This window comes from Mytilus trossulus, chromosome 1 (genome assembly GCF_036588685.1).
Source record: "Mytilus trossulus isolate FHL-02 chromosome 1, PNRI_Mtr1.1.1.hap1, whole genome shotgun sequence".
Taxonomy (NCBI): Eukaryota; Metazoa; Mollusca; class Bivalvia; order Mytilida; family Mytilidae; genus Mytilus; species Mytilus trossulus.
The window spans coordinates 80,935,273-81,046,717 of record NC_086373.1 but is presented as its reverse complement, the minus strand read 5'-3'; the positions used below and the strand labels follow the sequence as shown (position 1 = coordinate 81,046,717).

Here is a 111,445-nt window from a genome sequence, read left to right as displayed (position 1 = left end):
CTGCCTTATCTATGTACAAAAAATGAACGAAAAACAAAGATGTAACACATAAACAGACGACAACCACTGAATTACAGGCTCTTGAATTGGGACAGGCACATACATACATAATGTGGCGGGGTTAAACATGTTTGTGAGACAAAACTACATCGAATACAGCAAATCTGATATTTTTTATTTGTTAAAAATCCATTTCCGCATAACCTGCACATTGCAATAAAACATAGTGATGCCAAAGTTAACAGTTTATGACAAACTATTTAAAGACCCGGGTTAAAAATACATTTATAAAAAAATACATATATACGCTTTTTTTTTTTAATTTACAAAATACAACGACGGCGTTCTAATGAGGTAGGCATCCGTAACTCGTTTTCTTATATTGAGACTACATTTTACACAGATAGTAAAACAGCATCCATGCAATCTGATATAAAAAAAGAGGTTTTGGACTATTGAACATGTATGCATCTGCCTAATGCTTGTGTAGTCGAATTCGAAAATGTGACTCGGAAAATAAAATAGCAAAGAAATCGTACAACATCTTGCTACATCTACGAATTGACAATCTTCTTATTCTTATAGTATACGTAGTACGATACACACAAGGAAAACCCTTTCGCTTTAAATACGAGAGAGGCGGGGGTTATCAAAGTGATATATAGACTCGGAAAATAAAATAGCAAAGAAATCGTACAACATCTTGCTACATCTACGAATTGACAATCTTCTTATTCTTATAGTATACGTAGTACGATACACACAAGGAAAACCCTTTCGCTTTAAATACGAGAGAGGCGGGGGTTATCAAAGTGATATATAAACTCAGAAGTCGTTTACAAACTCACATATTGATGACAAAAAACGACAGTAAACAAAATTCAACACTGAGCAATACTAACCACACCATTGACCGGCACATCTTCATGAGAAGTTTGTTATAATTCAACTAATGAATAGTCAGCCTCTGGTTTTGAGCTTATGGTTAACGTAACGTGAAAACTTTGTTTATGAATCATTCAAATAAAATCCTGGAAATGAAATGATTGGAACAACTACCCAACAGAGGCCAAAGAAAGTGAATAGTGGGTATATAAGCAACGCTAGATCACTGTGCGGCCGTCAACAATGAACAAACCAAAACTATGTATATATAAAAAAAGAGACAACTGTCATCAAGAGACCAAAATAACACAGACAACTATAGGCAACCGTACGGTCTTCAACAATGAGCAAAGCCCATACCGCATAGTCAGCTACAAAAGGCCCCGACATGGCAATGTAAAACAATTCAAACGAGAAAACTAACGGCCTTATTTGTATAAAAAATTAACGAAAAATAAATGTGTAACACATAAACAAACGACAAACACAGAATAACAGGCTCCTGACTTGGGACAGGCACTTACATAAATATGTATTATGCTTTAATACGTAGGGGCTCCAGCTTCCCAATTTTTGAAACAACCTAACTGTGGAGGAAACGGCTTGAGTATGGCTCAGCCGGTGATTGAATCTCGAAGATTAACATTGTCGATCTCTCACATAACAATCATTGAAGACGACTCGACACCAAATGTTTTTCTTTCTTTTAGCTCGTTCAGCTCTAACTGTAAAGGTTGTTCCTGCTGTTGCTTAAATAATAGTTGTCTTGTGTTTCTTTTCTATAGTTGTCTTGTGTTTCTTTTTGTACGAATTTCAAAGGCGCATTTTTATACCAGCAATGAAAACCTTCTTTCCTTTACGGGTAGACTTTATATACATAAATTAAGTGGTAGAAGAAAAGCAAAATGAGTATGTTAAATTTGATGTATGCCTTTTTGTGATTCTTCGTTACATTTGTTGTTTTTATAGTGATATTAAGATGATAACACAATATTGACTGCTGTACCCCTATTTTTGACATTTTTACTCTTTGGGTATGTTTGTTTTGTTCATACATCGTTGACAATGTAATGGAATTTGATGCGACTGTCATACAAGTGAGAGGTTTAGCTAGCTATAAAACCAGGTTTAATCCACCATTTTCTACATTAGAAAATGCCTGTACCAAGTCAGGAATATGACAGTTGTTATCCATTCGTTTGATGTGTTTGGACTTTTGATTTTGCCTTTTGATTTTGGATTTTCCTTTTTGAATTTTCCTCGGAGTTCGGTATTTTTGTGTTTTTACTTTTTTCTATAGTTGTCTTGTGTTATTTGATCTTCAGTTATCTTTGTAATACTTTGTCGGGGATGCGCTCTCATAAATCTAACAACAGAGTGTTTGAATGTTGAGAGACAGCAAGTGTACTTTATAGAATTTTACTGAGGGTTCGTATACGTACTTGGTCCATTCCGAGGTAAAATATCTACCCTACTAAACACGCCCTCGTTTTCTGTCAATGCATTTAGGCTGCCTGTCCTGTATAAGATTATGGAAATGTGGAATGTCATTATTATTTTATTTCAATTTGATAACTGAATGAATATCATGAAATATTTGCCACTAAACTGAACAAATAACAATTATTCATCAAATAAAATCTTATTCGAACTACTGCAACATATGTAAATGTCTTAAGACTTGTAAAAATTAAATTGAAACATTATTGATGTGTAGCTAATATTCAAATCTGCATCTTCTTAAAATCCTTCTGGCAAAGTATTATAATACCTCTATCAGTTTATTGATATCCAGGGAACGATTTGTATCGGTTGACTAAAATATGTTAAATGTCAAATGGAAATCGGTGTATTAGTTGTTATTTAATATGTTCTAAATGAATCTGGACTATTAAACATCACAAACTGGATAATAGAAAAAAAATGGAGAGGATATGAACCAATATCCATGCGCCTTACATAACATTTTTATAAATTTAGTTTTCTCAGTTTATAAATTTCAATATATTTTATCTATGGTGATCACCAATTTGATTGAAAAAAGTATTTGTACATGTATCAAATTCACTGACACTGAATATAGTGCACATAATAATTTTCAGTTATTTGTACATGAAGCCCTGGAAGTTTTTTGTATAATGTGATACTTAAATAAATGGGATTACCCTCCTGAAAGTCAATTATCATTTCTATTACGATATTAACTTTTTAAACATGCGAATTTAAAACTGAAAAAAACCTTTGTACTCCCAAATAAAATCATTATGAATTAAGGCCGTTTTGGCGTATTGAATTTTAAACCTGATGCTTTTTGTTATCTATTAATCATGCTTTTCTTTGTCTAATATGTTCTGCTTTTTATTTGTATTGAAGTCCTGTAATATTTTGTTTTCATTTCAATGTTATATTTAACTGTGCCATTAAAGTGCGAGGTTTGGCATGCCTTAAAACCAGGTTCAACCCACCACTTTTATTCCCCTTTAAAAGTGTCCTGTACCAAGTCAGGAAGATGGCCATTGTTATAATATTGTTCGTTTCTATGTGTGTGTTGCATTTTAACGTTGAGTCGTTTCTGTTTTCTCTTATTTTTGAGATAAGACGTGGCACGGTACTTGCATGTCTATCCCATATTCATGTATTTGGTTTTGATGTTATATTTGTTATTCTCGTGGTGTATTGTCTGTTGCTTGGTCCGTTTCTGTGTGCTGTTGCGTTTCGGTGTTGTGTCGTTGTTCTCCTCTTATATTTAATGCGTTTCCCTCGGTTTTGGTTTGTTGCACCGATTTTGTTTTTTGTCCCTGGATTTATGAGTTTTGAACAGCGGTATACTACTGTTGCCTTTATTTACTATATTTATAATGATGATTTTTTGATATTTTTCGCGTATGTTTAAGGGTATTGCTAAGATCACTTTGGAATGTCCGAAAATAGAACAAAAATATTAAATTGTCATTTTAATGGAAAATAATGTCTGTGGAATAGGTACGTAGTTGTCATATATTCTCTAATTTTGCATTTTGGTATTAGTATGTATTCGATTTTGAGTTGCCTCCCTTACGCATGCCAATTTCAACAAATATTGTAGTTAATTGAAGATTTTTATTCTTCAAGTTTGTGCCATTCTTAAAAGCAATGATCGGTCCCATGTTCTGAGCTCAAACATATGTAAAACGACCTATCTAATCATTTTCTAGAAAACGTCGACAAATTTGACAATATCACTTCCGGTAGAATAAGAGGTGAGAATATTAGTCATATTTCCGGTTATTCTCGTCATGTCAACAAAAGTCTGTTAATATTCCGATGGCTTTTTATCCGTCATCAGCTGATACAGATGATTCTTTTGATTTTCTTTTTAAAATTGTGTTGATAGGTGATGCGGGAGTTGGAAAAACATGTGTAGTTCAGCGTTTTAAGTCAGGAACATACGTTGAAAAGCATGGGAGTACCATAGGTGTTGATTTCACAATGAAAACATTAAAAGTTGATGGGAAATTAGTGAAGGTTAAATAGTATACCTCTAAACACATAACTTTCTCGTAAAATTAATCTTGTTGAATTTGTTGTTAAAATTACTTAAAGGTTTATCCACAGTCACGCATATCATAGATGTTTTGGGGGCAGAAATATATGCCAGTCCACTGGTATGCGTTATATTGTGTTAATAGCCGATCCGCAGAGAGGCCTGTATCATAAATGTTTTGGGGCGGAGATATATTCAAGTCGACTGGTATGACTGGTATATTGGATTAATATCTGCTAGATCCGCTCTTAACACAATACACCTTATCGCTTTTGTCCCCCATTACTGGATATCACACAGGTTCCCATAAAATGTTGACGTCATAACACAAAATATCTGATGCCAAAACACAAAATATCTGACGCTACAATGGAAAAGTGATTGTTGTATGCGTCAAAAGTTCAAGTTTAAGATCAAGTTAAAAATGCCATAGGCATGATAGGTTGTTCTGACATTAATACAGAGAAAAAATATGTTTGGTTAAATACAATGTAATAGTTTTCTTTTCTGTGGGTGATACATTTATATGTACATTTATCAATAAAATAAACACAGTTTTACTTTTCACAACAAGTGTTGACAGTTTTGTCATGATCTGTTAAGTATATCCATTTATTTCTATTAATAATATACTGTTTGTATGGATTTTTGTCGAGCCTTCAACTTTTGTTGAAAAAGCGGGACATAGCGATACTACATTCAGTTGTTGGCGCCTGCGGCATCCACAAATATTCACTCTGTGGTTAAATTTTTTGAAATTTTAATAACTTTCCTAAACTATCATGGAATTGTACCAAACTTGGTCAAAAGCTTGTTTATAGTAAGATAGTATCCAGAAGTAAATTAAAAAAAAAATGCTGTTTTTAAAATTTTCCTATTTTACTTATTAACGGACTTAGTTTTTCTGCCAGGAAACATTACATTACCTCTGTGGTTAAAGTTTAAAAAAAATAATATTAATAAAAATTACTTTCTTAAAGACTATCCTGGATTTGAACCAAAGTAGGACCGAAGCTTATTTATGACTAAAAGCTGGTATCTAGAAGGGAAATTAGTTAAAATTTTGTTCCTGTTTTTCCATATTTTATTTATTATAAATGGACTTAGTTTTTCTTTTTCTTACTTACAAACTGTTTGCAGTTAAAGTTTTTAAAACATTTATTAGATTCATAAACTATTCCAGATTTTTTCAAAACTCAGACAGAAGCTTCTTACAACGAAAAGATAGTAACGAGAGGAATATTTTAATTAATTTTTTCCTCATTTTTGTTGAGGCTGCTATTAACAGCTATAGTAGGCGAGACACTGGGTTCCACGGAACCCTTACAAACTTTTAATTGAATACAAATATTTTATTTTATAAATTGTTTTGACAATATTCCATTCTCAATTTTATTTTTATTATGATGTATAATTTCCAGCTTCAAATCTGGGATACTGCTGGCCAGGAGAGATTTCGTACGATCACACAAAGCTATTACAGAAGTGCCAATGGTGTTATATTAGCTTATGACATTACAAGAAGAGAATCTTTTGAAGATCTACCTCGATGGTTAGAAGATGTCAAACGATATGCTGGTGGTAGTATAGTTCAGTGTTTGATAGGTAAGCAACTGTCTGTTTTTAGGAGCAATACATGTGTATGAAAGGAAGTAGCTGTTGAGCAATGATGAGACAGCAACCCAACAAATCAGGTCACCATGAAAACATAATTCAGTCAACATATGGTCTTCAAAAATAATGTTCATGTTTTATGGTACATGTTAAAAAAAGTTTTAAATGTGCTATTTTTTCAATCCTTCCTGGTTTTCAGGAAACTTTGACAGATGCTCCCTCATCACTGTGAGATTCAGACACTTCTGTCAATATTTAGGTACAGTCTGAGGTATTTTTATTTACAGGGCCTAATCTAGGATTTTTAAGAGGGAGAAGTGACTTCTCCTTCCATGAGAGAATTGGGAGAAGTGAAATACTATTACTATTTTGTTTGCCATTGTCTGCATAGTGTTTTCGTGAACATCATCAAGGGAAAATTGTTTTAATTGTGCAGTAAAAAATATACAACCAGTCTAACAATCAATCAATCAATTAACATGATTAATATCAAAAGATAAAGAAACATTGCTGACTTAGGGATGGCTTGTAAGTGTTTGATGGGTAATGCTATTATTGTGTGTAGTTTCATGTTTTAAAATATCAGCTGTGTATAAATATGATGAATAGGTATAATTTACTTAAATTTATATTGTAAATGAAAACTTTTCCTATTTTACAGGTAACAAAAGAGACTTGGAACATTTAAGAGAGGTGAATACTTCTGAAGCTAAAAATTTTGCTCAACAACATAACATGATTGATGTGATTGAAACAAGTGCTAAAGAAAATACAAATGTGGAACAAGTCTTTTTAGAAATGGCTACAGTAAGTTTCAACCTCAAACATGTTAAAAAAGACTGAATTGTTTTAATCTGGTACCTGGTCCTACCTGTAATTGTAGAGTATCAAATAAATGAAGGTTGGTCTCAGATGGAGAGTTGTCTCATTGACAATAATACCACATCTTCTTATTTCCTACAGTAATTGATAACCTTTAAGAAAACTTTATCGCTATTTTGTGCATTTTTCTTTTGATCTTTTTTTGTGATAATTTTCATATCATGCTTCTCGCTTGAGATGGAAAAATTATCGCTAGAAACTAAGGAGGCCATGTGGCGTTGCTAAGGAAATTGACATGAAATTGACGACATCATCATAGGTAAAATAGCGATAAACAGATTATTATGGTCATCTCAACTCGGTTGCTTTTCTCACTTTCGCTGTACCAGCTCAAGGGAGAAAATAAATCTTGTTGAGATCACCAACGATAATCTATAATTATTGTTTAATTTGAGTACCTGGTCCTACCTGTAATTGTAGAAATATATTTATAGATCTATAAATAATAAAAAGAAAAAATGAAAATTGGTCCCTGGTGAAGTGTTGTCTCATAGGTAATTATACCACATCTTATTATTTTAATAGTCATATTATTATAGTTTATATAGATTAGACCGTTGGTTTTCCCGTTTGAATGGTTTTACACTAGTAATTTTGGGGCCCTTTATAGCTTGTTGTTCGGTGTGAGCCAAGGCTCCGTGTTGAAGGCCGTACTTTAACCTATAATGGTTTAATTTTTAAATTGTTATTTGGATGGAGAGTTGTCTCATTGGCACTCACACCACATCTTCCTATATCTATAGAATGACCTTTTGAAAGTTGTGAACATTTATTTTTAAGTGATTTAGGATCCTTTAAAAATAATAAGATGAGTTTGATAACCAATGAGAAAACTCTCCACCAGAGATAAAATGCCATGGAAATTAGCAACTATAGGGAACAGTATGACCTTGAACAATGAGCAAATCCCATATCACATATTAATGTAAAAAAATACAATTTATGTACAAAGCAATAAACAAAAAACATATGATATATGGTTCCTAATTTTGGACATGGTGCAAAAGTACAACATAAGAACAAATTATAAAAAGCAATTAAAAATTGTGTAACTCATCAGATTGATACAGACTATTACAGAGCACAAAATAAGTACCGGTAATGAAAATCTCAAAAGAAACAAAGTACAGATACAACTGTACGAGGATAATGACAGATACTGAAAACAAGCAAAGCCCAAAACGACTACATGAAGTTTACATAAATTTATCTTGTTGATACCCATGTACATGTAACATCTATACCAAAGTATTAACTCATCATTATTATAACTTAATTTTTATCATCAGGAATTAAAGAGAAGAATTGGTGGAGATTCAGGATTAGCCAGTTCAAAGTCCGGTGGAATTAGTCTGAATACACAAACAGTTGGTGGAGGTGGTTCATCTTGTTGTTAAAAGCTTTACAGAAGATAATTGTTATTTGATCATGTTGATTGTGCATATGAAGAATGACTGTATAAATAGTTCAACATATGAATGATTATAAGTTGTGTATGCATGAGGTACATGTATGATAGGTTTTTTCTTACAAATCTTTCAAGTAATTTTTTCCCAAAATGGGACCATTAGTGTAATTGGTGTCAGATGCTGTTGTGATGTCTTCTAATCCTTTCAAGTTGTGGGTTAAATGTTTGTACATGTAGTTGTATGTTAAAGGAAGGTTGTTTTACTTTACACTAGAACAATTGATAAAGAAATAGCTAGATATTTATTAAAAAATATCATTGAATGCCAATCATTTGATTTAATTTTACTACTTTGAAATCTGGTCCTTTAGTTATAAAGAATTAAAGAGTACTGTAAAAAAGTTAATTATTGTGATTTCATTTTTTTTGTGTTGTTCAAGACTCTTTGAGCTATCTCTCATTAAGATTGATGGAAATATTTCAGGATTTTATCTTTTATACTGAAATTGGTGAAAAATAAACTTGACAAAATTTATAGATTTTGATGTCTAATTGACAACTGTAGGAAAAACTAAGTATCAAAAGATTTTGGTAGAAAAGAGTCTTGAAAAATTATTTCACTATGATCCGTTTTTATTTATATTAAAATTAAAACGTTTAAAATAATGTTTTCCAGTATTGGGATAACTATGTTAGTTTTGTAATGAGAAGTACATGTAGTTAGCTTTTGATAAATGTTTGTTATTTATCTGGATAAGATTTTTTAATCATAGTTAATAACTTAATAATAGTCGTTTTATAGCAGACATTTTAAGACATATTATATCTGTTGTATTTTGGCTGTCAAACAAGTGCAATATTGTTCCATAATATATATATAAATAAAATATATTTATGTTTTGATGTTAAGCATTTTCAAAATATAGTTATTTTTACTGAATGTGCTAGTCGGTTGTGTATTAATATTAAAATGAAATTATGCTAGTTTAATTGATACATATGTGTTTAAAAGTATTAAGAATTGTTTTGGTCAGTCTGATTTTCAGATTGAAAGTTATATTGGCTGTTCTTTAATAATTTTATGTTAAAAAGCTGAACTGTGTTTTTTGGTGTCTCTTAATAAAATTCTATATCATCTATCCTACCAGACTATTGTAAGGGACTGTTAGATTTATATCAGGGTACATGAAATAAAACTGTTATCAACCTTATTTTTTTCTTTATCATTATTGATGCTTGTGTGCAAGTGTGAGCATAGAAATGTATTATTGATTTAATTTTTCAAACTTCATTTTTGTGGTATTGTAAGGAATTGAAAGTTCAGATTTTTGGTCACAATATTTTATCTATAAGAAAGTATGAAGTAAAATGTCATAGAAACAAAATATGTAACACTGGTGTTAAATGCAGCTTGAAGACAAATGTATAAAATAATGGATAACAAAAAAATAGATATTTTTTTCCATTAACCGAAGATAAGCTTCTTGAGTGTACTAAATTTGTTACCGGTATATTATTCCCCTAAAAACTGCCTTACGACCATACATACTGCCAATTGACCATATCTGATATCTTGAAATGGTAATTAAAAATATACTTTGCCAAAGTAAACATTCTAGAAATATTTCATGAATATTCCATTTAAATATAAATGATACCTTTGATAATTACATAGATCCTGCTATGCTTTGAGGTAATGATTATCTTGCATGTGTGGGGTATGTATGAATGCATGTTCACATGTGAGTTATACATGTACATTTCTGCTATCCTTAAACATGACATGAAAACATGTAGAACATAAAAGACATAAAAAAAACTACAAAGCTAATAATTTGTATAATTATTCATGTCAAACAATTTTCAAATTCATGGCTTTTAATTCCTACTGTGACCTTGACCTTGAACCTACAGAATGCAAAATGAGAAGGGGTCTTCTCAATACAAGGGACATTATCAAAGTTCTTTAAAAATTTTGAATCTAAAAAAATAAGGTGATACAGACAATCTAAATTTTATATCTTAATGCTTTGTGCTACAGGTTTTAAATTTCATTTTTGTCAAACACATTGAATAATTTAAATTTATATGAACACATTAGTTGATCAGTTATCATAAATTCTACTAGTAAAAAAACTTCATCTGTTTATCAGTAACCATCAATTATAAATTAATTCTTCAAAACATATATTAATTGTAAGATAAAACCTATGTCTTTCAGGTGTAATGTGAGTTTGATACTTATTTCATATGAGTTATGTCACATTGTTTTTGAAAAGTAGTCACATTTAATAACTTCCTCTGTGTTGAGATAAACAGTAGTGGCTTGTGTAGGGGTCAATTCCAGATAAAAAAATTACTGTTGTGTGAAGATACATGTATGGACTAGTTTGAACAGCCCAGCACTTATCAATCTGATGTCCAGATTTATCTCGATGTGTATTGTATAGAAATCTTGTATCTTTCAATGTAATTTGATTGTACACTCCAAATTAAAAAAAGATATATGCAGAAGGGGCCTGCCTATCCCCCCTTTTGTTGTATGAATTTGGTTGATTATTTAGAGAATCTTGAAGCATAAATGGAGCAGGCCCCCCTTTAAGGCAGTATGTGGGCACCCCCTTATAAAATTTTCTGGATCTGCTCCTATGTGCAAGGTTTTTTGTCTTGCCTTTTTTGAAATTACACTTAATAAAATTTTAGTTTTAAAAGTCAAAATCATTACACAGTTTAGCTTATTCTGGATTTTACTCTTCCCTTTTATAAATTTAAGAATTTAATATCTCATTGTAGAAAGTTTCATTCTAGATCTGCAGACAATTTGCCTGTATAGAAATAGCTCAATAGATTTTAAATCATGACAAATTGCATGGAAATATAATATGTAAAATGTCTTCCATTTCAACATAGTATTTCTTGATGTTTTTACAAATAAACAAGACGTAATAAGTATATTCTTACATAACAGAGTTTTGTAGATATTGATATGCATTATTCTCAGAATTAACTTTGTAAGTGTACATGTGACAAGTTTTCATTCTATTACATTTTTTATCAACTTCAAACTTTTGAAAATATTACCACTATGGATTTAGTTTACTTGTATATTTTATCTGGTCCTTTGGTACATGTAGTTTATGTTTTTATACGACCGCAAATTTTGAAAAAATTTTCGTCGTATATTGCTATCACGTTGGTGTCGTTGTCTGCGTCGTTGTCGTCGTCGCCGTCGTTGTCGTCCGAATACTTTTAGTTTTCGCACTCTAACTTTAGTAAAAGTGAATATAAATCTATAAAATTTTATCACAAGGTTTATGACCACAAAAGGAAGGTTGGTATTGATTTTGGGAGTTTTGGTCCCAACGTTTTAGGAATTAGGGGCCAAAAAGGGCCCAAATAAGCATTTTCTTGGTTTTTGCACTATAACTTTCGTTTAAGTTAATAGAAATCTATGAAATTTTGACACAAGGTTTATGACAACAAAAGAAAGGTTGGGATTGATTTTGGGAGTTTTGGTTTCAACAGTGTAGGAATTAGGGGCTAAAAAAGGGCCCAAATAAGCATTATTCTTGGTTTTCGCACAATAACTTTAGTTTAAGTAAATAGAAGATAATGAAATTTAAACACAATGTTTATGACCACAAAAGGAAGGTTGGTATTGATTTTGGGAGTTTAGGTCCCAACAGTTTAGGAATTAGGGGCCAAAAAGGGACCCAAATAAACATTTTCTTGGTTTTCGCACCATAACTTTAGTATAAGTAAATAGCAATCTATGAAATTTAAACACTAGGTTTATGACCATAAAAGGAAGAATTGGTAATGAGTTTGGGAGTTTTGGTCCCAACAGTTTAGGAATAAGGGGCCCAAAAGGTCCAAAATTAAACTTTGTTTGATTTCATCAAAATTGAATAATTGGGGTTCTTTGATATGCCGAATCTAACTGTGTATGTAGATTTTTAACTTTTGGTCCCGTTTTCAAATTGGTCTACATTAAGGTCCAAAGGGTCCAAAATTAAACTTCGTTTGATTTTGACAAAAAATTAATCGGTTGGGTTCTTTGATATGCTGAATCTAAAAATGTACTTAGATTCTTGATTATCGGCCCAGTTTTCAAGTTGGTCCAAATCGGGGTCCAAAATTAAACTTTGTTTGATTTCATCAAAAATTGAATAAATGGGGTTCTTTGATATGCCAAATCTAACTGTGTATGTAGATTCCTCATTTTTGGTCTTGTTTTCAAATTGGTCTACATTAAAGTCCAAAGGGTCCAAAATTAAACTTAGTTTGATTTTAACAAAAATTGAAATCTTGGGGTTCTTTGATATGCTGAATCCAAACATGTACTTAGATTTTTGATTATGGGCCCAGTTTTCAAGTTGGTCCAAATCAGGATCTAAAATTATTATATTAAGTTTTGTGCAATAGCAAGTCTTTTCAATTGCACAGTATTGCGCAATGGCAAGAAATATCTTATTGCAAAATATTGTGAAATAGCAATTTTGTTTTTAATTAGAGTTATCTTTCTTTGTCCAGAATAGTAAGCAAGAAATATCTAATTGTAAGATTTTTTTTTATTTGGAGTTATCTTTCTTTGTCCAGAATCAACTTAAATCTTTGTTATATATACATTATACAATGTATATTCACTTTTTACTACCAACTGATAAATTAAAATAATCTTTACCATTCAGTGATAACAAGCAGTTTTTTTTACATCTTAATATTTTATGATGTATTTAAATGAGTAGTAATTGTTGCAAACTCCATTAGAAATTTTAATTGAGATTTGTTTTGGAATAAGGGAAAGGGGGATGTGATTAAAAAAAAATGGGTATCAATTTTTTCATTTGAAATTTCATAAATAAAAAGAAAATTTCTTCAAACATTTTTTTGAGAGGAATAATATTCAACAGCATAGTGAATTGCTCTAAGAGAAAACAAAAATTTTAATTTCATTAGAACACATTCATTCTGTGTCAGAAACCTATGCTGTGTCAACTATTTAATCACAATCCAAATTTAGAGCTGAATCCAGCTTGAATGTTATGTCCATACTTGCCCCAACCGTTCAGGGTTCAACCTCTGCGGTCATATAAAGCTACGCCCTGCAGAGCATCTGGTTTTATCTAAAATTATTTAGATAATCATTTCGAGTAAAACTAATAATATTTTGAAAAAGACAGAAATTGTGTCGCAGGCAGTGCAAATTGTTCCATATATAATTATGCATTAGTATACTAGTATATCATTCCATTCAGTTTTATCACATCACTTCTGAATAATCATGTAATATGTTTACCCCTTTTAGCATGTTTAGCTTTCTTCTGGTTTTCATCTTCTAAGAAATAAGAAAGCAAATATAACAGAAATTTCTAACTGAATGGAAAAGTTTTGACTCTATTGTTGATCTGAAATTCAAAAACAAGAGCCAGTAACTTATTTAAAACTGTATATATATTTATTGTTTGTATGTAAAAGATCTCAATTTGCATCTTTACAACTCTGCGTGATTATAAAATTCCAAGACTTATGCCACTGTTTTTAGGATATAAACTATCTCATTCTGCTGATGGTTCTGAAAGAGTAAAGTAGATAAAAAATTCCAAACACAATTGTTTATGCTACTTTTTAGGAACTTTTCATCTCAAACTTTACATGTAAAAGTTATTTATTATAAGATTTAGAATTTTGGTGTTGTCAGATCAGAAAACCATGATACCTATCAAAATTAATGCTTTTAAAACTTTTTTTAAAACTGTATCATAATTAAAAAAATTATGATGTTTTAAACAGATGTGAAATTGGCCCAAGTTTTTGCCACTAGACATTAATCAAGCAAAAATCAATCATGAGATAATAGGACCTTGATATATATGATATTTTGTGCTGATCATCCATACAAATTCAATGCTAATTCAGAAGGTTAAAATAAGATGGGCCTTATTATGATTAGATATATTTTTTATAGACTTAATGATATATGTTTACTTAAAATCTATAAAGGATTGCAGTATTATATTCTATTTTGTCTCTTTGAATGTATTTCTATTTAACTTACATAATTTATTGTTTTTTTGTAGTAGTTCTGGTCTGTGAAACAAGAGATTTTTTAGTTTATATTTATGGAAATATAATGTTCATGTATGTTTTGTATAGTAAGTTAGACAATGGTAATAAAAAAAAACTTCATTTTTTTATTATAAATATCAATTACTAGTACAACAAAGTTTTAGATTTCCTAACATATTTTGTGAGTATATAAGTGCAATTTAGACTAAATCAAATGCAAATTCAGGTTTTCATATGTTAACATAGCTGAATACAGTATAAAATGTGTATTTAGGTTCATGGTTAAAACTATCACATCTGTAATTTATGTTTCTATATGATGATTATTTTATTTTTATTGTTTTTTTGTTGTCCTTGAAATATGAATGATTATACATGGTATTTGATTATACCAATATTAAAAATGAATATAAGTTCTGCTGTACTTCTGAGTTTTGTTTAAATTTGTTTTTCTCTTTGACTTGCGTATGGTTTGTTTGATGAATAAGTTTACCCATTACATACATATGTATGTACCTACAAGTAGGACTACATTCAGATCAGAGGAAGGTAGAACATATATCACACTATGTTTTCCTTACGTTATATTTAAACATTCACAAATAGTTAACCATGGCTTGCTAATCACTGCATCTTATTTAGTATATATGACTACAATATATGAGAGAAGTTCAGTATTTTAATGTCTCGCCAAAGATATCTGAGGGACATAATGTTTTTCAGTCTGTCAGTCCATTAGTCAGTCAGTCCATTAGCCTATCAGTCTGTTAGTCATACACAGGTTTAAGGTTAGGCTATTTTGTATTATCATCGACTTGAAACGTAGTACACTGGTTCATTATAAATTGATCTGTTGAAATAGTTATGGAAAATTTGGGTGCTGACACTGTTTTCATAGTTCTCTGATCATGAACAGTTAATGGCTTATAAAGTTAAGATAAATTGTATTTTGTGGACACATTCAATCCAAACTTGGTATATATGTTCATTATTGAGTGTACTGTTTTAGTTACTATATGTGCCAAATAATGATTTTGGTCATTTTTTAGCTCACCTGGCCCGAAGGGCCAAGTGAGCTTTTCTCATCACTTGGCGTCCGTCGTCCGGCGTCGTACGTCATCGTCCGTCGTCCGGCGTCGTCCGTCATCGTCCGTCGTCCTGCGTCCGTCGTCGTTAACTTTTACAAAAATCTTCTTCTCTGAAACTGTTGGGCCAAATTAAGCCAAACTTGGCCATAATCATCATTGGGGTATCTAGTTTATAAATTGTGTGGCGTGACCCCGCCAACCAACCAAGATGGCCGCCATGTCTAAAAATAGAACATAGGGTAAAATGCAGTTTTTGGCTTATAACTCAAAAACCAAAGCATTTAGAGCAAATCTGACGTGGGGTAAAATTGTATATCAGGTCAAGATCTATCTGCCCTGAATTTTTCAGATGAATCAGACAACCTGTTGATGGGTTGCTGCCCCTAAATTGGTAATTTTAAGGAAATTTTGGGTGTTTTTGGTTATTATCTTGAATATTATTATAGATAGAGATAAACTGTAAACAGCAATAATGTTTAGCAAAGTAAGATTTACAAATAAGTCAACATGACCGAAATGATCAAATGACCCCTTTAGGAGTTATTGCCCTTTATAGTCAATTTTTAACAATTTTTTGTAAATCTTAGTTATCTTTTACAAAAATCTTCTCCTCTGAAACAACTGGGCCAAATTGAACCAAACTTGACCACAATCATCTTTGGGGTATCTAGTTTAAAAAATGTGTGGCGTGACCCGGTCAACCAACCAAGACGGCTGCCATGGCTAAAAATAGAACAGTGGGATAAAATGCAGTTTTTGGCTTATAACTCAAAAACCAAAGCATTTAGAGCAAATCTGACTGGGGTTAAATTATTCATCAGGTCAAGATCTATCTGCCCTGAATTTTTCAGATGAATCGGACATCCATTTGATGGGTTGCTGCCCCTGAATTGGCAATTTCAAGGAAATTTTGCTGTTTTTGGTTATTATCTTGAATATTATTATAGATAGAGATAAACTGTAAACAGCAATAATGTTCAGCAAAGTAAGATCTACAAATAAGTGAACATGACCGAAATGGTCAGTTGACCCTTTAGGAGTTATTGCCCTTTATAGTAAATTTTTAACATTTTTTTGTAAATCTTAGTTATCTTTTACAAAAATCTTCTCTGAAACTACTGGGCCAAGTTAATTATAGATAGAGATAATTGTAAGCAGCTAGAATGTTCAGTAAAGTTAGATGAACAAACACATCACCATCACCAAAACACAATTTTGTCATGAATCCATCTGCGTCCTTTGTTTAATATTCACAAAAACCAAGGTGAGCGACACAGGCTCTTTAGAGCCTCTAGTTTTATGATTTACTGATTGTTAATCAAGGGTCTTACCAACTTTTCTGAGAAATCTGGTAGCCTTCTTCAGAAAGGTTGATGTAATAGATGATACACTCCTGCTAGTTTAAGGCTTTTAATTATTATCCATAGCTGAAGTATGGCTTTTCGTCCACCATAGTTTGGTCTCAACAGTGTTATTGTATCCCCTGTACAAATTTTTTTACTAAATCACCACAATACTCTGGATCTGTCATTTTGCAATCGGTTTAAAAATCGTAAAGATTTGAGTCACGAAAACATTCGACAGCCAGAAAAGTTTACTGCTTTATATATATACTACATACTATTTCAATGTACCGTATAATTACATACACAAGTCAAAACAAAAAAGGTACATGTAAAATCATGTTATTTGTAAATACACTATAGAAATGAATAATTTAAAATTAAAATTCCATAATTCATTTTTTTTGGTGTATATATAAACGCAAATTTACTCTTGTTTTGTGTACCACTTGGCGATATAGATTAACACATTATACATGTTATATTCATGTTTATTATAATAAGCATGTGTGCATTCTTTAAGATCAATATGTTTGCCATCATTGAATAAAGCTGACAATAGAAATATGAAACAATTTATTTTACTGCCAAAAAAAAATCAAAATCAAAATAAATTCAAAACGGAAAGTCCCTTATCATAGGGAAACCCAAAAGCTCAAAAACAGCATGCGAATGGAAAACAACTGTCATAGTTCTGAATTGGTACAGGTACTTTCTTATGTAGCAAGTGGTGGATTGAACATGGTTTTATAGCTAGGGAAGTTTGAAGGAGAGATTTACATGAACGTTATGTTTATGTTATTCTTTTGTTCTGTTGATAACTTGATGGAAATTGAGAAGAAAGTATAGTTCAGACTTGAGTTTAAATATATGGAACATGGAGAAGTGAAACATAGGTGGACAATACTAAAGGGATGTTCAAACTCTCAAGTCGTAAAAAAATGAAAATGGCGTAGTAAGAACCCCACCAAACACAGTTAACGATTTTTTCTAGAAATATATTTCCTGACCGTTTTCCTCGAAAATTATTATAGCTATTAATTTGAGTAGAAAAGGAAACTGAACATTAAACATCTGTTGCTAACATTTGAATAAATGACTGCATATTATCCTCATCATTCAAATAAATGCAACAGTAGTATACCTGTGTTCAAAGGTCATAAGTTGATTGAGAGAAAACAAATTCGGGTTACAAACTAAATAAAAGATTGCAAATACCTAAATAATTCCTAAATACTTGGTTTATTTGAGATTTTATATGAATATATATATTATGTTTTTATTAATTGTGACTGCTCATGATTTATAATTTCTGTACTTGGAATAATCCTTTTATTTAATGGAACATGGGGCTTAATATTAAACATCTGTCTGAATACAACTAAGCATGTATATAAATAAGTTTTTCGTTTTGACGGAGATATACACAGTCAAGCAATATGTTGATGTTACGAGCTGATCATCGGTAGATAGGATTTTTTGCGATTGTCCTCTTGTGATGATTATTTTCAAATAATTTCCACTTATCCTTCAATAATCTGATAATGTTCTGGCTACGATGACGAAGGTATGTTGTACATGGGTTGCAATACACAGTTAGGAGAAAGCTTAAAATTGACACTAATGATATTTAGCCACCCTTTTTCCCTTGCCAGTTTGTGTTCTGCGTGTGCATGTGTATGGAATCAGCATCTTCCATAAATTGTTTATGATGAAATATAATCTCTTTTTTGGTGTAACCATATTTATTTGATATAAAATATTGCAAAAAGGGGGTTGGGGTGGTCCCATAAGTCCCAAAAATTTGGTACAAAGAAGAATTTCAGTCCATTCAAGTGATTCCTTTCCTGAAACCATAGACATTTATCTACCAAGAGGTTAATAAAATCATATGCGATTTGCTCATAATTCCATAAAATTGTATTGAAAGGTTCGAGGGTCAAATCTTTGTTGAAAAACAATACAATTTTTACACCTATGGACGTCACGGACTGTCAAACAGACAAATGGCATATAAAACAATCTTGATAATCATATAAACCTATTTGGAAGGCTACATTATTCTCCAGCTGTCTAAATATCAATTTTATTGTACAAAAACTTTTAAATATAAAAATCAGAAAGTGGAATACTAGAGACCAATACCATTTTACAAAGGGATGCATTCATTCTTATATGATTAAACACTGAAATGTTGCATTGAAATGGTAAATTTGTCATGTTATAAAAAGTCTAGATTGATTACAAACGAATTCATAAAATGAATACTGGCTTATGTAAGATTTCTTAACGCTACTAAATTTGGATGTGTTTTAAAATTGTATTTTCAGGTTGATTTATTTTAATGGTTATTTTTCTTTTATATATATTGTAACATATACTGGCAAAAGTAAAATCACAAAAGTACGGAACTCCGAGGAAAATTCAAGATCCAAGTCCCTATAATCAAATGACAAAATCAAAAGCTGAAACAAATCAAACGAATGGTAAACTTTACTATGGGAACAAGAACTACAAATTCGTTTCGAAGCACCATAGTTTCTCTATGGGTTTAGGAGTTCTCAATTTAGTATGTATTTGGCCGTTGACTGTATTATTCAATCTGTACTGTTTTTATTGCTTACTTAATTGACATACATTTTAATATATAATTCTCCAATTGTATGCTAATGTTCAATTTTCATTATAGTGCGGATAACATACATTCCATGCGAATATAAAAATTAAATGTTAGTATTTAATTACATGTAAATAAGTCAATGATTAAATTGATAAACCAATTTTATTATAGTTCAGAGCAGTTTAAATAACGGCGGTTACTTTGCATGATAAGGGAAGTAAATCATTGTTTACATTGAATAGCGGAGTAAAAACTTCCGGTTATTTTAAAATGTATGATCACTTCGTCATTCGATAATTCGTCATGATTTAAAAACGAAACTAGAATGGGAGAAACATATGATTATTTGTTCAAAATAATTCTAGTTGGGGATCAAGCCGTCGGGAAAACCAGCCTTGTAAGGCGGTTCACTACAGGAAGATTTCAGCAGGAGTACAAGTATACGATTGGTGTAGATTTCACTGTACAATCGTTGCAACTTGATGGTAAAATTGTAAAGGTAAACTTTTGTTTGTTTTATCATGTTTATAATTTGGATATAAATTGTTTTTCGTGGAGGGAGAGGGGTGATGGAGTGGATCTATTTCGACCTTTTTATTAGGATTTGCAGATCATGAAAGTTAACATCGAATACCAAAAACAATAGGTGATTGAACAAGAACAGTATAATTATCAGTAATCCGATTAAAACATTATTAAACTGTGTATCTTTTATGCTTTTTGAGCTTTTGTCTTAACTCTGCGTCTGTCCTCTGATAATCTGGCGCAAAACCATAATTTAAAATTACATTAGATTACTAGTATCCACCTGAGACAACTATAGATAAACTCATCATAGATATACGGTCTTTAATACACTGTCAACCGTATTTTTATTAATGTGTAATATTAATATTCTAAACAGCTACAAATTTGGGATACAACAGGACAAGAAAGATTCAGAAGTCTTACAACAGGATATTATCGTAATGCACATGCTGCATTGGTTGTGTATGACGTCACTAACACTGAATCTCTAAATAACTGCGTCAGATGGATGAATGACGTCAGCATGTACAGTGGTCAAGACATTCCAAAATTATTATTAGGTATTTTCTACCACGCCATTTTAGTTTTCTTTTTTTTTTTTTAATTTGAATTATCTAACAATAATTTGATTTTGGATGTAACGCGTCTTAATTCTGATTGGCTGACGTTATTTTGTTATCAGCCCATAGACATTATTTAGTCATGTTACCGTGACGTCATCAACGTTTTTTCATGGTTTTCTACGGTTTAAAATGGAATTTAGAATTAAATTATAAGAAATGACTGTAATATTATTTCTGTCTATTCGAAATAGCATAAAAAATGTGGTTAACACTGTTAAATAACCCGCTACGAGCGTTATTCAGTGTGCACCAAATGTTTTATGTTATTTCTTCATAGACAGAAAAAAATAATAAAGTTATTCCTAAATTAAAATCTTCACACGCCCCCAAGACGTTTGTTATTCAGATATTAGTGATATCGTATCTTTGATTTTATCCTTTTTATTTGCTTTAGGATTTCGGACTTGCATTCAATGAAAACTGCAATAATTGTAAAATATGTCTTACTGTAAGATAATACCGTTTGATATTGAGGCTTACATATTTATTTTTGCTCCAAAAAGTGATGTGAGATCGGGAAATATGTTTGTTAATAAGCCTGTTGCTATATTTAGTTATATAATAAATCAATTAAATACAGTGATTAAACTCATATATCATAGAGACCAGGACTAAAATTCGTATATACGCCAGACACGCGTTTCGTCTACAAAAGACTCATCAGTGACGCTCAAATCCAAAAAAAAATAAAAAGGCCAAAAACGTACAGGGTTGAAGAGCTTTAAGGACCAAAACTCCTAAAACCATAACTTAAAAAAATATCATTTAACATCATTAAACTCTATGATACCAATTAGATTGCTGTAGTACGTGTATGCAAAGCAGATTAACACATAAGGACTGTTTAATAATCCATTGCGAACCAAAAGGGATAAGTACTACAACTCACCGCTATACTTTGATATACCTGGCCAACAGTTTAATGATTATGTTTCAATTAAACTGTTTTATCTTTGCAGGTAATAAATGTGATAAATTAAGTGGTCGAACAGTAAGTTCATCAGATGGCGAACACTTTGCAAGAAAACATAATATGATGTCCTTTTCAGAAACAAGCGCTAAAGATGGTCGAAATGTAGATGAAGCTTTTTATAAGTTGGCTCAGGTAAGTTATGGTACACGGCCTTAACCGCAAATGTAGCATATTGATAAATTAAGGTAGCACAATACAAAGATTTTTTTCACTCCCAATCAGACAACTTTAATCTGATGTAATTCATTTCATCCTTCTTTATATTTTATAAATAAGGTATCAATAGAAAGAAGAAAGATTAATTTTTATACGACCGCAAATTTTGAAAAAAATTTCGTCGTCGTTGTCGTCGTCGTCGTCGTCGTCGTCGTCTGCGTCGTCGTTGTCGTCGTCGTCGTCGTCGTCGTCGTCGTAGTCGTCCGAATACTTTTAGTTTTCGCACTCTAACTTTAGTAAAAGTTAATAGAAATCTATGAAATTTTAACACAAGGTTTATGACCACGAAAGGAAGGTTGGTATTGATTTTGGGAGTTTTGGTCCCAACATTTTAGGAATTAGGGGCCAAAAAGGGCCCAAATAAGCATTTTCTTGGTTTTAGCGCTATAACTTTAGTTTAAGTGAATAGAAATCTATGAAATTTTGACACAAGGTTTATGACCACAAAAGAAAGGTTGGGATTGATTATGGGAGTTTTGGTTTCAACAGTTTAGGAATTAGGGGCCAAAAAAGGGCCCAAATAAGCATTATTCTTGGTTTTCGCACAATAACTTTAGTTTAAGTTAATAGAAATCAATGAAATTTAAACACAATGTTTATGACCACAAAAGGAAGGTTGGTATTGATTTTGGGAGTTTAGGTCCCAACAGTTTAGGAATTAGGGGCCAAAAAGGGACCCAAATAAGCATTTTTCTTGGTTTTCGCACCATAACTTTAGTATAAGTAAATAGAAATCTATGAAATTTAAACACAAGGTTTATGACCATAAAAGGAAGGTTGGTATTGATTTTGGGAGTTTTGGTCCTAACAGTTTAGGAAAAAGGGGCCCAAAGGGTCCAAAATTAAACTTTGTTTGATTTCATCAAGAATTGAATAATTGGGGTTCTTTGATATGTGGAATCTAACTGTGTATGTAGATTCTTAATTTTTGGTCCCATTTTCAAATTGGTCTACATTAAGGTCCAAAGGGTCCAAAATTAAACTTAGTTTGATTTTGACAAAAAATTAATCGGTTGGGTTCTTTGATATGCTGAATCAAAAAATGTATTTAGATTCTTGATTATTGGCCCAGTTTTCAAGTTGGTCCAAATCGGGGTCTAAAATTAAACATTGTTTGATTTCATTAAAAATTGAATAAATGGGGTTCTTTGATATGCCAAATCTAACTGTGTATGTAGATTCTTCATTTTTGGTCCTGTTTTCTAATTGGTCTGCATTAAAGTCCAAAGGGTCCAAAATTAAACTAAGTTTGATTTTAACAAAAATTGAAATCTTGGGGTTCTTTGATATGCTGAATCCAAACATGTACTTAGATTTTTGATTATGGGCCCAGTTTTCAAGTTGGTCCAAATCAGGATCTAAAATATTATATTAAGTATTGTGCAATAGCAAGTCTTTTCAATTGCACAGTATTGCACAATGGCAAGAAATATCTAATTGCACAATATTGTGAAATAGCAATATTTTTTTTTAATTAGAGTTATCTTTCTTTGTCCAGAATAGTAAGCAAGAAATATCTAATTGCCCAATATTGTGAAATAGCAATATTATTTTTTAATTGGAGTTATCTTTCTTTGTCCAGAATCAATCAAATCTTTGTTATATACAATGTATATTCACTTTTTACTACCAACTGATAAATTAAAATAATCTTTACCATTCAGTGATAACAAGCAGTTTTTTTACATCTTAATATTTTAAATGTATTTAAATGAGTAGTTATTGTTGCAAACTCCTTTAGAAATTTAATTGAGATTAATTTGGAATAAGGGAAAGGGGGATGTGATTAAAAAAATTGGGTTAAATTTTCTCATTTGAAATGAAAAATTTTGACATAATTTTTTTTGTTGAGAGGATTAATATTCAACAGCATAGTGAATTGCTCTAAGAGAAAACAAAAATTTTAAGTTCATTAGAACACATTCATTCTGTGTCAGAAACCTATGCTGTGTCAACTATTTAATCACAATCCAAATTTAGAGCTGAATCCAGCTTGAATGTTGTGACCATACTTGCCCCAACCGTTCAGGGTTCAACCTCTGCGGTCGTATAAAGCTACGCCCTGCGGAGCATCTGGTTCAAATTGTGATAATTTCACTATGACATGATTATTACATAATTAATTGCTTTATAATTAGTTGCTATATTGTGATGTCTACACTTGAATGAATTAAGCTCGAACTCCAAAACCGTGTCTCAGATTTAAAAAAAATAATATATAGAACAAATTTTATACCCAATTGAATTTAGTGATCTCTTATGAACTGATGTTGAAAAATTCATTGCAGATTTATGAGAGAATGAAATATAATAGGAAAAATCTGAGACATTGTTTTGGAGGTCAAACTGTGTTGTGCAAGAATCTATAAAATATTTTGGGATGCTATGAATAACAAAGAAGTTAAATTCATTCAAGTATGGACATCACAACATAGCAACAAATTACAATTAATTATGGCTTTTGTAATAATTTTGTCATAATAAAATTATCACAACAATTTGAAAGATTAATCCTTCTTCTTTCTTTTTGTACCTCATTTATAAAATTTAAAGAAGGATGAGTAGAATAACATCAGTTTTAAAATGTCCGATTTGGGATGAAAAATCTTTGTATTGTGCTACCTTAAGAAATACATTGCAATGATTAAACCTATTTTACATTAGAAAAGGGATTGTTCCTACTATGACAACAGCGAGTTGTCTCACCAGACCAATTTTTAAATTTGCATGTCTTACTTAGACGACAACGGTGAGTTAACATGTCTTGTTCATCTTATTTTAAGATCATGAATATCCTAAATAATACACACTGAACGAAAATCACTATTGTAACCGTTCCCTCCTTGATTGTGAATACAAATAGATAAGGAAAAATAATTGTTGTCAAACTAATTGCTAAATGTTTTGTTTTAGGAACTATCCAGGACGTATTTTGATTCTATGGATTATAGATCTGACTCAATAAGACTAGACTCTATACCGGACAATACTGCATCTTGGTGGGGATGTTGCGGATATTAACATTCCAAATGTTTAACAAAGTGATCGAATGGTTGTTCTTTAATATTAGAGGATATTATTTATTATGTTTACTTTTATTTCACAGCCCTTTTCATAAGAGGCATTGGTATCAAACGTGTCGCCCCTCTACTTGCTGACTTGTTTCTTTATTATTATGAGGCTGACTTCATGCAGGAACTTCTTAGGAAGAAAGATAAGAAGTTAGCAATATCCTTTAACTCTACTTTCCGCTATATAGATGACGTCCTTTCACTAAAAAAATCAAAATTTGGTGAATCTGTGAAACGCATCTATCCCATCGAATTGGCGATAAGGATACTACAGATACAGTTAAGTCGGCTTCATATCTTGACGTACATCTAGAAATTGACAATGAGGGTCGGTTGAAGACAAAACTTTACGACAAATGAGATGATTTCAGCTTTCCTATTATGAACTTTCCATTTCTAAGTAGCAACATTCCAGCAGCACCTGCATACGGGGTATATATCTCCCAATTGATACGATATTCCAGTGCTTGCATTTCCTTTCATGATATTCTTGATAGAGGGTTACTGCTCACAAAGAAGCTATTAAACCAAGAGTTCCAAATGGTGAAGTTGAAATCATCCCTTTGTAAATTTTACGGACGCCATCACGAGTTGGTTGACCGTTACGGAATAACCGTTTCACAAATGATATCGGATTTGTTCCTTACGTCGTAACTACAATCCCCTTCCCTTTCATGAATGTGACCTACCGAATTAGACTATTTACCGGATTTGTAATCACATAAGCAACACGACGGGTGCCACATTTGGAGCAGGATCTGCTTACCCTTTCGGAGCACCTAAGATCACCCCTAGTTATTGGTGGAGTTCGTGTTGTTTATTCTTTAGTTTTCTATGTTGTGTCATGTGTACTATCGTTTTTCTTTTTGTCTTTTTCATTTTAGCCATGGCGTTGTCAGTTTGTTTGAGATTTATGAGTTTGACTGTCCCTTTGGTATCTTTCGTCCCTCTTTTATAATATTCATAATTTTGCACGGACTGTAAAATTAATCCTTTAAGTGAACTTATCAAGCATTTTGAAATAGCCACCAAGCTACTGGAGTCAACGTTCTGTATTAAAACTAAAACTGTAATCTCTTTTCAACCTTTACACAACTATTAGGATCGTCCGTAAGATTAAATGATGAAATGTTTTCTGTTATTAGTTTAAAGATAGTATGTTACTCTTTAAAGTATCTTGAAGGTGAAATTAAAAAATGAATACAGAATAATTTTCTGTCTTAATTTCAGGTTCTGTGTTATATCTAATTATAATGTAAATATTTATCAAACTTGTTTATGATATATACATTAGTTGTTTACTGGTATATGAAATGTCACTTCTTGCTGTAAACTAGTCTTTCAATTATGTTTATAACATGTATAAAGTTTATAATTTATCCCAGGAATTGCTATATTCAATGTTTTACTTGTCTAACTATATTTTTATATAAAAGAAAGTATGCAATTTGTAGTTAATTTCAGTTATGAAGAACCGGTGACGCTGCTTACATAAAACTATTTGTTATATGCATATTCATAACCGAATTATGTTTGTCATAGGATAATGGGCTTTTATAGCTTACTTTACTGTTCTGATTCGATCATTGTTGAAGGCAATGAGCCAAAATTTTGCTACCCACATCCTTTTCCTTTTATCTTTGGTGTGTAGTTGTTTCATTAGCAGTCTTGTCACCTCTCAGTATTATAATAAACATAAACAGATATTTTGAAAAATACTAATATACATGGAGAATATGTTGGCATTTCCTAACAGAAATATTTCAGCTTTTTGTTTGAACGCATTTCAATAACAAGTAGTCACAATTTAATGAATTAAAAAGATAAATTTCTAGACTTCTATAAACAAGATTAACTTTTGTTCAACTTAGATTCAATGCTGGTTGCCGTTTTTTCCTATAAAAAGGACGAACGAACCGTTCTGAGATGTAATAATATCCTGGTTAACGTTGAAAACTTTATGGTATCTGTTGAGTACTTATGTTGTGGTCTTTTTTATATATTCTATTTGCATGTTTGTTAAATTCATTTCTCTGGCAACAACAACCTGTGTGATTAAGTGGTGTATTGCATTTTCACCATTTGGTCGCTGCTGGAGAACTGCTTAAAACTAAAGGAACAATGTTCAGCAGTCAATGTTTCGTTGAACAGTTTAATATGATTCAGAAACTAAGGTCCTAACTCTCTCAGGCAAGGTTGACTTTAAATATATCAATCACATTTGGTTATATATCTATTCAAGTATTATTGTAATATACAGCATTGTTAAGGTCCGTTCTAATGCCAAGAATATCTGACATGTTTAATCTTATATCTACTAGTATTTATTTCACTGTTATATTAAAATTTTGTCTTTGACATTTCACAATTTTACTATAACAACTAAAATTTTAATATATCACTTGTAATAAATTGATATAATGAGCCATTTCTACGGAACAGAAATGAAACAATAAATGAATGCATATATGCTTTATAAGTAAAAATTAAGCATAGACATTACTGAAAGAATTCATCAAGTATTTCAGAATATTGAAATTCCATTAAAACATAACGCGTGACCAATAAAAAGTAAGAAATATTGCCTTTTGATAGGTTATTGTACATTCATCTGCATCCATGCTTGCGAAAGGAACACTATAAAGGGGACACAATATAGCTTAATTAAAGTTTTAAATATGAAGAACACTTGGTCTATATCGTTGCTGTTGAACTGTTAAAATCTTGAGGCATAATCGGTTCAGCTGTGAATGTTTCCTTGAACAGTTTAAAATCAGTCAGACACTAAGGTTATAACTCCCTCAGACAAAAATTAAGATTAGAAAAATACTGAACTCCGAGGAAAATTCAAAACTGAAAGTCCCTACAACAACTGTTGACTATATTAAAATAAATTTCTGCATTTGGTTATACATCTATTCAAGTATTAATGGTTTAAGCATCCTGTTGAGTATCGTTCTAATATGTTCTATTGACGTACTAAATTATAATCCTGATACATTTGATTAACTATTTACACCACTGGGTCGATGCCACTACTGGTGGACGTTTCGTCTCCGAGGGTATGAACAGTCCAGTAGTCAGAATTTCGGTGTTGACATGAATATCAATAATGTGGTAATTTTTATAAATTTTCTGTTTTCGAAACTTTGAATATTTCGAAAAACTAAGGACTTTCTTATCCCCGGCATAGATTACCTTATCCGTATTTGGCACAACGTTTTGGAAATTTGGATCCACAATGCTCTTCAACTTTGTAATTGTTTGCTTTATAAATATTTTGATATGAGCGTCACTAATGAGTCTTATGTAGACGAAACGCGCATCTGGCGTACTAAATTACAATCCTGGTACCTTTGATAACTATCTAATGTCAAGAGTTTTTGATATTTTTTATAATATACCCAATAGTATTTATAATAAATGAATATAATGAGCCATTTCTATGGACATGAGCATGAAGTAATACATGAATGCATATATGCTCTGCAAGTAGAAATTAAAGGATGGAACTAATATTAAATAGCAGGAGCAAACGTGAAGAGCTTCATATGTTTAAAACAAAAAAGTAAGTAAGTTAGTAGATTATTCATTTCAATGAATTGTGTAGTTACAATATTGTGTCAATTAACATTGTTTAACATAATATATACATATATACCCGACCCGATGGGTCTATAAGTCAAAATTATTCAATCGCGTAGTGGAATGAACTATTTGTGGATTCTTATAAATTCTTTAAATTTTTAAATTGTTTGTATATACATTGAACGACACATTTATGTGACGTATACAATTTTCTGACGTCAGACACGCAAATCAATGAATTTGTTTGTAGATAGATGTGGTTTGTGTTCTGTCAAATTGTTCCTTATAAAATTGTTACACGATGATGACTGCTGTACACATATTTTAACTATTTTATTTATGATGTCTGTTTAGTTCACACATCATTGTAAATGAAACGGAATTTGATGAGACTGTCATCGTGAAAGGTTTAGCGTTTTAACACCAGGTTTAATCCACCATTTTCTACATTTGAAAATGCCAAGTCAGGAATATACGAGTTCTTGTCCGTTCGTTTTTTTATGTGTTTTGTTATTTGATTTTGCCATGTGATTATGGACTTTCCGAATGGATTCTCTTCTGAGTTCAGTATTTTTATGATTTTACTTTTCACCTAATATATTCAGAACTCCGACGAGAACATTGACATTGCTGAAAGATTTCATCAAATATTTAAGAATATGGAGTGAAATTTTAAAATCTTATAATTCATTTAAGAAACTTAAAGTACAAACAATAAAGAGAAAGAAATTATGCGATTAGATTCTTTTACATTCAAGTGCATTCATGCTGGGGAAAAAAATGATATATAATGGACTCAATCTTGCTAAGTTTAGGTTTTAAATCCGAAGAAGTCATTACAAGAAGCCAAACAAGTCTACAAATGACAATACGTAAGACTCAAGATTAAACAGTTCGAACTTTACTAAGGGAAATTGAGTGATAACATATCAAATCTGCACGTAACTTCGAATTAAAACCAACTGTCAAGCTTTTGTTCCATTCTAAAAAGTAAAACCACAGAAATACTGAACTTAGAGGAAAATTATTCGGAAAGTCCATAATGATAATCACATGGCAAAATCACATAATAAAATTAACGGTACCAATTTTCTTGCACCAGATGCGCATTTCGACAAAACATGTCTCTTCAGTAATGCTCGTGGCCAAAATATTTGAAATTTAAAGCTTATATAAAAGATGGAGAGTTATAATCCTAAAGGTCCAAAAAGTATAGCCAAATCTGTGAAAGGAATCAGAGCTTTGCACGAGGGAGATACATTCCTTAATTTATAATTATTTCTATTATTTTGTAACAGCCAATGTTAATTACACAAAAAATCCGTATTTTCATGCTTGTACCGAAGTACTGGCTATTGGGCTGTTGAGGTAGCAATACATAGTTAGGAAAAAAACTTAAAATTGACACTCATAATTTTTAAACACCCTCTTTCCCCTCCTGTATAACAAAGAAGGCTTTATATGTGTGTAATGCATGTATATACTTGTAGAAAGAAAATCTTCCATATATTTGATTTCTAATGGTCATAAGGGTGAAATATAATCCCTTTTGGGTGTAACCATGGCAACAATCTGCATTTCTTAGATACAAAATATAGAAAAAAGGGGGGTGAACATGTCACAAAAGTGTCCAAAATTTGGTCTAAAGGAAAATTTCAATGAATTACAGTGGTACCTTTCCTGAATCCATAGGTTTATATCTATCAAGTGGTCCCAAAAAAAATCATATGCTTTCCTGCTCGTTTTTCCATAAAATTGAATTGAAAAGATCGAGCGCAAAATCTTTGTTGATAAACACTACAATAATTTATGGACATATAAACGGTACGCATCAAAAACGAATGGACAAGAATTGTCATATTCCTGATTTGGTACAGACATTTTTAAATGTAGAAAATAGTGGATTACACCTGGTTTTATAGCGACTCTCTCATTTTGATGACAGGCTCATCAAATCCCGTTATATTTACATTGATGCGTTAACTAAAAAGGCACAATAAATACAATAGTCAACATATGGGTAAATCAGTCATCATTGTATACCAGTTTTAAAAGGAACAATTCAAAAGAACACAAAAACATCTATCTACAAACACATCCATTGATTTGTGTGTCTGACGTCAGAAAATTTAATACGTCACATATATTTATCGTTTAATGCGCATACAAACAATTTTAAAATTTACTTAGGCAATGTTAGCATACAGGGTTAAAAAAATCAAAAATATGTAAGAATAATGAAATGAATAAAAAAAGATTTATTTTGTTATTGGATGAGTATAAATTTCATCCTATCTACAACAGCACAATCAATAAAAGTATTTTTACATCAAAAAATTTGGGAGCGTCATAATGTTAAGAAATATATTATTTATTTAAAACGTCATATTGTTAAGAAATATATTATTTATTTAAAACACTTTTATTTACATATAGTATTATATCTTGACAAACCAAAATAATAAAAAAACCAACCCAAAAACAATGCACATCATTTACAGAACAACCGAGTTTCATCCGCATTTAATAAGGGAATGCTATTTTATTCCACTTTTAATTATATTTTTTTTTTATGTAAGTAGGTGTCACCTTATAGTAAACAATCATAAAAAAAGTATGGCTATTGAGCACATGTTTAATATGTTCAATCAGATATTTTTTTTTAATTTGAATGACAGATCCATGGGTTATGCTAACACCGGATTTTTTACGAGCAGGGTCACTTTGCATATGGAAAATATGTCGGCGAATTGCTTTCTGGAAGCAAGCAATTAAAAAAAGTAAACTTCGTCTAAATGTGGATAAGGTTATGAATTTTCTTCAGAAAAAGTATATGTTATATTATGAAAACTATCCGTTAAGTTAGAAAAAACATATGCATATTGTTTTTTAATTTGAGGTTTAATATGACTTAAAGATATTTCAAAGTTATTAAAATAACCGCGGTAAGTACACTTAATATGGGAAGTAATTTTAATGTTTACATTTAACATTTCAACAATTTTAAACAGCTTATTATACTTTGCATGGTTAGTTTGTCTTTTTAAAGTCGTCATGATTTGAAACGAAACTAAAAAAAATGGGGGATTCATACGATTATTTGTTCAAAATAATTCTTGTTGGAGACGGAGAAGTAGGGAAAACCAGCTTTGTTAGACGGTTCACAACTGGACATTTTCATAGAGATTGCAAGATGACCATTGGTGTAGATGTTAATATACAAACGTTACAACTTGATGGTAAAATAGTGAAGGTACGAAATATATATCTGGATAAAATGTGGTATGATTATGATTTGAAGTGAAATTCTCACCGTGACATAGGTCAGTACTTAGTAGATATTTGGATTCTAAAGATAGTATTGTCGTTTGTTTTCTCTTATTTTTTAGTGTAAATTCACATGGCGATAAGACGTGTCACGGTACTTGTCTATCCCAAATTCATGTATTTGGTTTTGATGTTATATATATATATATATATATATATATATATATGTAGGACTCAAATCTATGGTGGGTTCCAAATCTATGGCAGATTCCTAATCTATGGTAAATGTGACGTCATGCCATCCCAAATCTATGGCAAGTTTTGTAATTTTCTAATCTATGGCGGATTTATGTTGTTTTCAAATTTATGGCAAGTTTTGTGCAAATGAAAAACAATGCAGTACATTGTTTACCAATGACTTGTCATAAGCAAGTGGAAAAAATACGACAACGGGAGCATGTCTATAAATATTTGTGAAATACACATTTTATAATGGTCAACCAAAAAATGATAAAAGCATAATAAAAAAATAAATAAATAAAAAAAGTAACGGCCAAGAAAAATAACCAGTTTGAATTTTTCAAATAATATTATTTCAGCGATATCTTTAATACATCTTTTTTTTATTTGCTGACGATTTAAATCAAATCGCAAATTGTTGCCAGGGTAATATCTTTATCTTGAATGGTGTTCAAATCTATTGGTTCCGCCATCGTTATCTGCGGCGAAGATGTAATATGGCGCTATATTCAGTTGTGACGTTATACGGTACCCTTTCCACAAGATCTGCCATAGATTTGGAGTAAACAAAAATCTGCCATAGATTTGAGTTGTTTGGCGTTTGTAACGTCACATTTGCCATAGATTAGGAATCAGCCACAGATTTGGAACCCGCCATAGATTTGAGTTGTTTAGCGTTTGTAACGTCACATTTGCCATAGATTAGGAATCTGCCACAGATTTGGAGTCCGCCATAGATTTGAGTCCTACATTTATATGTTATATTTGTTTTTCTCGTGGGATTTTGTCTATGTGTGTTACATTTTAGTGTTATGTCGTTGTTCTCCTCTTATATTTAATGCGTTTCCCTCGGTTTTAGTTTGTTACCCCGATTTTGTTTTTTGTCCATGGATTTATGAGTTTTGAACAGCGGTATACTACTGTTGCCTTTATTTAGTTGTTGATATTGTGTGGTATGGGGTGTCATATTTTATTTTGGAAATTTAATACTTGAGTACACGGTACGTGTAGTTGTTTTCATTATCACACAAGTGAAACATTTAGATCAACCTAGATAAATGCCCAAGAAAATGTGAATAAATTTAAACGTGACAATAATTATATCTACCATTAACACCACATTTGCTAAATACAACAACTGTGTAATAAACAAAACAATATAACAACATAGCAAAGGAGAACAACTGATCAGGTCCCTTACTTGAGACGGTATGTGAATTAAGACATTGATAAGCTAAGTGTCTTTTAGCTGACACGGTAGTATTTCTTAGACTATATTAAAGGGATAATGATAGCCTTTTTTGACTTTTCACGACTTTCTAACACTTCCCAAAATTCTGAGGTACTTTCATTATACTATTCAGAAATTAATTTGAATATGTATCATGACTTTACTTTCTTTGCCATCTCTAAAAACCTAAGGCCACTACTGATTTTTTGTCTATTATCAGGCAGTGAATACAATTTTTTTTTTTATCTACAAAATTCATTTTCACCCATATGGAAAAATTAATTCATATTTTCCTAATTCATCCCTCAGTTCGGGAAAGATGTTCAGTTGATACTGTATTTTTAATCAATCACACTGTTCAGATACACTAACTTAAGAAGTGTATACTTAATTCATGAATGCAAATACCACCGTGCCACCTTTATTTAAACCCTTGTCTTTTTAAAGGTGTAACTTTAGTTTACTTGCATACACAGCAATTTAGATATGACATCTAAATAGTATAAATAGACTATACAAAGTTATGATAGTTATAGCCCTTGATCTTTATATAAAGGGGCACAATACGAGTAGACCTTTAAATTGTATTCAACGAACTGGCAAAATGAGCATAAAAGAACAGAAATTTAATAAGGCCTTGGAAATCCTATTTGTCTACAAAAATGATCTATCAGATTGCAAAAACATAATAGACAAACCAAATACTTAGCAATATCATTCCGAGGAAAGAATGTTCTAAGTGAACTAAAATCAACTTAGTACTTGTTAATATGCAATAATTCCAACCTTCACTTACGTATCGGTTTCTGTGTTTCGTAGAAGATATCCAATAGATACAACTTAAATTAACAGACCACACGTGTACGTGTCATATGTGCAAAACTAAAAGTACCCTTTCAAACGGTAAATTATCACACTCATTAATACAAAAAAAAACCACATAAGTGACTGAATAACTGTCATGATAACCAGTAACTATACAATGGAAACCCAACAAATTTTGCGAAATCAAAGGTAGTACCGTTTGATCATTTACATGCATAGACAAAAAGATATGTGCACAGTTTTTATAGACATCTATATAGAAGATGAACATTGATTTTCAGCATTTACAATCAGCTTGTTCAATCTATTTTTTCAATGAATGCTCTCAGGCGAAGTTGGTAAAAAATTATTTCCTTATATATATATGTATTTTAATTTTTTTTCGGTCATACAGCTCTTCGATTGTTTCGGTTAGTGTACATCCTTTGCTTTTAAGATATTCCACAGGATAACCAGTTTTTATCTTGCAATACCTCTCCGTAGACAAAAGGAAGACTTATCGATTCGAGAACTGGGTATCATACATCAGTTCACCTGAAAATACCTTTTAATGATCAGTTTATATTTATTATTTCTTATCCCTATTCATAACCAAATGCAACTTATATAATCTATTACAAACTCGTGCGTGTTGCAGGACCTCAATATTGACGAGGTTATTACTAGTTATCTAAACATTATCAAGAGGACCAAATAGCATGAGTCTAAATTTGTCAATTGGAAACACAAACTCAAAATACTAACATATTCAAGAATTAAGCCAGGAAATGCGTAAAATGCGAGAAAAAAAGAGATAGACACTCTTTCCGAATTGATGCAAATCAGAATTAAAATTTTCAACTGGTATATCACTAGTCGTTCAACTGGTATATCATTAGTCGTTAAATCTTTTTTTTAAATTAATTAGCATCTATTTTATCAGCCATCAAAGCTGGGCTAAAATGGTTGTAAAACTACTGATTACGTGAATCAGATATTGATGCTAAAAAAATCAAAAGATCTTTGAGAGTAAATACAATCTAAGACATTTTTATCTTACAATAGTTTTTTTTTTTTTTAACTTTCTACATAAAAATTCCCGATTCCAAAACTAAAAGAGAATTTGAAAGAGTTGGTCCAGCTTTGATTTAAAAAAAAAGAATGGCTAACGAAACAACAAGTATCTCAAAGTGACATTATCAAGTTTTTTTATTTCTTGATTGACAACATATTTGTTACTTTTGAAGGGAGATTTTTTTGGATTTTACCATGTGAATCATCTGTTATCCTCTGTTGCCGATTAGCTCCTTTATTTATTAGCTCGCCGATTTGATACAATAGCTTCTTGTAAGAGGAAAACACAAAGTGTGAGCTATATAGAAGATGTTCTCTCATTAAATAATTCAAGGTTTAGTGTCTATTTTAAGTGCATCTTTCCCACCAAAATTAATTAAGAGTTTGAATGTCCCTTTGATATGTTTCGCCTCTCTTCGACCAGTTGACCTTTTTATCTCTGTTCCATTGTTATACTACGTCCGTGATGTTGCAGATAACTGAAATGTTTGATACTCAAACACTACAAACCAGATGTGTACACTTTGCTATAAGAAGAGACTCGTTGCTCCCTTGAGATTTAGTTGAAATCTTTGTTTCTTTATATACCGTATAGCGGGTTATTTTCGCTGGGTGCAAATTTTCGCTTATTTTCGCGGACAGAACTTAATCGCCAAAATAAATTCCGCCAAATTAAAAGTGTACATACAAAGGTATTAATAAAAGTTTTTAATCCGCCAAAATAATAACCGCCAAAATTTTTCGTATACCTTGTTCAATGAAAATCGCGAAATTTTACACCCGTGAAAATAACCCGCTATACGGTATATAAAAACAATTTCTGTTTTTTCAAGTGAATTGTTCACATGTCATACAACACTTGAAAAGCCGACTATTTTTATAAGAATAAGGTGATATGGAGACCTAAGAACACTGATCTTTACAACTCTCGGTCACCGAAATGACTTCAGCAAAGATGACATTTTCTCTCGTAAATAAGTTGGAAGAACTGAACCTGTAGTGCTGATGATTTCTGAAACATTAATTATGAGATTACGTTATGAATCATTTTCACGAAATTGTACTGTTTTTTTCTTAATTTTTAACAGCTGTATATTTGGGACACGGCAGGACAAGAAAGATTCAGAAGTATTATAACAAAATATTATCGAGATGCACATGCTGCTTTAGTTATGTATGACGTCACTCAAACCGAATCTCTAAAAAATTGCGTCAGATGGATCAACGAAGTCAGAATAAAATGTGGTGAAGAAATTCCACAAGTATTATTAGGTACATCTGAACACCAAATACAATTGCAATCATGTGTGATTTAGCCACCTGTTTTTTCGATTTTGAAAATTATTATATATGTAATTCTTCGGACGTTTACATTATATTGTCAGTTAGATTTTTCAAAGTGTGTCATCAATATTTGATTGAGGCATTTAAATCTACTATTTAGAAAAGACTGTAAAAATGCCGAAACTGTGCCATTATTAGATATTGCTGTTTGATACAAATAAGTGACGAATAGTCTTACTGAAAATATATCAGCTTAGCCTACATGTATTTGCCAAAAAAAGTGCTATATACAAGTGGTTTGATTTTGGAAATATGTGTTTTAAAAGCATATTTTTTACACATCTGCACTGATATCACAAGGTTTATCGCATTTATTTATCGATAAAGTAATATCATGTTAATGTGTTTCTGCAGAATACCTTTTCTTAAGAAGAATAGTTCAAAAAGACTCAAAGGGATAAACAGCATATTACAACTCGCTATGAACTTAAATTTACTTCACAGTACATATTTTTAACTCGATTTTCTGTTTTAAAAGTATACAGCTTTATCTTTTCAGGTAATAAATGTGATAAATTAAGTAGTCGAACAGTGAGTCCATCAGATGGCGAACGCTTTGCAAAACAACATGATATGATGTCCTTTTTAGAAACAAGCGCAAAAGATGGCCAAAATGTAGATGATGCTTTTTATAAATTGGCTCAGGCAAGTAGCGATGACTGATAGTGACAATATAATGCATATGTTACTAATTTATCGATAGGTCCTTAACTCAATATGCATAGATACTAATCAAGGACCAAATCTTATGAGTAGGTAAAAGCATTATTATATATCAACTTTAGGAGAATTCGAAGTAATTACTAATTTTAAAAGGGAGTAAATAACTTAACACTTTGTTTTTCTTAACATCAAAAAGTGACATAATGCAAAAAAAAGTATTTTAATTCGCGTTATTAGCGTGAAAACGACTGCATGGACCCGATATTCTTAATTAAGGTAGCACTCCACAGTTATGTGTGTAGTTTCGCATTTTGGCCCCTGTGGATTTTTTTCAAATATGAGAGCTAGTGTGCAATACAATTAATATTTGGATAGCTGAGTCCTAAAATAGCCTTCGTATTGGGTTTATATACATCAAGATTATGTAATGCATGTAATATAGGCTGTTTTCTGCATGACAGTCCGTTTTTGCATGCCCATACCATACATTGGTACGGCAATTATTGTAATGTTTTTTTTCCAACTTTTTGTCGTACGGACTTTGTAATTAGATTTTACGAAAAAATGAGGCGAAAGTCACCCATTTTTCATTTGATCATTAGGAAGATCTATGCAAACAGTTTCTAAAAAGGTATCACTCAAAGGCATTGAAATTCTAGTTTGATCCAAATTTTTGTGGGGATATGTGACTTGTTCACCCCCCTTTTTACAATATTTTATGGTAAATAAATGCAGAATGTTGTCATGGATACACATAACAAGAATCATTTTTCACCCTTTTAACTTTTGTAAATCTAATCTATGGAAGATACTGATTACATACATATGCACATTTACAACACAAACAGTAAGGTTAATGTATTAGAAATCCAGGAATAGAAGATGATAAAACATTTTGTGGCTCATTTTTAATTTTATTTTCTAACTGTGGAGTGCTACCTAAAATTGACTTATTTGCAGATGTAGTTTAGTAGCATCCTTTATTTAAAAAAAAACCAAAACAGATAGATAGCAAATTGGACATTAAAATGAATTAATTCCAAAGAATTGTTGCACAAATTAAGACCAAACTGTAATATATTCCTTAGCCTCATAAAAGAAAGAATTTGCTAATATACCAGCGCCCACTTTGGCCCTTGGTAAAACTAATTGTTTTATGTCTTTTTCAGGAACTATTCAGAACATATTCTGAACCTATGGATTGTAAATGTGACTCAATTAAGCTAGATTACTTGCCAGACAGTACTGTATCTTGGTGGGGATGTTGTGGATATTAATTACCGAAACATTTACAAAGTGATTGAAAATAAGAGGATATATTTATGTTTGACTTTTTCTTTAACCACTTCTCATATGAGGCATTGTTATATTTTAAAAGTGTGTAGCGCAAGTTATAAAAATTACAATTATCTTTTACTTATTTCAATAATTATTAAGTTTGTTGTCAAAATCAAAAAGTCAAAGAACATTATTTTTTAAAGTGTAAGACATGCTGGTAAAATGTAAAGATAAATACAAAAGGATATGTTTGGTAACACAATAGGAAAGGGTCGGGGGAGGGGGGTGCTGGGGTTAATTTACGTAATTACAACTTTATCTACATAAGACGTGCCAGTACCAAGTCAGGAATATGATAGTTGTTTTCGATTCGTATGATATGTTAAAGCTTTTAATTTAACCATTTGATAAGGGACTTTCCGATGTGAATTTTTCTTGGTGTCTAGACTTTATACCACACAATACTGCATATTGGTGGGGATGTTGTTGATATTAACATTCACTTTGTTTAAAAAAGGGATCGAACGGTTGTTATTAGTGGATATTTATATTATGTTTACTTTTATTTCATTATCCTTTTCGATGTATTTTCAAATGTGTCGGAATTATCTTATCCCAGGAACAGTATTATTTACATAATGTGCTAGTGACCTAATACGGTATATATGGGGTCAGCTCGAATCCCCATATAGAATTTATTGACCCCATAAATACCGTATTACGTCACTAGCACACTATGTAACGAATTTATATTACCGACTATCTTAATGTGTGAAATCACCCCTAGTTTTTGGTGGGGTTCGTGTTTTTTATTTTTTGGTTTTCTATGTTGTGTCATGTGTGCTATTGTTTTTCTGTTTGTCTTTTTCATTTTTAGCCATGGCGTTGTCAGTTTGTTTTAGATTTACGAGTTTGACTGTCCCTTTGGTGTCTTTCGTCCCTCTTCTCTTAGACTAGTGACATATCAAAATGAGCAAGTTTTCAATACGGTTAGCATTATGAAACTACTTCCATTGATTCTACAAAATCAATCGTCAAAGATAACAGCTTGTTAGGTTTAAGGTGGTATGGAAGTCTAAAATAAAAATGATAGAATTTGTTCATACTTTGCCAAAACGTAGTATCTATTGATATATGTTAAAAAACATGATAAAAATGATAGGTCACTGCGCATTTTCTCAAGCTACAGGATGTGACAAAATGACATATTTTGTATGGTTATACAGGAAGAAACTAAACAAAATGATAGAATTGTTAAATACTTAAGGCAAAGATAGCTTTCAGACAATGCTTTGAGAATATCAAAAGAAAAGATAGGGTCATCGTACGTTTTTTTCCGGCTAAAATTAAAATTGGAAAACTCCATGTATTTTCCTTCAGAAAATGCACTGTTTTAGAGTTACCTCCCCTTAAAATAACAATTTAAAAAAAAAATAAAAACATCCAAAATTAATCAATTTATGCAAAAATATTAATATTTATAAGTTATATTTTTTCCATCGGAGAATCCCTATACCCAGTCAGTAATATAAAAGTTGTTTCCACTCGTTTCATTGGATTATAAAGTTTGATTGTGTCACTTCTTTTCTTTATTATGTATTATTAAGTATCTCTCCCAGATGCGAAGTTCATAGTTCGGTTTGAGTGTTTCTGATAAATGTAAATAAAAAAAGGATTCAGACTCACCAAAAGTGTTGTATTCAATTTCCTAAAATTTGGTTAGTTTCGCTGCTAGTAAACTGCTGGACTCCGAAGACATAATCGTCTCAGCAGTCAAAGGTACTGACACGATGTGAAGCATACCTTTCCCAAATTGGTCGCTGATCAGTTAAGAATTCGTAAGAAATAAGGTTCCAACTTCCTCAGGCAAAGTTGACTATAGACTATTTGTCACATTCAATGATATAGCTTTTCAAATATATCCTTGTGTAGCGTGGTCAACAATCTAAGATTATAACACAATGTTTAATCTAATTTAATAACAGCTGTTTATAGCACGATCTAGTGAGAAATTTTATGCATTGGTTAGTTGTAATATAGATGAGAATGAAGTAACAAGTTAAATTGGAAATTGGAAATTATATTGTGAACCTATATATTTATATCATACATGTGTACTCTATACAAATAAACATTTGAACATTAAACGGACTTCGTTACTAGTATATAGACAGTAGTGAGCTAAAGTCGAAATATGCAATAGCTAGTTGTTTCCTATTTTAACGGACAACAACATATTACATAGTTCTAAAACACACAGAAGAAAGCCCCGTTACATTTGTTAAATACCGTTCAATGTCAAATATCTTAATGTCTATTATATACCCACTAGTATTTAAAAAAAATAATACAATGAGTCATTTCTACGGACATAAAGTTATTCAATACTATATACCACAGAATAATAATAGAATTTTTTTTTAATACAAAAGATTTGGGGGTATCATGATGTTTAGAAATATATTGTTTATTTAAAAAACAATTGTTTACTTTAAGTTTCATATCTTGACAAACAAACAAAAAAAGGAACAGGGAATGCGCACCATTTACATCCGAGTTGCATCCGCTTTTAATAAGGGAATGGTGTTTTCTTCAACTTGTAATTATTTTTTTTTAAATGTAAGTAGTGAATTTTACGACGTTAGAACAAACATAATAGTAAGATATTTCAGAGTGATTTAAATGACCGCGGTTAGTACACATTATATGGGAAGTAATTGTTATGTTTACATTTAAAATCTAAACAATTTTAAACAGCTTATTATACTTTGCATGGTTAGTTTTTCTTTTTATAAGTCGTCATGATTTAAAACGAAACTACAACAATGGGGGATGTATACGATTTTTTGTTCAAAATAATTGCAGTTGGAGACAATGATATTGGAAAAAACAGCTTTATAAAACGGTTCACTACTGGACATTTTCAGCGAAATATGAAGGCTACCATTGGTGTAGATTTTTCTGTAAACACGTTGCAACTTGATAGCAAAATAGTAAAGGTACAATTTATACTTTATATAATATCTATTATATTAAATCTAAGAGCCTTTCTGAGATCACGCCAGGTTATTGGTGGGGTTCGTGTTTTTCAGTCTTAAAATTATTTAATGTTATGTTTTGTCTATTGTTATTTGGCCTTTTTTTCATGCCGTTGTCAGTTTATTTTTCCCGATTTTAAGTTTGATATCGCCTCTTTGCTACGGTTCGCATCAAAATAGTATGATACCCTTCGCCCCCATTAAAGATAGATCGAAATCTGTATGAATTCATATAAGAACGATTTCAGGATTTTCAAATGAATTGTATTATTTCGTTCACATGCTAACTTACACTTGAAAAACTGAACATGTATTTAAAAGTAACGAGATATGTCAATAAGAAAACAATAGATAAGAAACAAAAACAACGCGGATATCAACAACTCTCGGTCACTAAATGGCCTTCAACGATGACCAAATATATTCTGTATAAAAGTCTAGAGAACTTATCCTGTATTACAAGTGCTTTAAGGTACGTTACTTATTAGCTAACTCTATGAATTATTTTCATTAATTTGTAATGCTTTTTCTTATCTTAACAGCTACAAATTTGGGACACTGCAGGGCAAGAAAGATTTAGAAGTCTTATAAGAGGATATTTTCGTAATGCACATGCCGCATTAGTTATGTATGACGTCACTAACACCGAATCTTTCCAAAGTTGCATCGGATGGATTAAAGACGTCAGAATAAAATGTGGCGAAGACATTCCACAAATATTATTAGGTATTACGATGTTGTCTTGTTATCTTGTGAACATCATGGCATCATGTATGATAAGCCTATTGTTTGTGTTCTCAGTTTTGAAAATTGTCAAATATAAAATTCATCTGGGGTTTGTTGTTTAACTTGTCGGTTATAGTGCGAACGACTCGTTGAAATTAATCATGTCATTTTATGATTAGTTTAATCACAAGTTGAATACCAGACTCCTGACGTTTCAAAGACAAATTTTCAGTCAGATATTATTACACTGTATTTGAACTATGTCACCAATATTTCAGGAAAGACTGTTCAAATAAAACTGTCTGATTGTTTGGTATTAATAAACGACGATTAGTCTTACTCAATATTACATCATAAATTTGAAAATGGAAATGGGGAATGTGTCGAAGACACAACAACCCGACCAAAATGCAGAACATAGCTTAGCCGTGTCTTAAATAATTTAACTTTTAATTTTTACACACCCGCACTAAAGTCACAAGATTTAACGCATTTGTTTATCGATAAAAATAATATCATTGTTATGCTTTTACTGCAGAATAACTTTTCTGAGTGAGAATAGTTTATAGTGACCTAAAAGGGATAAAATATAGCATACGACAGCTCACTGTGTACTTTAATTTACTTCACAATTCATATTTTTAACTCGAATTTCTGTTTTAAGAATAAACAACTTTATCTTTTCAGGAAATAAATGTGATAAATTAAGCTGTCGGACAGTAAGTTCGTCTGATGGCGACACTTTGCAAGGCAACATGATATGATGTCTTTTTTAGAAACAAGCGCAAAAAATGGCCGAAATGTAGATGCTGCTTTTTATAAATTGGCTCAGGCAAGTAACAATTACTGATGGTGATAATACAATGTACACAGTGTATGTAAAGTGCGGATCCTAAAATACCATTTTCACTGTATATGCCATGCATTTCTGATGTGGAATGGTAAATAAACAGACGAAAAAATTATGATATTTGAAGAAAATGAAGAAAACTAGTTCACATGTAAATATTTAGTAATAAATAATACAAGTTAGACAAAGTAAGAGATGGCAACGGGTTTTTTATCGCGCCGAGAGCCATCCATAAGTGAAATATATACCGAAATAGGTGAATATTAAGGACGTTTTACGAACAAATCGTGCAGGTGATTAAAAACTTGTAGGAAAGATGTAGTTGAAGAAAAATATTCATTTCAACACAATTATTAATGTTGTATAAAGTAGAATAGCTTTTGTTATTCGGTTTGTCCATATTGTATAGAATACCACTATGATGCTGTCTTTATGCGAGTCATGTTTACTGTTGAATTATAATACATTACTTTCATTTTCACTGTAGAGCGATTCCTTAGTATTTTATATGCGGTGCATTTTCACTGTATGCATTTTATTCATTTTTATGCAATAAATTCCTAATTCAGTCGACTTGCTCAAACAATGATTAAAGTAAGAAAAGGGTTTGATAGTACTGACTTTGAGATGTAAAGTTTTATTGAACAATCCATTAAATTCAATAGAATTGATATTTATTTTAAATATAATACATTGTAGTCATAATATAACAACATGTGGATCATTTAAGAGTTGAAAGTGTAACTGTTTTAGATTAAAGAAATATATTCTAAAATGCAAGCCAATTTGATAAAATTCATGTTTCTGCAGTAGTCATTATATGCATGTGCAAACAAACTATCATGTCAATCGAAAAAGAATGGGATCAAAAGGGATAAAAAACAACAATGCTTTTCTAATATTTTTTTTTGAAAATCACTCCTTGACCAATTTCAAAGAGGTTTTGACGTAAGATTTTTGATTTTGGGTCCGGTTTTAAATTGGCCCACAGGGTCCAAAATAAAATTTGAGGTTCTTTGATAGGCTGAATCCATACATTATTTTTTTGGTCAATTTAACAAGTTTGTGGGGTCCGAACTGTCAAGAAATATATTATTCTGAATTTCAACGATAATTCAATATTTAGGGTACTTTGGCATGCTGAATCTCACCGTGTTTTTAATTTTGGGATTTTGGGCCAAATTATCGAAATGGTCCACATTGAGGTCCAAAGGGTCCGATATTCAACATTTTCTTTATTTCATCAAAAATGATGTCTTGCTTAAATGTTGTGTAAATATTTAACCCAAACTTTTCAGGGTTCGACCTCTGCGGTAGCATCAAGGGTGCTCTACAACACGTACATCATGTACCCATGCAACTTTATCAGTTTATATTTTTGACAGAAAATGTTTGCCCTACACAACTTGACTTGTATTTCACTCTTTGATGACTTTGGATAATTTATATGTCGCATGTCGTTTCATTTTATACAGTAAAGAACAAGCAATCAATAATCGAGCTAAAATCTTTCCTTTAGAATATAAATATTGAAGCATTTGGGGTTCTACAATACGGGAGTGAAGATGAACTAAAGTTAAGGTAGATCACCAGTATATATTTTTTTCAGACAGAATTTTTTTATAATTTGCCAAAATGAAGATTTTACTATGCTCTTTTCAAAAATTTAATAAAAAGTATGGGTCACCGTGCTATTTTTCAAGGGTTGAGTCGTAGAAAACTGCCAAAATTTGGTTAGTTTGTTCATGAAAAAACACAAAAGTGTGCATAACAAAAATTCTATGGGATAGAATTTTGAAATGAATTGTGAGGAGAAAGGTTTCATAATATGTTTTAAGAAAATAAAAATAAAAAATGGTGTCACCGAATTTGTTTTCTTGCTACAAATAAATATATAAAAAAAATCCCTATTAGCCCAGCATAAATTTTGTACTAAAAGAGTTATCTCCCCTTAAATGGCTCATTTGAAAAAAAATGATTTTAAAACCAAAGAAAATGATATTTGTTAAAATATTTTGTATAATACAATCAATTAACAAGTTTTCTTTAATAGAAAAAACTTCTAACAATTGAATTGCAATTATGTCTCCAAATTTGCAGATTTAGGCAAATAACTAGACCGATTTTGTACTGTGATTATACAATCCAAGATGGCGGTATACCATCAATCTACCTTAAGAAGGAGGGGTCTTCATACCAATGCACGTATTGTCATTCCCAGGCATAAGAAGATACTCATTAATGAGTTACACAAATGTGAACAGTGGGAATTAAAATTTAAAGACTTTTCAATGAGCATGAAAACTGACAGCATGGAGAAAGACTGATGTGTACTCATTGTTCCAAACACTTCAAAAGCAGAACTGGGCAGTGGCGGATCCAGTTTGGCTTTAGTGATCCCCTATATATATAATCAACCAAGTTTTTCCAGGCACCCCTGTATACGCCTATTCTGGCCTGCCTCACCATATGAAGAAAGCAACAGGAAATTTTAATCACATCAGCTCGTTTTGTAGTAAAACATTTAAAATGCTTCGCTGACCGCAGAGGTCGAATCATGAACAGTTAGGGCAAATTTGGACACAATATTACGCTTGATACTATCTGAATTTGAATTGTGAAATTACGTTATAGGTTTCTGACACAAGGTAAATGTGGTCGAAGATTTTACAAATCGTATGCGCAATACTGTGCAACTGAAGGTTTCTTCAAATGACTTTTCAAAAATTTTAAATTAAAAAAAAAATAAAAGAGATATGAACCCCTTTAAAAAAATTAGAACCATCAAACCAAATCCCAGTCTTCCCTTTGTGATAATGAGCCATACTCCATACACTTAAACACGAGATATTGTCTGGAAATTAGAGAAAAAAAATTGCCATTTCTTTTGCCCCTTATTTCTGTTGTATAATTGTTATATTGTTCCTTGCGGCACAATGCCAGAAAGATCCAAAAACTAACACACAAGTAATTGTCCGGAAACTACAAAGTTAAGATGATTGCTTTTTGTCCCTTTTTGTGATCCTTCATTCCTATACTGTTAGTACCATAACACCCAGAATGAATCATAGCCTTCTACTTATGGTATTGAACGCTGAAGTACAATTTCAGAGCAATCGAAATTCTTATACACAAGAAATTATCCTGAATCTAAAAAGAATGCTTCTTGTATGCCTCTTTTTCGTAAACGGTTGGAACCATCATCCCCAAAATAATTCCAACCTTCCTTTTGTGGTATTGAACCTTCTTTAAAATTATATAGATCCATTCACTTAAAATGAAGTTGTCCGGAAACGAAATGTGTCTTCGGACGACGCAGACGATGAAGACATCATAGCAATATACGAACCGAAAAATTTGCAGTCGTATAAAAACAACTCTTTGATAGCCAAGTCAACAAGCACCTAAACAACAAGCTCTATAACTGATAAATGATAAATTTAAGAAAGTAATTTCTTTACAAACATATTTTGAAACAACATGCACCAAGAAAACAATACAAAAGTGTCAGTGTGAATTGTGTAATCAGGAATTTGCAACTTCAAAAGACCTAGCGAATCACAAAGCAGGGAAACATAACAATACAGTTCACACATGTCAATACTGTGGGAAAACGTATAAATGGCCAGCCAGTTTTTATAGACATATACAAGTTATAATAAGATATATATATTAAAGCAATCTAATAAGTTTTTCATTTGTTGCAAGTCTAATTATCACATTAATCTACAATAAAAAATTCATCGCATCTTTGAAAATTCTACATCAGAAATGAATGCTCTACAGTGATAATTCATCGCATCCATAGTGAAAATGGATCGCTTTTAATAATTGATATTCTTTATTATGTTGCTTTTATAACACATATTTGAACTTTAATACATTTTTTTTACATTAGTAAACAAATAAAGTTTTTCAATGATCCTTTATTCTACAATGAACATACTCACAAACAACAGTGAAAATGAACTGACTGGATTCGCACTTTATATACACTGGTACATGTTACTAATTTATCAATATACATAGATGCTCATTAAGGATCAATTCTTATGATTAGGTAGTTACATTGTTTCATAAATTTTATGAGCATTGGAAGTAATCACTAATAACAGTACTTATCTATGAGCAATACAAAACTGTAAAAAGGAAGTAAAAGTAATGGCATTAACGTGACTTGATATTTTACTCTACATCAAACAATGACACAATGCCATACAATATTTTTTCATGTACACCGCGTTGAACCATAAGCGTTGAAACGAATACATTTTTATTGACAGTTAACCTTTTTTTGCATATACAGTCTTAATTGGACATATCAATGAGAATTATTTCCACAGAATTGTTGCACAAATTAAAAACATACTGTAGATGTATTCCAAATGTTGTGAAGATATGTTAATAAAATGTAAGAAAGCATCTGTTTAATCTGTTGAAATAACCGCGCCCTGTTCACAAATTTATGAAACTATAGATACTTTATGTCTTTGTTCAGGAAGTGGCCAGAACATATTCTGCACCTGTGGATTATATGTATGACTCAATTATGCTTGAATCTATACCTGACAATACTGCATCTTGGTGGGGATGTTGTGGATATTAACAATGGAAATATTTACAAAGTGATTGAAATTAGAGGAAATGTTTGACGTTTTCTTTCTAACGCTTCGCATGAGGCTTTGATGTATTTTAAAAAGTGTAAATCAGGTTATAAAATTTCAGATATCTTTTACATTGTTGAACATTTATTCAGTTTGTTTATTTCCTCCTAATAATCAAAGAGTCAAAGAACATCACATGTAAAGGTGTAACACATAGAGGTTAAATCTATAGATAATTTCAACAGGAAATGTTTGGTAAAACAATAGAGAAATGGAGGGGGCTGGTTAATTTACACAAGGAATAATAGTTGCATTATGTGCTAATGACCTAATACGGTATATCTGGGGTCCGTAATCCAAAATAGAATTTACTGACCCCATATATACCGTATTACGTCACTAGCACATTATGTAACGAATATATCTTACCGACTATCTTAACGTGTGAAATCTAGTGAAACTAGGGACCTATCGAAATGAACAAGTCTTCAATACTGTTAGCATTGTTAGGTTTAAATGTGTTTTATGAATGTATTTTAATCTTAAAATCATCAATTTCTTCGTCTGTTGAAGTTTTTTTCTCAGTACCGTTTTGTTTGCATAAAGGGACGTAACACCACTACTAACCTGTACGAAATATGCTCCCCGGCCTTCCCTCTAATCTTAGATGGAATATAAAGGAACGTAACACCACTACTATTTGTGTATGAAATAAACCCTTCCTCCCTACTAACCTAATATGCAATATACACGGTCTCCACGCGGACGCTTTTAAGCAATCATATTCCTTGAAATGTACAGGAGGTATGATAAGTGCCAGTATCAAATCAGGAGTATGACAGTTAGAATTAGATCAACTAACAAGGAGCATTTATGATTTATAATGACATTAGAACGAAGTTGTATCCATTATATATTCCACAATAGGACATGATATTAGAAATATAAGGCACATATTTTGGAACTTGTATGATATTGTATCCTCTGCGTATTTGCGCATTTTCATAAATATATGGTTGCGCTATCTGAAATAAACACCTCTTGTTGTATTTGAGGTAAAGAACTATAAACATAACTACTAGCACGTTTAATCATTGTGTTGTTTTAAAATCAAAAACTATTATCGCTTGAGAAACTAGACAAGAACATATTTAGTTTCCTTGTATCTATGATGACTTTATTTAGAACTCACAGAATTTCTGATTCCTGAGGTGTGTGTCACTTTATTTGACGAAAGCATGTCTTTGTGTCTGATTCGATATCGACTTTCCTATTTGGTTCAGACTATATTGTGATTGTTTTACTCACAAAAAAATATACATTGATGGGTTCTATCTCGATGTTTTCTAATGCGTTCTGAGTTTTGTTATTCCCTTTTGATAACTGATTATATATTTCAGTATGTGAATGCTATCTTGGTGATAGTTGTGTAAGCACTGCATTCTGATTCTTGAACCGTCTCCTACCAAATCATCAGAGGAAAGGATTCTTTGATTCTGATTCGATATCGGTTTTGATGATTTTTTAAAGATATAAATCTTGTATGTTTTCCTTATTTATTCATTAGAATGAAGACTTTATTCAAAGCCTTCTTAGGGGTTATAATTCGTTCGGTATGTGTAACAGTTTCGTTGATTCATTGTGATATTGTCAAATAAGTCTTGACTTGTGTGTTTATTAACGGTCTCAGTTTTTTAAGTAAAAATGAAATCTTTGTTTCTTATTGTTGTAAATTGGTTCTCATTGGTAAGTATGCTGGGCCGGACTCAACTAGTTTAACCAGGTGACTGCAATCGCAATCTCGATGAATATTATAACGAACACAACTTGTTTTGATAAATTGTAATTAATATATTCCACCAGAAAGGTTACAAGTAGTCAGTAGTTTGGTAAACTGAAAGAAATAAAAATACAATATTTTACAATGTGTACGAATTAAATATGAAAGTTAAATACAAGATTATTAATCGTGTCAAAAACGAAAGTAGAATTTACAGTTCATTTCTCGGAAATAAATAACTTACAGTTCGTATGTATTTATAAATCACTTATCTAAAAATATCGGAGTTAAACAGAATAATTTATCACAGTTTATGAATGATTCAAACGTACTTGACAGTGGTATGTCTCGATTTCCTCAGAAAGTAGAAATGTCGTCCATTTTCCATGTGTTGAAATATTGATGCGGACGGTGTCACAGAAATTAAAGGTGGTCGATAAATGCGGTGATTTAAGAAAACGGTCCAGTTCAATTTGTTCCGGATAAAAATGAAAACATGTAATAAACATTAAATGTGGAACAGAATACTCCCCGTCTGATGTCTAACTGATATCACTATTTCAAATATATCACACACTTGATATCTGATTATATAAGTCCAAAGTATCACTATAAAATTAATTATACACAGTCATTCTCGATGAGAAGAATCATGTCCACAATCGGTCGTGTGTAGACGGATGCTTTTCCCTTTACGATTATTCGTACTTCTGCTTTCCGTACATGTTCATCGGAACCTTTAAACGATTTTAGTATAACTCCTATTGGCCATTGAGTACGGCAAAGGTTTTTGTCCTTTAGGAGAATAACGTCTCCCTTGATAAGATCACGGCGATCTTCGGTCCATTTTCGTCGTGGTTGTAGTAACGGCAGATACTCTTTCCTCCAACGGGACCAGAAAACACTGGCCAGAGCCTGTACACGTCTCCATTCGGCTAGACATAGATCCCGTTTGTCGAATTCTCCAAGCTGATCTGAAGTGAAGATGTAATCGGTCTTTTGTGTCAATAACATAGCTGGTGTTAAGATTAGCGGATTCTCTGGATCTGTTGATACTGGTACCAGAGGTCTTGAATTGATTATTGCTGAAACTTCTGCCATGAATGTATTTAGAACGTCATGCGTAAGACTCCTTCCAGCTGCGTTGATAAGCATAGAATCAAGTATTCTCCTTGCGATACCAATCATTCTTTCCCAGGCTCCACCAATGTGGGATGAATGTGGCGGATTGAAGATCCAAGTTGTACCAGAATTGTACAGAAAGTTCTTGAAGGGTCCATCTTCGACGTTGATTGAGTCAATCTTTAGATCGTCGAGTGCGCCAATAAAGTTTGTTCCACGGTCGGATCGGAAAATCTTAACTTGACCTCTGATAGCGGCGAATCTTCTGACGGCGTTTATGAAGGCTGAAGAGCTCATTTCCTCGATTAGTTCGATGTGAACAGCTCTAGTCACTAAGCATGTGAAAAGAATTGCCCAACGTTTTGAGTTTGCGTATCCACCACGTGTTTTACGTGAAACAATTGTCCAAGGTCCAAATGTGTCTATTCCAACGTTGGTAAACGGAGGTGACGGTTCAAGACGGTCATCTGGCAAATCAGACATGATTTGACACTCAGTTTTTCCTCTTAGTTTGCGGCAAGTCACACATTTGTGAATGAGAGAAGAGATCAAGCGTTTAGCTCCGACGATCCAGAATCCTGCGGAACGAATCGCTCCATCTGTGAAGTGGCGACCTTGATGTTTTATCTTTTCATGGTAGTGTCGGACTACTAATATCGCTATATGATGGCGTCCAGGGACGATTAATGGTTTCTTTTCACGGAGGTTTAAGTCAGATTTGGCAATACGGCCTCCTACTCGTAACAGTCCTCGTTCGTCCAAAAACGGATTAAGGTTAGCTATCGGGCTCCGCTTATGAATTTGTTCCTGACGTTTAATGCAATCTATTTCATCTCCATAAACTTCATATTGAGCGGATATTAAGATGAAATTTTCGACATTCAAAAAGCCTTCCGGAGAAGTCACTGGTGCTGCCTGTTTTGACCCGTGTAAACGGGAGAAACGTTCTAAAAAGGCTATCGCTCGCACAAGTGATGTCCAGTTGGAGAATCTGTTGAATCTATCAGTTCCTATACCTTTACGCTCAGGTGTGGCAAAGGTTTTTGCAACATTAACAATTGCACGTATTTCTCCATCTTCTTCTGGGTCTATTAGCTGATATATGTTCTCAGAATTCTTCTGTTCTGAGAAAAGAAGTTGTCTTGGTCCTAATAACCATTCACTGCTATGAATTTCGTGAGCAGGTACGGACCTAGTTCCCGAATCTGCGGGATTACGGCTAGTTGGTACATAATTCCATTGATTTGGAGAGCTAAATTTTCTTATTTTCTCTACACGATTGGCGACATAGATTAAGAACCTTCTTGTCTCGTTACTGATGTAGCCTAGGACTACTTTACTGTCTGTGTAGAATTTTACGGTGTCTATGTGTAAATCTAAATTATCCATGATGGTTTGTGTTATCTCGACTGCTAAAACTGCAGCAGATAGTTCAAGGCGTGGGATAGTATGACCACTTGTTGGTGCCACTTTAGCTTTCCCAAGAATGAATCCTATGTTTGGTTCACCACTACTGTCAGTCGTGCGTAGATATGCAACAGCTGCTATGGCTTTTTCTGATGCATCAGAGAAGACATGTAACTCCTTCGTGACGGTTTTGCTGAGATATGGCACGTAGGTACGTGGAATGCGCAATGTTTCGATAGCAATTAGAGTATCTCTCCAAGATTTCCACTCATCTGCTGTCTCATCAGTGAGAGGTTGGTCCCAATCGACGGTTTCTGATACTATTTTCCTTAATAGGAGTTTCCCTTGTAAAATCACCGGAGCCAAAAATCCCAGAGGATCGTAGAGACTGTTTATCGTTGATAAAATTCCTCTCCGAGTGATCGGTTTGTTTTCTGATGATAATTGAAATAAGAAGTTATCAGTGTTTACGTCCCAGCTGAGACCAAGACTACGTTGTAGAGGTTTGGTGTCGCATTCTAAGTCTAGATCTTTAAGATTTGAAGCCAAATCACTGGCATGAAATGCAGACATAACTTCCGCACAATTAGAGGCAAACTTGTGAAGACGTAAGTTTCCATATTTTGCTAATGCTTGCTGTGTGTCCTTCATGAGCTTAACAGCTTCCTCTTTAGAAGGACATGATGTAAGACCGTCGTCGACATAGAAGTCTCTTGTGACAAAGCTAGTCACGTGACTGCCAAACTCTTGTTCTGATGCTTGAGCTGCTTTTCTGAGTCCAAGTGTAGCAACGGCAGGTGACGGACTATTTCCAAAAACATGAACTCTCATGCGGTATTCGACAAGGTTCTCTTGTAGGTCGTTGTTTTTATGCCACAAAAATCTCAGATAATTTCGGTGGTCTTTCCTTACTACAAAGCAGTGAAACATGTGTTGAACGTCTGCAGTTACAGCGACCATTTCTTTCCTGAAACGCAGCAGTACTCCCAAGAGATCATTGGTCAAGTCTGGACCTGTAAGCAAGACGCTGTTAAGTGAAACTCCGTTACATTTGGATGAAGAATCAAACACCTCTTATCTGATCAGGTTTCTTCGGATGATAAACACCAAACAAAGGCAAATACCAGCACTCCTCAAGTTCGTGCAATGGTGGAGCAAGCTCTGCATGATTGTTGTCTAGGATCTTACTCATAAATGTAAGAAAATGTTCCCGCTTAACTGGGTTTCTATTCAGACTGGTGTCTAACATATTCGCACGATGTAGAGCTTGTTGTCTGTTGCTTGGCAACGGCTGTCTTGGCACTCGGAACGGTAACGGTGCTACCCAACTTCCTTCCGAGTCTCTCACAAATTCGTTGTCCATCTGCTTCATGAACATTTTGTCTTCATATGACATTCCAGGCTTATCATCGTCCTTTGTTTTTTCAAAGAGTGGCGATTGTAAATCTTTCTTAACGGGGTCTGTGTAGTTTTCCCGAATGTCAATTTGCTTGTACATGGTTGAAACGTTGAAGGTTGTCCTGTAGGTAAAATGTTGGTTATTTTGACATTTAACTCGAGAGGCACATGCTGCTTGTTAATGCAGGTTTCTCCTATCACTACCCAACCAAGTTTCAATTGTTGTGCATATGGAGTTCTGGGTGGTCCTATGCGCTGATCGAGGACATGGTGTGCCTCTATAAGGTCTCTGCCAATTAAGAGAAGAATTTGGCAATTTTCATCTATTGGTGGAATGCTACCCCTAAGTTCTTTTAAATGAGGGTGATGCATTGTTACTTCAGGAGTAGGTATTTCGTCCCTATTATTGGGAATATGATCACATTCAATCAGTACAGGAAGGTCAAACTTGTCATTACCATTGATTGATTCCATGACGAAACCTCTTCCTCTTTTCCCGGAAGTGACTACTTTGCCGGAGCATGTTGATAAAGTATAGTTCTCCGGTTTATCTTTGACGTCAAAAAGATTAAAGAATTCAGGCGATGCTAGTGACCGGTTGCTTTGGTCATCAATGATGGCGTACATGCGAATAACTTTGTACTGGTTATCCTTGTGATAAACATTCACAGGAAGTATTTTAGCACAAGATTTCCCACTATATGTATCTTTGCAGATCTCAGTACAGGTAGAGTTAACTGAGGTTGCCTTAGTTTCAGCCGATTCTATAGGCTCCCTGCCGTAGGCTTGCTTAGGCGAGCTAGACTGAGAACTTGCAGGTTTCTGTAGTCTAGTGATGTGAAGTGCGGTAGTATGTTGTTTACTTCCACATTCTTTACAACTTATGCTAGCATTGCAATCCCGGCTTCTATGTGTGGTAGAATCACAACACTTGTAACATACATTGTTTTCTTTTAAAAGGCCTTTGCGCTCCTCTATTGACTTAGCTCGGAACGCTCGACATTCATTTAAGGAATGCTTTGTATTGTGCAGAATACAAAGACCTTGTTTGCTGGCGTCTCCAGATTGCTGCTCAACCGCTGTTTTATGAGCACCAACATTAGTCCTAGGGTAAGGCGTAGACCTTGGCGCAGCACCTTTTGTATTTGGTGTGGCTTTTGACCCAAAGATGAACCCAGGATCGTTCTTTGTTTTGCTTATTTCCCTGATGTAGGCAGAGAATTCTGTGAAAGGTGGAAAGGCAACGTCATATTTGGCCTTGTATCTTGTAGCCCTTGTGGTCCACTTTTCTTGGAGTCCGTACGGTAATTTTTCAACAATAGGATTTATCCCGGACGAGGAGTCAAAATATGCTAGCAAACATCCCAGCTTGGGATTTTCCTTGTGATATTCTATTTCTGATAGAATGTCAGACAGTTCGTAGAGACGTGCGTTGTCCTTATTTGTTAAGGTAGGGAATTTTGCAAGTTTAATCTTGAGAGAGGCTTCCAACATTTCTGGAGCACCATACCGCTCGTCAAGCCTCTTCCATAATCTCTGTATCCCTATGGTAGGATTATTAGCGTTCGACGCTCTTATGCTAATGGCGTGTTTAGCAGAGTCTGGACCGAGCCACTTGATCAGTAAATCAATCTGTTCTGAGTCAGAGACTTGTAACTCATCAGTCACGTTCTTGAAGCTTGCTTTCCAAGTATGAAAGGACTCTGCCCGATCGTTAAAGCTTGTTAATCGGGAGAAAAGCAAGTCCTTGCGTAAAAGGAATCTAGTTATCTCTGATGTAAGGTTGATTTGTTGCTGGTGTGAAACAGGGATCTCTTCTATAAAGTCTTGTTTTGTGCGTAAGACAGGGATCACTTCTTTAACACCCTGTTTTTGATGTTCAGTAGGGCTCTCATCTGAAAGGCCTAGTTTTTGTATGCCGGTTACTAATCCCAGATCTGGGATAAAGGTAACTTCCGGTGACTTATTATTGGAAGGCAAGACAGCAGATGTCTGTGACAGCAAGTTGGGTGCCACGGATGGCACGAACGCTGGTGCGTCGTGATTCAGCTCGATCTTAACAGGAATTTGTTTTTTCCGTTGAGGTTCTGTTACTTCCTTTACAACAGATGATTCAGGAAGTTTATTGACGAAATCTTGCACGCGCTGGAGCGGGTCTTCCGTTTCGTCAGAGAGATCGCTAACTGCTTGGCTGCCGTCGTCTTCCAGGATACGAGCCTCGGCTTCTGCGGCTGCAGCTTCTCTTTTTGCTTCGAGAATGTTCATAGCGGCCTTAAGTTCGGCTTTTTCTCGGACCGCACGTGCGGCTTCCTGTTCCATTTGAGTTTTCATGCGAACGGCCTCCTGTTCTTTTTTAGCTTTGATGTGCTCTTCCTCCTGTTCAATTCGAGCTTTTCTATGTGCGGCCTCTTGTTCCGCTTCGGCTTTTCTATAAGCGGCCTCTTGTTTTGCACGGATAGCTTCTTGTTCCATTTCGGCCTTGATTTCTGTTTGTCTATATAGGGTCTCTTCCTGTAAAACGGCCTCCTGCTTAAGGAGGGCAGCTTCTTGCTCGGCAAAGGCTATCTTTGATCTAGCGGACTCTGCCTTGGCACGTTTTCTCCTAGCTAGGCTCGACATGTCGGAGGCGTGTGAGCTCCCACTGTGCGAGCTTTTCTTGCCCTTAGATGTCCTCGTTTTTGTTGATTTAGCCTTTGTCAAGGTAAGGCGATGTTCGTGCAAAGCTTCAATTGCCAGGTCAACTTTAGACATTCGGATATCCGTTGATAATTTGCAGGTATCAATGTCTTGAAGGCTGTCTAATGTTTTTGTACTTTTGAGAAATTGCAAGTACTCGTCTGTGAGCCTGCGATAATTAGTACAGGCTTGTACAATTTTATCTTGTGCTGTTAACAATTGCTGGAGGTCGTTAGGAGCCTTGGTTGTTTCTAATAATCTAGATTCTAGGTTTGACCATAGGGCCTCTAAGTCGTTATAGAACTTATCACGTTTTTCTATAAAGGCTCCCTGTCCCCTTTCGGTAAGTTCACGTACTCGCCTAGTCTCGGCGCTTTCACCTAAGTTTGTTGTTTCAGACGGATTTTCTTCTGGTTCTTCAGTGACATCTCTCTCGGGGGGCTGAACTTCTTCTTGTTGTTCCTTGTGACTGAGATCCATGATGTAAATCAACTATTTGTAGGCAATGTTAGTTCAACGTTGTTGGTTTGCTGCCTAGGACGCACAATCTGTGTTGCGTAGTGTCAAGGTAACAGCTACGAACGATGCTCCGTTGTAATTCCTGTTCAGGAGATGTGTAGACAAGTTGTTGTCAATTTACTATGCTGGGCCGGACTCAACTAGTTTAACCAGGTGACTGCAATCGCAATCTCGATGAATATTATAACGAACACAACTTGTTTTGATAAATTGTAATTAATATATTCCACCAGAAAGGTTACAAGTAGTCAGTAGTTTGGTAAACTGAAAGAAATAAAAATACAATATTTTACAATGTGTACGAATTAAATATGAAAGTTAAATACAAGATTATTAATCGTGTCAAAAACGAAAGTAGAATTTACAGTTCATTTCTCGGAAATATATAACTTACAGTTCGTATGTATTTATAAATCACTTATCTAAAAATATCGGAGTTAAACAGAATAATTTATCACAGTTTATGAATGATTCAAACGTACTTGACAGTGGTATGTCTCGATTTCCTCAGAAAGTAGAAATGTCGTCCATTTTCCATGTGTTGAAATATTGATGCGGACGGTGTCACAGAAATTAAAGGTGGTCGATAAATGCGGTGATTTAAGAAAACGGTCCAGTTCAATTTGTTCCGGATAAAAATGAAAACATGTAATAAACATTAAATGTGGAACAGAATAGTAAGTCTGCTGCTGCAATATTGAACAGCGGTATACTACTGTTGCCTTTATTTACTATCTTCCTCTTTGTTGGTTTTTGTTACATACTAGTATCTTTGGTGTACTTCTCCTTTGTTACCTCTTATCCGTACGGGAGCGACCCCGGATAGTGGTATTAACTGAGGCGGAGAAAGGTTGTGAAATGCAAGCTTTCCATGCATATATAAAAATAAGTTGCAGTGCACTATTGAAACTTTGTCATTGTGATTTACATTACTTAAAAAGACATTTTATGAAAATTGTGGTCCTGTGTATTTGAAATGGGTCATAACGAAACAATCGAAAAAAATATACAATCTTGAGAAGCATTAAACTGGCTACTTTTCTTGATCTGAACTAATCAGTGTTTTCCGGTACAAGATGGTAGTTTTCTTTCTCTGGATATTATTTACGCTTTTTTCCATCATTCCATAAATGAGTTGGAAAAAGAGTGAACTCTCAACATCTTTATACCGTTAAATTAGTGTAAACATAAAAGAGTTCAAAAATAAATTGGAATTCATACCTGTATTGAGCGAGTACCAATATCTGGTGTCGCTCCAAAACGCTATGTTGCATAATTATTTTTCTACATGTTTCAGATGTGCGTCTTGAAATTTAAATTATTTTTTTTACAGTCCAGTCAATACTGTTTATGTTGCAAAAGCGCGGAGATGATTGAAAAAATTTCTCAATTATCCAAATTTAAGGGGTCAATAATTGTTCTGGGTATGTTAACATGAGCTTTTGATTACCCTGTGTTTCCTTTGATGTTTACAGAAAATTACATAATACTTTAAGTATTTTCTTTGCTTTGGTGATTTGAATGATTGTACAGCATGTACAGTTTACTCTCATTCCAATATAAATAATCATTTGGTATACCCTGCAATATAGTCCAACGGAAAAACCGTGCATATTGTATTTTTCTTGTAAGTACCAACAACATTTCGATATTTAATTTGAAATAATCAAAATCATACGACATTAAGCAACAGTAATTCACCGATGTTCAAATTTCATCAATTAAAGAGAGAAACAAATTAAGGTAACCAACAGTTAAAGAAGGAAATGACAATATATATTTATTCTCCCTCCTATACATGTCTAGGAATATGATTGGTTGCAAGCAACCCCTTGGAGATTGTGTATATTCCATATGGGGTTATTATGTTGCCTTATGGGGTTAGTAGGTAGGTCTTATATCAATATGAGTTAGTAGTGGTGTTTTGTCCCTTTATAAAAAACATCACGGCGAAAAGGATTTCAACAGACAAAGAAATTGACGATAAATCATTGAAATAAATTTATAAAACACATTTAAAGCTCACAAGTTGTTATTGTTTGCATTTGTTTTTGCATAGACTAACAAAAGTACTAGGTTCTTAATACTAACTGTTTAGAATACTTGATCTCTTTGATCGGCAACTAGTCTTAATACCACATGTTAAGGTAGTCAGTAACATAAATTTACAAAATTTTTCTAAAAGCTAAGAATGTTCTTAACCAAGGCATAGATTACTTTAGCCGTACTTGGCACAACTATTTGGAATTTCGGGTCCTCAATGCTCTCCAACTTTGTACTTGTTTGGCTTTAAAACTATTTTGATCTGAGCGTCACTGATAATAAAATTGAGAATGGAAATGGGGAATGTGTCAAAGAGACAACAACATGACCGTAGAAAAAACAACAGCAGAAGGTCACCAACAGGTCTTCAATGTAGCGAGAAATTCCCGCACCCGGAGGCGTCCTTCAGCTTGCCCCTAAACAAATATATACTAGTTCAGTGATAATGAACGCCATACTAATTTCCAAATTGTACACAAGAAACTAAAATTAAAATAATACAAGACTAATCAAAATAATACAAGACTAACACAGGCCAGAGGCTCCTGACTCAGGACAGTCACAAAAAAGCGGCGGGGTTAAACATGTTTGTGAGATCTCAACCCTCCCCCTATACCTCTAGCCAATGTAGAAAAGTAAACGCATATCAATACGCACATTAAATTCAGTTCAAGAGAAGTCCGAGTCTGATGTCAGAAGATGTAACCAAAGAAAATAAACAAAATTACAATAATACATATACAACAACAGACTACTAGCAGTTAACTGGTATGCCAGCTCCAGACTTCCATAAACTGACTGAAAGATTATGATTTCATCATATGAACATCAGGTACAATCCTTCCCGTTAGTATTATACCATCATAACATATAGAAGAACATAACCCGTGTCATGCCAACAACTGGTTTTTTAATAAATGTGTTTAGTTCCGACGCAAAAACCCTATAAGTGAATCAATATTAACGCCAAAATATGCAACCTTTAAAGACCTGACAACAGTATCGTAACTATATCCCTTCTTGATAAGTCTATTTAAAGGTTTTGTTAGTTTTTGAGGTGAATACTGACACCTTTGTGCTTTATAAAGAATATTTCCATAAAAAAATGGATGTGAAATACCTGAACGTATAAGAAGTCTGCATGTTGAGCTATATTTACGAATGATGTTCTTATACCGACGATACAATTTTGTAAATGTTTTGACTAGTTTGTGATATCGAAAACCCTGGTGTTATAATTTTTCAGTAAAACATAAATTTCTCTCGTTAAAATCTAAAACATTTTTACATACACAAGCGAATCGTACAAGTTGAGATACATAAACACCGTAAGATGGTGACAAGGGAACGTCACCATCTAAAAATGAATAATTAACGATAGGAAATGAAAAATCATCTCTTTTATCATAAATTTTAGTATTCAGCTTTCCGTTAGTGATACAGATATCAAGATCGAGGAAAGGGCAGTGGTCATTGTTAGTATTAGCTTTATTTAAAGTAAGTTCAACAGGATAATTGTCTTTAATATACATAATGAAGTCGTCATTATTGAGAGCCAAAATATCATCCAAATACCTAACATTATTATTAAATTTATGTATCAGATGTTGTTTCGATGGGTCTTTGCTTATTTTTGTCATAAACTGTAACTCATAGCAATACAAAAACAGGTCAGCAATAAGTGGTGCACAGTTAGTCCCCATTGGAATTCCGATAACCTGACGATATACGGAATCCCCAAAGCGAACAAAAATGTTATCTAGTAAAAATTCAAGGGCATATATAGTATCAAAGCATGTCCAATTGAAATAGTTTTTTTTTGTGTATTGCTACTAAAAAATGACCTAAAAGAGTTTGAACATATATATTTACATTCTGACTTTTTAAATGTCCATTTAATTAGGTGTGTGATTTTTTTCTTAATGAGAATGTGAGGCAATGTGGTATATAGAGTAGAAAAATCTAAACTTTGAACAGATTCAAAATCACCAATATAAGCATGCAATTTATCAAGTACTTCCAACGAGTTCTTGACACTCCAAAAGTAATTAATTCCACTATTTTCGAAGGCCTTATTTGAATAATTTATTATCAGGTTTTTATTTGTACCAAGTGTGCTGGTAAGAAGTTTAGAAATTTAGTAGTGGAACAATGGCTTGAAGACGAAATAAATCTATATTTGTAAGGTGTTTTGTGTAGCTTCGGAAGCCAATACATAGATAAGTCTTATGTAGACAAAACGCGCGTCTGGCGTATTAAATTATAATCCTGGTACCTTTGATAACGATTAGTAACATAGTGTGCTAGTGACCGAATACGATATATATGGGATAAGCAAATGCCATATGGGGATTCGAGCATTGTTCTCCGACTCCATATTGAATTTACTGACCTCCTATATATCGTATTTTAAAAGTCACTAGCACACTATGTCACTAATAATATATATCTGTTTGGAAATGTCATGATTGTTGGTAAACACTGGAGACAGAGTAACGATTGTGAACGTTGCTGTGTATCAGCTATACATTTTAATAAATTGGACTAAAGTTCTTGTTTATATTTTAAAAGACTTAAGATTAGGAAATAAGGCGATTAACATGAATGTATTGCCTAACAAACTACCGTAACATACGTCATTTCTTTAATAACCGAACCAATTTTTGCTAAGTGCAAAACGTGTTATGTTTGTTTTTTTATTTAATTTTATAACTTAGACATTTATCATGTTATTAAACGATTATTTATATTTATCACAATTAGCCACAAAGTCTGTAATTTCTATTGATCTTGGTTTACTAATTAATGTCTAGTTAAACATATGACATGTTATTTAGTAACATACCAAATTTAGAAATGTATTTACCTTGCATTCACTTGGTTGATAATTTAAAATATTTAATTTCAACAAATGGCATCATCTGCTGTTCAGTACTTCAGTGTCTTGGTCATAATTATGGCTATGATTGTGCAGGTAATATGGTCGGGAGGTAAAATGTATAAGAACATGAATGAAGTCAAAGCTATCTGTTGTGTATGCATTTCTGGTGGACTTCCAATCACAAACATATATACATCTCGCAAATGAACCATTTTTGGCTTTATGAACTGTTTCCGTATTTAGTAAATGTTTGTTTGTCTTGAAATTGTAACATAGTGATGACTGCTGTAACCATATTTTGACTATTTTACCGATCATGTCTGATTTTTTCACGCATCGTTGTAAAAATAACTGAATTTGATGCGACTGTCATAAAAGTGAGAGTTTTAGCGCTATAAAACCAGGTTCAATCCACCATTTTCTACATTTGAAAATGCCTTTATCCTGATTAAGAGTAATTATTTCTCGCAATTTGATTGGCTGATATTGTCCTAATAAACTTCAGTACAATTTTTTATCACGTCAATTGGAATTATCTCCCTCATTTATTACGTCAATTAAAATTATCTCCCTCATACCATTGACCTAATAAAATAATAAAATTTTAGTTGCTTTTCTATAGTCCTTGAATTTTATTTTTTTCACAATTTCATATCAAATATCTATAATTTATTTGATTGATATGGTCCTAAAATTGAATTTGAATATCATAATATTTTTAAAATATAACAAATAGTTATCAAAGGTACCAGGATTATAATTTAGTACGCCAGACGCGCGTTTCGTCTATATAGGACTCATCAGTGACACTCAGGATAAATTCGTTGTACAGTGTTCAATTGTGCTAATACGGAATTTATCGGGTCAATAAAATTCATATCGGGTTTGGCTTCGCCTCATCCGATATGAATTTTTGAAATGACCCGATAAATCTTCGTATTAGGACAATTGCACACTGTGTAACTAATAGTACCAAGTTAGGAATATGACAGTTGTTGTCCATTCGTTTGCTGTGTTTTATCCTTTGGTTTTGCTTTTTGATTATGAACCATTCTGTTTTGAATTTTACTTGAAGTTCATTATTTTTAATATTTTACTTTTTTCCGTCCATATTCTTAACTTAGATGACTTTTAAAGCGTTCTAACAATTGAATACCAAAAGCTTCGGATGCAACAGTAATATACCACTGTTTGTTCAATACTAGTACCTATAAATCTAAATCCATATCGGTTTCCAAACTAAAACCGAGGGAAACAATTCAACTATAACAGAAAAACAAGAGGACAATAGAAACACTGAAATGCAAGAAAAACGAACGTAAACATACACAGAAACGGACTACTAGATAACTGCCATATTCCTGACTTGGCACAGGTCATTTTATGAAAAAAATATGGTGAGTTGCATGAATCTGGTTTTATAGCTAGACAACATTTTCGCCTATCTATGGCAATCTAAAAAAAATCTCGGCTAGAATGATATCATTACGTTAAAGGGATGCATTACAAATAAACACAAGAACACTCAGGACAGGGAAATATATGAATAGATATTATAATACTACATAACAACAGAATCACAACAAACACCTCTCATGAAATGCAACAGTGTCATGTGTATTGTAAATATTCAGATGTGCTTTGAAATTATTACATGAGGTAACTGATCCTTACAATAAAATAGGAAAAGGCTTTAATTATCAAAGATCCGATAACTCTAGTTTAGAAGTTTAGCGTAAAAGGACACTCAGGCAGACATACATAATTATGTGAACTGTTAAATCTTAAAGTTAAAGTAAACACAAACATGTGGAGGACAAACAAAAGCAAAAAATTCACATTACTAAGTTCGGACATTCAAATCCCGAACATGTCCTTATCGAACCGAAATTAATATTTACATAACCGTTTGCAGGGCAGGCTTGGTATTATACTTGGTGTATGTGCGCTGTGCAATGAATTGTTCATATAGTTTAGGTTTTACACAGTAAACAAACCATCCATATTTTTCGATTGTGACAATACTGAATATGACTTATGATCGTCTGTTTACTATATTGGTTTAAAAACAGCGTCATGTTTCGTCTACAAAAAACTCATCAGTGACACTCGAATAAAAGTTAAGATGTAAAAAAAAGTACGAAGAGCATTAAGGACTTAACATTCCGAAAGTAATGTTTTCTTGTTGTTTTTCTACTTTTTGACGTGACCTGAAGAGTATTAACATTTTGCATGCACTATGATCAATTTGTAAATCAAGGGCTAATATTTGATTTCAAAATTTGATGATAAATGATAAATGAAAAGTATTTGATAGGGACAAAAATCTTGCAAAACAAACCTACGCACGTTGAAGGAGAATCAATATCCTGGGACTAAACTTACTAATTTTATTCAGAGGTTGTCTCCGCTTGTTATCTTGAGTCTCCCCACCTCCTCCTCCCACACACGAGCTATCCAAGAGATTTTTAAAGGTTCCGTATTTATATTTCTCGTTCAATATATAAGATCAGATGAAGATTCATTAACTATTTTTCAAACATTTTATTGACTTTCAACGATCTGTATTCTATTGTATAATTTACCTATATCTTATAAAAAAAACCTTCTGTAACTTTAAGGAAATAGACAAGAAAAATGACTAACGCTGTCAAATTGATACATGATAATTTCAGTATTTGATTGACGTCTTTACATAAATACCTTTTCAGTACAAATAAGTAAATTTTGTTTTTGTCAATGGCTATGACCCATATACGTCTTTTTAAATCTTCGTTCCATATTCATTCATTATTTCTTACTATTCTTACAAATATAAACTTGGCACTGCTAGAGTTTTGGATTATTTCTCTATTAGGAAACATGACTTGTTAAAAAATAAGCCTTATTTACAATAAACCAATGGGCGGAGTAACACCCAAGTACAATTAGGTAAAAGAAATAGGACTATAAGAGGTAAATCATGGAGAGGATATTGACATTTCGATTGTTCCGATATAGCCGGTAAGTTGCTTTTTTTCACTCAGGCATTTTTGTAAATTATATATTTTTTAGAACTTTCCTCTTTTTTGTTTCACTAACTATGCCATAGTCTTAAAGATGACGAACGAGTCCTGATGACATAAATCACGTATTTTCAGCAATTCGTAAATTAAACATAAGGTATGATTTCCGTGCAGACAACGTGTGTTTCTGAAGTAACCTTCATCCGCTCACTAAAAAATAACCTTTAAAAAACCGCTAGAGAGCAAACCGTTTAAAACAGAACAAATAAAACATCAGACCTGCCTGAAAAGAATATGAATTATCAAAAGCACAATTAAATATGTATATACATACATATATAAATTTATATTAATGAACTGAAATTTACAGACAATTATCACACATATATTAATCCTTGAGGTCATGCTTAAATAAAAGAGTAAAAGGTAAACTTACAACGCAATATCTATACTATTAAACGAGAAGACCTCATTTTGGGTGTCGCTTCTCTTCTTTCCACAATAAATTAATCAACACGCCTCTGTGTCCTATAGGTACAGTGCATAGTGCCATTTGTCATCCATTCATATGATTATTCAGATTGAGTTATTTTTGGAAAAAAACGAAAAAAAGGTATCCGGATATTGTCCCGTCATTGGACGAAATTTTAAGTCAGATTAGACTTCCGGTTTGCGTTTTTTTTTGTATTCTTCGAACATACATATACAAAGAATAAAGTGTATTTTCATAATTCTATCTGCTATTATTTTCAAGTTTACTAAATAGAGAGGGTCTGTATACTATATCAATGACCACTATGGATCGAAAGTAAATACACTATATTTAGGGGTAAACCATTTGATATTTTGGAGGGGGGGGGGGGGGGGGGGGCAGGAGGATTTTGAAAATAAATAAATGGTTTGTTCTTTCAATTGGTAGTTTGAAAATAAATTACCGGCGAAATATGTTTCACCATACTTTTGACAGAGGCTAGGTAAAACCAAACTGTAATACTATGTATGTATGCGATACATGTATATTGGTTGGGAATATTAATGATTCATTTCGTGAAAAAAAGTATAAAATACTTAATAATCTAATTATACAAATTGTCTTTTATGATATACTATGTATTTGTGTTTCGTTTGTCCTGTCTCGCTATGTAATATCTTAATATGTTTGTATATATTATCCTCTTATACCCAAGTATGTGTCTGAGGATATGAATAAAATCTTGAATCTTCAAATTTCTGCACGGGATAATGATTAATTATGATTAAATGGTACACACTAACTTGACGATACATGCATCATTCATAATTAACAAATATTTTAAAAATTGTATGTTTTCGAATATCATAAATATAGTTGTGAAAATGAATAATCAGTCCCTTGCTTTAATGAAAATGAAAAATCTTGCTTCAATAGTGCAGAAAATGAACGATCTGTCCTCTCAGGTTACAAAAATAAATAACCAATAAAAAACAAATCCTCCTGCCCCCCCCCCCCCCCCCAGAATATCGAATGGTCGTTCCTTTATATAGTAATGTTCATAATATACAGACAAGCGCTAAAAATATTCATGTGAACTTTTGATACCTTTCCTGAAATTCTCCAGTCATTAAATCTTTTACAAAATTCATTGATTACAAAAAAAAAAGAAAATGTGGTATGATTGCCATGTTGAGACAACTCTCCACAAGAGACCAATATGACACAGATATTAACAACTATAGGTTACCGTACGACCTTCAACAACGAACAAAGCCCATACCGCATACTCAGCTTTAAAAGGCCCCGAACTGACAATGTAAAACAATTTAAACCAGAAAACTAGCGGCCTTGTTTATGTCCAAAAAAAAATGAGCGAAAAACAAATATGTAACACATAAACAAACAACAACCACTCAATTACAGACTCCTTACTTGAATGTTCATAACATACTAAATGTATGTTCATATTGAAATTGATAGAAAACCAAAAAATAGGAATATTGGAAATAAAGGAGGAGGGATAAAAAAAAAAGTATTTTCCTGTCCCAAATAACCTATGACTTATGATACTTTTGCTAAAATTCTCCAGTCATCCAATATTTTACAAAATTCTTCCAACAACTTACTTTAAACTACGCGCTGAATGCCCGCGATTTCGCGGGTGTGTTCTAGTTTTAATAAATTTTCGCCACGGCAAACTTTTCATTACCTTAACACCTGTTGTCTAACCTGTCTAGATACCATCGTATAGTTTAATATGAGTGGCCTTAAAATCAATTAAAATATTACTTTTTTTTTTTCAGAAGAACACAAAATGAATAATTCATTAATAGTTCCATGGAAATTAGTGTTGGTGCTATTGATCATGTGTGGTGGAAGTTTTTCTTGCAAACGAAAATTTATCAGAGAAGTCATAGAAAGAGAAAATTGTCTCAAAAAAACAGTTCTGAACTTTATTTGCATCGGAAGTTGTCATCAAAGAGAAAGTGAGCATTCTCAATGCAGTATCACAATTATAAGACAGAAAACAGTGCGTCTGTGGTGTACCAATGTACATGGGAGCATTGTTAGAAAAAATGTAACTATACCTATTCCAGCATCGTGCTCATGCACACAAAGGTCTTTGGATTATGTATATATGCCATTAGTGGGATAACAATGATATTCAAATTGAAACAATATAAATCATATTCCCTTGTGCCAAATACAAAGAATACCAGGAGCGTTGCAATATTCATTTATTTATTTATTTGACATCAAAACAATCACCATTTTCAATTCATTTATTCATATGATGTGACAAATACATTATTCATAAGAAGTAGCATATCAAAACAGTGGTCTACAATCAAATTAAGCTCGGAGATACCATACCGTTACAGAAATGACAAACATTACAGTCATTTGAAAAATCATAGTCAGATTTTTTATAACAGACAAAATGGGTTGTACTGTTGTGAAGTTGTAAAAAAGTTGAATGAGTCAGGACTATTTGAAAACAGTTATTGTTGTTTTATATATTTTTTATTATGCATTGAATTAAAGTTACTTTTACAATTTTCGTTTTACTTTATTTTAAAACAAATATGCCAGTGAAACCTGCTGTAATCATTCGTCGATAATTTGCGTCCTTGTCAGATGTCATCTAGCTACTCTTCAATTTCCCATGATCTCTTCTGAAGATTTATTGTTGCTTGCTTGCTCTTATTCCAGTGGTTCATGAACGTGGTCCGAAATTGGTAAGAGTAAATTTGTGTATTTTTATCTGAATATTCGATTTGTATCGCCGGCTTAGCCGATAACACTGGGATGAGAGTTAATTCTTGATTCTGACTGATCAATTTTGACAAAGTCGAATTTATTCAAATCTTTAAACAGAATTTCCAACAGACACGTCAAAACGGTTTGTTCATGACCTGCTCTTGGAAGTACTATCATGCAGTCCACTTTGTTGGAACTGGTTTGGTCTCTTTGCATATTTTGTATCATTGTTATTGCCTTTAATTTATACTTTGCATATTTTGTATAAATGGAAAACAACACGTTTATAATTTATTGGATTTACCCTCATCAGGAACGCTCAAAGCCAAACATTTGAAATCCGAAGATGTATAAGTACCGAAAACCGTTGAAGAGCTATATGTCAAAAATACCAAAAATAAATAGCCAAATTCGTCTGAGGCCAAATTTGCCTGAGAGAGTTGAAACCTTAGTTTCATCATAATTTCAAAATTTATGAACAGACAATTTTAGTAAAGCTTGTTCATTGATTTTGCCTTTAATTTATACTATCTCCGCGGTATCACCAGTGGTTGTGTTCGTGGAATATACCAATTTTTTTGCCTTTAATTTATTTTTTATCCCCTGTTACGCCGGTGGATGACCTCGAGGAGTACACCATTGTTATTGTCTTTGATTTATGTTATCTCCCCGTTTACGCCGGTAGATGTCCTCGTGGAGTATACCATTGTAATTGTCTTTTAACTAAGTTATCCCCCTGGATACGCCTGTTTTGGTCCTCGTGGAGTATACCATTGTTGTTGTCTCTGATTTATGTTATCTCCCCAGTTACGTCGGTGGTGGTCCTCGTGGAGTATACCATTGTTATTGTCTTTTATGCATGTTATCTCCCTGGGTACGCCGGTCGTTGCCCTCGTAGCGTATACCATTGTAATTGCCTTTTATTTATCTGATCTCCCTGGATACGCCGGTGGTTGTCCTGGAGTACATTATTGCTATTGTCTTAAATGTATGTTATCTCCCCAGTTACGCCAGTGGTTGTCGTCGTGGAGTATATCATTGTTATTGTCTTTTGTTTATGTTATCTCCCTGGGTAAGCCGGCGATTGTCCTGGAGTATACCATTGTTATTGCCCTTAATTTGTGTTCGCCCCAGGTACGCCTGTGGTTGTCGTGGAGTGTACTATTGCTATTGCCTTTAACTTATGTTATCTCACGGTTACGACGGTGGTGGTCCTTGAGTACACCGTTGTTATTGTCTTTGATTTATGTTATCTCTTCTTTTACGGCGGTTGTTGTCCTCGTGAAGTATACAATTGTTATTATCTTTTATTTATGTCATCTTCCTGGGTACGCTGGTGGTGGTCCTGGAGTAAACCACTGGTATTGCCTTTAATTTATGTTATTCCCCGAGTACGCCGGTGGTGGTTCTCGTGGACAATACTTTCATTATTGGCTTAAATTATGTTATCTTCCTGTGTAAGCCAGTGGTTGTCCTCGTGGAATATACTATTGTTATTGCCTTTAATTTGTGTTATCTTACCGGGTACGCCGGTGGTGGTCCTCGTGGGGGATACCTTGTTTGGTGTATTCCTGTAATCATAAATGAATATTCAACGCTTTCGGAAGATACATCCTTTTTTTCACACCTGCTCAAACAGTACTGAACTTTTTATTCACTTTTTAAAGAATAGTTTAGAGTCAAAAACATGTATTAGGAAATTATATAATTAGTGGGTTACATGGTGAATATATAATTGTTCATTGGTGTAGGATCACTTTCCACCTAGAAAATTTTAGCCCTTCAATTTCGTTTATTTGTTCGAACTTTCACACTAGTATTAAATTATTTGTTAAATCTGATTACTTGATTTGATTTAATTAATCGTTGTTAGAGGTAACTCAAATAAATTAAGTTGTAATATTCCGCCGATCTACGATTACTTCAAGTGCAAGAGATCAAATACGAGGAGGGACTGAATTATTCGGGTTATGTTAGCGGTGGAATACAACTAAACGGGCCATACTGTTGGGAACTAAAAGACCAACAGCTGTGCGATCAAATGATTGGAGCAATTGATATGTAAATCATTTATTTTTGAATTCAAAAATAAATATTGTCATAAATGAAAATAAGACTTATATACATTTTGCTAATACTTTTGTAAATTAACCTGCATGAAGAATGCTCAAGACTTTGGAAAAATATAAGGAACAATAATTATGATTAAATGGGACATAAAAAATAACAACCAAGTCCATCTTATTAAACGCTATCTCGGCCTGAGAGAATCTTGGTTTTAATCAATAATTAAAGAATTTGAGGGATTTTAACCAGCCATTACTCTATTAGAAACAAGTTTTATACTTTTGAAAAGCGTCATATATAACAATATTGCGCCAAACACAAAGTGCGAATATTATATTAGTCAATTTCAACACATCAATTTTGTGTTCCAAAGTCCTGATTAATGGTAATACTATCACCTAAACATATATTAATTGAATTAAAATACATCCGAAAGGACTGAAGATTGTCGTGATTTTTGCAATTTCGTAAGCCAAATAATGGTTTCCATTAAGTACCCTTCTTTCAAATTAAAAGATTATATTTATACCATTTTATAATGTGTATTAAATTGTTGCAATGATTCGTTACTTGCTTATCATACAATACTCACTGATAAAGATATCGTTTGCTGGTTGTATATTTATCTGTCTGATTCTGTTACGGCGTTCCTCAGATTGCAAACAGAAACAAATAATCATGAATAATACTATGAATATACATATTATCCCTCCTATCACCCCTCCAACAATCAATTCTTCCATGCTTCCAAAACGTCCAGCTATAGTACAACACCCGATGTATCGACAATATTATTTCACTCCAGACGAGTAGAGGTAGTATTATTCACTTCATAAACGTTCTGAAATAATGCACGATAGCTTAGTACTTTTAAACAAAATAAAACAATTTTTCAGTTCGTCGTCTAAATTTAATCCCTGTTTTGCTTTACATTTGGAGCAATAATTGTTAGATTCACGAACTTGAAAATCACGAATAACTCCAACTCATACATTCTAAGTGCCATTTGGTACTCTTGTCTACTCTATGGTCGGGTTGTTGTCGCTTTGACACATTCCCCATTTCCTTTCTCAATTTTATCTTTCAAAATAACTACTTAAATTTCAACGGGAAATCTTACTAATATCTGGTACAGTCATGGGAACAAAAGTTGCCCCAACTTAATCCCATTTAGTTATGGCATTTTTGGAAACTCATATGTACGAACGACCTAGATTACAGTTCGGTTTGAAATTCCACAAATACATTTTAGATCATTTGTAACGTTACTTAGATGGCTGTTTTATATTGTTTATTTTTTGTATTTTGTTCAGTATTGTTTATTTCTTGTGTTTAGTTTAATGAAATAATGCACAACATTTTGTAAACAGACCGGGTGTGTGAAATTGTTACAAAGAAAAACGAATGTTCCACAAGGTTTTCCTTTTTCAAAGAAATAATATTACTCTCGCTAATCTAAATAGCTCTATTAAACTCACAATGAAAAAAAGTGGAAGGCAACAACAAGAAAAAATAGCTTATTCACGAACAGTGTGTTTTGTTATAAAAATACACAAATTTATACCGAAATATGTAGCTGCGATCTTTAATTTCCAATTTGTTTTGATAATATAAAAATCTAAGCATACCTTTATTTGTGTTGAATTGCCAATATAAGAGCAACGAGAACCGTGTGCTTCCTACTTCTAAAATAAATGTATTCATATTTGTAAACTTGTTTATATGTGCCGAAAAAACATACACTTAAACTTTATTCAATTGAAAGCATAGTTAATTTGTAAATAAAAGGACAATAATTTAAGTATTTATAAGATTAAAAGGATTAAAACCTGTAACATTATTACATGTTACATGATAAACTATAGGTAACAAAACTTTAAATACAAAAAAAACATTTTACATTGACAACATTTAAAGCCCTTTTAGCACAAGTGATATCATGTAATCGAAATGTGGAAAATCTTCAAGATAGAATTGAAAATGGAAATTGGGAATGATTCAAAGAGGCAACAACCCGACCAATAAGCAGAAAACAGCCGAAGGCCACCAATGAGTGTTCATGGCGAGAAAATCCTACACCCAGGGGCGTGCTTCAGCTGGCCTCTAAATACTCAATACTGTTTTGAAACACATTTATTTCAGAATGGTGATCATAACCAAACAATGAAGATATGCTTTCGAACTTGAGTTTTTGGTAGTAAAGTTGCTTACAATGCAATTTGCCGAATGTAATCGATTGCAGTTAATGCTAAAAAGTTATTTCTTTTGCGAAACTACATAACTTGTGTAATTCTTTTACGTGCATAGATAGTTAAGCTTAAATACACCAACCAGAACATATTGCATTGATTATACACACTTAGATCTAAAATAATGAAACTTTTTTAATTGATTACGTGTTTTTTTTATACTATTTTTACAGAAAAGGTTGAATAAAAGGACAACATCAGTTTGTATTCGCAATTGCTCCAGCACCTCTTGATGAATTTGGTTAACATCTACAGAATTTCCCACTCATTTATGACACGGACTTTGTCAGACCTGCACATTATCGTACACATGTGCACAAACCTCTCGTATCTAACCCTTAAAAAGAATCCAATGACGCATTTTCATTATCTTACCTGTATAATGCAACCATAGGTTTTTTAAACTATGTCCGTTGTAGGTGTTTTCAGTGATACTTTTTTTTGTGTAAAAAAAAACCCCATGTTTATATTTAAAGAAGTGGTATGATTGCCAATGAGACAACTCTCCACAACAGCCCAATGACACAGAAATTAACAACTATAGGTCTTCGTGCGACCTTCAACAATAAGAAAAGTCCATACCGCGTAGTTAGTTATAAAAGGTCCTACAATGACAACTGTAGAACATTTCAAAATGACAAATTGTTTGTTATAATTAGCTTAAGTCTAAGATGTTCAAATAAACTGGTTTTCTCTTGAATGTTTCATATTTAATTCTTGTTTTAGCTTATCTTAATCCCTGCCAAATCAATTTAACGCTATAAGGCAGGATCCTTTCCATAGTTCAAATGATCCTATTCAAAATTCTAAATATGTTCATTCAAAAAAGATAAATAGACTTCTTAAAAAGGGATATAGTTACGATACTGTTGTCAGGTCATTAAAGATTGCATATTTTGGCGTTAATATTGATTCACTTATAGGGTCTTTGCATCGCAACTAAACACATTTATTTATAAACAAGTTGTTGACATGACACGGGTTGTGATATTCTCATATATGTTATGATGGTATGATACTAAACGGGAAGATTTGTGCCTGATATTCATTGGTTACATCTTCTGACATCAGACTCGGACTTCTCTTAAACTGAACTTTAATGTGCGTATTGTTATGTGTATCTTTAACCCCGCCGCAATTTTGCGCCTGTTCCAAGTCAGGAGCCTCAGGCCTTTGTTAGTCTTGTCTGATTTTTAATTTTAGTTTCTTGTGTATAATTCGGAGTTTAGTATGACGTCCATTATCACTGAACTAGTATATATATTTGTTTAGGGGCCAGCTGAAGGACGCCTCCGGTGCGGGAATTTCTCGCTGCATTGAAGACCTGTTGGTGACCTTCGCTGTTGTCTGCTCTATGGTCGGCTTGTTGTCTCTTTAACACATTCCCCATTTCCATTATCAGTTCATAAAGTGCAGTCAATATTTCGAGAACGTTCCACTTCTCTCTTCACCACTGTTCGTCATACTTAATTGAAGGAATATTTTTGTTTTTCTCATTTCATATAGCATATTCTTTAAGAATAAGTACCGAAAACACACCTATCTGGTGTGCTCCTCTAATAGTTGGCTTGATTTTGTACTCATGTATTGCAAATTTAAAACAGAAAGTAAGAAAGTAAACAAATAGTTTACTATAGTGTCACGATCAAATATACATCATCATAATTATACAATATAAAAATCTTTAAGACAATATTGATAGATCCCTGTTTTTAAGGCATATGAGACACTTTCATCCTTTAAAAAAAAATTGAAAATAAAAGTTTTCATACGATATTAAAAATTCTAAAAACTCTTCAAAAGTTCATTTATACAATCATTAAAAATCTAAAATTGGCTAATAATGCTTGGGCATCATTACAGTTCATAAAAAAAATCTGCTACATATCTAAATCTTTTTTTTAATTTAATTGCTGATCAACAATTTGAAACTAGCATCTATAACAAACACGATGGTTCCAGTTTTCATATTGTCCAACCCACATTTTTGAGTAGTTATATAATATATAAATCGAGCCTAACACGATTACCCACATCTGTATGTAAGATATGGTATCGTTTTTTTCGTACTTTTTAAAATACAAAATAGCAATTTCACTTACACCGGTTTACGTTTTGCTAAAAGCATCTCTCCATTTAGGTCATGATAGTAAGAAGGGAAAACAATAATTGATACATAAATAATGATTAGACATACTATCAGGTTCAAATAACCAATGCACTTTTTAGCTCACCTAGCCCAAGTGGCAAGTGATCTTTTCTCATCCTTTGGCGTCCGGCGTCGTCGTCGTCGTCCTGCGTTCGTCGTCGTTAACTTTTACAAAAATCTTCTCCTCCGAAACTACCAGGCCAAATTTTACCAAACTTTGCAATAATCATTATTGGGGTGTCTAGTTTTAATAATGTGTCCAGTGACCCGGTCTACCAACCAAGATGGCCGCCATGGCTAAAATAGAACATAGGGGTAAAATGCGGTTTTTGGCTTATAACTCAAAAACCAAAGCATTTAGAGCAAATCTGACTGATGTAAAGTTGTTTAGTAGGTCAAGATCTATCTTCCCGTAAATTTTCAGATGAATCGGTCAACCCGTTGTTGGGTTGCTACCTCTAAATTGGTAATTTTAAGGAAATTTTGCTGTTTTTGGTTATTATCTTGAATACTATTATAGATAGAGATAACCTATAAACAGCAATAATGTTCAGAAAAGTAAGATTCACAAATAAGTTAAATGACTGAAATAGTCAATTGACCTCATAAGGAGTTATTGTCCTTTATAGTCAATTTTTAACAATTTTCATAAAATTTGTAATTTTTTACTAACATTTTCCACTGAAACTACTGGGCCAAGTTCATTATAGATAGAGATAATTGTAAGCAGCAAGAATGTTTAGTAAAGTAAGATGTACAAACACATCACCATCACCAAAACACAATTTTGTCATGAATCTATCTGCTTCTTTTGTTTAATATTCACATATACCAAGGTGAGCGACACAGGCTCTTTAGAGCCTCTAGTTTAATTTATTTAACATATTATACACATCAAGACAATATTGAAATTGCATGAATTATTCCGAACATGACAAAAAAAAAAATCATATTATGGTCTTTAAAGACGTCACTATAACGTAATCAAATTTACAATAGTGTACAAATTGAGCTTAGTTTACTCCTCTGCTCTCTTTGTTCTTTATTATGCCCACAGTAACATAATGATCCATCTAGACAACATTGACGTGTATTTGAATGGTCTGGTTTTTCAGCTTTTTCCACAGTATTTATAATTGTATTTGCTGCGGCCATTACGTCATTTGAATTTACAAACATGATAGCTTCTGCCATTTCTGATGCAACTGATGCCTTGAATAATAATAACACAAAATTATTTATACAGAATATAAAATTAAAACTAATTATGTGTAAATTAAATGAAACCAGATGCTCCGCAGGGCGTAGCTTTATACGACCGCAGAGGTTGAACCCTGAACGGTTGGGGCAAGTATGGACACAACATTCAAGCTGGATTCCGCTCTAAATTTGGATTGTGATTAAATAGTTGACACAGCATAGGTTTCTGACACAGAATGAATGTATTCAGATGAACTTAAAATTTTTGTTTTCTCTTAGAGCAATTCACTATGCTGTTGAATATTAATCCTCTCAAAAAAATGTTTGAAGAAATTTTCTTTTTATTTATGAAATTTCAAATGAGAAAAATTGAACCCAATTTTTTAATCACATCCCCCTTTCCCTTCTTCCAAAACTAATTTCAATTAAAATATTCTAATGGAGTTTGCAACAATTACTACTCATTTAAATACATCATAAAATATTAAGATGTAAAAAAACTGCTTGTTATCACTGAATGGTAAAGATTATTTAAATTTATCAGTTGGTAGTAAAAAGTGAATATACATTGTATATTGTATATAACAAAGATTTAAGTTGATTCTGGACAAAGAAAGATAACTCCAATTAAAAAAAAATCTTGCAGATATTTCTTGCTTACTATACTGGACAAAGAAAGATAACTCTTAATTAAAAAAAAAATTGCTATTTCACAATATTGTGAAATTAGATATTTCTTGCCATTGCACAATACTGTGCAATTGAAAAGACTTGCTATTGAACAATACTTAATATAGTAATTTTAGAATCTGATTTGGACCAACTTGAAAACTGGGCCCATAATCAAAAATCTAAGTACATGTTTAGATTCAGCATATCAAAGAGGCCCAAGAATTTAATTTTTGTTAAAATCAAACTTAGTTTAATTTTGGACCCTTTGCACTTTAAATTAGGCCAATTTTAAAACTGGACCAAAAATTAAGAATCTACATACACAGTTAGATTTGGCATATCAAAGAACCCCAATTATTCAATTTTTGATGAAATCAAACAATGTTTAATTTTGGACCCTTTGGGCCCCTTTTTCCTTAACTGTTGGGACCAAAACTCCCAAAATCAATACCAACCTTCCTTTTATAGTCATAAACCTTGTGTTTAAATTTCATAGATTTCTATTTACTTATACTAACGCTATGGTGCGAAAACCAAGAAAAATGCTTATTTGGGTCCCTTTTTGGCCCCTAATTCCTAAACTGTTGGGATCGAAACTCCCAAAATCAATACCATCCTTCCTTTTGTGGTCATAAACATTGTGTTTAAATTTCATTGATTTCTATTTACTTTAACTAAAGTTATTGTGCGAAAACCAAGAATAATGCTTATAAGGGCCCTTTTTTGGCCCCTAATTCCTAAACTGTTGAAACCAAAACTCCCAAAATCAATCCCAACCTTTCTTTTGTGGTCATAAACCTTGTGTCAAAATTTCATAGATTTCTATAAACTTAAACTAAAGTTATAGTGCGAAAACCAAGAAAATGCGTATTTGGGCCCTTTTTGGCCCCTAATTCCTAAAATGTTGGGACCAAAACTTCCAAAATCAATACCAGCCTTCCTTTTATGGTCATAAACCTTGTGTTAAAATTTCATAGATTTCTATTCACTTTTACTAAAGTTAGAGTGCGAAAACTAAAAGTATTCGGACGACGACGACGACGACGACGACGACGACGACGCCAACGTGATAGCAATATACGACGAAAATTTTTTCAAAATTTGCGGTCGTATAAAAATGAATGAAAGGATATCAGTGACATGGATTTATCAATGTCAGCAACCCAACGACACTCACATCGAAAGATGCAACAAAGTATATCATGATTGATAGAAATGTGTGAACTATATCACCCTAAATTATATATAGTGTTTTAACATTTTGTTAGGAAATTACACAAAGAATCTCATAGATCTACCATCAAAATGTCACCAAAATAAGAATTCAATGATATGGGAACATCCAGTTTTAAATGTTTTAAATTACTTCCTGAGAAATGTAATGCAATCACTTTAGAACACATCTGATTCCTCAAATGATCATACACATATATAATGTCACGTCTGTTTATGTGTGAGTTTGTTATTTTTTTTTACATAAACTAATGTTGTCGGAAAAGGTAAGCACAAAGAGAGGATAGGACAAAAACCCAATGTAAACGTCCAGTAAAGCAATGAGGGTTTCAAAGCTTATGTAAACGCATATCATTCTTTTGCACACCTTGACCATGTCTATATAAAGAAAAGAAAACAAACGCGATTTTGTTATATTTGTGCGTAAATGAATGTTGTCTGAGAAGGTAAAGCAAACAGAAAAGATAGAAAAAAGGTAATAGTCCGGTAATAAACATGAGTTATATCTTACGCAAATCGTATTTTTGCACAAGAGCACCATTTCTATACAAAACAAATATATACCTGATACGTTGTCCATTTCCCCCGTCTACCACTTTCCTCTCCTATATAAGCAGCTACAGCTGAAGCTAAGATGGTCGCAACAAATGACCCAACTGCCTTCTGAATATCCATTTCAACATCTGCTTTACACCGTTCTATGTTATTGTCATATGTAGGGACAGATGAAGGTTTTGCTAAATCCTCTGTTTTCGTCAATTTTTGTTTAACTGTTGGTTTACCTATTCTCGATTGTAGCTTAGCATCATTTGCAATACATTTGACTGTTTTAGTATTCGGATTTGTATGTATACTTTCTGTACTCGAGCAGGTAGGTTTATCAGTCGTCTTTACATTCCAAGTTATATCTTTACGCTTAAATTAAATTAAAAGAAAAACGGTAAAACATAAATGAATTCTCAATCATCTTAACTAAAAAAACATATTTGAAACTTACGAACTGTAGTGACATTAAAAGAAATACTATATTTTATAAAATAATAGACACACCAAAGTGATGGAGTATCTATCCATGACACAATCCCAGTACATCAACAACAACAACAAAAACACACAGAAAGCAAAATGCCGAAAAATCATCATCATGACTATGCGCACAGTAGCGATCTTGGTGCTACGTTTGTAACGTCAGAAAACGTTCATCGACGGAACGTTGAGAAAACGTTATTGAAGCCTGTGTCAACGTTTGCATCTAAATCTTTTTTAAGTTTTTTTTTTCTTTTGTGTCTACTGTGAGTCAATAAAAATTGCAGTTTACAAATTATAGATTTTGTATGTACGTGTTATTGTTTAAGTATACTAATTTCTACATTTCTACATTGGTTAGAGGTATAGGGGGAGGGTTGAGATCTCACAAACATGTTTAACCCCGCCGCAATTTTGCGCCTGTCCCAAGTCAGGAGCCTCTGGCCTTTGTTAGTCTTGTATTATTTAAATTTTAGTTTCTTGTGTACAATTTGGAAATTAGTATGGCGTTCATTATCACTGAACTAGTATATATTTGTTTAGGGGCCAGCTGAAGGACGCCTCCGGGTGCGGGAATTTCTCGCTACATTGAAGACCTGTTGGTGACCTTCTGCTGTTGTTTATTTTGTTTGGTCTGGTTATTGTCTCTTTGACACATTCCCCATTTCCATTCTCAATTTTAATTGTTGCAGGTTTGAAGTTTTGAAGTTTAATAAATATTTGACTGATCGAAAGGATAATTTTCATAATGGCGATCGACAAAAAAAGAAATATCATTCATAAATACATTTTATTCGTGGTCTAAGCACCGCAGAATTTGGCCACGCAGAGACTCATTTAAATTGATTAGACCATTATCATCAATATCAACCTCTGAACAAATGTATATAACTGAAAGTGCGGGAACTTTAAAAAAAAGAAGATGTGGTATGATTGCCAATGAGACAACTATCCACAAAAGACCAAAATGACACAAACATTAACAACTATAAGTCACCGTACGGCCTTCAACAATAAGCAAAGCCCATTCCGCATAGTCAGCTATAAAAGGCCCCGATAAGACAATGTAAAACAATTCAAACGAGAAAACTAACGGCCTTATTTATGTAAAAAAAAATGAACGAAAAACAAATATGTAACACATAAACAAACGACAACCACGATTGCCGGAATTCGTTTTAATAACTTCAATGGGTTATTATCAATAGTGTCAAAGTAGTAACCATGTATAACTTTATTTCCCTGATGATACGAGGCACCCCATTTGTCGGTAGCTGTTTTTCTTAAAATTATTGGGTCTTTACTTGCTCTTAAAATATAATATGGGCTTTCAGTGTCACCAGCCCTAACTGCAAAAATTGTTCCATTTGAAACAAAGTCACAAATGTTAGTCTCGCCATCAACCCCTTCGTCGTTATCGGAATCGGCATCAGATTAATTATGTTTCGATTCTTTCACCATTTTTATTACAGCATGTAAATGCGTTCATTATCACTGAACTAGTATATATATCTGTTTAGGGGCCAGCTGAAGGACACCTCCGGGTGCGGGAATTTCTCGTTACATTGAAGACCTGTTGGTGACCTTCCGCTTTTGTTTTTTCTATGGTCGGGTTGTTGTCTCTTTGATACATTCCCCATTTCCATTCTCAATTTTATTAGATCATCTGTTTAGAGACGAGTATTCTGATTAATTAAAGAAAACAATGTTGTTTAAATATGTAAATTTATCGAGTAACTGATTAGCCATTTCTCATTTAAAATGGTTAAATCTAGTGAGGTATCGTTCATGATATTTATTTGCAGATGAAAATACCTTATTTTTCCTTACAGTTGTTTTTGGTTTTATCATTTGTAATTCTAAAGCTGGCTGTGTTTCTTTTATATCTTTTTCCAAAGACTTCCCTGCTTTACTTTTTAAATAAAGTGTCCATTGTTGAATAACATCGTTTTCATCTGTAACTTCAAAATCTAAAATATGAACATGTATATCAACATTATACTTTATAATCAATTATATCACCAGTGTATGTAGTTATTCTTTTAACACAAACAGTTGCTCTTTGTAGTTTTTAAACAAAGTGTTCATTGTTGAGTTACATTTTTTTCATTAGTAACTTGTTCCCCAAAATCTAAATATGTATAATACTAAAATTAAGATGCGTAATTTTGAGTCTTCAGAATTTCAATCACAATTTTTACAATTGTGCAGTAAAAGCAATAATGTTTTTTTTTTTAATGTCTACGTTTTCACTGGTATTTCCAATGTTCAAATGAAAGATCGCATGCATCGTCTAATAACAGAGCTTTGTACTACATAACAAGGGTTTGTAAATTCAAATATTTTCTTTTAAATGATAAAAAAATCCCAGTTTGATAAGAAAGGCTTTTATTCCTAAAATAATTAAACCGAGTATAATAATATGAAATGTTGAACTGTTTGATCGACAACATATTTCTTGAGTCTTGAGGATTGGTATTTCAACAGTTGATATTTAAATATGTGTTAATTGTGCGTCACTACTGGCAAACACTCATGTACTCATATGAATCACAGTTTATACAAAACCTTCTTAAAACAAATAAAAAAGAAGTATGCAAAGTTTCTTTATTTCAATTTCAGATATATTGAAAATACTCAAAAGTCTACACTTAAGCGAGTGCTTGTATCTCATATTTCCAAGCGAACGCAATTTCTGTCACTAGTTTCTCTATGTTGACACAAATGGTTGAACTCAAACTAGGACATATGACACCGTGATAATTTCAACTTCGAAATTGTCAATTGTCTATGCATCAGTAGTTGCACATTCTCTGCCACTTGCGACAGTTACGTGCTTCTTTTAACTAAACGAAATTCAATAGCGGAAGTTTGATCCTGACAAAACTGCTAAAACCATGTAACGAGAAAGAACGACCAAAACCATCCCAAATAAATTGCACAATACGACATGCCTATTTTTCAACCTGCTACCTACATGTTTTAAATGATTTGCTTCTTACGGTTATAGTTTTTTTTATAATGAAGAACTAATAGCTTATTTATCGTTGATAAATATATATAGTAGTCGACATGCACCCATTGTAAAGGTAGAAAAATATTGAAGATTATTTAAACAGCTTTCCATACATTTATCAGTTGATATTGACTGAACTTTGATATTGTTCGACCATTTTAAATTTGGTAGGTGTTTATATACGTTTTACTTGTTCATCACTTACTAGTTTACAATCTTACTCAAAGTATTCAGTGTCTATGATTATTTCTCTTTGAAACCTTGTAGGTTTTTTAATTAAAAGGTGTTGTTTGGAATGATTCTATTAACATTATTGTTATTATGCCATACATTTATGTTCAATACTAGTTGGATTTAAAATAAACCCACTATTTTTAGAATTATTCTTTTTTTTTTACAATGTTTTATAGCTTTGTTTGTTTTTGGTTATTGGAACTGGTAAACTTCTGATTCGTCAAATTCTGTAAAAAAAATATATATATTTTTCCAGAATGAAAACCGTAAAGAAAAAGGAAAGTTACATTCTAATTCATAATTCATATACACCAAGACGTTAGGGATTGTAAGTCGCATATTAAGTGATATTAAATAAAATCGGGTATTGATGATATTATAATTATTTTTTTGTAAGGCAAAAAAGTAGATAACGTGTCAGGTAAGATAAATCTTTGGACAGCAAATTCTATGTGTTATCTTCTCATAATTTTTCTTAAAATTGCCTGTTTTTTTGTTGGTATCATTAATATTCTGATTTTTTGAATGACCATTTAATAAGTTATGTGATTGTTTGTCCTTAATGCGATTGTAAGAGAAATGGTGTCTTCCTCGAATGCCAACATTTCATAAGTTACATATTCCTTGAATGCCAACACAAATATTTCGATAGATGTTTATATAAGAACAATAGGTGTTTTAATAACTATTTAAATGATTTTATTTAAGAATTGAATGCTTCTTTTTGTAAATTTATTGGGGTGTAAAAGCTTTGACCGAAGTACAAAATGTACGCACGGTCAACGCTTTTACAACCCTATAAAGTTACAAAAAGAAGCATTCAATACTTATAATTACATTTTTTAGCTAGGATTATAAAAACACGGTTTTCATGAAGTTAAATTTTTTAATTCACCTGTGCACTTTATTGTGGGACCTCGTGTCATCATGAATGAAATGTTATTGTCTCATGCAACTGCTTACGGAATAACATGTGATGTGCAATTAGCCAATCAGAATAACGTATTATAATGAAACATACATCTAATGTATTTATAAGCATTTAAATGTAAAACCTAATTAGAGAACTTGACAAAATTGCAACATTTATCACTTTTTTATAAGAAAACAAGAAGTAATTGTAACAGGATGCTGTTACGAAGTCTCCCAAACAAAGCTCCGATAACTCCCCATTCATATGGTCCCATGTTCATTTGATTTGATTTTTTGTCCCCTACAAGATAATATATGGTTTAGGGGTGGGGATCTGGACCGTTTACAAGATAATAGTACATTCTCAAATTGAACGGGGTGGGGTGACCCCCAGGAACTTCCATCTAATTTCATGTGATTTGTTTTATTGTCCCATACAAGAATATATATGGTTTAGGGGTGGGGATCTCGACCGTTTTTGAAGTTTTCAAACAAGAGGGGTTTGGGTGACCCCCTAGGGACTTCCTTTTATTTCATTTGATATGTTTTATTGTCCCCTACAAGAATATATATGGTTTAGGGGTGGGGATCTGGACCGTTTACAAGTTTCAACCTAGAGGGGGTGGGTGACCCCCTAGGGACTTCCCTTTTATTTCATTTGATTTGTTTTATTGTCCCCTACAAGAATATATATGGTTTAGGGGTGGGGATCTGGACTGTTTACAAGATAATAGTACATTCTCAAATTGAACGGGGTAGGGATGACCCCCAGGAACTTCCATCTAATTACATGTGATTTGTTTCATTGTCCCCTACAAGAATATATATGGTTTAGGGTTGGGGATCTGGACCGTTTACAAGTTTTCAAACAAGTTGGGGTGGGGTGACCCCCTAGGGACTTCCCTTTTATTTCATTTGATTTGTTTTAATGTCCCCTACAAGAATATATATGGTTTAGGGGTGGGGATCTGGACCGTTTAAAAGTTTTCCAACAAGAGGGGGTTGGGTGACCCCCAGGGACTTCCCTTTTATTTCATTTGATTTGTTTTATTGTCCCCTACAAGAGTATGTATGGTTTAGGGGTGGGGATCTGGACCGTTTACAAGATAATACCACATTCTCAAATTGAAGGGGGTGGGGATGACCCCCCAGGGCATCCCCCTATATTTCATGTGATTTATTTTATTGTCCTATAATCATTTCAGAAGACTGTATGTATCTATCACTTATAGTTTTCAAGTTATATTCATTTAAAAAATTTTGAAAATAAAATCCCATAGGGTTCTATAGTAAAACCCTCCCTGCTTTCTACCCCCAAAATACCCCTTAATAGACCCCAATGCACAAACGAAAGATTGATGGCTCACCTAGACATATTAGTCTACCATTTTATGAAATCCTAAGTCAATCTGACAAGTGGTTTTGGAGAAACGCTGCGGACAAGTTCATTTTTTAACGCGGCGGAAGAAGAAGAAGAAGAAGAAGAAGAAGAAGAAGAAGAAGAAGAAGAAGAAGAAGAAGAAGAAGAAGAAGAATAAAAATAATAAGAACTGAGCAAAACCAATAAGTCTCCAAACTTTGTTTGGGAGACTTAATAACAGTTGATTTTGGGGTTTAAATTATCATGAATGCTGAGGAAATAAAGATATCTTTATTACTTTTTATTAAAAAAAATTTGGGAATGGAAATGTTACTTAACATAAGACAATGTTTTTGTTACAAAAGAAATTCTAGTTAAATAAGTTACATTATTTCAAACTAAAGAAAAAGATATATGAGATTTATCTAAATCCATATCATATTGAATATTTTATTAGTAATTATAAACTTAATTACCTTTTTAATTGAACAATAATAATTTAATTAAATTTTACATTTGTAATACACTGTTAAATGAAAATTGCTTGTATAAAATATTCAACAATATTCAAATATGAACATTTATAATAAAACATTTTCAATCTGCTTATATGTTTACTTATTTTATATGTATTGTCTTCTGTTTGCAAACAAATAGAATGAAATTCATAACAGTGTGGTCGACGATAAAACGTTTATTAGTAATTGTACTGAAAAAATTACCTATAACTTGTTTGTCGTGGGCGATGATTGTATGCTCACTCAGTCTATCGGAGGCCTTCAAGTGGGGATTTAAATAATCACTTGTTACACATTTTGATACATAAAATGAAACTTTCTTTTCACAAATCATTTAAGGAATTTGTTTTAAAAAATTGTTATACTATCACTTACAACAGTTTCGCTTTTAAGAATATTAATGTCCAGAGCTGATATCAATAAATAATAATAATAAAAAAAAAAGGTTATTCATGGTAAAAAAAACAAAAAAAAACTATTAAGTTAATGGGGATCCGCGTTATTTCAGAAAATATCTTATTGATTTAGAGAACAAAAACTTCTACGTTGTAATCATTTAAGAGTGGCCTACTATTTATTCAATGCTAACCATGTGGGCTTTGTTTTTTATATACCATAAATCGATTCGTTCATTCAGATATTTGTCAGTTTGCCTTGGCTCTTCAAGTCCAACACACAACTTCTCAGGAAATTGGTATTTTTCTTACAAAAATTACGTATTTTTTTCATGGAAAATGAATGTTGCACCTTATTTTATTTGTTGTCGTTTTTTTGTTTGTTTGTATCATTGACGTATAAGACAACCTGACTCTTCTTTATTCAAATTTTAAAACATACGAGATGGCAATTATGACACAAAATAACTAAACTAAACTTACAGCAGAAGAAAGATAATGAACATCGCTTTTATAGTCTTCTAAATATCAAACACAAAGTGGTCTTTTTAAAAATGATGAAAATTTAAAAAGGAAACAACAAACAAAATAGTTCGAATATTTATATTATATTATAAAGGAACGGTGTGTAATTCATAACAATCATTTTATTTCAATGAAAATCAAACTGTTGAATTTTTCCGCTGCGAGCAAATCTTTAATTTTGGTCGCATTTTTAAAATCAATACATCTTGTATTCTTATTGGAAGCTGTACTGTGTAGTTTATACTCTTTTTTTTTTAATTCCACACAAATCCAACAAAGACACAAAAAAATGGTAGGTTCAAGAAACAATTGATGCAAACTATACTTTATTGTAGTTTTAACATGGGTAGGCATTATATTCGTGATTCTTTTTGCCCAAGCGATATCGAAAAACTATTATAAAAAGTGTACTAGTTCAGTGAAAATGTACGTCATACTTATATCCTAAACAAATAATTAAACAAAAAATAATTAACATACAACACTACCTAAGGCCAGAGACTCCTTACTTGTATGATTTTGTAAAAAATGCATCTTTTTAAAATAGTCGAGAACAAATTGTCTGTCCAATGGAAATGTCGAAGCCTAAAAAAGATGAACGGTGAATAATAGAAACATAGAAGCTGGTTGCAAAAGTTGACGACAAGATCTATTTTATAACTTGAGTATGGCCTAATACTATTAACCTAAAATAAATATATTTATAGCAATTCCCTTGATACGAAAGATCTACATGTTGCCTTAGGCCTTTTTTTCTTTTTTTTTTGCTCTTTGGTTGGGTTTTTGTCTCAATGACAATTCAATTCTCATTCTTATCATAGATATAACTGCATGTTAAAATAAGAATATGTAGTGTGATAGACAATCAGACACATTCTTTCCAAGGACCAATAAGCTTTAGCAAGCTATAACTCCCCGTATGGCTTTCGAACATTAGCAAAATACACACTTTATAGAATGAAAACTCCAAGAGTTCTTGGCATGTAAAAAAAACAAAAACACAAAAGATGAGCGAGAAAAACAAATAGGGATACCGCATGAAAATTGGAAAATGGTCCGCAACATTACTTTAGTCAACTCACTTAGTTGAAATTAAAGACCTGGCGAATTTTAGCCTTTTGAAATGGATATGATGTACGTTTAAAAAAACATGGTTCGTTTGGACATTTTTATAATTCAAGTCTTGGTTTTAAATTATTTGCAAGTAAGTTTTAAGTCATGAACAAATGATCTCTCACAGAAAGACGTCAAATCCATCAACAAAAGAAAACAAATATAATAGACGACCGACAACGCTCAGAATATCATGTATGTGTTCCGGACCATATGAGTATTTGGACCATACGCATATATCATGACCATACGGGTATACCCATATGGTCCAACCATACACGTATGGTCCGACCGTACGCGTATGACGGGTTTGGTAATGCGCGTATGGTCCAAATACTCAAAATGTCCGGAATATATCTTATTTGCGATCACAAAATGCACGAAGACGTCCATTTCTATGTAAATTCGGTCGATTTTAATATAAATAAGATGAATGCGTTTCTGTTGCCAAGTGTTTTTCACAAGTAAAGTAGCAGTACAGCAGAACAGTTTAAGTTTCCTATATACACCAAATGATACATTTTGCCAATACAATAACGTAAATGCATGCAAAATTCAAAAGGTTATATCCAAATAACTTTCTTACCATCCAATAACTTTCAAGTACGAAAAAGACAGGGCAGAAGTATATTTTGTCTTTATGTTTCGTATTTGCACAACTTTTGAAAGTGGATTATGCATTCGTTTTAAAATAGAATAAGACCAGATAAAAGTTATAAAAATACATAACTCGACACTCGCAATTGTTAAATCGCCTTGACATCCGAAGAAGATAATCAATTCATGCATGCATTGCAACTTTTAAAACCAGTATGTCATTCTTTTTTCTGAAAGAACATGACTTTGCGATATCATATTATGAAAATTGATTGTCGAAACCTAACAAAAACACATGTAAAGGTTGGTTAATTAATCAATATAAATCAAAACACAAATTCCTGATTAGTATTTCGAATTATTTTATATAGACGTTGAGAACCTTTGGTGACCACACGGTTTAAATGTCTATATTAAGGACGTCGTGAGCAATGGGCGTTATAGACGAACGTTCACCTAATCTGTCCCAGTCAATGGGATATTAAAGTGCGCCAATCAATGTCCACAGCCACACTGTTATGAATTCGATTCTAATATATTATTCAACATTTTCTTCTTTTAATACTACGAAAAAAGTATGAGAAATTCCATCAAGTAACATGGGAGAATGTGACAACACACAAAACTAAAGAAATATTGAAAAAAAACATCAGAGGAGAAAGACTTAGAGATGCAACTATTTCAAAGTTTTATTTTTAAAGAAGAGCATGTTGGTTCAAGCAGTTAACGCAAAAAATGAATTTTCAACAATTTTACAAACATGAATGTGATTTAACCACCTGGAATTTACCTTTCTGTATAGTTAAATTGAGTATTGTGATAAGCATCCACTTTTGTTGTGATAACTTCTTGCACCTATTCCTCGAATGCTAACATAATTTTACAGGTAATTTGTCGGAAGATCAAAGGATGTTGGCTTTCATAGAATAAACCAGAGAAATAATATACTAGTATATGATAGAAAAAAATCAAAACTGTAAACAGATTCGAAATCACCAAACAAGAATACAATTTATCAAGTACTAGCAATTCAAATGATTATTTTACACTCACCTATTTTCGTACACCTTATTTGAAAAAAAAATGTTTTACCAGATACCAAGTGTATTTGTTATGTATAATTGAAAGTTTAGAAGTGAAAGAATGGCTACAAGAAGAAACAAATAAAATTCATTTGTTTTTTGTGCAGCATTGGATGCCAGTAGATAGTTGGAATGTGGTAAAATATTTTCTTTTTCATACATTTATTTAAAGTCGTTTAGTGATGTTAGAACGAAGCAGTATATTTGACGTCCCTTATAAGCGACAATATTGTGCATATGTAGTTTAGATATAGGCCTGTTATTCGGTACGCCTTATAAATTAACAGCTACATGTTTATGTTTATTAACAATATCATTTTCATTTTCCGAAAACTGTGTCAAACCCAATTACATTCAATGACTTTTTTTCTTCAGAATGCTGATATGGCTACAACTGGTTTCTGCTATCACTGCTCAAAAAGGAACAAGTTTTTATCAGCAATAAAGTATTGCGTCGAATGTAAAGAAAGACTCTGTTCAGATTGTGCTGAGACACATGACTGGTTAAAATCATTTAGATATCACAATGTTATTGATTTGTCGTCTGTCGGTTCCGATAACCTGAATTTTGCGATGAAACACTGCAACTTCCATTCAGATAAGGTATTGGATTGTTACTGTACAGATCACCAGAGAGTTTGTTGTAGAAATTGTATTCGTCATAATCACAGGAAATGTCAAAACGTTCTGCCTTTAGAACATGCGTCGAAGGATGTAAAAGATTCTGCACTGTTCTTCGACGTTGTGCAGAACATGAAGCATATGATTAAAACACTAGCTGATTTATTTGACAATCGAGAGTCGAACTTACAACGCCTTGCAAAAACTAAATTAGTTATAACAAAACAGATCAGTAAAGTCAAATCTCGAATATTGAAACAAATCGATACTCTAGAAGTCGATCTTCATGCCGACATTCGGAAACACGAGATCGAAATCAACAAACAAAAAGAAAAAATATCACAAGTTTTTGATAGCTTAAAAGAAACCGGTAATGAAATTGAATTCCTGCAAGATCATGAATCAACAAGTCAGTTATTTGTATTCTTGCATCAACAAGAAACAATTATCCAAAGCACCGACACAAAAATCAGCCAGTTGGTATCCAATTCACAAGAAATTGATATAATCTTTGATGAAATGAAAGAAATAAAGGTTGAATCTTTCGAACCATTATCAAAAACTCTTAACCCGTGTCAAGTTCAATATACGTCAATGAAATTTCTTCAGGCCCAGATCATAGCAGAACCAACGAAACGTTTTGTTGAGTTTCAAAAAGATACTAAATTAAAACTTCAATTTGGATACAATTATAATATAACAGATCTATCAATCACAGCCGATAATAAACTGCTCTTGGCTAACTGTTCTTCCATCGTGTCGAAACTGTTTGTCTACAGCGACTGTAAGAATTATGAAACATCGATATACTTTTTTCATAATCTTTTTGGTGTTGCTGTGATACCTAGTACGGACAGAGCTGTTGTTACACTACCTTCCGCGAAGTCTATACAATTTATAAATACTACGCAAATGACAAAAGGCAACAAAGTTAACGTTAAATTTGAATGTTGTGGCATCACTGCTGGACGTGACAAAATTTACGTTGGTGGCACAGATGGTACTATCAAAACATTAGACAACAATGGAACAATTCTTAAATCAATTAAAAAGGAATCTGGCATTATTTTCTTTATTTTACACGATGAAATTCATGAACAGTTTATTATTAGATGTCATAACAAACTTTTTTGCGTCAACTTAGATGGAACACAGGTATACAGTACGGACGTTTCCGGAGTTGCAGGAGTAACACGTGATGAGCTGAATAACTTATATTTCGGTGACTACCATACCAACAATATACAAAGATTGTCAGCAGATTGGAAAAATTGCACAAAAGTGCTAAACCAAGAGGACGGTATTAACCATACATATGGAATGTGTTTTAACAACGACTTTACAAAACTGTTTGTTGTTAATAACTCCTTAAAGTCTGTATTTGTATTCAAATCAAATAATGACAAATTAGCAGCACACCCGTGATTCCATTTATTTCTTATGTTTAATTTAATTTAGTATTTTTCATTTTATATCCATTTACCATGATGCCATTTAGATAATAGAAAAAAGAAGTGAAAAAAAACCTACAGATATATTTGGTATAAAACAAAAAAAAAACCATCTTAATCAGTTTGTGACGACATTTTCATACGTTGCTTTTTCTTCAAAATCTTTTGTGTTAAGTGGAGAAACCAGAGATCGCACCAACAAATCCAAGCACTAGAAGCACACTATCAAACGAAAACAAGCAACCTTTGAATATATATATAAATGTTTGCAAAAATTGTTTTTTGTTATTATGTGTAGTATGTCACAAGAATCATGTTTTACTTATATGACGATAAAGAATTATTATTTCGAAAAAAAGACAATCAAGTAATATATTTACAAATTACCACTACAATAACTTGATTTAACCTTTTATAACAATCAACCAATGGAACTGATTTTTTTAAACAGATACTTATATTGCACATAAAGATCTTAGACCATAACCATAAGTCAGAAAAGAGTTGATATACCGAACTATCGTATCAGTAACCAATTCATTATAAGACCGTAAACATATGTTGTGTTTATTCAATTCTCATAACTCTCTTGGAAGTGCATGCAGAACGCACCCGTGGTAATCAAGTGAAAATAGTGTGGACATGGACGATCGTTAACTCAGATATCTAAACGTCATACGATTGAGCAGATACCATGTTGTTCCTTGGAAATGGAAGGGTTAATAATTGGAAAATTTAGAATTGTCGTTGATTCAAGTTTGAAGTCGTTCATCTGTGTAGATTTTGAGGGAAAGTTCAAGACATAAATCAGACATTCTACTTTTATTAGTATCCTTGATCTAAATTTCACTCGAGACGAAATCAATCGTTTGATTGTTAGTGAATGAGTCACAGGAAATGATCAATATATCTGAACGTGAAATTAAAACTTTACAAAATACTTTACTTTTTCTGTGAGAAAGTTCTGTATGAAATCTGCAGTATGTGAATACACAAACAAGACAACCAGAATTGATGTACGGTTAATTTTTAATGAAAAGCAAGATATTAAAATTCAATGAATCTTTTGGATCACAATCAGAAAATGTTAAGCAATGTGAATTTCGTTGTACACCAAAGACTCAGCTTATGGGCAACTTAAAAAAAAAACGTTTGCGGCACTAGAATTGAACCATCAACTGATTTATGAGTCCCCTTACTCTAAAAATATATTGTCGATAAAAAAAATCTCATTTTATTTTTTGTAAAAAAGACAGAATTAAAGGAGACGGTATAATCAATCTTTCAATTAAGCATGGACAATAGTACTGCGAAGAAAAAATGAAGGTTTCGTATTACTACAAATATGTAAAGATTTGGTTGAAGTAGATATTTAGAATTTTTAAGAATCCGTATCTGAACGAGGACATTATTTGAAAATACCTCATCACAATATTTTTACTGAAAAGGAACATTAGAAAGATGTTAAGTCGAACATTTTGACCGCACGGGTGTATGTCGCTCTTTATAAGAAGTTTTGTGTGTATCGGTATTCAATATAAACATTAGAATGATTAGAGTTGTCATCGTCCTTTTTTCCATTAATACTTCTCCAAATACATGAGTGCACATGTTTGCGGAAAATTGCAGGAAGTTTAAATCCATATGCTGAGCAGATTATTTCTCAAAACAATGTATTTTTTGCGATAGATTAAATGTGTTTAAATTGTTTTGATTAAAGATGAACATTATTAAATTTTTACCTTGAAATGGAAATAGTATCTTTACTCTTGTTTCTAATCCTTCTTCCATGCCATCTTTCTTTTTATATCTATTAGTCAACAAGGAAGTCAAAGAACTGGCACCTATTACACTGCATGATCGAAATTGTTCTCCATCGGCAGACAGGTATACCTTCAATTAAAAAAAATGGAAAAAGGGGAAAGAATGTTTTAATGCAATTGTAGAAAATGTTCATCGCCTTTCGGTTTGAAATATTTACTGAAATAGTTGTAAACACATCTTCCTGGCAAAAATCCTCAAAATTTGAAAATCTAAATATGCATAACACAAGATCAGTTGTCTTATGTAATATACACACCCTACATCAAACATAAAAAAACAGAACATGACAATTGAAAGAAAGCGAAAGATTAACTAGATTTGATTTGAATGAATAACATCAATTCTCTAACAGTGCAGAGTTCTGTCATGCACAGTAAAATGATTGCAGACAATAATCATATGAAACCTACGTCATATTCTGACCAAAGCAAAGCAATGAGCTAAACTAATGTTAATGTTATGTCTACAAGTAGTTATTTATGAACTTATACTGATGTGGTACCGAGATATATATATACTTTCTTCGTGACTTGAATTGTAATTCACAAAGTATTGTTAATTATTGATAATCTATTTAAAAGCATTATTCCATTTTACAAGATATTACTCTGTTTGATGTTAGTATAATTAATGGATTTGGCCAGGATGCCCTCTGCACTTATTGTTTTTTCTGTCTTTCGATAATTGCTAAATTACCTTCTAGATATACCAGTACACTGGTATTTACATACATCGTATGTCTTTCATCCTTACAGAAATATGTATTTAAAAACAAAATGACTTATACAAATAATTATATCAGTCGAATATCTTCTTGGCTAAGTATGTTCTTCTCTTCATTATTAGTCGTCAAATACCAATGTACGTTTTTAAAAAAAAAATTCAAATGATTTCAGTTTTCTTGAGACAACGTTTCCAATTCTTACCTTTAGTGCGTATGGAAAACGAAATTGTTTAATAATGAAACTCGTCTTGCGTTATAGAAGTGGTTATAGAATTGATATTTATAACGAATTTCTCAAATAATCCCATATTAGCTTCATTTTGAAATAATCAGTTTGCTGAATACCGCTTATAATTATCCGTCTCAAATAACTGATGATTGAACTAAAGCGTATAACCGTTGGCAAGTTCATGGCATATTTATACATCCACTAAACTTGCTATAACAATTTTGAAACTTTTTACCTGATAACTCAGTTCTGGCCAGATTGAAATATGATTTAAAAAACAGTCCAGTGCTAAACTGACAGTCATCCAAAGTGTTTTACATGCGTCTTCAAAACTAGAATATAAATCTATGTCTGTTCGGACAAAATACTCTAATGACTCATTCTGTGTTGTTATATAGATATAAACCTGAAAGTCAATAAAAAGGACATGTTATGAGAATCAAAGAAAAACGACACCCAATAATAGACATAAGAGTGCGAGTTAACTTGCTTAACAAGCGTAGAGAGAATAGTTTTTGACTCACATCACTGTCCCAGGTTAGGGAGAGGGTTTTCGCGACCACTAACATTTTTAACCCCGTCATATTCTGCATGTGCCTGTCCTAAAACAGTTCCCTTTTATTCAATAAGTGTCATGTGTTGCTGTAGATCATTTGTGCTTTTCGTTTATTGTTTGGAACATAAATTATGTAGTTAGTTATTCGTTTTTAATTGTGTTTAATTGTTCTTCATTCCGAGGTATTCTAAAGACACGGCGTTGTCTCTTTTTTTTTATGACATGCGAGTTTGAATGCCCCTCTAGTATCTTTCGTCCTTTTTTTATAGCTTGCCATTCAATATGTGTTGATGGCCGTACGGTGTTTTATAGCTGCTAACTTTTACGTCTATATATTTTAGTATCTCGTGAAGTTGCCTGTCTGTAAGATATAGTATATTTTCTCATTTTTAAATATGTTTGCATAAGTATGTTATATTAGTTTCAACAAAATCAGCAATATTCTTTGAAAAACGAGCAAGTTCCCTTATTAAAATAAAATGTTTCATATAAGTTTAGGTCGAATTCGAAGGTATTCGGTTGTTTTAGATTTTTTTTGCACCCCCTTTTATATCAGGAGTGTTTGTTGTTCTGTTTGGGATTCTGATGCATCAAGAAACAGCGTTGGGTTATTTAACATCAATTTCGTAATATGTAAAACTTACATCATTTATTCGCAGTAATATGCCAGACTTCCATCCATAATAGTAATTATTTACGTATTTGTAAACAAAATATACAGCACCAATGTATCTTTCTAAACATCCTGGTGGAAAACCTTCAGAAAATAATACTTTCAACTTGAGTTGTATATCAGATGTCTGAAGGTCTTCATACCAGTTTAAAGACTGTAAAATAAATATTATATGTTAACTTATGTATATGTTACAAGGTTGAGATAAGTACAGATCATATAATGGCAATTTTTTCATAAATATCGAGCAATCTTAGATTACAGAAGGGTTGATTCCGAATTTATTGTTATAACGCTTGATGCAAGTAGTAACTCGCTATCAAGGAGATCTTAAAAAATAAACGGAAGCCCTAAAAATTCGAATCATGTGTGAAAGAAATATACTCCATAAACAGGCGCTGCTAAAATGTGACTGCACAGAAATGGTGAGTTCACAATAAAAAATTATTAAAATATCGTTTCTTGCAATGCTTAGTTCTCCCTCCGCCAACCCATAAAAGAGAGACGAAATATATTAGAGGAACAGTCAAACTCATAGATTGAAAATAAACTGACAACACCATGGCTTAAAATAAAAAGACAAACTGAAAAATAAAAGTGGAGAACACACAACATAGAAAACTAAAGACTAAGCAACACGAACCCCACCATAATTGATTAATAAATCGACAGTAGTTAACCAATGTTCAGATCTCGCCAATCAATTCAGGAGAGTCAAATCAAGGCTACAAGCAGAAACTAAGGAAATTGCATGATTCTAAAACAAAGCGACACAATGTACGTCGACAGAGTAACCATCTACTACTATGTATGCATCATCCGCCATTATAAAATGACAACAGGGTGGGTAGTACCTCGGAATATTTCTTTTTCTCATATCAATTAGTTATTTGAACATTTAATACGATCTACTTTAAGTTACCGGTTTTAAGTCGTTCATTTTCCCCATCAATAAAAGAGACATTTGGTCGACTGATGAAAGTTGAGGATAATCCTTTAAAATGATGATATCACTAAACATTGACATCTTTTTATAGGGCATCAGAAGGCCAAATCTCTCCATCTCAGTAGATACCAGTAGAATTTGGTCTTTATTAGACAGCAAGTCCTGTAAGCGAAATTTACAATTAAAAAACAAGTTAAAAGGTTAATCTGCATTGAAATAACTGTTAACTCTGTCCATTTAATTGGTATATTTTCTCATTCTGTTAAGAACAGGTCGTACTTGTAATTCTACACCCCTACAGTACCCCTGTTTTTGAATTTTCTACCAGTATGCAAAAGTAAAGATAATTAATCAACCAGTTCTTGTCTATGATTTTAGTTTAAAGCTACTATAAGTACACTATTTATTTGTTTAACAGTTTGATTTAGAAAAAAATACAGACATAGCTAGATAATACAATCAATTATCTAATTACTAACACAATTCTATATTAATATTCTTGTAATTGTTATAAAACTCATCAAATGACATAGTTATAAACCTCATCTTGAACAGTATCAAGTTCGTTTTAGAACTTTACATGTGACGTCACTTTGTGGTGTTGGCCCAGTTGTGTCAAATACAGTTCGTGGTTCTGTTGTGCTGTTTTGTGTGCTGTACGATGTTGCTTTACATGTTCGTTTTATTCTATGGTTAGCATGTCGAAATGTACTATTGTATTGTATTATATTTGTGCATTTCTCTGTCCTGAATGATGTTGCATTTATTTGTACTGTATTCCTGTCATGTAATGGTTTTATATTAGTGTTATATTAATCATTGTCATACAAGTGCGAGGTTAATTAGCCACAAAACCAGGTTCAATCCACCATTTTTTCTTAGAATGTCCTGTACTATGTCATGAAAATGGCAGTTCTTATTTTATAGTTCGTTTTTGTGTGTGTTGCATTGTCGTTTATTTTTTGTTCACTTCAGTGTTTCTATGGTTTCGTTGTTTTCCTCTTAGATTTGATGTTTTCCTCGGTTTTAGTCTGTAACCCGGATTTGTTTTTTTTTTCTCAATCGATTTATGACTTTCGAACAGCGGTATACTACTATTGCCTTTATTCAAGTTATTTTTTTAAGATAGGGGCATGGTAAACAAAAATACATGGCGGCCTAGTATATGCACATATACGAATGTATGCGTAAAATACTACAAATTTGATACAATTTGTTAATGTGATATACAAATTATTCCTCTTGATATGTTGAGTTAAATACAATTGTTTCGTTTTGATACATTTCTATAGTTTTACTTCTGATTTTGATTGAGTTATTCTGTATATTTTAATCATTACATAGAATAGGAATTCCTGTAAAAAAGTTGTACCAATATAAGTCAGACGTAATACTTATATTATTATAGAATCAATTGCACAGTATTGTTCAATAGCAAGAAATGCTCAATTGCACAGTATTGCACAATAGCAAGAAATCTCCAATTGCATAGTATTGTGCAATATCAAGAAATTTTTAATTGCACAGTATTGCACAATAGCAAGAAATATCTAATTGCACAATATTGCGCAATAGCAAGAAATTTTCAATTGCACAGTATTGCCAATAGCCAGAAATATTCAATTGCACAGGATTGTCCCGTTTTCAAATTGGTCTACATTAAGATCCAAAGGGCCAAAAATTGAACTTTGTTTCATTTCAACAAAAATTGAATTCTTAGGATTCAAACGCATTGATCTCAGCAATTTCTTCACTGTCGTTCCCTCAATAACTGCATTAAACAGTTTCTAATCATTTTTCATTCAAAACCATTTTATTATACCAATGCCTCACACACAACATATTATAGTATACTGTTGTCTATCAGTCCATCATCCACACTTCAGACAATAACTAGAAAACACTTCCCCCTACTTTCAAGAAACTTTGTTGAAATGTTTATATCTATTGACATTAGCTCCACATCGATTTTATAAATTTTAAAATTTTCATTTCCATGTTATGAAGAGAGATTTTATCCTTAAAAAAGAGAGAATTTTCAAAATTTGAACAATAACACAAAACTGCATCCATCACCTTTAATTAAACTTTGGGGAATTGTTTACACTATTGACCTAAGGTCCCTTTTGATTGTAATAAATTTCAGATTATACATTTCTGTGTTATGAATTTTTATATATGCTAAAAAAAAAAAGGATTTTATAGTTTTTGGACACCTATAAGTGCAGGAGTTTCTGGCTACATTGAAAACCCATTGGAGGCCTTCAGCTGTTGTCTACTCTATGGTTGGGTTGTTGTCACTTTGACACTTTCCTCATTTCCCATCTCAATTATTCACATAAACACTTCCACATCATTTTATAAAACTTGGGTGAATTGTCTATGTCTGTTGACTTCAGCTACATTCCAAAATTTAAAACAAGATTAACAACTACAGGTCCCCAAATAGCCTTCAACAATGACAAAAGCTCATACAGCACAGTCAGCTATAAAAGACCTTAAAATGACAAATATAAAACAAATGAAATGAGAAAACAAATAGACTAATAATTTTACAAAACAAAATAGTTCAACCTTTAAGCAAGCTTTAAAGGAATCAAGACATATCATGCGCTTAGAGTGCAGCTATTTATTAACAAACTCCCTATTCAAACACTCAAACAACTAATTCATAGAGAGGGTGGAAGTTGAAGCCCCCTTTTTTATCAGTCAGTGCATTTGAATGAAGACATGTACACATCAACTCAATTTGTTAATACACATTTCCAGTCTAGCTTTCAATACATTTGTAACGACCTTTAACCCCCACTGACAATTTGCGTCTGTGTCCATACTTGTATTATAGAAAAAAATCATGAAAAACTACCTGCCATAGTAGTGGTAGAAGACACTGTATAAGTAACCCATTTATTGGAATGTCTTCTAAAACTTTGACCAAAGACTCCCTGTTTGGTCTGTCTTGATGCCAGAATCTGTTTGGTGCTATATGAAATGTCTTGTTACAGCTGTCAATATGAATGGCAAAGACAAGTTTTAGAAACAGCTTTGGATGCACACAGATGAATTCGCCTTCGTCGCTATGGTAGCATCCATGTTTGAGTATTACTCCCTAAAATGATACATCAGTTTTATTAACTCTGAACAGATTCGAATGTAATTGGAAATGAAATAAAAAAAAATCTTTCTAATTTTGTCATGTCTGTATACTAATGATTCCACTACTTTAAAAAATATGTCATGATTATACAATAATATAGTGAGCTAGACGTTGCTTTGTCTACAAAATGTCCATCGATAGAGGTGGCATCAAATAAATTGAAGGCGATAGTAATAAAGAACTTGGAGAATATTAAAAACCTTAAATAAAAAAAAGGTTGCCAAATATTTGGGTCATCAAAGCATGAGGAGAAAAAACATATTCATATTGAAAGTTTTAACATTCCAAGGAAGGATAATTTATAAAAACTAAAAAGTGACCGTCACACAAGCACCTAATATTTTGATAGATAAACAGAAGTTCCTTCTATTTGAAAGACTTCACATAGTATATTTTTATATTCAATAACATTACAATATACCTGCGCGGTTAAACTGTTCAATATATTTCCAATTTCAGCTGGTGTCACAATATTGTTATATTCAAGTGTAGAACTAAACACAACATCCTTTCTTTGTTTCAACACCGTATTCTTTAGTCTTGTCAAATCATCTTTTTCTGTAATCATGTTTTCTATTTCTTCTCTTAAAAGTGTAGTTAATATTGTCAGAAAACCCTGTAAAAGATTGAAATTAGTCTCAAGAAATGTTGTTTAGCAGTGAGTCTTAATATAAATGGTGCAGTCTGAGTTATAGCAATGCATTGTAATAACTGTTTCTTGTTTTTTTTTATTTCTGACAATTCCAAGAGAAGATAATAATTATTTTGGTATTTTTTTTTAAAAGCGAAGCTTTAAACAAAATTATACATTCTTAGACTTTCAAACTTTCTGTCTGAACCGTATCTTATTTCAGGACCACTCGCAGTGAGAGTAAGATTTGTTGGAGTTACCTACCTTTTCTTTGGTCGTATGTAGTTTGTGGTAAGATCTGGAAAGTCTGTTAACTCTGAAATCAAGTATGACACACAGTTATATTTGTATTGAATACTTGATCCTTTACTTTGATATAAAACTGAGTGGTGTGCTAAACCGAAAGTATTAAGGTATAATAGAACACGTTTTTCTCGCCGAGTAACAAATATGATACTGCTTTTGGTATTTGTCTAACAAGGCAACCAGTACAATTTTTCGCAAATATTTAGCGCAGTTCGTGTTGCTTTGTACTGCGCAGCTGTTAGCTTCATGGCTTTCATTAGGGTGTCACTCTGTATTTAATCTTTATCCAAATTTTATTTAAGATTATAACAAGGCAACAGTAGCTTAAGACCTAGTCACACTGTCACGTTTTACTTCGTTTATAATTGCTACGTTTTAACGACATTTTGAAGAAAAATGTCCCGTTATTTTGAAAGCTAGGTTTTACTCTGAATTACGTTCTTACCACGTTTTGCTACGTATATTCGCGTTTCGCTGTACGCTTTCAAAACGTAGTAAATCGTAGCTCTTGAAACGTGACAGTGTCACTGTGACTGGGGCTTTACCGATTAACAAATCTTTTACATCGATTATGATGATTTCAATCAAGGTCAAACAATTCTGGGGGGAATTGCACAAATTTTAAAATGAGCTAGACCGGGCGCGTTAACAAAATAAGCGTGTCCTGCAATGCATTTATCACCTGTCATGTAAATCCTCGTTCAGTCAGAATGTCGCGATTGTGAATAGGATATTTCAAACATTTAATTTGTTAACAATGATTTTTATTTTCAGCGATTGATTTGACAAGACTTTTACTCAATTAGAAATAATATGCAGTTTATTTATAAAACTCAACTAACCGTATATAGTACTTACTGGGATTGACTTTGCTTGTATGTGTTAAGACTTTCATCAAGAACTTCAAAGGTTTGTACTGTTTGCTGAATGACATCCGACGTGGAATTTTGCGATACATTCGTGATAATTACATGTTGAATGCCCTGTTGTAACAAGAATACTTTTAAAATACTTTTTTCATAAATTTAACAATAGAAAAAGTTATTTGTAAAAGAAACTTTATGAAGGCAAACAATAAACAGATAAACTAAAAATAATACTACAAGGTTTCAATGGCTATAGAAGATACATGCACTGGAAAACATGTGTTCGAGCAACACTTGAACTTCTCAGGGTAATATAATAACTGATGAATCAAGCAATTTCAAAACAGGTCACTCAAACATTCTTTCTAAGTTGTTATAAGAAACAACTTTTAACTTGTTAAGGCTCGGGGTTAATAAGATATAAAAAAAAGAAGATGTGGTATGATTGCCAATGAGACAACTATCCACAAAAGACCAAAATGACACAAACATTAACAATTATAGGTCACCGTACGGCCTTCAACAATGAGCAAAGCCCATACCGCATATAGTCCGCTATAAAAGGCCCCGATAATACAATGTAAAACAATAGACCACTTTCGAGTTCATCCGTCACCGGAAAAAACTCGTCAATTATACGCGCCTTTATCACCGTCATTTGTGCGTTTAGGGGCGTCGTCACTTCCTTCCAATGTTGAGCGAGTGGTAGGAAAACTATAATTCTATATTGTACGAATTATTCGGCAAATTGAATTCTCAAAATTGACAATCAACACTGCTGTCATTAGGGAATTGTCAGTAAGTACATACAAAGCAACCATTATTTCTAGTTTATCCTCCACAAAGACGATCACTTAGACGCTTGATGAACGTAAATAGTGCAGGGATACAGGCGACCCCCTCTATCTGGTAAATGACGTCATAAAGGAGGGTCTGGATGGGGGGGTCTGTTATTCTGTAAACATTTAATTTTCACCCCTTTTTTCTCTAATCTTTAAAAAATTAACCCCTTTTTTCTCTAATCTTCCAAAAATTAACCCTTTTTTTCTCTAATCTTCTATTTTTTTGCCCATTATTCTCTAATCTTCATTTTTTAAGGGCATTATTCTTTAATCATTTAACCCCATCCAAACCCTCATAAAGGCGTGCATAATTGACGAGTTTTTGCCGGTGACGGATGAACTCGAAAGTGGTATATTCAAGACTTTGAACGATAGTATAGAGCAGTTTGTTTTCCTTTGTTGATATGTATATTTTATTTTGAGTTTTTATTGTATAATAATTGTTCAATTACAGTCTCAATGCCGTATTATCCCACCTTCTTTCGTCAATACCATCAATCCTCAACATTTTGTTATCACTCTATGTGTTAATGTGCTCACATTTCAAAACATACCTTGAAAGCAAAATTTCTCCATAGTTTGGCAATCTTTTCCGTTGCTGTAATGTCTTCATTACGAACTATGATGATAACAATGGCATACTGGTTTATAAATAGTTGAGATATTCCTTGGCTGAGCTGAAAAACATTTATCATTGGGGAAAAAAACCCAGAATATATTTCTTTTTCAAAGATTTAAAATGTGAAAATACGCACGATGTTTATAAAGAAAGTGTTTCATCAATTAATTAATTTCCACCACAGCTGTTATGTTCTATTTATTTATGTTCGCTGGTATTGCATCCAGTTACAAACTACAAAATTGTAATGAAAATAGAAAGTACCGTTGAGAAATATGTTGTGCAAGAATTCGAACATATTCGTACTCATTAATTGCAGATAATTTTCTGTTACAGACCTCATCCATGGCTATGATAATTAAAGACAATACTTTGACATTAATGCCAGCCTCCAATTTTATCGATATTTTAAGCGATCTCCCAGATATTGGATAACATACCACCTATCTTTTAATAAAGATTAAAATTACAAATAACGAAACACAATCTGCTTTATACCGTATCCAAACATATAACATATAGCGTTTAAAAAAGCTATCAGTCACTGCGAGTACTCTCATACTGTACTTTGTGTCTTTTTGTTGAGTAGGATATATTAAGACTCTGGCACGCCCGCTCTGTGTTTTTATTATTATGGTTTTTTTTCTACATTGTATCGATCTGACGTGTCCACTCTTTAAAACTGATGTTAATCTTTTTTTTTTATTATGTTGTACTGTTACAGCAGTGTCCCAGGTAAGGGAGCATTGGCACAGTTAGGCATGAACACCGTCTCTTTCTTTATGTGCCTTTTCCAAGTCAGAAGCATGTAATTCAGTAGCTGTCGTTGGAACTTATAAAAAAAAAAGATATGGTATGATTGTCAATGGGACAACTCTCCACAAGAGACCAAATGACACAGAAATTAACAACTATATGTCACCGTACGGCCTTCAGCAATGAGCAAAGCACATACCGCATAGTTAGCTATGAAAGACCGCGAAATAATATATGTAAAACAATTCAAACGAGAAGAAGAAAAGCCTAATTTATGTAAAAAAAAAAATGAAAAAAAAAATATGTATAACATCAACAAACGACAACCACTGGATTAAAGGCTTCTGATTTGGGACAGGCACGCACATACATACAGAATGTTGCGGGGTTAAACATGTTAGCGGGATCCCAAACCTACCCCTAACATGGGACAGTGCTGTACAGCACAACATAGAAACGAACTATCAAAATAATTTTAAAAAGACTTAACTCTTCAGATGGATACAATAGAAATACATCTAACAAAAATACAAAGCGGACGTGGCCGGGTACTTGTATATCCCAACAACAAAAAGACTCTCCTGTCTGTCATAGGTATTTTATTTTCGTCAAATTTTTTTATATGAATTAATACTTTTCATGTCGGTGTTTTTAATAGCCAACTATACGCTTTATGGGATTTTTCCGTTGTAGAAGGCCGTACTGCTGCTTTTAATTGCATGCATCTACTTCATATGATGTTTGATGGACAGTTTTTAGTTTGCAATCATACCATTTGTCTATAAATAGTCATATAAAGGCAACAATACCGATGTTCAAAATCAAGGTAACACTTTTTTTAGAGAATCAAATGAACCACAATAGGAACGATACCGGATAGATTAAGCCTCTCCTGCTAGGCATGATAGACAGGTGAATTTTAAAAGTTTAATTCTAATCTTATATATCTATGGAAAGTTGTTTGCATTTCAGAATGTGGTCGATTTTCAACAGCTGGAAAAAGTGAAGTTGCTGTCATAGAATCTTTTCAGTCAGGTTTTGTTCAAATTTTGAAGAAAAAGCTTCAGTTTTCAGAGTCGCCTTTTTCCTTTTATATGTATTTAACAATAAAGCTATAATTCAAATAGTTAAAACAATCTTGGTTAAATTTACTATTAGTTGATATAGCACTCCGTGCCATCATGTACATGTATCTTCATGGAAACATAAAAAGTCTTTAAGAGAGCTTGTTCAAAAATAATGTTCTTGCGGGATTAAAGATTTTCTTAAGGTGTAAAAAACGAAACGGTTTGAAACGTATATTTACTTTTTTCTTTAATGTTTAAGATATTATAAATAATGAAAGTTCAAACACAAGATATATATTTATGCCAGAAACGTACGGAAGCCGATAAGGGCCATTCAAAAAAAAAAATATGTCGTTATTACGACATAGCATGTCGTAATTTCGACATAACATGTCGTTATTACGACATCGCTATGTCGTAATTTCGACATAACATGTCGTTATAACGACATCACTATGTCGTAATTTCGACATATCATGTCGTAATTACGACATCAGTATGTCGTAATAACGACATGGCTATATTTAAAAGAATATGTATTATGATTGGCAAGAGACTAAATGACAAAGAAATTAACAATTATACGTCATCATAATGTCCCCGATAATTATAAAAGCCCCCGCAGGGTCAGCTATAAAAGAGGGAAGAAAGCTACCAGAGGGAGAGTCCCCGAAATGCTGTGTGGCAGACAGTGTTATTATTCAATTATTAGCTCCCTTGGTAAAACTCCAAATTTCATATTTAATGCAATTTATTATTAAATAATTTACATGAAGCTTAATAAGTATATATTTGTTTATTGCATAGCTTTTGCTATTTGAATTCATTAGTTAAAGACATTTATTTATATTGTAAAGTTTAATATTTGCATCGTCGCAAAATCTTTGGTTACCTTCTTTGGATATCTTCATTGAGAAACTTATATATGTTATAGATACCAATTTAGATTAACATGGGCCATAATGCTAGGGTGCACTGTCTCATTTACATGAACAAGTTACCGGTCGTAGAATAGTTATGCAGTCACACATGTTGGAAGAATGAAATGTGGAATATTAAAGGACTGAAATTGTACAACCAAGTCAAGCCAAGCTTTTCATCTCCTTTTAAATAAGCGCAAACTACATGGCTTGTTGGTATACGGGTGTATTGAAGTATCAATAGCTCTATTTCTACTTTCAAACGTTGGGCACGCGCGATGTTCCTACAACCCCTAGGATTTAAAACAGAATCTTCGAAATTTCATTCGCAAAACAAAATTAAAGTGTTAGAAAACACGAACCAATATTAAAACAAATTCAATATATGTTTTGAATTATGTTTTTACAGCTCTTGATCATCTCCTAAGTAATATCTAGTATATTTGAGGATTAAAAAAAAGAAAGCTATGTGAAAAAACGGATGTCCCCATCCAACGTTACATTTATGAAAAACTGTTTTAACTCTTATGTATAGTGATCCTATTTCTTATTCTCTGATCTTCTTGATTCTTGACAGGAACAACGACATGTGTCGGTTCTTTGTGGCGTTAAAGCCGTTATTTTACCAAATTTCCTTTGACTCGACTGCATATTATAGTAGAAAATGAATAAAAATAGTAAGACAATAATAATATCTAATAAAAGTACAAATATTTGCCTCATGTGAGTTCAAATATTGCTGATTCAATAAAATCGTCTCTACACAGTCGTTTTTCAAACGGTAGCCATTTTGTCTAAGTTGATATTTCATTTTTCAAAGCAGTTAAGGCGTATTTTTTTTTTATAATTGATCAAAACAAAAATTAGATATACGAAGAGTAAAACATGCCAAGATTCTTTCCTTATTAACAACATATTTGGGTCTTAAAGGAATAAAATGCTTCAATACATTACAAAACGGTAGCCATTTTTTCAAACGTCTGAAAACGTCTAAAATCCTAAAGACGCTAATTTCCGACGTTAAATGTGCTAAAGTTTCAATTAAATGTTTATGATAATTAAAACAAATCGTGTTATGAAATTTGGAGAAAGATGTTAATGATTGCTGCCGAAAAATAGTGCATGTTGCTAAAGACTCCAATATCAAAACACTTAATACCAGTTCTAGGAATGTTTTACTTCGCGATTTGTCCTGCTATTTCGTGATGAAAGTAATTCCTGTACTAGCAAAGCCGGAACTTTTCGTCAATATAAACTTGTGCATGAAATGGAGGTAATTGAAAGACGAATCCCAAACAGCAACGAAAACCGTTTCATCGAATTAAAAAGAAAAGGGATTATATCTTTATTTGCCGTTTTCGTGGACGACCCAGGAGTTACTATATTTTAAAATGTATATATCTGAAGATGACTTGGGAAATAATTCTCAAGCCAAGGTTCAAGTAATTGAAGGGGTGTATTTCGACAACTTATGTGTCAGGGAAAATACAATTCTATTCAAATTTAACCAAGGGTAAAAATGTTCGATTTACTTGCAGAGTGTCAGATATATTTGTATTGGGGATGAATTAAGATATAGAAATTTCACAATGACAGATGATATTCAACTTGAAAGTTAAACATCCTATGATAAAAAAAAATTGAAAACCGTATACATGTACTTCCGTCCCATCTTTCCTTCCTACATTACTTGCGACAGTACTGCATTTTAAGTTGAAATAACTTAAAGGGTAAACATTATTATATCGATTTCCACAACTCGAGGTAGTTTTTTGATAATATGACATCACAAAACGAACAGAACCAGAATCAACCAACAATATAAAAAACCGAATAAAACTTGCAAAAATTAATCGAACTCAAAGACCCTCTTCGACGTCGCATTTTAAGTGTAACGTGTTGAAGGAATTTCGTGCCGAACGTTTGAAAGTAGCATTAGAGTAATTGATACTTTAATTCACCCTTATTACAAGAAGCCATGTAGTTTGCGCTTATTTTGAGGGAGATGGGATGCTTAGCTGGCACATTAGGCCCGCATAACTATTTGACAAATAGTTATCAAAAGTACCAGGATTATAATTTTATACGCCAGACGCGCGTTTCGTCTACATAAGACTCATCAGTGACGCTCAGATCAAAATAGTTTGAAAGCCAGACAAATACAAAGTTGAAGAGCATTGAGGACCCAAAATTCCAAAAAGTTGTGCCAAATACGGCTAAGGTTATCTACTCCTGGGGTAAGAACATCCGTAATTTATTAACCAATAATTTTTTGTTGTAAATATTTAAGTTTCTCACTGAAGGTATTCAAAGAAGGTATCCAAAGATTTTGCGACGATGCAAATATTAAACTTTACAATATAAATAAATATCTTTAACCAATGAATTCAAATAGCAAAAGCTATGCAATTAACAAATATATACTTATTAAGCTTCATGTAAATTATTTAACAATAAATTGCATTAAATATGAAATTTGGAGTTTTACCAAGGGAGCTAATAATTGAATAATAACACTGTCTGCAACACAGCATTTCGGGGACTCTCCCTCTGGTATCTTTCCTCCCTCTTTTATAGCTGACTATGCGGGGGCTTTTCTAATTATTGGGGGCATTATGATGACGTATAGTTGTTAATATCTGTGTCCTTTAGTCTCTTGGCAATCATAATACATATTCTTTTATATATAGCGATGTCGTTATTACGACATAGCGATGTCGTTATAACGACATAGTGATGTCGTTATTACGACATAGTGATGTCGTTATTACGACATAGTGATGTCGTTATTACGACATAGTGATGTCGTTATAACGACATGATATGTCGAAATTACGACATAACGATGTCGTTATAACGACATGTTATGTCGAAATTACGACATAGCGATGTCGTTAAAACGACATGTTATGTCGAAATTACGACATAGCGATGTCGTAATAACGACATGTTATGTCGAAATTACGACATGCTATGTCGTAATTACGACATATAATTATTTTTTTGAATGGCCCTTATCGGCTTCCGTAGAAACGTACCTCTTTGTCCGAAAAATTCCAAATTTCACAACTTGCTTTTTGGCTAACTGAAATCAATAATATTTCAATGTGTAAGTATGTTTTATAAACATAAAATTATATTCATAATATTAGCTAGAAATAAATATTTCAATGTGTTACCGATTTATATACACTGTTTTTTTTTTTTTTTGTATTTTTCTTATCGCCCTATTTTCCACTTTTTATGTCCCATCCTTACTTTTTCCAACATTGTTAAAAAGACAAATATCAACATTTTTATAAAGATAAGATGTACACGATTGGAACAATATTTGTTTCTTTGTAATATGGCATAAGAATCACGAATATTGTATTTCTTTGGTCAAAATTCCAAGTAATTTTAAAAGAGCTCATGCTGTTGAAAAGTATATATTAGTTGATTTGGCTCGTTCAGTGACTATTTTATCTTTTCAGATGGAAAGATATGCTTCCTATTAACGATATATCTTGCTATTTCATTGAAGCACTACCGCCTCCATCTTCGTTGCCCTTGTCTTCTTAATCTTATCTTATATAAACGTACTGCAATAGTATGTACCGCAGCGAAGCTGTTAAAAAATTGATCTGATTATTTATATAGTTTGAATAGGGCAAGTAGTTATTACTAAAAGATAAAATATTTTGCATTGTTTATGTCTTGAGAACTAGTTTAAAGATTTAGGAGAGAATTTTGACATTTGAATATAACTAGGTTTGTAATCAAAAGAGGAAAAAAGAATACTGGTTCTACTTTAAAATCACATATTTCTCCTAATTTGATTGAAAGTAACATGATTATGAAATCCTTATAGATAATAATTATCCTTACGTGGTAATGTATAAATTTCGACCTCCTCATCAACAAACACGGCTGTATCATTTATGTCCCTGGAGTTAGACGATGTACTTATATGATCTTTATTGTACTCGCTTAAGGTCACTCGGGTTAAATCTTGTCTGTCAGAAAACGTTCCACCAAACACGAAAACATTGCACCTGAATTACAAACAGAAAACAAAGCATAAAAAATGTTATTGTTTATTGCGAAAATCTTGCCATTTTGGACAACAACACCAACAGCTGACGTCATTAGATTAGATTATCATTAGTAAATATTTGTGTCAAAGTTCATGTATTTAAAAGCAATGTATTATTTGGCTTCATATAGACACATTGAGTTCACTTGAGATGGAACTGATTAAACTGATTGACAACCGTTTTTATTGCTGGAGTTCATGCCGCTCAATCGTCACCTTTCTTTGATGTTGTTTTTTATTCGAACTGTTGTTTGCTTTTTTATCGTTTGTGGGCAAAGCATATGGTGTTGTCTATAATTTGTCTTCGATGTATTGTTTTTTTTTATGTTGCCCCGAATTTAGGATTAAGAGCAAATACATGTTGGATTCAGAATTATTCCTGTAGATATTTATTATATGAATTAGCAAAGTAAAAAGTCCGAACCTCGATATCGGTCAAGTACAAAGCAATGTTCGTGTACATATAACATTTGCCACTGTACAATCATTCCCGATGCATCGATCTTTCAATCAAAAACACAAATCATACAGATGAAGGAAGATGTTACTTAGCAATAGAATTTGCCCTAGACAGTACATGTTTGTTCCCTTGAATTAAGTTTTGGCACAATCTCTATTTTCTCATAATACATCTTTTATTATATTAAGAAAATTAAGAAAACAAGATAATGACGCAATATACCAATAACACATGCTTTCAACACGAAAGAGCAGATTATGTCAACATTTCGATAAAAAGGAAGAAAACACAAAGTAGCATTATACTATGAAGCAAACATTATTTTGCCTTCAGAAATTTTCTGAATTTTTTTTAAATGCAAGCCCTGTAAAATGATCGAGTAAGATATCATAGATTCTATTTACACATGTTTACTAATTCTTTCTATTCTGTAATGGACGAATGGAATTTAATTGTAAAAAGTTTGTCCTTAAACGCAAAAAAATAACGATTTTAAACAGTGTTCTTTGTTTGAGAGAATTTTGTTTATTTGAGGTAAATTTCGTTATTATCAATTGAACTGCAAACTGTCTTTTAGCGTTCATTTTTAAAAAATACCGTCGATTTCTTCATCTCAAAAAAGGTTTTTGTTGTTAACTTTTATTTTTTCATAAAACTGACCACTGAAACTGTGCTTTAAATTACATTACAGGGTGAAAAAATAATTAAAAAGGGATTCGGGGGATATCGAAATAACAGATATCCAGCAGTCACCTCTAAATAAAGACTGTACAGGTATTGGAAAGACAAAATTGTAGAATAAAGTGGGTTTTTTTTAAAAGACAAAATTGTAAAACAATATGATTACAACACATTTTTTTCATAAATTAACAAAGCAATTCAAAGTACTTTTTTCTGCTTTGATTACATCATCTTCGACCATTTGGTAGTCATAATTAACATACAAACATAAAACTTACCTGTCCACGACATCAACGCTGGATTCCATTTTGTTTTAATAATTTACGTGAAGAACATGTGTAAACAATCGAGATGCTGAAGATATTGTTTATCTTTGAAAACACCTGTCAGTTCTCAAATGAAATGAACAAGGTTCTGTAAACGGACAGCTATGTAAATACTTCATATCTTTATTTAATTTAGAATTCCAGATATCTTATGTGTTTTCCTAAACATGAACCGTTGCCAGCATTGTAAATCTCTGCCAACAATATTTGCGGTAATTTCCAATTTCCAGAACTTCCTATTGTTCCTGTTACATGTGTAATTGCTCATTAAACTTTTACAGTCGATATCTTGTGAGGTTTTATGTTTACTGTTTAAAGGTAGAATCAGAGATAAAAACAATCCTTCCTTTCAAAGTTTAATCAAAGATGGTACTTTGATGGCAACCGTTTTTTGCTGTAAGATATATACATTCATTACATTTCTGTAGAGGCTACATAATGGTTTTTATATTAGTTACTAGTCACAACTTGAAAATATTGTATTCTTTTATATGAGTGACGATGAAGCAGTTCAATTATAAAAGACACTTAAAAACACATATCTACAAGTCCCACTCTAAAGATTCCTTACTTTGTACATTCTAATGTATAATCATATAGTTTTAAGAGACCTCGAAATTAGTTATTTTTGTAATAAAAAGAAATAATTAAGTATTACAAATTAAATTTGCAAAGATGAATTCCAAGTGATGATAACCAACAATAGTGACAGTCACTAAAAACAAAAGTTGAACAACACGAACTCAATAAAAAATTGAGGTATTCAGGTAAGATAAAATATGAGATAAATGCCTGTGCTGTATAATTATGCGGGTTTGCGCCAATTACTGTTTTTCAAGCTACGACATAGTGATTACATTAAATTGGGAAGTAGCTATTCAGCAGCAGTAAAAAGAAAGTATTTCTCAGAAAAGGAAACATTTGTCGTGTACACTGTCGGTTCCAAGTCAGAATAAAGAAGGAGGGAAGTAATTTTTCTTCTAGTTGGCGCAATCGTATGTTTTATTTTTGGCGCAAATGATACAATGTAACTTTAAAACAGGTGGCGCAAAAGTAGCATTGGATACAAAAAGTTGTGGCGCAAAAGGACGCATTTTTGGCGCAAACGGATCTCTCCCATTATGCGTTGGGGGAAGCGATATAAGATTTTAGTCGGAGCCATACTTAGAGATTACTCAACATGTATCTATTATCATTAATATTATAGTGTGTATCTTCAGTCCGGTGCTCTTGGCACAGTAGTAATGGATAAAGGCGGTAGTTTAGTTCTCAATTGTTTAATTTCAATTTCTATAATTCAATAATTCCAACGAATATACTTCATATGAATTATGTTTCTACAAGTTGATTCAATAGTCTGCTTTTCCTGCAATGATTCCATTGATAGAGGGTTGCTGCTTACACAGATGCTATTGAACTACAAATGTTTGTGATCTACGTGGTTAAGTTGGCCGGGTCATTCCTTTGGAAGTTTTGCGGACGCTATAAGTTGTTCCCTGTAATGATATAGCTCTGTCACGAATATGTTCCAATTTTTGTAGAAATAATCCCGATTGTGACATAGCACCAAAATGTACACTTCCGACAAGAGACATGAAAGATGACAAATGAAGAGCAGAATCTTCTTACCCTTCCGTAGCACATGATATCAACCCAATATTTTGGTGGTGTTCGTGTTGCTGAGTCTTTAGTTTTCGAAGAAGGGTTTTGTGTATTGATGTTTGTCGTCATATTGATTTTCGTTTTAGATT

The 111,445-nt window shown here is 32.5% G+C and overlaps 6 protein-coding genes and 1 long non-coding RNA gene across 7 annotated transcripts; 3 read left to right on the top strand and 4 right to left on the bottom strand.

Annotated features, from left to right (window-relative positions):
- Window positions 1-4,142: 4,142 nt before the first annotated feature.
- LOC134686807 (ras-related protein Rab-43-like) lies at window positions 4,143-8,707 on the top strand. The gene is made up of 4 exons (XM_063546600.1): window positions 4,143-4,389; window positions 5,830-6,013; window positions 6,684-6,829; window positions 8,194-8,707. The coding sequence occupies exons 1-4, from the start codon at window positions 4,189-4,191 to the stop codon at window positions 8,299-8,301; spliced, it is 639 nt and encodes a 212-aa protein (XP_063402670.1). The 5' UTR covers window positions 4,143-4,188; the 3' UTR covers window positions 8,302-8,707.
- Window positions 8,708-19,666: 10,959 nt separating this feature from the next.
- On the top strand, window positions 19,667-24,858 carry LOC134686801 (uncharacterized). The gene is made up of 4 exons (XM_063546586.1): window positions 19,667-19,931; window positions 20,337-20,520; window positions 21,543-21,688; window positions 24,686-24,858. The coding sequence occupies exons 1-4, from the start codon at window positions 19,758-19,760 to the stop codon at window positions 24,791-24,793; spliced, it is 612 nt and encodes a 203-aa protein (XP_063402656.1). The 5' UTR covers window positions 19,667-19,757; the 3' UTR covers window positions 24,794-24,858.
- Window positions 24,859-31,450: 6,592 nt separating this feature from the next.
- On the top strand, window positions 31,451-39,102 carry LOC134710427 (ras-related protein Rab-43-like). The gene is made up of 4 exons (XM_063570789.1): window positions 31,451-31,684; window positions 36,136-36,319; window positions 36,891-37,036; window positions 38,224-39,102. Exons 1-4 carry the CDS (start codon window positions 31,511-31,513, stop codon window positions 38,329-38,331), a joined length of 612 nt encoding a protein of 203 aa, XP_063426859.1. The 5' UTR covers window positions 31,451-31,510; the 3' UTR covers window positions 38,332-39,102.
- Window positions 39,103-49,951: 10,849 nt separating this feature from the next.
- On the bottom strand, window positions 49,952-52,690 carry LOC134696412 (uncharacterized). Its single transcript, XM_063558237.1, has one exon. It carries the CDS (start codon window positions 52,688-52,690, stop codon window positions 49,952-49,954), a length of 2,739 nt encoding a protein of 912 aa, XP_063414307.1.
- Window positions 52,691-67,124: 14,434 nt separating this feature from the next.
- Window positions 67,125-71,435, bottom strand: LOC134686798 (uncharacterized). Its single transcript, XR_010101660.1, has 3 exons — window positions 71,312-71,435; window positions 70,276-70,524; window positions 67,125-69,187 (listed from the first exon to the last, which is right to left on the bottom strand). It is a non-coding gene; the product is annotated as an uncharacterized LOC134686798 (long non-coding RNA).
- A 3,332-nt stretch (window positions 71,436-74,767) lies between these two features.
- Window positions 74,768-95,136, bottom strand: LOC134710418 (uncharacterized). The gene is made up of 7 exons (XM_063570777.1): window positions 94,965-95,136; window positions 94,014-94,196; window positions 93,049-93,219; window positions 91,779-91,929; window positions 80,028-80,182; window positions 77,751-78,101; window positions 74,768-75,293 (listed from the first exon to the last, which is right to left on the bottom strand). The coding sequence occupies exons 1-7, from the start codon at window positions 95,103-95,105 to the stop codon at window positions 75,072-75,074; spliced, it is 1,374 nt and encodes a 457-aa protein (XP_063426847.1). The 5' UTR covers window positions 95,106-95,136; the 3' UTR covers window positions 74,768-75,071.
- Window positions 95,137-97,318: 2,182 nt separating this feature from the next.
- Window positions 97,319-110,026, bottom strand: LOC134696341 (uncharacterized). Its single transcript, XM_063558102.1, has 9 exons — window positions 109,647-110,026; window positions 108,020-108,186; window positions 107,191-107,237; window positions 101,345-101,467; window positions 99,941-100,065; window positions 99,041-99,092; window positions 98,567-98,761; window positions 97,855-98,097; window positions 97,319-97,387 (listed from the first exon to the last, which is right to left on the bottom strand). The coding sequence occupies exons 1-9, from the start codon at window positions 109,673-109,675 to the stop codon at window positions 97,319-97,321; spliced, it is 1,050 nt and encodes a 349-aa protein (XP_063414172.1). The 5' UTR covers window positions 109,676-110,026.
- Window positions 110,027-111,445: the final 1,419 nt, after the last annotated feature.

Bases quoted from the DNA above. Each gene is read 5' to 3' on its own strand.
- LOC134686807 (XM_063546600.1), top strand. From the start codon at position 4,189: ATGGCTTTTTATCCGTCATCAGCTGATACAGATGATTCTTTTGATTTT. The intron at 4,390-5,829 runs GTTAAATAGTAT...TATAATTTCCAG, and splicing joins TTGATGGGAAATTAGTGAAG to CTTCAAATCTGGGATACTGC. The intron at 6,830-8,193 runs GTAAGTTTCAAC...TTTTATCATCAG, and splicing joins TCTTTTTAGAAATGGCTACA to GAATTAAAGAGAAGAATTGG.
- LOC134686801 (XM_063546586.1), top strand. From the start codon at position 19,758: ATGGGAGAAACATATGATTATTTGTTCAAAATAATTCTAGTTGGGGAT. The intron at 19,932-20,336 runs GTAAACTTTTGT...TATTCTAAACAG, and splicing joins TTGATGGTAAAATTGTAAAG to CTACAAATTTGGGATACAAC. The intron at 20,521-21,542 runs GTATTTTCTACC...TTATCTTTGCAG, and splicing joins CATTCCAAAATTATTATTAG to GTAATAAATGTGATAAATTA.
- LOC134710427 (XM_063570789.1), top strand. From the start codon at position 31,511: ATGGGGGATTCATACGATTATTTGTTCAAAATAATTCTTGTTGGAGAC. The intron at 31,685-36,135 runs GTACGAAATATA...AATTTTTAACAG, and splicing joins TTGATGGTAAAATAGTGAAG to CTGTATATTTGGGACACGGC. The intron at 36,320-36,890 runs GTACATCTGAAC...TTATCTTTTCAG, and splicing joins AATTCCACAAGTATTATTAG to GTAATAAATGTGATAAATTA.
- LOC134696412 (XM_063558237.1), bottom strand. From the start codon at position 52,690: ATGAGAGTTCATGTTTTTGGAAATAGTCCGTCACCTGCCGTTGCTACA.
- LOC134710418 (XM_063570777.1), bottom strand. From the start codon at position 95,105: ATGGAGAGATTTGGCCTTCTGATGCCCTATAAAAAGATGTCAATGTTT. The intron at 94,197-94,964 runs GTAACTTAAAGT...TTTATTTTACAG, and splicing joins AAATGAACGACTTAAAACCG to TCTTTAAACTGGTATGAAGA. The intron at 91,930-93,048 runs GTAAAAAGTTTC...TTTTAATTGAAG, and splicing joins GGCCAGAACTGAGTTATCAG to GTATACCTGTCTGCCGATGG.
- LOC134696341 (XM_063558102.1), bottom strand. From the start codon at position 109,675: ATGGAATCCAGCGTTGATGTCGTGGACAG. The intron at 101,468-107,190 runs GTACGTTTCTAC...AATGTTTTTCAG, and splicing joins GGAATTTTTCGGACAAAGAG to CTCAGCCAAGGAATATCTCA. The intron at 98,098-98,566 runs GTATATTGTAAT...GTATCATTTTAG, and splicing joins TGAACAGTTTAACCGCGCAG to GGAGTAATACTCAAACATGG.